We start from the raw sequence: 143,441 nt of genomic DNA, 5'->3' as shown, positions 1-143,441 counted from the left end.
TCTGGAGCACAAGTCTGATGAGGAGCGGCTGAGGGAACTGGGGTTGTTTAGCCTGGAGAAAAGGAGGCTGAGGGGAGACCTCATTGCTCTCTACAACTACCTGAAAGGAGGTTGTAGCGAGGTGGGTGTTGGTCTCTTCTCCCAAGTAACTGGCGACAGGACGAGAGGAAATGGCCTCAAGTTGCGCCAGGGGAGGTTTAGATCAGACGTGAGGAAAAATTTCTTTACTGAAGGAGTGGTTAAACATTGGAACAGGCTGCCCAGGGAAGTGGTGGAGTCCCCATCCCTGGAGGTATTTAAAAGACGTGTAGATGTGGTGCTGAGGGACATGGTTTAGTGGCAGATTTGGCAGTGTTAGGTTAACGGTTGGACTTGATGATCTTAAAGGTCTTTTCCGACCTAAATGATTCTATGATTCTATGATTCTTGTGGGAATGGGGAGAGAAGCTTAGTTTCAAAAGAGCAGAGCAGACTGTATGGATGAATACCCTGAGGTCTGCCATTCTCCACATGCGAGACAGGTCATCATCTGTGGACTCCATTAGCCTTTTTCTGTAGGAAGCCTCAGGCCAGACTCTCCTTTTTGCTCTGCGGGTCTTTGAAATTGTTTAGCAGGGGTTCTTGACCTCTGTTCTTCTAGCCCTGGCCAAACACAGCTTGCGTCCCCGGCAGGCTGGAGTTGCGTCTCTGAGGCCACTAGAACGCCCTGCTGTCCCTGAAGTACCTACCTGAGGTTACATACATCTACCACATTTCTCCCTGCTTCCTCTTCCTGTACCCATTCTTAAATTAATTACAGTCATACAGGTAAACCTGAGAGAGTGCTGTACTTAGTAATTACTAGTCAGGTTATATGCAGTATTTTATCTCTTTTTTGCTTGTTTCAGAAGGAAAAATCTTGATTTCAGAATGCTGGGTATAATTTGAAAATAGATGAGGCTTGAAATCCACAGGCATGCAGTGCTGACCTCCACCCAATCCCTTGCACCAGGACGTTGTGCCAGGAGAGGGTAAGTATGTGGGCACGTGAGCAGCGATGGGGCCTGCGCTTGCGGGTGTTGATGGAACTAACAGGTCAGGCAATCACTCGCAAATCGAGCAGGGTGTTGCACGTGTTAAGAAAAGTTCATCCTCTTGCAGCACTTCTTGCTGACTTACTGATTTTTGTTTTCCCATCAGCACGATCGGCACGTTGTCCTTGGTCACTGGTCACTGGAAGCCATTCCAACAGATTAATGAGTAGCCAGACTGTAAAACTAAGGCATCAGGAGCAGGTACAGCCGCAGCCTGTGTATACAGTGTATGTTTCTTAAGCAGCTTGCACAATAGCATGTTTTCGTATATCAGCTGGGCTCTTATGAGTGTCACCAAAGTAATTCAGCAAAGCCTTCATGTTCTCATGGCGTCCCCGCTGCTGTGAATTCAAGAGCCACTCTCCCCTTTTCTCTTTGCACCTACAGTGCCACTGAGAGCAGTGGGTTTCGAGGGCAGCCTCCCAGGGAGGTGGAAAGAGGGGACAGCTTCCAGCCAGGGCTTTTGCTTTCTTCCCGTGATATTGAGGGCAACCATAGGTGGGATGCGAAAAGGGTGGGGAAGAGCGTGACAAAGGAATCGGGAAGACAGAAGCACTGTAAAGAGTGAGGTTTCAGCAGATGGATGGTTTATTTTCTTTCTAGCGCTTTGGCTGATTAAGGGGTGGGACTCTGAGCTGGGAGGCTTGGCTAAAAGGGCACAGCAGTGCACTCGCAGGGGCACTTCACAAGACCGGCTTCCAGTGTATTGGACTGGACTTGGGGTATCAGCAACCTGACTGCTTTGCAGCTGACTGAATTCTTGGTGCAAGAAATCAGCGGTGGCAAGATTCGAAACAGACGCACCGGTCAACATGAGCACGGCAGGCAAAGTAAGCAAAAGTTTATATTAGAAAAGTTTCTTTGCTGCAGGTGAGTAATGCATTTTTAAATGCAGTTTCTTTGCAGGGACACCGTAAGTCCTGGTGGTATAGCACAGATGAGAGTTTAGGAGGAAGCTGGTACAGGAGAGCTGCCTTTACTTGCAGGCCACTGTACTCTCCTAGGAAATGGTTGTTACACTCTTCAAGGCAATAATTTATTTATTTTTTTAATCACTGAGGCAACATAAGGTAACAGCACCAGAATGAGAATAACCTCCCCACAGGGTTAGCAAACTATTTTTCATCTCTGATTGGACAGTTTAAAATATGATACAATGTAGTAAGTGTTCAGATCAATGTATTTACCAGCTCTATCGGTTTCCATTCTGAGATCCCACAATTGGTTTAAAGTATTTTTAGCTTCTTTATAATTCATATCAGTTTGTTTTCTAAAAAAAAGACATAGTTAATATTGTGTTAAATTTCAGGGTGTAATTGTGCTGACGTTAGGACAGTCATTAAATTTGAATATGTGTATAACAAGTCTAGAGCTTAAGTTAATGGAGACCAAAAGTAAGTATCACATACAATGCAGTACTGAGCTGGGACTGAAATGAGTATTTACATCTTTGCTAGAAAGTAAGTGACAGGAGAGATGTAGGTTAATACCACTGCTGAAGACAGTGTATGTTGCTTCTTGCACTACCTGAGAGATGCTAACATACACCCAGAGACATGCAAGAGAGGTCGATGGACAGGAACCCAGAGATGGAAAATGCCTGAAGGCATGTACCTTGCTGGAATGTGCCTTAAAAAGTGCCAGGATCGTTTGCTGTTACTGCCAGCTGTCTTCACTGTTCTAAAACCAAACAAAACAAGAGAAAAAAAAAAAATGCTCTCTTTAACTCCGAGATACTGCAAGTGCAAAATTAATTGTAGTTCACTTGTAGGTAAATTCACAAGCTCAGTCCTCCACCAAGCCTTGGACTGAGCATGGTAAATTAAGTGTTGTGATGTGACTAAACTGCCTTGTTTTCACTGTATTTATCTTGGAGTAATATGTGAGTTACCGTGCAGTTTACATGACCAAGCAGCACAACCTTATGCTCTGTAAAAGGGGCATGTTTATACACCTACCCTCCCCATGCTGCAGTAACTTGTAAGGCTGGTAGAACACATGAGCAGAAAAAAAACCTGTGACTCCAGCTAGTGCTTGCCTTAGTAGATGAAATGGGTGCTCGTGTGCTGTTGGTGCATCTGTGGGATCCTGTTATAGTCAGTAAAAGTTCACAGGGACTCAGCCATCAGAACAATACATAGTTAACCAATGTCTAATTGTAGGAGAGATTTGTTTGTTCTCAGCAACCCACAGTTCTTGGCTACCTCTGTTCTTATAAACACTACGTGTGCTTTGCATGTGCAAGTTGTGGGGGTTTTTTTAAGTAAGTTTCCTTGAAAATGTGGCCCTTTAGAATGTGATCTTTGGCCTCACTTGTGAATTCTTTACTAATCATGCTTGCATTTGACACATGAAACGTTAAATTTAGTGCAAACCTCTCTTAAGTCTGTCTTTTTCAAAGCATTGTGCTCATTGCCACTTTGGGTCTGGCTGCTGAAAGTGTGCTGTTTTACTTCATATGTTTAGTATTTCCTGGTAATTATTTTCTTTGTTACCAGTTGACAATTTGTTGATAATTAGACATTATTTCTACTCCTACTTCAAAAGCTTTGATACTAAAAAGTTGCCTTGTTTTTTTCCCCCCTGAGAACTTTGCAGCACACTGGTGTTAAGTTGTCCCAGCCCCAGGCTCCCAGTCATGCAGGATACTTCTGCATGTGCTAAACTCCTTGCATCATGGACTCGTTTCACCTCCATTTCCCTCTCAAGATAATGCCACCCGAACGCTTGCAGTCAGTAGGACTTAATAGAGTGACTGAGGACTTAACAGAGTGTCACCCAAAAGGGTGACATGGAAAATCATATCCCAGGGCCTGGAGTCGTTTAAAGCTCTGGGATGGGCAGAGACCACCAAGGAAGAACAGGAATGAATACGGGGCCAGAGGGGCCCCACTACCTTTGAATACACTAGAAGTGAGTTTGCAGAGTGGAAACTGAGGCTTCCTTCTGTCTGAGAGCCTGGGATGAGGAGTGGACAACGCTGCTCTCTTCTGAGTGCATTCTTCTCTCAGTGGCAGATGATCAGAGGAGCCCAGAGGCCTGTCAGCACCTGGACAAAGCCTGTGGAGCTAATGGACAAACTTTAGCCTAAAAGACAAAAAAAAAAGCTGTCTTGGGTATTGGGAGTAACCCCACCTGAGTTAAATATCCCTTTTGAGAAGCAAGGTACCTTAGCACGGATAATCTTGCACTAAAGGGACTGTTGCTTCTTCAAGATTACCTCTGCATAGTGCTACGTCATTTTACATAGGTGTCCTCTCAGCCATCACCTCATGGCTGAACCTGGGCTGTAATAATACATTTATAAACCTGTATTAGGCTCTGAATTCCATTTTTTAGCAATTTTGTCAGTTCCCGACACAGGCAGTTCTAGGCAATACAGACTTTATCACAACCTGATATATGGCATCATTTACTGTGCCATCTCCAAGAAGACACAAATATACACCAGTAATCCAACATGGCAAAGATAATCCTTCAAGGAAGTTAGAAACAGAGGAGGAGCAATGAGGATGGATAAGGTATCCAGTTATCCTAGGAGACTACTAGACATGTTGCTGAAAACTTCATATGACAGAAATATGAACAAAGTCAGACATGATCTTGGTGGGGGAAAAAAATGGGCTTACACTGTGCTTTGGTGTTGGCTTTTTTGGTGCATTTTGGGTTTGGGGTTTTTGTTCCTGTAGTTTTCCCTCTCTTCCCCCAAATATGAGCACGAGTTTCACATGCAGAAATGTAAGAAAGAATCTGTCTGTGTGGTGACTTGCAAATGCAAATGCCATTCCCTTTTTCTTTGCTCTGTTTGCAGGTTATTAAATGCAAAGCAGCAGTAATGTGGGAAGCCAATAAACCCTTTTCTATTGAGGAGGTGGAAGTTGCCCCACCAAAAGCACATGAAGTTCGCATAAAGGTACTAAAAATAAAATTTAAAACAACTGTTATGACTTGCATTCTATCTTGCTGTTTATCAGAATTATTTCTATAGATTTTTAGGATCCAGTCGGAAAAAATTCACTAGGTGAGTAGTTACTATTCAGTGAGTTCCTGTGGAACGTGCTTCAAGTCCTAAACTTGATCATGAGGTTCTTTAAAAAAAAAAAAAAAGTTTTTCATGGTTGGGTTTTTGTTTACTAAGACACCTGTGCCTCTAATAGGCTGAAAAAATTACAGTACAAGGCAAAAATCCAAATCTCCTATAGCATGGAGCAGGAAATTCTCTTTTACTTTGTTTGAATCTGTGCTAGGAAATAGCTCAGTAGGGCTGGGAGCTTCCTTTTTTAACTGGGTTTTGAGCATCTGTTACATTTCAGGAACTTTCTCAGTGGAATTCAGCAGCTGTTTTCATTTTAGAGCAGTTTTCAAGTTTTACTCAAGTGAGGAGAACCCTCTCATGGGGTTGACAACTCCATTTCTCAGAATAAAAGCTGTAAAGACATACCTGAATGTTTCAAAAGAAATACTGCTGTGCTACCTGCAAGAAAAGGCAGTATGTGATATAAAATACTATGTGTAGCCTAAATTTTTGTATATCTAACATATGCATATATTTTAAATATATAAATAATATATAATAATTGTAATGTAATTATATATAATATTACCTCATAGAATCATAGAATCATTGAGGTTGGAAAAGACCTCTAAGATCATCGAGTCCAACCGTCGACCCAACACCACCATGTCCACTAAACCATGTCCCTAAGTGCCTCATCTACTCGTCTTTTAAATACCTCCAGGGATGGTGACTCAACCACTTCCCTGGGCAGCCTGTTCCAATGTTTAACCACTCCTTCAGTAAATAAATTTTTCCTCACGTCTGATCTAAACCTCCCCTGGCGCAACTTGAGGCCATTTCCTCTCGTCCTATCACTAGTTACTTGGGAGAAGAGACCAACACCCACCTCACTACAACCTCCTTTCAGGTAGTTGTAGAGAGCGATGAGGTCTCCCCTCAGCCTCCTTTTCTCCAGGCTAAACAACCCCAGGTCCCTCAGCCGCTCCTCATCAGACTTGTGCTCCAGACCCCTCACCAGCCTCGTTGCCCTTCTCTGGACACGCTCCAGCACCTCGACGTCCTTCTTGTAGTGAGGGGCCCAAAACTGAACACAGTATTCGAGGTGCGGCCTCACCAGGGCCGAGTACAGGGGCACGATCACTTCCCTCCTCCTGCTGGCCACGCTATTTCTGATACAGGCCAGGATGCCATTGGCCTTCTTGGCTGCCTGGGCACACTGCCAGCTCATGTTCAGCCGGCTGTCAACCAGCACCTCATATATGTATAATACATATTTTATATAACATACCTATTATATGAGATATTGTAACATAACCTAAATATAAGGAATATAAAATTTATATAATATTTCTATGTTTATAAATAAAATGTGATAATTTATATTTACATAATTTTATTCTGTTCTTCATATATAATTGTACTGCTAGAACATTAGTTCTGCCAGATAATCAATGAGACTCCCTATAGAGCTCAGTAGTGCATAGCAAACATTCACGAAGGAGCCTTGCTTCTTAGATTAAAGACTAATACAAACCATGAGAATCACGAATCACACAACCAAAAGTGTTTTACCTGTAGATTTATTGCGTGCATATGTGATTTTGGAGGGAAGCAAGTGACTTCTCCAAATACATGATATCATTTCACTTCCGCATATGACATGACATAGTTAAATGCTGAAATATTCTTGTCGTTCCTCTAAATCAGATCGTGGCCACAGGGATCTGTCGCTCTGATGACCACGTGATAACTGGAGGAATGGTTATGCCTTTTCCAATAATTCTTGGACACGAAGCAGCTGGTGTTGTGGAGAGCGTTGGGCAGGGAGTAACTTCGATCAAACCAGGTATGCAACAGCACTGAACACAAACCCTGCGCTGAGTTTCCAGACTCCTGTTTAAGTCAAAGATGATTACATGCGTGAGTACTTGTACTGCGGAGGAAAATGTTCCAGCTTTGAGGTTTTTCAAGGATACTTTAAAGGACACTACCTGCTGTTTACATCTTTGTGTTCCAAATCTTGCTTTATTTTCAGATTTTCTATTAGATTTCTTTTGGTTTCGGCAAAAACATCTGCAGCTTGCTTTCCACCTACATAGTGCTTTTCCTGTCATGGGATTAAGAACACAGATTCTTTGCTGTTGGTCACAGGAAATCAGGTATTAGCTGCAGGTTCTTTAAATACAGTTTACACAGCTCATTTCTCTCAAGAATAAGGCAAAGCAAAGCACCAGACAACATGTCAAAGCACCTTCTTTTAATTCTGCTAACGGCTAAATAATCCATTGACTTCAGTAGACCAGAACTTGTGTCCGTGTGCTCAATTACTTCACTTTAAAAGCATCAAGGCACAAGTGGGGTGCCCACCCTGCTGCAGGCTTCGCTTGTGTGCAGCACCGGTGCAGGTGAGTCAGCACTGCTCACTGAGGGCTGGATGGCTCTGAGGACCAGATGCTCCTCTCGCTACACTCTCTTTGAACCACAGTGGGTAGATAGAGAAGTCACTGAAAGATGCTGATTTTCCTCCAACTGCTGCAAGATGAGGCGGGTTTTCTAGACGCTTCTATGGGACTGAACAAATTCTAACAAGGGCTAAATTATTAAGACAAAATATGTAGTGAACAAAATCTGCATAGAAATGCTCAATTTTATCCAGGCAGTTTGTTACAATGCCTAAGTAGTTCACTTTTAGGACCTCTGTACTTCCAGTGTCTTTGTTTGTACTGGCAACAAGTATGAAGTCTGACCAAAGCAAGTTGGTATGTATAATAAGAAAAAGTTTTATTAGAGATTTCTGCTTTAACCCCAAACAAATATTGCAAATTTCAGTGATAGCTCTAGCTGCTTTTTCACTTAAGTCTGGGTTCATAAATCACCCTGTTGTCTAATTCTAGCTGCCGTGTGTTTCCAGGTGAGCTGAAACATCAGGCCTGAACACACACACACACACACACACAAAATCATGTTTCTCAGATGTTGCTTAATTTACACCTTCAAGTTCTAAAAAAGGCTCCAAGATGTGCAAAGTTTCTTTAGCAGAATGATTACTAAGCCCATGTCACAGTTCTAAGTTAACGGAGGGTTGGAGTAGTGGGGACATTTCATGTTCTGTAGGCATTTTCCATTTTTTAGTGGAAATCAAGGATTTCCCTTGACTTTCAACGTGTCAAGGATTAGCCACATTTTAGACCTGCCAAATCACAAATTGATCTGTATTAGGGATTACCTGTGTAGAGATTATTAGGGATTTACCATACATGGTTGCTGTGGAAAATGCATAGCAGTAAAAAATTGCACTGGGAAGCTATGTGCTACTTTGTTAACCGTATAATTGTGCTAGAGAATTGGAGATGTTGTCTTAGCTTGTGTGTGTCACTGCTTCTCTGACAAATTTTTTACCTACCTTTACTCCAATACAACAGTAATAGGACTGCAAATAAGAAAGAGACTCAAGAGGGCTGGCAAATTAATGCTTAATTTCCCATTCTTTGTATGCATGGTTTACAGCCCTGTTATATTGGCACTCCAACCTGCTGTCCTAGCGGATGTCAATTTTTATCTCAGTTTCTTTACCTGTGTATTACTATTTTCCTTTTAAGTAGAAGACGCAATAAACTGCTGAATGAGTACTTCAGTAGCTAACACGGTTTTATGACGTAGCTCAGACTCAGTTCTATGAAAGACACCAGGAATTTTGCATATTGAAATTAGTTGTCATAACTTTGCCCTAATGATGTCCTTTGTAACAGAGAGAGATGGTTTATCTTCCAAGGGCAGCAGAAGGAAATAAAACCAGCACTGCACTCCTAGTGCACATTTGCCTAGGGAATAAATACACTTGCTTCATGTTTTTACCTGCATGCTTCTTGTTTACCTTTTTTAATCCTCTGTCATTACTTTTTTATTTCTAGGAGACAAGGTTATTCCACTCTTTGTTCCACAGTGTGGGGAGTGCAGCAGTTGCTTAAGCACCAAGGGTAATCTGTGCAGTAAAAATCAGTGAGTTTTCCTGGGTTACCTACAACCATTATTTGATTTTTATTTATACAAAACTGATCACATTCAACAGATTTCACTTGCCGTTATTTCTGGTCATCTTTCAAACAGCATTGGTTCAGCTGCTGGATTCATGCCCGATGGCACCTGTAGATTCACCTGTAAAGGAAAAGCGATTCACCATTTTCTTGGTACAAGTACCTTCACTGAATACACAGTAGTGCATGAATTTGCTGTAGCCAAAATCGATTCTGCTGCTCCTCTGGAAAAAGTTTGTTTAATTGGCTGTGGATTTTCAACTGGCTATGGGGCTGCTGTGCAGACTGCCAAGGTAAGTATCGTGGTGGATGTTTCTGGTATCTCATGGGGTCTGTTCAGGATTGTGTGGCCTGCCAGCGGGTTGTCAGCATGGCAGCCGGGAGGTATAGACTCTGTTGAGTTCAGGGTGGAAAGAAAATACTAGTTCTTTGCCTACTTCAGTTTCTTTGTCTCTAAGGTACTCAGAAGTCTTCAATTCAAAATCCAGTAAAAACACTTATTACCATCTATTAAGTTTTCTCTCATAGCTTTACCACCCCTAGAAAAATGTTACGGCAGAGCTGATTTGTTTTATTGTAACTTAAGTCTAGGAATACATGGAAGCCTATATATGCAACAGTCATAATTTGTAGCAATACACACTCCAGTGGAGTGACACTACAGATCTTAACACCACTGGAATATAAAGCATCATAAAAAACACGTGGCTCTAAACCTGAAGCTGAGACATGTAATGAAAACCTGGTCTTAGAAATGTATTTTTGGGACAATTTATCTTAGTCACATGTAGGATTATAACAGTATAGCTGGCTACTGCACTAGTAGGTATGCATGTGCAAATTCCTTCTCAGCAGGTAATCTCTAAATTACAAGAAATGGCTTAAGTGAAAACATGTTGATAATAAGAAAATGCATTGTACTTTATCTAGACTGTAACAGTATGCCATGTTTATATGGTTATTATAGGTGGAACCAGGCTCCACCTGTGTCATCTTCGGCCTCGGAGGAGTTGGCCTCTCTGTTGTCATGGGCTGCAAGGCGGCTGGAGCTTCCCGCATCATTGCCGTTGATATCAATAGCGACAAGTTTGCCAAGGCCAAAGAGCTGGGAGCCACAGACTGCGTCAACCCTACAGATTTCAAGAAGCCTATTCACGAAGTGTTGATTGAAATGACCGGCGATGGTGTGGACTACTCCTTTGAGGTCATCGGCCGTACCGAAACCATGGTATGCTACCAAAAGATGTGGTCAAATGAGGCATTAGCTTGTTAGCTCTCTCTTCGCTAACCCGCTAAGCACCAAGGGTGAGGAGCTGAGAGCCACTGGCAAAGTGTCAAGCTAACTTCAAACCTGTAAAGTCCAGCTATCTGCCACTGAGATGCAGGGACAGAGCACACTCAAAAACTTAGGAAAGGGACCTTCAATGTAGTCCCCTGGCCTAACCAGGGTGGCTAAATTTCACATAGCCCGCTATCTGCTTTCCAACAGTGGCTTATCACTAACGACTAAGACAAAAAGGGGAAGGAGAACAAAGCTAGGACGTATCTAACCCATGACGGCAGATACAATGGTGTGAGCAGATACAATGGAAATTGTTTGATGTGGTTTCAGTTACAAAAAATGAATTGCAAGCTGAGCCCTGAGAGGAGGAGAAGCAATTCAAACTTTTGTGCCCCGGCGGCAAATCTTGCATGACTCTGGGGTGTCCCTCTGTTTCAAATGCAGGCTGCAGCCTTGGCCTGTTGCCAATACAACTACGGAGTCAGTGTGATTGTGGGAGTGCCCCCTGCAGCACAAAAGATCACTTTTGACCCCATGCTCCTCTTCACTGGTCGCACCTGGAAAGGGTCCGTCTTTGGAGGTAAGGACTTGGAAAGATGTGATTTAACTGGCTTGGGAAACTTGTAGATCATCTTGAATGAGATGGGATATATCTAAATTCATTGCTTAGGTTGTCCTATTGGAAGTAATATTGATAGCTATTTTGCTGACAAAGAAGCACAAAGGGAAGTAATTATGGGAACTGTTAGTTAATGGGGAGAGGAGGAGCGAGAAAAACAGGGAGGGGGGAGAGAAGAAGATGCGGAGAAAGAGAAAGGAAGAGGTAAAAAGACAAAAAACAGAGAAAAAGGGGGGGAAGGAGAAAGAAAATAAGAGGAAAAAATGAGAAAAAAGAAAGGGAGAGAGAAAGAGAAAGGTAGAAGAGAGAGAGAAAAGGAGGGGGAGGGGACGGAGGAGAAGAGATAAAAATAGAGAAGAGAAAAAGAGATAAGGAGAAAGAAAAGGAGAAAGATAAGAGAAAAGGACAAAGGGAGAAAAAGAGAAAATGAGGAAAAGATAAGGGGGGGAGAGGAGAGAAGAAGGGGGAGGAAAAGGAGCAAGAGCAAAAAGGAGAATGAGAGGGATAGGAAGACAGAAAGAGAGGGAAAGAAAAAGAGAGAGTGGGAGAGATGGAGAGTCAGGACCCTAAAGGACATCGGGGGTCAGACCCACCTGGTTTCCACATAGGTCAGACCCCAGCTCAGCCCCTTGCCAGCTGCCGTCAGTCCTTTCCAGTTCTTCCTCTTTTCTGAGCTCTCCCAGCAGAGTCCCAGACTCAGCAAGCCTTAGCTCACTCAACACAAAGCTGAAGGCCACAGAAAACTTGTTTCCAACAACAGGTTTTCTCACTCACAACCGGTTCCTCTGATGTATTCAACAGACACCTGAATAAAATAGCAGAGACAAATTAGGTTCCTCTGGAAGGGCATCCTACTATTTGAGACAGCTTTATCTAGTACTGCTTGTAAGAAAAAAGAGACACATCCACCCCCACCCGCCCAATTTTGACCGGGTAATCGAGTTTCCGGTTACCAACATGGATGTCAGCGCTCTGGCTTTTGTATGAGGTGTGATTTAGTGGACAGTGTATCAATAGACAAGTTGAAATAGTATTTAATGTGGGGGAAAGTTTGATTTCTGTAAAGATTCAAATTTTTACTGGCCTTCTACCAGTAAAGCACTTACTGGGTTCGTCATATGTAGAATAGCTGCACTTCATCCCCTGGCTCTCTGTTACAAAGGTAAAGACATGCTCCAACATTTCATCATGCTCTTAAGTTTATCTAAAAATTTAAGCTGCCACGAGTTTTCTCTATTTTCACAAGCATTTGATGTTTCATTATCCATTGTCTGTGGTTTTTTTCAGGCTGGAAGAGTAAAGATTCAGTCCCTAAACTGGTTGCTGACTACATGAAGAAAAAATTTGTTCTGGATCCATTAATAACCCACACGCTTCCTTTCACTAAAATCAATGAAGGATTTGATCTGCTAAGGACAGGGAAGAGGTAAACATTGTTTAATTGTAAAGGTTCTATACAAATAACCTAAAGGAGCTGTACGGTAACACAGAGTATGACTTCACAGCAGAGAATGGGGAAGGCAACCCACTATGCCCCTTAATCTCTCCCAGCGTGTGCCCGTGGGTTGCAGCTGTAGTAATAAAGCCAGCAAAGCTTTAGCTTTTGAAATGCAGCGGGCGCTGTCTTTCCTTGCAGAGGAACTTTCAGATTCTAGTTGGAGCAAAGACTCTGGGTGGCAGAGGGAGAAAAGACCACACAAATGAGGAAGTCTCTGCCCACTACCCATGCGCAAAAGAGCGCAAAAGAGCGCACGACCAAGGGAGCCTGGGAACGCCAAGCTGTAGAGTGCCAGGGGTTAGCTACACCGCATTCTGAGAAATGTTTTAGGATGAGGAGCAGGAACACAGAAATAGCCTATGTTTACCAGAAGAGCAACTCACCATTCCTCCTGTGAGTTAGGGAACAGAGTCCCAGTGCAATTAGTCCTAAAGTCACTGGGTAGCTTACCTTGAACTTCAGAGCTTTTCAAAAAGAAAAGTACTTGGTGTACATATACATTGCAAACTCAGAATTTAGCTCTCATGCATTCCTCATATACTGTGAGAGTTCAGCTCAGACTCTGTTTTCATAGAGTGTTCAAATCGGAAATATTGTTTGCCAGAGACATGGGACAAGATTCAACCATGGGAATAATTGAAAACTCTCCTTGGCAGAAGTGGGAAATACATTTGTATACCTTAGTATGTGTGGGGACTATCCTTTCTGAAAGTTCTAGCTGTTTATAACTTACACAGTCTGGAGAATTACATTCATGTTTTCTTTTCATTGTCATTTGCTAGCAGTTATTTTAGGTGTTACTTGCTCTAAATATAAAAAGCGTGTAACAGAAGAATTTAGCCCCTGAGGTTTGTTCTCAGGTTCTAACTATGCAGCACGCACTTCATTTTTTGACTGTCCTTATTTTAGATGTGCTGTAAATGTTAGTTTTAGATTTTAGTCTAACAAACAGGGGAAAGTGGTGAGGACAGAGACGCCATCAGCTTTGCTAAAATACAGACAGTCAGCCTGAAGACAGAGGCATGTTGCAGCTGACCATTTTTATTAAGTGAAACACTTCAGTGTTTCAGCCCCGAATAAGCTGTACCATTCAGAGGTTACCCTTAGAGCCATTTGTAACTGGAAAGATGTGCCTAAGCCCCCCTCCAAGGACTTCCCAGGCTATATTTGGTGATTAATTGCCAGGAGCCCTGGGCTTCATGAGTGAAGGCTTTGCAGTCCTGCATGAATTTTGTTCTCTGCATCTGCAGCAAGGTTTGCACATCTGCTCTGCCATTTAGCTGCAAGCTGGGGCTGGAGGGGGCAGGGAGGGAGTACCTCGGTTGACGGCAATAGCCTAGATTTCCAGAGAAAACAGCAGTGTTTTGCTGATGTTAGCCCAGGGGCTTTTCCACAGTCACTAACTTGTCATTTTATGTTGCAGTATTCGCAGTGTCCTGGTGTTTTAGGATTCCCAACTGTTAAGCAGCAGATGGCTCAGCACCAGTACGAACTTCAGTATCCTCCAATACAACTGATATGAAATACAAACCAAGATGTTTCTGAAAGGTCTACCACCACCACCCTTGAATACAAGGATCAAGCTTAAACCCCAGACTTCAAGCACAGTGTTTATAAATTAAATAATCTTTTTCCTCCTGCCTTTCTCCTGATTCTTGCTTTAAATCCTCTGTATTGTGCTGCAATTTTCTTTTAATAGCCAGTTATGAATTACAGGACTTGCTGCTGTCACAGGTGTTATGAAAGGTTTGGATTTTTTTAAAATGGCTTTTAATATGCTATCTTTTAATAAACGGAAAATGAAGGAAACTGTTTCTTTGGGCCTTCATAGCACCGCAAGCTTAACAGATTTGTGCATGCAGCTCAGCACAGTAAAGCTCTAGGTCAGAACTATGTATCCATCCTGAATGATTTTAGCATTCCATTACCTGGTAGGCAAGGAAATTACTGCAGAGATTAAAATTTATGGTGATCATGTGTTTGAATTAATAATTTCAGTAAATCATAGACTTAGGTACCGGAGAATGTCTCACCACTGGATATTTTACCAAATTAACGCTTCCAAGCATTTTATATAAAACTGCTGTGGTGTTGCTCTGTGTTGTGGTTTGGTTTTTTTTACCTTTGTACCTCTTCCTTGGGGATGTTTTAGTTGTTTTATCAGTATGGTTTTAGATCTTTGGCCAATTTATACAAGTGCAGCTGATGCTTGGGAAACAACGTGAAGAAATAGGAATGTGCATCATTATTTGTTTCCATTAAATAAAGGGGAGGTTTCTTAACCTTTACATGTGAATACAGAGTAAATGGGAAGAAACTGGTAACAGTTTGCAAGAAATCAAACATAAAGCATCTCACTGCTTTCTGCGTTTGTAACATGGAAACAGGAACAGAGGCTATTTCTATCTCGGCAAACATGGTCAACGTTGACTTATCTTTTGAAAGTACTAATCAGAGCTTGCAGGCATTCGCATGCACGGTAGCTGAGTAGAAGAGCCTGTGAAGTAAGGGGACTGTGTGCTAATGATGACTTACTTGTTTGTGTCAGCAGAAAGAGCCCTTGAGCAGCCCAGCTAGGTTAACGATTTGAGGATAAGTTTACCAAGAGATTAGACTTTAACAGAAGAAGATCCTTAAACACGTGTACGTATAATAAACTCAGTTTACAAAGCAATTAAGACCCAAACTTGAGTCATTTGTTTCTGTGGGGTTACCTGTGCAGTGAGGTCTGAAGATTTTTTCTGGACCATAAAATAATTCTTTTCTGGTGCAGTTCACCTGAAGAGTTCTGATCTCTTTCAAGGCAGGTTGTGTGTGAACCAACAGTGTGAACTGGATCGCTATTCAAAATAGAAGGAGAGGGGGTTTAATTCCACTTAACTGATCTCATCTCTAGTAACATGGACTCAGTAGAAACAAGAGCATAATAATATCTCAATTCTCAGAGTATTCTAACAAAATGTTTTCTGTGGAGGCCAAGCTAGTTTATTGTACCAGCTAAGGTATGTTTAACTCATGACTTAACCAAAGAAGGCTTGTTTAAACCTAGCTTGTGAGGACAGAAAGGAGTACAGAGCGGTAAAGTATCCTCCATATGCCAGATACATGTTTTTTTCCCAAGGCATTCCCTATTGCATGAAGGGTAGAGAATATAACAGCAGTCTTCAGAGTAGAAGAAAAAAAAAAAAAATAGAGCTAGGGAATAAAGTACAGCGAACCTCCTCGCTTCTGTCCTCTTCAGGATCATGCAAAGCACATTTCTGTTGTAATCTGCCAAGCGTAGTAAACACCTGCTGTTACTTTTATTAGGATAGTTGCTGGGGTCCAAAACAATAAACCCATGAAATCATTCTTACTAGGGACATTTTATAAGGCAGCAATCTAGTTCTGTCTTCACATGGAAGAATGAAGTGGCTTCTGACTGGGGACGACCAATAATACTGTCCTAGAGTGTTTCTCCCTGCAGATCCCCATTCACACTCAGCTGAAGATTAATTTGTTCGTGTGACTGTGCAGCTCTGGGCAGCATGTTTCTGACAGACCTTCCCAAAGGCTCTCTGACGCTGAGATACTCCACGTAGGTTCAGGGTCACATGCAGCGGCTCTGTGTGAGCCTCCATTTTGGTGCTTTCCTGTGAATGAGCAGGGTCCACACTCCCTATCAGGGCACAATCTGTCCATTAGCACATGACGACACTATGAAAAATCCACAAAAGCCATGAAAAATCCAATAATTTCCCAAGAGACAAACTTTGTCTGACAAAGCACAAATAGCGTGTCCTCAGACCTTAAACTATGCCAGCATTTATCGAACATCACTTGGCTTCACGTACAGCTGAGCACTACTGTGTTTCTGCTCCCCCACCACATCCCACCCACCCAGCAAGTCCCCCAGGAAACAGCACAGGACAGTGGTGTAGCTCCAGCAGCGCGTGCCACAGTGTGCAGAGACAGGCACTGGTACTGCTCTGTTCTTACATGCTTGTAAGCTCACTCTCCCTGGCCTTGCATCACAGGCAAACGATCGTTCCCACGCAGCTTAATCCCCTCTATTGCTTCCAGGTTCAGATGGACAGCACAGATCCCAGTAATCAAAACTACTGTGCTGCACAGATAATTGGGAGATGACAGGCCAATGTTTTGTTCAAGGGCTGTCACATCTTTGGCTGCTCAGGATAAGTGAAACAAATTTTTCTCTTGCAAGATATATAAATCATACCACAAGTCATGATAGATTTGGGGTTTTTTTAATGCAGCAGGCAGACCAGGCTGAATATTGAAAACCTTAAAAACTTCATTCTGAAAAGCCTTATTCCTGGGAAATTATACATCACCAGTGCTCACAGTCTGATGGAGGCTACCAAAGGTGCACAAAGAAACCTGTGAAAAAGTAGAAGTTTCCTGGGAAAAACTGCTAAACATCCCTGTGCACCTGAAATACAGATCAAAATGATCCACAAGTGCATGGCCGCTCTAGTGCCAGATGCTCACCTCCATGACAGGAGCGCAGCAGCACCTGGCCATCATCACCTAGAGGTTGGGCTTGACCGGCAGGGCTGGGGAACAGGCTGCCCAGCAGCACTTCCACGTGGCTGGAGACACTGTCACATCACAGGGCCACCATGCCCTGGGCAAGAAGTTCAGCCAGCTGCTGGGGCACGGTAGCGCTGCCGGTCTGCATTGGTGAAGCTGGAGACGGGTTCGGGGGATTTGGGAGCTGGGGGTTCAGCCTGCCAACATCAAGTGCTGCTTCTGCTGCTGACCTTCCCCCTCGCCCCATGAAACAGGGCTGGGACATGCAGTAGCAAGCGCCAACACAAACCTCTCCAGGCAGTCCCCTGAGCACATAAACCTGGGGCTGACGTCTTCCCAAGTGCAGAAGCAGTTCCCAAACCTGAGGGTCACACAGGGGTGCTCATCTTAGCCTGGACCTCCAACAAGATCTGGCTCATCCTATCTCCTATAAATCACCTCGCCCAATGACCCAGCAGAAAACAGCTCTGTGGGAACCAGGAGAGCCCGGGGGAGTGAACCCCCTTGCAAAACTGGTTACACAGGAGTGAAATAAACGTGTCCTTGGAAAAGCCCCCCCCCGCCTGACACATTCTCCCCTTACTACCCAGGTGACAATAGCTGCAACACCACAGACAGTTAAGCACCACTCCAAAAGGACATGCACGTTTGTGCACCATACCATGTTTTCACTGTCTTTTTTTTCTCTTTTTTTAATTTTTAATCCTTTTGCAAACACCTTGGCGTGAACCACTGCCAAGTCAAATGCTACCCCTTGGCAACAAGGGGACTCCGAGGAGCAAACCTCCTCTCTCCACACCTGCTGGAAGCAAGCGGGGGAGAAAAATCTTGCTGAGCTCTCAGTGCCTTTCAGGCAGGGAGGGCAGGGCATGGCCCAAAGGCAGAGCCACCAGTAAAAGCCTCCCCGGAGGACTTCTGCCCACTCCCCATGGAGCATTGACTGCTGCCCATCAGCATCTCCCTGCCGCTATCCAGCTCCTCCACTCAACACTCGCTGTGCTCCTCAGCATCCGGCATCGGACACAGAGTAACCACCACTCCCCGCTCTCCAGCAATGGTCCCACACCAGGACTCCCTCCACGCTCCCTGCCTCCCCCTTCGGCTGTGGCCAGCAGGTGCCCAGGAGTACTCCAGCTCCATGGCTGGGCCATTTCACAACACGGGGCTTCGGCCAGACGGGTGGCAGCTTCCCTCCAGCCTGCTGCAGTGACAGCAACAGCTCTGCTAAGACCCCATGGCCACTTCTGGAAAAGTAAGGACAACGCATTTCCTGTCTTCCTCTCTGAGGTGCCCAGCTCTTGGGGAAATATTCTGCAAATGGCTCAGCCTGCGCACCTCTACTGCGTGCCCTCTTTCCTCTGACCTTACTCCCCCAACTCATCCAAACCCCTTTGAATTACACGAGCTTCTGCTTTCATACAACTGCACATGTCGGTACCTGTGTTAGGTAGTGCATTCCTCTCCTGTTCTGCCCAGCAGCTCAGGAATGAAAATATCAAATTGTACTTCTCTGAAAAACACCCTCCTCCTGCTCAACCCTGCCCTGCGCTCCTGCTTTGGCAGGGAAACATAGCTCTTCAGAGGTGCAGTCTTGCAGCCACTCATCTCTTGCATTCAGCCTTGTCCCTGGCAATACCCTTTTCAAGCTGCGAGCTGAATTTTGCTGACATCAAACCAGCCTTAGGTTGATCAGCTCAAGGGTTGGGAGATGCCACACACAAATCATCCCTTTGGCAAGGGAAAAAATTAGCCAGTTGCCAGTCAGATGGGGACCATCTCTTAACCCCTCTTAGGTACCTTTTGCCCAGTATTGTACAAGACCAACAGCAAAGCTCTTAATAGGCATTTCCACTACGTAGGGGCCACACTCCCCATCAGAGCACAATCTGTCCGTTAGCATATGACGACATTATGAAAAATGCACAAAAGCCATTAAAAACCCAATAATTTCCTAAGGGTACCTCATTCTCTTTGTGTGACAAAGCACAAATGGTGTTTCCTCAGATCTTAAACTAGGCCAGTGTTTATTGAACATCACTTGGCTTGATGAGCTGAGCACTACCGAGTTTCTGCACCTCTGTTTTAGGTGATTGTAGGATGACCGTCCCCGACCGTGCGCCAAAGGCAAACATTCCCATGCAGCGTAATCCCCTCCGTTGCTTCCAGGTTATCAGATGCGGAGCTGCTGTTGCCTGGGCCGTGGGCAAACCACCCTCTGTTGAGGAGGTGGAGGTTGCACCTCCAAAGGCAGGTGAAGTCCATGTCAAGGTAAAAACATGTTTCACTTCTTTTTTCTGCCTTGTGGGAATTGCTCTTCTTGTGGCTACACCTTGAATATACCTGTCAGGGATCTGTGTCCACCAATAGGCTTCAATTGTCCAGAGCAGCCTTAGCTGGAACCCCCACTCATGCACCATCTGCCAGGGGCTCCCTTTCAGATTAGTCCTTGCCGAAGCTGTGGTGTAGGAATTCCTGTCTCCAGCCCTCTCTCCTGGACAGAACCCTGGGATCCAGACTGTGGCCTTGCCTGCAGCCCCACCTCCAGCTCTGTCTCCTGTCACTCTGCCTGGACCTCCTGCCCCTGGTTTATCACTGGCCTGGCCTGGGGCTGTCTATGAACCCTGTTACCAGCACTCAGCTCTGCCCACTGCCTTCAGGTGCTGTGGGACCGGGTCCCGATCCCTGAGGGCACTGCCTGCCCTGTGGTCACCCTTGGCTCCTGCCTCTTCCCACCAGGGGCAGCAGCCCTGCTGTGGCTGCTCCCTCACGATACCATTTTCCATGCCTTTCCTGGAAGAGATCGGGGAGGCGGGGGCAGAGCTGAGGAAGTGCTACGTGAACAAAACAAAAAAAAAAGAAAAAAATTCCAGGTTAAAATGTTCACAGTCAATGCTACCTGACAACCACTGAATAGTGAAGAAAAATGTGCCAAGCAGTCCAGTTCCCGATCCCCTTCGGATCAGGCTCCTGTGTGGCATAACCAGACACTCAGGAGCACTGGGTGATAAAATGCAGCAGCCCCCAGCTAACTGAACCCAAACTGGGGAGATGCATTTTCCCTTTCAGCTTCACTGAGGACTGCAAAGCACTTATAGTGGCCACATCTTGGACTGTAGGTTTTTTAAGGAGAAGACTTACTCAATACTTAATACTCTTAATTAACTTACTTACTTAACTTACTTAATACCCTCATTAAGTGCAAACTGCTTTAGAACATGCAAACGTCTGCTCCACACCAGAAAATGCCTATTGGTAGCAATATCTCAGCACCAGTGAAGGTATTTTTTGCCCTCTTTCTCTCCCCAGCTGACCATATGAAGAAAAGCCTCCGTATAAATGTTCACAGCTTATGATGCTTCTTGACCTTACACATAGTTTAGCTGCAGATTTCACTGCACCATCAAAGTTAAGGCAGTGGTATGTTATAGAGAACCTCATCCTTCAGCACTGACACTAGATCCTGGACAACAAGAAAATCAGATCATATTTGACACTCAAAATTTTGCACTTCTGTTGGAAAAAACAGGCTTTCAGTTGAGAGACACCAGCTTGTGGATAAAAGCACAGGACTGTGCACAGCAGGGCTCTGAGACAGTGGGCTGCTGCAACACACTAGTGGCCGTGTAATGCCTTTGAACTACCCATCCCAAGCATCTCCCATGGCTCTTGGCAGCGACCCTGTTCAGTTCATCAGAAAAGGGCAGTCTTCACTGGTTTACCAAACTTTGTGGCACACCTGCGCACAGCACAACACTTTGCTCTCCCTGCTAAGTTACGTCAGGCTGTTTCAGACATGACCACCTGGGATTTTCCATTCCCAGAACTCTGGGAGCCAGCGACACTGCACAAACCTACAGTCCCCACCCCCTACAGCGCAGTGCAGAGGAAAGCCACATGAAGCATTCAGCATGAGCAGAAGGGGAAAGCCTGGCCTGGGCACAGTGTACTGGCATGGGGTGGCAGCGCCGATTGTGGTGGGAATTGTAACAGCCCTGCGAAAATTACTTCCACAAACTGAGTTAAACAGAGGCCAGATCATCTACTCTTTGCTCTCCAAACAGATTGTGGCCACTGGCATCTGTTGCACAGATGAACACCTTTTGGAAGGTTGCCTTCCCAATGCAGATTTCCCAGTTATCCCAGGCCATGAAGGAGCTGGGATTGTGAAAAGTGTTGGAGAAGGGGTGACCTCTGTGAAACCAGATAACACACACACACACACAAATACACACCCAGGATTCAGCTCTCCAACCAGGTGCTGCTGGGCAGCACCTTCGAGGCCTGCCCAGAGAGAGGCACCTAACATGGGATGTGCATTATTCCAGGTGACAAAGTCATCCCCCTTTGCCTTCCACAGTGCGGGGAATGCAGCTTCTGCCTGAATCCCGAATCCAACTACTGCCTGGAGTCCCAGTGAGTTTGCTTCACCTTCCCCTACACCTAAATGGGGTCGCCTCTCTCAACAAGTCTGACACCCCCACGGGTGCTTTACTTGATGAAAAACAAATGCATGCGCCTCCCAACTGTGTCTCTGAACCACAAAACCTGCTGCCTGACAAGACCAGCCAGTTCACTTGCAAAGGGAAACGGATCCACCACTTCCTATGGGTCAGCACCTTTGCAGAATACACTGTGATCCCGGAGTATGCCGTTGCCAAGATAGATGCTGCTGCACCTCTGGACAAAGTCTGCTTGCTCAGCTGTGGGTTTTCCACATGCTATGGGACTGCCATCAACACCACCAAGGTTGGTATTCAAGCGTGTCAAGCACAAGCATCCCATGGCTGCCCTCGCACCCTCACCAACCCTGTGCAACAGAAACCTTCTGCTCACCCTACAGACTCACAGGGCCCCATATTGTGCAGGTAAAAACAGGCTCCCACCTGCACCGTCTTTGGCATCGGAGGAGTTGGCCTCTCTTTTGTCATGGGCTGCAAGGCGGCTGGAGCCTCCCTCATCATTGCTGTTGATATCAACAAGGACAAGTTTGCCAGGGCCAAGGAGCTGGGAGCCACCAACGGCATCAGTCCTCAGGACTTCAAGAAGCCCATTGAGGAGGTGCTCACTGAGATGACTGGCTATGGCATGGACTACTCCTTTGAGGTCATCGGGCATGCAGATACCATGGTAGGTGGCATTTCAGCACGTGTCCTCCCTCCCAGCTCATTCACAGGTTCCTGTCAGGGCAAAATTCACCCCGGTGGGCAGTTCCTTGCCTGCTGCCTGCACTGCTGGGCACATCTTTGCCCAGAAAGGCAGTCTATTGGCTTTGGGGGAAAATGATGTATAAGTCTTAAAACAGGCACTGAGCTCTCCATATCTGCTGCACAAGGGAGTATGTGTTTTCAGATTACCAGGGAGATGCAGATGACTGCACAGAAAGAACACTTTTCTGCAAATTCATCAGCGCGTTCTCTAATTCACCTGCCTGTCCCATCAGACTGCTGCCCTGGCTTCCTGCAATATGAACACTGGCATCTGCGTGATGGTTGGGGTACCAGCTTCTGGTTCAGCGATTTCCGTTGATCCTATGCTTCTGCTGTCTGGGCATACATGGAAGGGGACTCTGGTTGGAGGTATGAAACTTAGGAAAACATTTTAGACTTTTCAGCCTTTTCCTTTCACGGTAATTTCCAAAAGTCTGTGGAACAGGTACCCTTCAGGGCATATGAATAGCTCTCCCCTTGAATATGAGTTTTCCCATCTGAGCAATGTCCTCAGCTGTAGGACAAAAGACACTTTTCCTCATAGTCGTTATTCACTAACCTCTTGGTCATCAAGAATATTTCAAGCTTGGCAATGTCCCAGGAAACCTCTTTGAGAGGGTTTTCAAGAAAAACACAGCTAAACAGGAGCGGTAGATTTCCACTGTATATATAGGCATGAAACATCCTAATAAACTGTAACTGTTTCATACAGTTCAATGCACACAACTGCCTACGCTAACCCACTCTCCTCCCAAGGAGAGGAAAATTTCTTACAAGATAAAGGCACCAGTACTGGTCACTCCGTCCTGACCCTCACAGCAACATTACCTTACCAAAACAGCATTTCTCTGATTATTCACTGCGGGTGCTTTCTCCCGTTTCTAGGTTGGAAGATGAGACATTTTATCCCCAAATTAGTTTCCAGCTATTTGGAGAAGAAATTCAACTCAGACTTGCTGATCACACACACGCTACTGATTGCTAAAGTGAACAGGGGATTTGAGTTGTTATGTGCAGGAAAAAGGTGAGACCCTGAATAGTACGAGCGAGGTACAGCAAACACCACCTCCACCTAAAATTCAAACAGCCCAAACCCTCTGGCAGACAGAGCATGCAATACTGCCTTCTCAAAAAGCACCCAAGCCTTATGAGGAGCCAGGGATCAGAGCCGTGTGGCGGGAGGATCTACCATAACCCAGAGGGAAGAGCTCGCGCTCAGCACAGGGAACCCTCCCGCCCATGGTTCAGCTCAACAGAGATCCCGTGGCCCTGGCACTGCGCTGAAGCCAGCACAGACCCACAGACACCACATCTGAGGGCAATATTTGAAAGCACAGGACAGGCAAAGGAGGACGAGGAGTAAGGGTCATCCTTGGCGACAACAGCATAAAAGCCAAAGGAAGGAAGAATGTATCTTACAGCCGCAGCACAAGAGCATTGGGGAGTGACAAGGTGCCTTAGCTCCTGAGGGGTTCCATTCAGCAGGGTTTTGAAGGCTGCCCGGTTGCTGCACATCTCATGCAGCTGAGTTAGGAAGAGGCTGGATGAGAAAGAAGGTGGCCCGTCCTCAGGCACGCCTGCCTGCCCTGCTGCCTGCTCCTGAACACCCGCAGCCACAGCACCTGTAACTCCTCCCTTCCTTTCCACTTTTCAGTATTCGCAGCGTCCTGCTCTTTTGAAGGACATAGCCATGGGAGGCCAAGCGGAGGGACCAGCGCAGCAGACCACCTCCCTTCTCGCCCAGCACCTCACTTTGTGGGGCACAAGGAGACGAGAACGAGGAACTCACTGACACTGGTGCTGCTGCCAGCGCTCCTGTGCCCAGCTGAGAGCCAGAAGGACACCTCTCCAAAGAAAACACTTTTACCAATGAAGGGTTTTGGTCAAATTCGTCCCATGCAGTGCACTCAAGCACCAGAGGTCCCATGGGGCAGGAGGAGCTCTTCCTCATACCGCGGGCCCTTCTATCACACCCCTCGTCTCAGCAGCAAACAACTGCCTTTGCCCCCTCCACTGCTGCTGCTTCCCACCTTCACCCGCCTTACACACGTATGCCCACACATCTCTGCCGCCATCTCAACTGGGTGAATGCTGCAACCTCAACCAAAGTATGGCAGAGAAACAACGGCTGCTGCTGCTGCTGCTGTTCTCTGGTCTCACTTGCAGGACCAAAATGTGTTTTGCTACATGAGGTTATCCTCAGGTAACACCTGTCACTCCAGCCCCTTTCATTTAAACATGAGGTTTTCTTATCACATTACTTTGTCCTATTCTCTCCTAATATTCCCTTCTTCAATTCATATTTGTCCTCTTTAGATCCTCTGGCCTCCTGAGCTCAGTCTGGTGGCTTTTCTCCTGATATAGTTTTGTTCTTGATTACAACCTCAGAGAAATTTACAGATTGGAACCAGGAAGAGAAATTACAAGTGCATTTATGTCCCATGATATGTAAATGTGAGTGCTAGAGGTACTATACCTAGACTTTCAGAAAGTAAAAAGCAAAATTCCTCCTTACATTGCAGGAGTGCAATTCTATAGGAGCTACCAGGATCACAACCGGTCAGGTAACTAAATTTGTTCTGTGCACAAAAGGAAATGCAAGGATATGATCCTTATGGGTCCCTTCCAACTTGAGATATTCTATGATTCTAGGATTCTGTGGTAGCATGGACTCAAAATTAGCAATTGCTTTAGGATTCCTACTCTCTATTTTAACACATTTTTTCCCCTCAGCTATTTTCCTTCACTAGGGTGAATAGAATAAATTGTACATGTTTAATAGACCTTTATCAATATTTTTCTTATATCACTTCAATGTATAATATGTCAGGGTGGATCTAACTCACATTCCTTACCTCATTTGTCTCCTCTCTCTTCCATTTTGTATGAGGTATACAATATTTTTGTCCTAATGGAAATTAAAGCAACAGGGCACCTTAAAGAATAGTGAATTATCAATCTTGCTAACAAATGAAAAGCCATACCTGCTAGGATATGATCTAGTTTGTTCTTCATAGTAGAAATGCAAAGATTGTCTCTGAAACTGATGCCCAGTTACACTGAAGACAAAAATTTAATGCTGAGGCACTAATAAAGGCATTAATATCTACCTTTGTCAATTAAAAATTATTGAAGGGTTTGAACTACTGCAGGCAGGGGAAAAGATAAGGTTTGTACATAAGTGCATTTCAGAGTCTATTCCACGAAGTGATTTCTGTCAAATATTCTTCCATTTTTTCACCACTTTGATACAGACAGGAAACGAACATAACACACAAAGGGAGCCAGAACACTGACTACCAAGATGAAGACAAGGACCTTAAGGCCTGTTCCTATCTGTACAAACATCTGACCTAACAGATCAGTTATTAAAACTTGCCTGATACATGAACGCATATAGCAAGTCAGGATATGAAATATTATTGAACGCAGATACACAGTATCTGTCATTAAAAAGTTAATCATTAAATCCATGCATACTGACATACAAGTTTGATTTTATTTTCCCTCTATTAATTGGATAAGAAAAAACCCCATCCTCCTTTCTTAAGGTATACACAAAGCTGCACAGCAACAGGATCTCAGTATCAACTGCCCCTCATATTCACGTACATTTGAAACGTTTGGCAGAGATGCCAGCTACCCATGGCACTTCACAACTGCAAGCAGGGCAGGCAGCAATTCTGAAATCTATGTTGTCTTCACATCAATGTTGGGTTTGCAAGTTTGATGGAGGAGAGCATCACAGGGATGTTTTAAGGAAAAATAATATTACACATCTGAGACACCTTTTTACAACCATTTTGTAGGCTATAAGCTCAACAGCAGAGACTGGACGTGTTCTAAGAGGCATGAAATACCAGTACATGTAGCACTGTTCACATTTATGTCCTTATGTGTGAGATGAAAACATAAGCCATATGTATGGAATGTTATCTAGGAAGCAGTTGAATGATTTCATTATCTGTCACAGTATTTGTAAAATTTGTTGTTTTAAGCTTCAAACACTAGCAACCATATGGGATATCAGCCATACAGCATTTGTCCTCAGGAATTGCTCTCCAACTTTTGCACAGTGCAGAAAATGGAGTGGTAATCAAAACCAACTAAAATAAGGCTCAAAAGCTGTGTAAAGTGGGTCTGTCTGAACAGCTTAAAGAATATTTTTGTTTTCAGCTAAGCACTTAAACATCAGTCCACTTTCAAAGTGGAGTGAAGATTGCAAAGCACATGAAAGCAACTAATCCTGGAGAAGAACCACATCTTTGCTCCACCAAATCTGGTGAGTGAACTGACAGGATAACAGGCATGAAGGACATGTGACTCACCTGTAGAGCTGGGTGTCCTAAGCATGAGTCTACAGAATTATGCCTTCCTGATTCATGAATGCTGCATTTTTTTCTGATCAGGACTAATCTTTTTTGCATCCTAATGTTGACAGATGTCTTTTGATTTTTAAGAAATATTAATATTAGTATATCTATCATTTTGTTCAACAGCTAAAGAGTTGAGTTCTGGTCACTATAGCATTCTAAATGGTTCCTGATCCAAGAAGGGTTTCTATGTCATTATTGGTAGTCTTCTAGGAAATTATCCCACTCCTTAGGTATACAAAAACATCCTGTCAGCCACACAGAAGGAGGATTCCTTTCTAGTGGACAGGCCTTTGCTAGTCTATCATTTCCTTCTAGACTAGAGCTGGTGGAATCATGAAGGTCCTCAAGGCTGAACTAGGCATGTGGAAACTTACTTTCATTACAGACAACACGAATTCTTGCACAGCAGGCCCAGGAATGGGAGAGGGACTGGCAGAAGGATGAACTGGCTTTCAGTGCTGGGCTAAGCAGTTAAGAGTGAAGAAAAAGGGAAGCATGGAGCAGAGAGGTAGGGAGAGAACACAGGTCTAAAGAGAGGAAGGATACCACACCTGAGCAAAGATTTTTATTTTAAGTTGAAAAGAGCTTTCATTGCTTTTCTCTAAGAACACGGAAAATTTCAAAGCGATAACCAATATATGGCATTTCTGACATGCTGGGGTCAAATTCACATGTGTGACTAGGAAAAACTGATTCTCTTTACTGGCATTTAACCATATCATCTCCATTTTCAACCTCTTCGTCCATCATCCTTCTGTTCCTTTTATCAGTCCCTCCTTGGCAACATCTTAAAGTTGAGTATATGATAAGTCTAGTGATTCTAGCTGGTTGCCAAATTACACATAACAACCACATGCATTCAATATTTTAATGTGTGGCATTTCTTTCCAGAGTAGCAATGGGAAGGACATGTTGCTCTTTGGAGTGGTTTCCATTATTTAGCTTATCTGTTTCAGCTACAATTCTGTTTTAATCAATTCTACTGCTCAGTTTATTTGAAATAGCAAAAAGACCATCTCTTCTAGAACATAAATGCAGACTCAGCAGTCTAAAACTACCATCAATAAAACACCAGTAGATTTATGCAAGATAAATTTTAACCCTGAAAAATATTTACTACTCTGTCCTAGCAAACAGTTTATATGGGCAACGAGCCCATATATGAAATTGCAAAAATCAAAAGGAAACAGATGGGTTTGGTCCATAACATATACATGAAGCATCAGAGTATCAAACATTGTTCTCTACTGATGCTTACATACTGTTAGAGGTGAATGTAGAGAGCACCCAGCTCTGAACAGACCACCACTTAAAATATTTTCATTTTCTGTTTGAGTATTTGTGACTCTGTACTATTTTCTTATACTTGAGAGATGACAATCACACACCATTTCTCATCAAGTGTCCCCTTTCCAGGTCTTTCACATTGTAGAAGTATCACAAACACAAATGTCAATCAAACTTTGCTTCTAGAACCATGTAAACTAGCACTACGTAAATGTAGTATATTATCTGATTAATCCTTTGGCATTTATTTTAAGTTGAATACTCTGAGCTCTGACTTACACAAATCTTATGATAGCCACACCAAATACTCCAGCAGGGGATATCAGTATTTTAAATGCAACCTAGTTCCCCATAAAAATCCAATACATCATAAGATTGTTGTCTTTTACACCACCACTTTAGAGAAACTGATGGTGATGTGCACTTCTAAAAATATCATTCATACCAACGAAATGGTAAGCAAATAAATCTCTTATGATGCTGATCAAATGTGTGGGGTTTTAACATCCTACAAGTTTTTTAAAAACCACAATCTGCTGTGCATAAAATAACAAAACAAGACTATTGAAGTAGTGAACTCATCTGAAAACAGAGCTCAGATGGTTCTTGAGAGACCATGTAGATTAGCTTCGAGTGCAGGATCGACTCTCTGTGTCATTCAGTATGTCAGTAGGAGTAGGGAAGTGATCGTGCCCCTGTACTCGGCACTGGTGAGGCCGCACCTCGAATACTGTGTTCAGTTTTGGGCCCCTCACTACAAGAAGGACGTTGAGGTGCGGGAGCGTGTCCAGAGAAGGGCAACGAGGCTGGTGAGGGGTCTGGAGAACAAGTCTGATGAGGAGCGGCTGAGGGAACTGGGGTTGTTTAGCCTGGAGAAAAGGAGGCTGAGGGGGGACCTCATCGCTCTCTACAACTACCTGAAAGGAGGTTGTAGTGAGGTGGGTGTCGGTCTCTTCTCCCAAGTAACTAGCGATAGGATGAGAGGAAATGGCCCCAGGTTGTGGCAGGGGAGGTTTAGATTGGATGTAAGGAAAAATTTCTTTACTGAAGGAGTGGTTAAACATTGGAACAGGCTGCCCAGGGAAGTGGTGGAGTCCCCATCCCTGGAGGTATTTAAAAGACGAGTAGATGCGGCACTTAGGGACATGGTTTAGTGGGCATGGTGGTGTTGGGTTGGACTTGATGATCTTAGAGGTCTCTTCCAACCTTAATGATTCTATGATTCTATGATCATTTCAAACTGTATCATACTGTCAAAGTTAATCTCCTCAGAGAGACTAAATCTCCTGCTCAACCTTACAGCTACTTTTTCTGTTCCTGAAAACTGTTACTATGTCTACCCTCTCCCTTCCCACCGTGAAGCATTACTTCTTGTCTTGTTAATCGTATTCCTGTTTCCACAGCCACTATGATGTTTGCCTTTCCTCTACCCCCAAATAGCAGGGTATCGCTAACTCACATTCACTTTGTCATCCGCTATTCTCTGCAGACATTTTTTTTCTGCAGAACTGCTTTTGACTTGTCACTTGCCATCCTATGCTGATCACTACACTCAATTGCATCCCAGTTCTTTAAAGGCATTCCCCCAAACTGCCAGGACCATTTTCTAATCCTCTCTTTCAGTGTGCTTGTAACCCTCCTGCTATCTGCACATTTAATGAGTGTACTCTACTCCACCGTGAAAATCATGCAGTAGAGCTGACTCTACTATGGATTGTCCCCAAAAGCTTTAGGGAGAGGAAAACATTAAATACATTTCATAACAGGATGTTGATCTATTTTTTTGTTTAGCCAATATACCGTGGACTGAATTTCTCACATTTGCCTAGTAAAATACAAAAGGAGAAATACTTTGCCCAGTATTCTATTTACACCCTAAATGGAAAGATTGTTCCATGTTACGTCCCCTTGTGGAATGTACTTGAATTTTTTTTTTTTAATAATTCCACTAAAATACTGTCCGGAAATATAAGATCAATGAAATTTTCTAGCATAAACTTATACTTCGCTGTAATCCCAAAGTCCCTCAGCAAAAAACCCCAAATGTCACTGAAGCAGCATCAACTTCAGCAGCCAGAGAAAACTTGGCCATTGTACCACACTCAGTACTTTTTTCATCCAGTGACCCTCTCTCCAATGTCTAATTTCCAGTTCACTGGATTAGTGATAAGTGGCAAAAGATTCAATATAGATCGGACAGTGGAGCATTCAAACAGTATTTCTCCAGAAAGACTTCTGTCATGGCTCCCAGAGGGAGACTGGGGAAAAAACAAAAACCTCATTGCAGACAACACCCATCATACTGGGTGCCTGTTCTACAGTAACACTGCAAACTGTCAGTCTCTTCTCAGGGAATCTGTTGTGCAGCCACAACTTAATGACCAGCGTACTGCAGATTGCTCAACACTAATTTGGTGTCCTGGCGATCATCTAGCAATCTTGTTACTGAATTTCCAATCCCTTTAGCACAGTCAAGGATTTTAAAACTACTGCTCCCTATGCATAATATTCTTCCCTGAAACTGGAGGGTGATATGAGGGATTGTCGTGGTTTAACCTCAGCCGGCAACTGAGCACCACGCAGCCGCTCGATCACTCCCCCCGACCCGGTGGAATGGGGGAGAGAATTGGAAGAGCACAAGTGAGAAAATTCATGGGTTGAGATAAAAACAGTTTAATAATTGAAATAAAATGATAATAATAATAATAAAATAATAATAATAATAGTACACAAAGCAAGTGATGCACAATGCAATTGCTCACCACCCGCCGACCGATGCCCAGCCAGTCCCCGAGCAGCGGCCCCCCCGGCCAGCTTTCCCCAGTTTATGTACTGAGCGTGACGTCACATGGTATGGAATGTCCCTTTGGCCAGTTTGGCTGTGCCCCCCTCCCAGCTTCTTGTGCACCTCCAGCCTTCTCAGTCGGTAGAGCATGGAAAACTAAAACGTCCTTGGCTAGTGTTAGCATTACCTAGCAACAACTAAAACATCAGCGTGTTATCAACTTTGTTCTCCTCCTAAATCCAAAACACAGCACTGTACCAGCTACTAGGAAGGAAATTAACTCTATCCCTGCCGAAACCAGGACAGGGAGCAAAAGTAATACCTCTGCCCACTGAAGAAAGGAAACAGATTCCTTCCATGAAACAAGTCAGGGCATCTGAATTTCTCTGTGCACATGTAGAGAAGAAATGACGATTTCCTCCTAGAGGCTTGGAAATCTTAGATCAAATAATCAACTTGCTAATTTTTGTCATGCTTTATAAACCAATAGTCTATTAAAGAAAAGAAAAAAAAAAGAAAAAGCCTTTTTGGATTGGCAAATTATTTTCCATAACTATGTTGACTGAGCAGCCAGTAGGGACTTTAGTGAAGTTGCAGCATGGATGTATTTTTATACATATACATGTATAGTACATATATATTGTATATATCTATATTTAAGTCTGTGGAAAGCATGTCTTGATTTTGCACCATCATATACTGTGATGGAAACATTGGCTGGAAAAATTTAGTTACTTCATTGTCAGATTTGGAAACATGCCTGGCTATGAGTATACTGTGCACAGAGCCAGAACACAAGTTGTTTAAATCCACGTGCATGTGTAGAAAACACCCTTCCACAGTAAAATCACATGTCAGAAGCAGTATCTGGCTAAGAAAACTTAATTGAGTTTATCCTCCAACTCTTTTGCCTCATAGTCATGCCTCATAGTCAGCACTGCTGCCTAACCCTGTCTTTTCTTTCTTAATATGAATTTCTAGCACCTCTATCCCCCATTCCTCCTGCTCTGCTTTTAGAGCTAGGGACTGCTCACAACATCAGACCCAAGACGTCCTCAAAACTCTGCCTCGAGCATCTCTGTGAAAGCTCCTAGTTGTCATAAATGCATTTCAGTGTCTCCTACAGGAGAAGCAAAGCCTGCTTGGGGCATCCAAGTCATAAGCAAGAAGTCAATAATTACATGGGTACACAGTATCTCTGTTTCACAGAAATTATTTATAGAACAGTACCACAGAAACAGCCACCTCATCTATTTTACAGCGAAAACCCTTGGAACTGCCTGCTACAATGAGTACAGCTCTCAGTAGCATTGTTTACATTTTATTTGTATATAACACATTTTTCCCCTGTAGAACAAGCAGCAGAATCCCTTTGCCATGCCTATTATGAAATACACAACTTGGCAAGCCTGGCTGGAAACACAAGTTTCATGCTCCAAGTGAATTGGAAGAAAAACATCTCCCAGAGACAGAAAAAATTCCCTTGTTTACCCAGCACCATTAGCAAGCAGCACTAACAACAACGTTAGTATGGAAACTGAAGCAAATTATATCCAAGTTACCTATACTGTGCATTGATGGCTCACGTAGCTCCTGACAGGACTGCAGATACGGCTCTAACCATATCACGTTCAAATGGACCCTCCTGTGTTTCAGTTTGTGCCCATCGCCTCTGGTCCCGTCACCGGGCACCAGTGAAAAGAGCCTGGCTCTGTCCCCTTTGCACCCTCCCTCCAGGTATTTGTACACATGGATGAGATCCCCTGCACCTTCTCTTCTCTGGGCTGAACAGCCCCAGCTCGCTCAGCCTTTCCTCTCGGCAGAGATGCTCCAGGCCGCTTATCATCTTCATGGCCCTTTGCTGGACTCTCTCTGGTATGTCCATGTCTCTCTTGTACTGGGGAGCCCAGAACTGGACCCAGCACTCCAGGTGTGGCCTCACCAGTGCTGAGTAGAGGGGAAGGATCCCCTCCCTCGACCTGCTAGCAATACTTCATCTAAAGCAGCCCAGGACACGGTTAGCCTCCTTTGCCACAAGGGCATGCTGCTGGCTCATGTTTGACTTGGTTGACCTGGTTTGACCCAGGACCCCCAGGTCTTCTTCTACAAAGATGCTTTCCAGTTGGGTAGCCTCCAGCATGTACTGGTGCATAGGGTTCTTCCTCCCCAGGTGCAGGACTTTGCACTTCCTCTTATTGAACCCAATGAGACAAAGGACAGCATGTCTTTTTAAACCTAGCAATAAGGTTCTATTTCTATTCTGAACCAATTTCAGGTTTCTAACAACCTAGAAATAGCAATTTCCCTTTAGCTTTTATTTAGAGACTTTGGCATCCAACATTTGAAGTGAATCCAAGGGAAATAAATAGAAACTTACACTGCAAGTACATTTTTCAATTACTCTGGAAAAACTATGAACAACAATGTTTTACTGAAGCATTATTCTTTTCCTATAATGCCAAATTCTAGTCTTAGCCATACTATTAGTCTGGTCTGAGATTAGACTTTGGTCTATAGTCATTGGTACCAAAACATCTTCTTCCATGGTTTTAGTGAAGCGTGAAGGTGCGTATTGTAGAAATTAACCAGTTACAGCTAATACGATAAATACACAGAATACAGAAATTACACAAAGCAGCTCACTTAGCTAGGTTAGTTATTACATGAAGCAGCCAAACAACATAAATGTTTCAATAATTTATCTCTTGCATAGACATGTTAGCTTCAGTTTTCAGTTATTTGAGACTAAATTATCATGATGAACAAGTAAAGAAATTCTGGATAACCGTGTTCAAGGACAATTAATTCAAACTGGAAGAGATGCAAAGGCATGCTACTAGCACGGCCAAAGAAAAGAAAGCCACAGTGATAAAAGAAACTCTAAGTGTGTGGCTTACCCAGTCTAACAAAAGGGAGAGTAAAAGGATATTGCTACCTTCCAAAAATAAATTAAGGGTATAAACACTGAACAAGGGAAAAATTTTTTGCGGTAACTGGCATTGTTTGCACAGGAACAAGTGGGGAAAAGTAGCCTAGAAATTAAAAGAAGACTAATCAGATCAAACTATTGTAAATAATCTTAATGGCAGTAACGCCCCCTATTCTTCATACAGAACATGACAGGTTTATGATAAGGACTACAGAATACAGATCCTACTGCAGCAAAGGAATAGACTCAGATTTATTGCAATTGCACCTTACATTCAAATAGAGCATTTCATGTAAGAAATCTATCCAGCCCCTCAGGCATATCATTTGGTGCACAACACTCAGAGAGATCTGCTGCTGTTTCAGGCACTGCTCCATTGATCCTATCCTGCCTAAACAGCTGTGCAGGATGACACATCTCTGGGGCACACGTGTCGCAGTGAAGGTCTTTGCTGATTCCTGTGAGTTCAGAATGCAAATGTACTAAGCACGTACTTATTTCTCCTAATTTCCTTTCCTTTCTTCTGTATTTGCTGTGTGATTAAAGTTTTACAAAGCCTAAAGTAAAGAGAAGCCTAGCAACCATCTAGATAATCAGCAGAAGCAACTCTTCCGTCAACAACCACTTAAGTTTTATACCTATGAATAAACCCTTTGCATGAACACTTCTAATGCAAATGGCTTTCTCCAGAGGTGGCAGTTGCTCTAACTGAGAGCACCCAGGCACCCTGCCGTACAAACAACGCTTCATAAGGAACAGAATTAAAAAGACAAGCATTAAGAACAATTACTCACTGACTTACTTAGCTATACTAAGATACTCTCACCAAAATTTGTATTTAAAAATACACTTGTTACATGATCGACGTGTAAGCCATTGATCTGGATTCTATTCTGCAGCAAACAAGTCAAATTATAACAGTTGAAATCTTGTAATGTTTTTACTTGAATGGATTTTCTGCTGCAACACTTAAGACTGCTTGGTTTGGATACTTGCTACTGATTGTTACGGGCAGTAAGAAGTCAATTATAGTCCTAGTCTGGAGCACATCGTTTAAAGAACAAGATGAGGCAGTGTCAGTTAAATTCCAGATCAGATCAGCACGTATTCTGATCAATTCTCACCATATGCCAGGAAAAACTAAAGACTTTAAAGAAAGCAATATCATGTGATGGTACAACATGGTCTTAGAGCACAGATAAAACATGGCAGAAATGTAAGGATGCTTTTATCTTCCTACACGAGTTGCATGAAATATAAAAATGGTCACCAATTTCAGTGGGAAAACCCCCCTACTTTCCTTATGTAATTCCTCACAAGTATTAGGACCTGGGCTAATAATTTTTTTTTCAGAATTCTCGATTTCATATTTTGACCTGTACCTTAGAGATACTCAGTTACCTTCATTTTTGTTTTACTTGGAGGTAACATTCCTTTTTCTCAGCAAAAGGGTCAACGTTTCAAAGACGTGTCAGTAACAACATTACTAGTACATTTATGCCAGTACTAAACTGATAATATTACCCAAGTCATATTACACAAAGTTTGCACAAACTGAGATGGGAGCCATATTCCGGAACAAACACAGCACAAATTTGCTTTGAACATAATTAAACATTTGCAATAAAGGCTGGTTATCTCTTGAAAACATCCTTTGTAATAAACCTGCTGAGAGATTTTCTGCTCTGTAGGGTTTAATAAATGCAGGAGGGGTCTCACTTTGTTTTAATTTTGGTAAGAATTATAGGAATGTACTTATTTTTGTTTTGGCTTTCTTCACATCCTTTGGGCTTTGCATGCTAATGCAAGACAAAGAAAGTCTTCTGTTGTACCTCAGAATATCTGTTTTAGTAAACAGATGTGTTTCAACAGAAACACATATAATTTTTGTCATCATACCTTTTTTATCACCAGAACACTATTAACGGCATCTCTTGTCAGCAGTATTTTGCTATTCAAATCTCTGTAGTTTCTTTTCTTGCCTGGAGCCAGAATTCATCCCCTTTAGCAACTAAGCACTGAGGCTTTTATTTATGTACTTTATCCATGTACAGTTGGTGAGAAGCAGGTGATAACGTGTTTTGGCTTTCACGTGCAAAATTTATGTTTCAATTACGTTACATCTGTGTTTATTTACTGAACCAGTGCTAAAGCTTTTATGTGGACTTAAGTAGGTTTCTTGAAAGCTTCCAGGGTATGTATGTCCCAAACATTAATTTTTAAAGAAATCATGGAGATTTTTATAAATCCCTAGATCATTAAAAAAACCTGTGATAAAAGAGAGCTGGGTTGCAATGGCATAGTCTGAATTTCTCAGGTGAAATCTTACTGAGAAACTCAGTTCAAATGGAGAAAACTATAACTGGCACCTAACTTGCAGCAAAAATGGCCTTTTCTCTGTTCTGAAGGAATCAATAACAACAATAATAATAATAATTTATCAACAACAATATAACTTACTCATGTTTCAGCGTTATACTAATGCTTACAGTAGCAATTTGCAGAAATTTGGTTGATGTATTGTCATTTCTTTTGCATCTAGATGTTTTGTTTGGTACAGTACTGCCACAAACTATCCCTAACTTAAGTTCAGCTCTGAAACAGGACGTACATGGAGTTTAGATACTTGCATTCAAAAGCAACACCCAAAAAACCCCTTTATTCCCTAATAGGCTGGAAGAGCAGGCACCTAACTTCGCTGTACCCTATTCCAGTTTTGATCTGGCAGTTCCCAGGTTTGCACTTTCGCCAGAACTGCCCCAGTTCCACAGGTTCTTCCACTGACTCTGACAAAGCATTTCTCTACCAATGCAACGTCACTCAGGAGTCCTACATAGGAACCACCAGTCCTTGTCCAAGACCAAGAGCACATCACACTAGGCACTCTGAATACAGAACAGAAACGCATCCCCTGCCCTGCAGAGTTGTACGGGGTCTGGCCGGGATGGAGTTCACTTTCTTCATAGCAGCCCATATGGTGCTGTGTTTTACAGTTGCGACCAAAACAGTGTTGGTAAGACACCGATGTTTTAGCTATTGCTGAGCAGTGCTTGCACAGCGTCAAGGCTTCTCCATTTCTCACTCTGCTCCCTGCAGCAAGCAGGCTGGGGTGGGCAAACGGTTGGAAGGGACTACTGCCGAGACAGCTGCCCTGGATTGACCAGAGGGATATTCTGTGCCATATGATGTCATGCTCAGCAATGAAAACCGGGAGGTAGTCTTTCCAAGGTAACTGTTGCTCAGAGACTGGCTGGGCATCAGTCTCCTCGTGGAAGGTGGTAAGGGATTGTCTTTGCATCACTGGCTGTTTGTTTTTTTTTCCCTTAGGTTTATTAACTGTAAGCCCACACGTTCATTAATTGGGTAAGCTTGCTCCTGCAGTTCACAGACATTCAATCCATTACAGTTTTGTGCAAATAACCTTTGAGAATATTATTAGGGCTGTTCCTGGTAAAGGAGCATATGTAAAGGGACCCAAGACGGTATATAATACCCAGTGACTTAAGGAAACTGGACTGCGCATTCCACGTAGATCATTACCAAATATGTTGTTTATTTAAGTATTCTGTCAGCAACGTGTAGAGGGATGCAGTGTAACTAGCCTTCATTTTAAATTACTTTAAGATCTTACTATAGTTCATTCCAAAAGTGATTTAGTTTTTTCTCCCAGGAACCTCAGAAACTAAACTTACAACGCAGAAAATCCGCAAATCTTCTACTAGAAAATAAGAGTAACAAAATGACACATGCTTCAAGAATCTAAATCTAATTCTAAATAATCTTCGGTATCCAGGAGAAAGAAACACAGAAAAACAATTTGGAAAGATACAAAAGAAAAAGTAGATGTAAAAAAGGATATATATTCTATTTAAAATGTAGATTACTTCATGACAGTGTTTCAGCAGTTAGTATACTTACTAGAGGCTTGAAATTTCGGGAAGTGATTATCAGAACAAGGTCATTATAAGGGTTTCCCATTTGCCTCCCAGTTTCTCAAAACACTGGATACAAAAAGATGCCATAAAGCATTCAGACTTGCAGTTTCTTAGGAGACACACACCTGAACACAACAACAAAGAAATTTTTCATTTTCAGAGTGTAACTGGAAGTGTAACAACATTTAATGTATTAAATACCCTCTTTCCAGGATATTACTAAAGTCATTTGGGTTGTCATCTTATCAAGCAAAAACTAAACTATGTGATACTTAAAATAAAAAATATACAAAGCTTTACAATTTAGTTGACTCCTTACAAATCAGCAATTTGTGCAGCAACACTTGACTGCTAACACAGCAATGAAGGTATCCTGGCCAAACACTGCTTTTTAACCAAAACTCATAGCAAAGACAACCAAAAAATACCACCAGTGCAGACCTGCCATTTAACTAGTAATAGGTCTGGTGCTTTTCTTCTGTTCAGCAGGTATCCCTCAAAACCAGTGGATTGTTGGGGCACGTTTTAGACATGATTCAGAGTATTCAGGTTATTAATATTAGTGTATCGGTATATTAGTGCTCAGTGTGGTTGGTATATTTAACCTGGATAGATACAGAATACTCAGCAGCAATTAAGCACTTGAGAGATGTTATATATTCAATGAATTTCCTGTACTCATGAAACATTCATCAATCGAGTTTCATAGTTTTTGTGAAATATGTATGTGGCTGATAAGGCAAGAAAAGCATCAGAAAAGAAAGTGTGACCACTGGCTTGAAAATTAAAGTAGGGAATCAGGCAGAAAATCAGGCAGGTGTCTAATCTTGGATCAAATTGTTTTTTCTTGTAACCTGATTTATTAATTAAATCCAGTTCTTTCACTGTTAACTTGGTTTTATGGATTTTGTTGCAGGTTGGAAGAGCGTGGAGAGTGTACCAAAGCTGGTATCTGACTATACGGCAAAAAATTTTATTTGCATGCCTTGGTGTCATATACATTGCCATTTGACAAAAATCAATGATGCTTTTGACCATATGATTGCAGGAAAGAGGTAAGTTATCAAGAAATCAAATCTACCTTATACTGTTCATGAGGCATATTTTAATCGTAGAAGCTGAATATTTTGTTGTCCTATCTTATGAGCCTATCATCTTGGATGCATTTAAAAAGAAAAAAAGAAAAAAAAAAGATGCATCTTCAAATGCTCCAGGAAAACCTCATTCCCACCACTAATTCATATCTGGAAAGGAAAACCAACATGCAGTCAACGAGGCTATGTATTTCCACAGCTTTAGGTACCCGGTGCTGAGTCTTTAGGAGGAAAGCAAATGCACACCCAAGTCTGTGTTCCACTTTCAAACTGAAGTATGTGTCTGGGCATTTAGGCGACAGTAAGAGAGTTTCAAGCGGAGTCAGCCTACAGAACCTAGGGCTTTGTACATCTGCACCCAGCTGACTGCAGTAACTTCGAGCACACTTCTACCTTGCTGGAAAAGCTTCATTGCTGAACTATATAACCATCATAGCCTGACAGGGTAGAGTAAGAAAATTTTCAGCTTATATAATAGCAAACATGTAGGATTGGAGCAGACACAAGAAGCATGGGGTGGGAGAATCATTTAACAGGTCACAGAGGTCTCTCTACTGAAGGATGTTTGAAAATACTTTGTCTTCACAAATGTTTTTGTCATACTCTCCTTTAGTGTGACTTTATCTGTGTCAAGGACAATTTAGCAAAGGGCAGGGGAAGAAAACTTGCCCAAATCTCTCTTCAGCATGAGGACGGTTTCTACGGGGATACAAAAAAGCTACTGAGCCAACCAATTAAACTATCGTCACTTTCACAGCCTGCCAGAGAGCAATGCTACTAAGCTGATGAACAGCCCACAGGGATAGGACTGCCCGAAGCTCTAATGGAACAGGAACATCTAAAGACAATAAGTGAATACTGTACATATCCAGGTTCCATATATCAATGTTTTGTGTTTGTGGGTTGGGCTTTTTTCTTAAGTTTAAAAGAAACTTCTACGTGGTTGATTTTCTTTGTTGCAGCAATTGAACTGTCCTTGTTTTCTAAGGATTGATCTCAAATTTTTGAAGATTCTCACTTGAATTTAAGCCTTATTTTTGGCTGGTCTCATTATTTGTCGAATTTATTTAATATTTAATAAATACGTATTAAGAATCAATATGTATTTAAGAAAGTGCCGCTCACACAAATACGGAATGGTTAGCGTCGAAAGGTAATAAGCGACAGTAGCTAGCACTATATTATTTGAAGCATATTATATAAAGCAGCAGATCACTTTCTTATTATCATGTAACATTTACACACGCATACATGAATGTGGTTTCATTTTTGCAAATGCTGTTGTACTTTTAATGTATTTCCAGCACCAAGTCCCACAGAATACCACAGCACAACCATGCAAAATCTTCCCCAGAGAACAGGACTGCCGCTGTGAGAGGTCATCCTGCTAAACAGACCCTTCTTTTGGTGCTGAACATTGGACCCATAACACTATTTTGACCTATTTTGAGCAACTCTTATCCCAGTCCGTAGCCCTTTGAACTCCTGGAAACCCCTCAGCACGATCAGCAATTACATAGCACATCATGAACGCATAAATGAGTTATCAAAGGTTAACAAATTCCATTTTGTCTACCAATTTACAGTAACTTCTGCACATAGAACTCACATTGCCCTGCTATAAAAGTCACCTATAATTCTCTTAACTACTTTTTAAGCATAAAACAATAAGACTGCAGGTAATAAGATAACATCAAAATAACTCGTTAAATGTTTTAATTGAGTTCTAACACTTCCCTACTGAGAAAACACTACAAGAAGTTCCTCCCAATAAACACTGTTTCCCTAATATTGCACGTGCGTCTGCACAGCCTTAGTTCTATACTAGTGACAAGTCTCAAAAAAAAGTAATCAATTAGCCTAGAAACTCTGTAATAAATATAAGCACATAAATAGATTTGTGCAGGATTCGGAAAAAAAAAAATTCCCGTTTTGAAAAAAATCTAAACCTAGATGAACAAAATTTGATTGCTACAAAATAACTCTGCATTAAGTCAACTGTAACTTGCACTTTACCAATTAGTTTGAACTGCTGCTACGTGAAAAACGGTGCAAGCACGTCTGAGTAGCGACGAGTTCTGTCGTCATAGCAGTGCCACCTGGTGGTTACCTTTCACTGCTTTCTCTGCATACTGCCGATCAGCTTCCGAACAGGCCGGAAGAGTTGGATTTCTGCACAGCTCAGGCGTCCGCCTGCAGCAGGCGTCCGCGGCCGAGGTTTGCCCCCCGGGCAGCGGTGTGTGTGGGCACACGCGTGTGCAGCTGCCAGCTCCACAGAACGTTCCGCCGTCCTCATTGCTGAGCTCGGCTACCCGCCGCGACGTGACGAGTGCCGGCGGGAAGCTGTTCAGCGGCAGGTCCCTCGAGCCAGCGAATGCCTTGCTGCTAACTTTCCAGTAACTTGGAGGTTCTCCTGGCCCTGTGATGACGATCGCTAACTGGGCAGGACTTCAAACTTCAGCAGGTAGTTAGAGAGTTCCTCAAATTCTGCTTGATTCCTAAAACACCACTGGTTTCGCAGCTGACCAAATAATTATGTTTGAAAGACTAGCAAAGACATTTATACATACCGGAAGAAAATGCTGCCAAGTGCAAGCAAGGAGGTGCCAGCATAACCCTCCACCCACTTTCATCTTTAAAAGTTCCCTTGCATAGTTAGTTTAATATTAACATATTAGAATCAGCACATAAAAGATCAGCTTTTTGTGTTTTATTTGATTTTCAATGAAAGCAAATACCTGAGACTATTTAATCACAAACCTCCACAAATGACTTATTTCCGTATCTAAAATATTAAAAATCCTTCAGTATCCCAGCCTCACGTGTCTCTACGGCAAAACTGTCATGGTCACTTTCATATTTATTTTGAATACGTCTAATTAACATGGGCCTTTGCTTTGAAAAGTTATTTTACTTTAGTATACTTTAGCATTATACCAGGATTAATTAGTGAATACTAGGATTAATTAGTGAAATTATTCCTAAAGTTTTTCCTTTGGAACCAACCATTTCTTAAATACTGGATAATATTTTAAATTTATATTTGTATTTACAAAACCAGAATATTTAAATTAATGAAGAATTATCCAAAGAAATATCAACCAGCTTTGAACATTTTAAATTAAAACAATCCTGATTTTTTAAATGTTTCCATCTTTTAACCAGCTTTATTTGTACTTTACAGAAATAAATTGATGCTGATTTGAAGAATGACAAGAATTTCTAACTTTTTTGAATGCTACGCAAGTATTATCCTCCAGTACTTCATAGGAAAATGTGGGAAAGCTTAAATCAGAATTCAAAAGGATGGTTTTGACAGCAATGCCCCACCAAAAGACTGCTATACCCAAGCAACCACAGCTGAAACCTGTGGACAGGCTATCCCAGGTTTAATGGGGTTCTTCTAATGAAATATACCTATCAAAACTGCTTAAATTACATTGGTTTCATTTGGGAAATTGTGTTAATAGGAGAAAAATTATCTCTGGGTCAACTTAGCACCATTTCTGTTTGGGGAAAACAAACCAGGCAGCGTTTGTGTGAATGCGTTTCAGTTTCGCCTATGGGTAGGCACGTCAGTCCCCTCCAGCCTCCCTATGCCTCGCCAATCTGTTCACCAGCGTGTGAGGTTGCAGCCAGCAGTTACTGCGCCCAACCATCACCTCCTAGTTCTGACACTGGCATACGGCCAGCTTCTGCCGTTGGCACTCAGACTGCCCCGGGGATGAGCACCCTGGCAGATCACTTGCATCTTCTTTCAGCATATACTGTCTGCCAAGCTTGCAAGTGACTTCTTGCCCTGCATCTTCCTGTACTTCCATGTCAAACTAAGGTACAGAAAACCCTCACTAAAAACTAATGCCTCCGGGATGGGCACAATAATACAATCTAAAAAAAAAAAGGGGGGGGGGGGAAAGGTAATGCTGATCCCTAGTTGTTTTGGGCTTTTCCCCACTCGCCACACGGAACAGAGAACATCCTCCAAGCAAAAACACAATTGCCAGGCCTCTCTCCCACATACTCAGAGTGCTCCCAAGCCCTCCTCTTTTCTCAATCCAAACTGATGTTTCTGATTAGCACGTAACATCTGCTAGAACACCACACCAAAACCTACCCAATGTAAAAACCACAGTAGCGCTAGGAGCCCTCACCTACAGAACTTTCCTATATAAACCTGAAACACACATGAAAAAGCGTAGATAGTTCAGTCAAGAGCAGAGTGTGGCAACTTGATTTGCTTGCATGGTACTGAGAATAGAAAGTTGCAAAACTACTTACCATGTCCAGGGGCTTCCAATAGTACACAGCAACACTGGAGATGGCATCACAAAACTGCAAGGGAAGGAAAAATGGAAAAACCAACCACTTTAATCTCTGAAATTGGACAATGAGCATTAAGGAGTTACGATTTCTGTATTTGTGCTTTTGTCTACCGGAATCAGTACCTGCAGTTTCCAGAATGTCAGATACTAACAAAAGCTGAGCATCTGCGGAGTTTAGCTAAACATAAAATGTTTTGAGTCTTTTTGGAAGCACTGACAAACCGGGGGTGACCGAGAGCATGAAATTCACAGGAGAGGCTGGCAGAGCTGAATTTAACCAAGGAAATGGACAAGGCCTGCTTTGATTCCAACAACAAGGTTTTAGTGGTAGCTAGCGAACATGAACTGAAGTAATTAGTGGAAAGCCTCAGGAAGGCCATGGGACAAGCAGCCTGATCACAGGTCCTTTCATTCCTTCTCAACACCTTTCACCGTATGTGAAACCTATATAGCACTTTCACTGCCCAAATTACCATCCAGCTAGGTGTCAGCTTTCCTGAGCCTACAGGTTTAATTTGTCATTTTAGTTATGTTATTAAATGTTATGTTATTTTTATGTTATTTATTAAGTGCTACAGTTGTTTAAGTTGTGTTATTAAAGTTTATTTTTCCCCGAGTTGGTGCTGTTGTCTAACTGTGGTATTTGCTGAGCTTTGTTAGCATGTCACTGGAAAATAAAAATTCCATTTCTTACTGAGGGGGCCTTAGTTACGCCCTGCAATTCCTCAAGCCCCAGCACCTCTCATGTAAAATCCCAACAGCCCATGGCAGAACTGTTCACCTGACCTTACACAACCACATCTGCGGATCTCACAAGAAGCCCTTCCTATCCTGCCTGGACAAAAAAGGTTCTTCAGAAAATGAAACAACAGAGTGAGCAGGTTAACGATCCCATCTTGTAGCGATAGCCCCTTTGCTTCAAAGACTGCCAGATGGCATCTCAGGGGTCCCTGCCAAAACTTCCATCCCACTGCAGACCCCTTAGCCTACACTGGAAAGGGGCTGCCTTCACCCAGTTTGAAGCACACCGCTGCCCAGTAAAGCCTCCACCACTAAGGTTTAGTCAGCCAAGTATAGATTCAGGTGCAAAGGACCTACACTGGAGACATGAGGACAGGTCCCACCTGTGTCCAGGTGAGATACAGGAGGTACCAAGTATCTCCAGACGGGTGCAAGAGGGGGACTCCCCCACAGGGGGAATGCACGTCCATGCACACACCACAGCCTCCAGGGAGCTGCGCAGAAGGGGTCAATTACACCCCATTACTCAGGAAGGAAGCTGGACAACCTGGTGTCAGCAGGATCAGGGGACTGGAGCCACCACCCAGGACAAGGGGTCCGTTCCCTCACAGACAGAATAACATTTTGAGTCTCTTACTTATTAACTTTCAACTTACTCACTCTTTGACATTTATCTGCAAAGGTTTTTTATGGTTGTCTTTGGCACACATCTAAAGCATACCATCTATGATCACACTGTCTTGTCCAACTACCAACAAACAGTCACTTGACATAGTTTTATCAAGTCACCATTGGTTTAAGGTGGTTTTTTTTTCCTTTTAAAATCATAGAATCATTGAGGTTGGAAAAGACCTCTAAGATCATTGAGTCCAACCATCGACCCAACACCACCATGCCCACTAAACCATGTCCCTAAGTGCCTCATCTACTCGTCCAGCACCTCGACGTCCTTCTTGTAGTGAGGGGCCCAAAACTGAACACAGTATTCGAGGTGAGGCCTCACCAGTGCCGAGTACAGGGGCACGATCACTTCCCTACTCCTGCTGGCCACGCTATTTCTGATACAGGCCAGGATGCCATTGGCCTTCTTGGCCGCCTGGGCACACTGCCAGCTCATGTTCAGCCGGCTGTCGACCAGCACCCCCAGGTCCTTTTCCGCCAGGCAGCTTTCCAGCCACTCTTCCCCAAGCCTGTAGCGCTGCATGGGGTTGTTGTGGCCAAAGTGCAGGACCCGGCACTTGGCCTTGTTGAACCTCATACAATTGGTCTGGGCCCATCGATCCAGCCTGTCCAGGTCACTCTGCAGAGCCTTCCTACCCTCGAGCAGATCAATGCTCCCGCCCAACTTGGTGTCATCTGCAAACTTACTGAGGGTGCACTCAATCCCCTCATCCAGATCATCGACAAAGATATTGAACAAGACCGGCCCCAAAACTGAGCCCTGGGGAACACCGCTCGTGACCAGCCACCAACTGGATTTAACTCCATTCCCCACCACTCTCTGGGCCCAGCCGTCCAGCCAGTTTTTGACCCAGCGCAGAGTACACCTGTCTAAGCCGTGAGCCGCCAGCTTCTCTAGGAGAATGTTGTGGGAGACGGTGTCAAAGGCCTTGCTGAAGTCCAGGTAGACCACTTCCACAGCCTTTCCCTCATCCACTAGGCGGGTCACCTGGTCATAGAAGGAGATCAGGTTGGTCAAGCAGGACCTGCCTTTCATGAATCCGTGCTGGCTAGGCCGGATCCCCTGGTTGTCCCGCTCATGCCTTGTGAGCGCCCTCAAGATGGACCACTCCATAATCTTCCCCGGCACCGAGGTCAGGCTGACAGGCCTGTAGTTCCCCGGATACTCCTTCCGGCCCTTCTTGTGGATGGGCGTCACATTGGCAAGCCTTCAATCTGCCTGCTGGACTGACGGGACTGCGTTGTTAAGACGTTGATGCAGCCCTCAGAAGCCACAAAACCAGCCACGTCGCATTGCAACACCGCGGATACCGTGAGGAAACGGCCAGATCTTCACCCGCACCGCGGTTTGCAGGAAGAAAAGCGCTGCAAGGGGCTTGTAACCCCCCGCGGACGCTCCTGCCCTGCCATCCCGGCAGGGAACGAGGGACGGAAGGAGTCAGCCCCCTCACGGGGCTCCCCAGCCCGCCACCCTGCCTAGCCGCCCTCACCGCAGCCCCCTCCCCAACGGCCGCCTCGCCCTCCGCCCCACACCGCCCACACCCCCCCCCGCCAGGGGGCGGCAGCGCGCATGCGCGACGGCGGGGGCGAGGCGGGGCTCCTTTCGTCTTCCGCCGGGCAGCGGTAGCCGAGCGCCATGGCCAGCGGGGTGAGGTGGCCCGCGTTCCGCGGGGGTACCGGGCGCGCGCGGTGGGATGTTCCCTGGGGCGCGCGGAGGGGCCCGCGCGGCGCCTGCAGGGCGCTTGCAGCCCGCTTGTAGCCCCGAGGCGGGGGAGGCTGAGGCGGGCGAGTCCTGCCCTGCCCAGCCCCGCCCCGCCCCGCCTCGCCTCGGCGCCCTGCGGCCGCGGCGCTGGTGACCGGAGGCTTATCCGGAGCCGGGTATTGCGGGCCCTCGCTGATTCGTTTGCTCCCGCCCGAACGCTGCTGTGCGAGCGTGCAGCGCTAGCGAAAATCGGGGTGCAGGGGTTGACCTGGCGTCTCCTTACGCCTGTCTTATGCGTGTAAGGTGTGCGGCAGAGATCGGTGCCGTTATTTATGCGTGGGAGGCTCCTGCTGTAAGTATTTGCAGGATTAGGAACAAAAATACATGCATTGCTTCCTGCCGTGTGTTATAATCAAACCCCGCGCACGTTTTCTGGAGCTGAGGGTTCCGCTTGTGTGCTTAGACCGGTGATGGAAGAACAAGCAGAAGACCTTGAGCTTGCATGGTTTCCTATGGGCGTTGGACAGGTGTGACTTCATAAGCTTGAAGGAAGGGGAAAACACATCGCTTTGCACACAGGGCTGGGAAGGTGTTGGTTTCTCTGTGCACATTCAGTTGCCACAAGGCAGTAAGCTTGTAAGTACTGTCAGCTGAGATGGGTGGGTTGGGTGAAATAGTTAAGCACAGTTCACCCTGTGTGTTCTTCCTGTGACTGTTGAGTGGGAGAAGAAGGAATGGGGGCATGTTTGGGAAGATGCCACTTTGCAACAAGAGCGATCCTTGAGGCCGCTCTCCAGCAGCGGTGCCAGTCCATTTTCAATACAGCTGGACCCTGCTTGCTCTCAAAACCATTGACCGGCAAGTTTACTGCATTGCTTTCAAAACATCACGATAGTCCAAACCTACTTAATACTGCTTTAATTTCAGCTGTTCAGTGCCCTGGGTCTGAGCAGGCTGGGTGGTCTCACTTGTCCAGATGCTGAAGGCTGGTCTGGGCCAGCAGAGGGTTCGGAGTGGATAGGGCAGCTTCTGTCCCTGCCGAGAGCTCAATTTCGTCTTGAGCGAGATAGCTGATCATGTGTGTAGCTACAAGCAACTCAACAGTTGTGCTCCTGTGCTGATATATTAATAGAGAAAATGAAGAACTAGTGAAAGTTGGGGCTTTTTTCCAGTTGTTGGCTTCAAGATTTTCAGCAAAGCAACAGCAGAAAGCTTTGAATATCGAAAGGTCAGAAGATGGGGCTTTTCTGATACTCACTCTGAATAGTCCAGGGGCCTTTATGGCTGTATGAGCTGGCTGCAATTTCAAAAGCCAGCTTCTTTAAAAGTTTCTGAATCATAAGTTATTATTTCAAAATATGCTTCCAGATGTGTCCTGTTTTAGGAAGATCAGAATTTATCCCGTAAGGAGACTTAACTTTTCTCCCCTCTTTAATCCTGTGCTTGACTAAGCTTGTGGAAATTCAAATTTTAGGAATGCGCAGTCTCCTGTGCGAGAACAAGTGACTTCATGAGCGGAGGGTGAGGGATGGATTGAAAACCAGTAAAAGATTTACAGCATTATGGCTCCTCTTGGACTTTGTGCCTTCAGTTTAGATTTTCTGGCAGAATCTTTGGTACGTTTAGAGATTATGACCGAATGCCCATACTGTGACTCCACAGTTAGTTACTACGTCACATTCGGTGCGCTTCTATAATATTTACCCTGGTAATAAAAAGCAGGGCAAGGGGAATTCGTGGTTCTAGGTTAAGGGTGTTTCTGTCCAATCTAGGCCCCTGCCGGCTGTAGGAATGAGTACCTGTCTTCTGTTAGAAAGCTTCAGGCCTTTTAGGGTTGGCAATATTTGTTTTAGCAAGTTTAAGCCAAGGTAAACATCTGCAGTTCTGCTATTACAGGTACAGTGAGGGTGTTAACTGGTTCTGGCAAAGTCCGATACTGTTTACTGTATAACAAAAATACTACAGAAAGTCATAAACTACCCATTATTTTCTTGCCAGGTGATGAATTGGACCTGGCAAGCTCAACAAGTGGTCTGGGCACTGTTACTTCTTCCAGGCAGTGAAATTTCAAAAAGGCTGGATGACTGTATATCTGGTCTTGGGAATTTGCATTAATCCCCTTTCAGTGATTCGATGGGAACACCACAGCTAGTTTGAACACACAAAATGTCATTTTCTTATATCGGTTTATAGTGCATGCTATGAAATGCTTCATATTTCCAACTGTCATAGCAATGGTTTAGACCTTGTTTGCATGGAAGAAAATCAGTGCAAGTCTTCCAGTATAAGTGAATTATTCCAAAATACATGGACACTATTCTGGCGTAGATTGCGAAGAGATCTCTTCCAAAGCAGTCTAGTCTGCGACAGCATTCCTTGTCAGGTTTTATGTAGATAAGGTCTTGAATTTGATTTCACAACTTGTCTATGTGTCCTGCAGGAAGCTATTGCATATCACATTTGCTAAAGGATGTTGTGTCTGTCGGAAAGCAAAATTTAGATTATTTGAGACCCTGTCCATTTTATCCTGAAGGACAGACCAGGAGTCATGCTTTGTAAAACTGCCATCTAAGGGTACTCCAGATGCTTACCCTTCCAGTACCTGAAGCTGCTCTGCATTGTGTGCTGTAATACCTGCTGGTTTCCTCAGTCAGTTGCGCATATGTACCTGTTGATAGGCTTGGGTTTACAGATCCACAAATCCTGCTCTTTCATCTGGGCTCTGCACCATTTTGCTTGAAAATTTTCCTGGGAATTATAGGTGTGATTGCAGAGCAGGATTTGTCACGGTGCTGAGAGCAGTGAATGAAGACTTGCTAACAGTAATCCATGCAGGCTCTACAGAGGTGTTAGTGCACAGTAACTTGCTGACGATAACCAGGTAGCAAAATCTCTCTGGTCCCTACACATCACTGGAGGGCTTTGCATGTCAGCTGCATGCACGTGCATCTCCTTGCCAATATCGTATTTGGAAGCCATCCTGATAAGGAGCAAGAAATTCACTCTTGATGCGGGTCTCGGACCATTATGTGACCTCCAGTTTGCTTTCTGAATTTTTTTAACTTCAAACACTGTGCTTGAGGAACACATCTCGAATGCCAGTCTCTTATTTTAAACGACTATTTTTACTATGCAATCTTTCCATTCCTATTGCTCATTTCACTGCAGTATTTGAGTATCTCCTAAGCACTCCTGGGTTTATTATATTTTTTTGCTCAATAAGAGAATGACATCCAAATTTCAGATCTTGGTTTACTCATTATTATTTAGCTTCCTGAAAGCAAATGTAGGGCAATTAAACCTTTGTGTTGAAATTACAAATTTCAGATGTGGGATTCTTTCCAAAAGCCAGTAGTGTTTCTCTCATTTTCTCACTTGGCTGAACAAGAATTACTTTAAATGAACCATACAACAGATGTCCTCTGTTGTTGTTGTCTTTTAGGTTATTAAATGCAAGGCTGCTGTTGCCTGGGAGGCAGGTAAACCTCTCTCTCTTGAAGAGGTGGAGGTTGCTCCACCAAAAGCTCATGAAGTTCGTATCAAGGTAATTAAATCAATTGTTAGCTGTATGCATTGTATTTTGGGAGACTAAGTATTAAAGCTGAACAGTTTGTTTACCAACAGAAGAAATGTTGAATGGATAGCATTAGTTCATTAGGATCTCAGCTGGCTTTACAAAGAAGAAAATTACGGTATTTAGATCTTCTGTTCATGAAAAACACTTTTAATTTCTACTGGTGTCACTTCACAGTCTGGTCTAAAGATCATGGCTAGTCTTGGGGATCAATTCCAGTTGTTACAGACTAAGCTTCCACAAAACATCTGAGCTAGGAACACCTTTGATCTTGTTTGAAGGGCAGCAGCTTGTGACCTGTTGCAGCTGTGTAACACACTGGATTTTACTTCAGTCAGGCCATAAGTTACTGGCTGCTGAGCTGTGATTGGTCTCTTGGATTCCCCATACCCAAGTTTCTGATTTGATCAGGACTTTCCAGTAGCCCGTGTCTGCCAAAAAGTATACAGTAAGGTGAAATTTATCTCTGTGGAAAGGGTCTCTGCATGGTGCTTAAGACTTCAGCTGGATTTATGCAGTACTGAGGGTTCTGTGTGGTCTCTCTGGTCATTTTACCTTTGAGAGACTAACTTATTTCAAATCTGGGATGCCAGCCTACTTTGAGACGACTTGGAGAACTGATTTCTAGCTTTAGGAAACCAGATGTCATCATCTGCCCGTTTCAACGTCAGAATTTAGTTGATGGAAATGAGAAAAGATGTACTATCATGATTTTACTTTTTCAAAGTAAGAAAAAGTGCCTTGTCTTGGCACTCCTGTGCCTTGCCAGGAGTGAAAGTAGGTTGGCCATATCACAAACGCTGCCAGGATTGGCAAATTTGTCCCGGCAATTGTTCTGAATTTCTGACCAAAGGGAAGTCTTTAGATCTGTGCTACTATTCTGTTCTTCAAGGTGCCTCAGAATATATATTTCTTCAGATAGTTGCCACTGCTGTCTGTCACACTGATGCCTATACTCTGAGTGGTGCTGATCCTGAAGGATGTTTCCCTGTGATCTTGGGTCATGAAGGAGCAGGAATTGTAGAGAGTGTTGGGGAAGGAGTAACAAAAGTAAAGCCAGGTAAGAAAATGTCTTACAAGTTTTCTGCCTTCCTTACAAGTGTTACTTTACTACAAGGTCAACTGTCAAATCGGGCCACTGAAATGCTATATTGCAGGACTTAATATAATGTCTTATTCTGGGGTGTATGCCTGTGTAGATTTCTCTTGTCTGTGAGATACAACACTAACCTATTCAATGTGCTCTTGGTTTAATGCTTGAAAGAGCCCAGCATACCAATTTCTTACTTGAAATGGGATCGATATAGTTAGAAGAGGTTGGTTGGTTTGTTTTCAAGTGACAGTTGTTACCTGTTGGTTTAATTAAAGGGCTTAAAAATGTTTAATCATGTTGTTCACTGTTGATTTGGGGTTGTTCAGTTTTACAGTAACATTCGTATTTGTTCTGGAATGATGAACTTCTGATCGGCTGTCTGCTCAGACATGAGAAAAGTGTTTTATCTAGCATTCTCTATAAACAATGCTACTCTATACGTACATGGTTTTTAATACACAAAGAAGGTTTTGGGTGAATACAAGCTCACATAAAAGCCATGAAAATTGAGTAACTTCATTTTTTTCCTAATGCCTTGCTTGACTTAATAACTAGCCACAGAGTATTTTTTATTTTTTCTTAGGGGACACTGTTATCCCTCTATACATCCCCCAGTGTGGAGAGTGCAAGTTCTGCAAGAATCCTAAAACAAATCTGTGCCAGAAGATAAGGTCTGTATGCTTTTTATTTTGACACGCAGTATAGTATTTGTACAATGTATACCTGTTCTAGTTAACTCCTGTCAATTACTTTTGATATCTTCGAAGAATAAATCTCTTGATGTATCATTTAATGACTTGGAAAGTACGTATTTTAGGGAGTCAGTTATGCACTACTTTCCATTTTTCCTTAAAATTTCTTTTCTTTTTTGTCCTTAAATAAATCTGTTTCTCTTTTCATGTGTGTGAAGGTGTAAACTGCTAGCTTGTGTTCACAGCTTTGAAAACATAAATGCTCAGACTCCATATTTAATCCATACTTAAGGGAAGCGCTTCAGGGAATTTAGCTCTTGGGAGTTAACACCAAAGCTGTCAAGTGGTACAGAATTATACAGAAAGCTCTTTTTTTTTCCTTAACACCTGCTTCACAGCTAAATTTCCAGCTTCCATTCTGAAAAAAAGTCTCCCAAACCCAAACAAAAACTCCAGTGACATAGTTGACAGGTGCTATTCAAGGGAAGTGTACTGAAGGAGGTGAAGACAGGGGGGTGTTGCACCGTGGCACAAGCAGTTAGCATTGGTGGCTAACAAGATCAACATATTGATAATTTCTTTCAGTGCTTCCACGGAGGAATTAACAGCATGAAGTTTTAGGAGTTTAGCATCTAATTTCTGTGAACTCCTGGATTTACTGGAATGATTAAAAAATAATGGTGCGAGTATGCAGCTGCATCTCTGCTACTTAATGGATACTGTGTGGTGAGAGTATTTACTGCTTAAGACTCTGACTGTACTTTCCTGTCTTTGCCTTAAGAATTACTCAAGGGAAAGGACTCATGCCTGATGGTACCAGCAGATTCACCTGCAAAGGAAAGCAGATTTACCACTTCATGGGGACTAGCACCTTCTCCGAGTATACTGTGGTGGCTGATATCTCAGTAGCCAAGATAGATGCTGCAGCACCTCTCGATAAAGTGTGCCTGCTGGGTTGTGGCATCTCTACTGGCTATGGGGCTGCTGTTAACACTGCCAAGGTAAAGGCTGTGGGTGCCTCTGGCTTTTCTCTGTAACTATATCTGAGCCAAAGTACACAGGTAGCTTAGGGACTAGATTAGGACTGTAAACATGACGTACCAAATTTCTGTTTCTTCTTCCTCTTCAGCTGATGAAGTTTAGCTGAGAATTTCTAACTTCTCCATAAAGCCAAGTCAGGTTAGAAGAACCTGATGTCCTTTAGAGAAAATCCAGGTAGAAGATTCTGCATCCCTTTTGATACCAGCTATGTATAAATTACTTTTCCAATTCATCTTAGTCTTGCTGCAAGTCATTCTGATAGTTTGAAGCTCAGGGTGAGACAGAGCTGGTAGGTGAATGTGCATGAGTCTAGGGCAGGTTCTGGGAATTGAGTCTTTGGGCAAAAAGAAAAGCTTAGTACCTAAAGAGCTTTTGGGTGAAATTTCTGTATAGTTTCCCTTATCTAAGTGATAAAGTCTTGTAGCCATGTATGATTTGCTTCCATGTTTCCTTCATTACAGACTTCTTAACCTGTGTTTCCCACTCACGAGGAAGGATGAATTTTCTCCGTGTTGCTCATGGCTCTTTTCTTATTCCTAGGTGGAACCTGGCTCTACGTGTGCTGTCTTTGGTTTAGGAGGAGTTGGGCTGGCAGTTATTATGGGCTGTAAAGTAGCAGGAGCATCCCAGATCATTGGCGTTGACCTTAACAAGGATAAGTATGCCAAAGCCAAAGAGTTTGGAGCTACTGAGTGCATTAGCCCTCAAGACTTCAAGAAGCCCATACAGGAGGTGCTGGCTGAGATGACCGATGGTGGTGTAGACTACTCATTTGAGTGCATTGGTAATGTTGGAGTCATGGTGAGTGTTTGCATTAACAGTAGTACGTAGAGGGAGGGGATAGCTAGCTGCCACTTAGTTGTTCAGCTAAATAGCAAAATGAGCTGCTTTCTCATTACAGAAAACATGCCGTACTAATTTATTTATTTTTTCAATAGTAGTGATAACTCCTATGAATAAAAAGGCCAATTTACATCCAATCCTAATTATGTAATGAAAGCAGATGCTATTTCTTAGGCTGACAACGGCACTTAAAATTTACAAACTTTTTTCCTTAATGGGAGTTGTTTGAAGTCCTGAGGTTTTCATATGTTGACAGTTGAAAAATTAACAAAACCCACATAAAATATATTATACAATGAACAGTAAAATCTCAAGGACCACTCACTATTTCCCTAATTCTGCAAATAATGAATTTAACCTTTGGAAATGCAGAAGTGTTAGTGAATGTAAGGCTAGGTTTTTAGGAATTACAACAGCATTCCTAACTGTCAGTAACATGGTCTACATTGTCTCTGATCACAGTTTATCCCAACTCCCAGTGGGAGTTCAGAGTGACTTCTCTGGAAGCCAGATGGGATATAGAAAGAGCAAAGTGACTCTTTAAATTTTCCATGGGTTTAGGCTCCTTATACTGTTAATGTCATTTTCAGTGTATTTATTGTTCCTTAAATACTAGAATCATAGAATAGAATCATAGAATCATAGAATCACTGAGGTTGGAAAGACCTCTAAGATCATCGAGTCCAACCGTCAACCCAACACCACCATGCCCACTAAACCATGTCCCTAAGTGCCTCATTTACTCGTCTTTTAAATACCTCCAGGGATGGGGACTCCACCACTTCCCTGGGCAGCCTGTTCCAATGTTTCACCACTAACTAACTAACTAATCACCACTAACGTGGTGATTCATTAACTGGGGGAAAGGAAGTGCAACCTGTGCCAGTCTGGGCAGCATAAACATTAGCAATAAACGCTCTGCTTTGTCCTATCCATCTGTGAAGAGGGCTGCCTTGGAAGCCTGCCACAAAGGCTGGGGAGTCAGTGTGATAGTCGGAGTAGCTGCTGCCGGTCAGGAGATCTCCACACGGCCATTCCAGCTAGTAACTGGGCGGACATGGAAAGGGACTGCATTTGGAGGTAACTCTCTTTTGGTATGGGGATAAAAATAATTTACTACAGGTTAAAGCTGGGAAGAACACACCGCCTTGCTTTTCCTTGTGCAAGAAATGTAGTACTGACAGGTTATTCATAAATGCTGTGTTGACTTTTAAGATAAAGACTTTTCAAATCTGATATTCCTACAGACAGGCTACAAATAAACATATTGCTATGATACCGCACATATTTTGAAGAGAGAATGTAACTATATGCTATTCAGTACTAAAGGAGTGGTGTTGAGGGATTGCTTTATCACCGAGTGAAGGTTTCGTTCAGTTTGGTCCAGTGAGAGGACCTAGTCTTTGGGGAGATGGGAACTCACATAAACATGTTTGTGTTGCTTAATCACTAAGCAAATTGTGGGGCTAACGTGGGAATGTGTTATAAAGAGCTTTAAAATAAAAAGCAGCAAGTGCTTGATACACATTTTCTGCTGTCAAACCAAAAACACGTTGAGACTTCTACAGCTACTGATAACTTGGGGATTTGGTAATTGCTGAAGTTCATGGAAGTATCCAAACTTGATGTTACTATTACACTGCCCTTTTTCCAACTAATACAAAATTTAGCTGGGTTATAAAGATATGTAGAGGGGCTGATAAGAGATGCCTCATGCATGCTTTCCTAGGTGAGGGCTGCTGTGATGTTGAATGCTGAAGTACCTAGTGAAAGGTTAGTGCACTTACGTGTTTGGATAATGTGTGCTTTTGCCAGACCTAGCTGTCCTCTTGCATTCCTTACTCACTGCCTGCCTAGAGCAGGAGGGACAGACATGTCACTGATCTCAGTTCCTTTTCATATTTACCACACAAGTGTGTGTATAAGGGTTGTATTTTTTCTTTCTCTCTGTTTTCCAAGGTGGGTGGAAAGGGGAAAAACAAATGCATGCTTTCTGTCTTTCAGGCTGGAAGAGCGTAGACAGCGTACCGAAACTGGTGACTGACTACATGTCCAAAAAGATCAAGGTTGATGAATTTGTGACTCACACCCTGCCTTTTGACAAAATTAATGAGGCTTTTGAGCTGATGCATACAGGAAAGAGGTAATGTTTGTAATATTGAAAGGTGTAGAAGACGTTTCTTGATAAGACTGTCAAAATACAGGTTTCCTGCCCACTGTCATGTTTTAAACAGGGAGGATAAAGGCTGACATACACCACGCACATTCATTCTGAGATAAACAAATACAGTTTCCCTGAGCTTCTAGGCTTTATTTCTACACGACCATGTCCTTTGAAACTAGTAGTGGAAGTTACTTAAAATTCTCCAAACAGCCTGTAAATATTAATGTTCCTGATCAATATTCTTGGCTAGCTACTGAAAACTGACACTCACATAGTTTGAAAAAGCTTCCATTCGGAATATATGTTACTGGGGGAGAGACTAAAAAAAAAACCCAAAGATAACAAGCATTACTAACTCACTTTTAACCAGGATTTTTAATAAATATTATAGGCATAACTTCATTCTTAACAAGAGAGAGAAGTTAACTTAAAGTATGTCTCAGCAATGAAAGGGAGGGGAGAGAAGGAGAGAAAATGGACTTCCTGATAACTTCTTTTCTTTTTCTTTTCCATTTTAAGCATTCGAACTGTCCTAAAGCTTTAGAGCCAAATGTGGACCTTCCAGTTTGCCAGCAACATGGTAACTGTCCTTTTATAATGGAATTTCTGATAGAGGGTAGAATCAAGCAAATGAAAACTCACTGGGACTAGGAAGATGATGTATTTTAGGGTGAGCATTCTGAATATTAAATAACAAAATCGGTAACCACTGAAAAGCATTATATAATTAGCACTGGTTGTGGAACTTCTATTTCTGTACTTGTTCTTCAAATTCAATAGTGCCTAACTCAATCTACTTAATAAAAGCATATTTCTAAACAGAGTGTTGGAATTATTGAGCATTAAGACTGTGACTATGATTGCTGTGTCTTACTGTTTTCCTCTAGTGATTTTACAGTATGCGTGTACATGACAGGAAGAGCATTCTTCAGAGTCAGTAGCGAATTATGGGGGATTCATTACACTAGGCAGTTTGCTAAGCACAGCTGGGTTGAGAAGCACCATTGATGTGCTGTAACTGTACTGAGAGAGTGGCAAGAACTCCAACAGCTGTCAAGGTTCGGAGGCTGTTCTAGGACTACAAAGGATGTACCATCCAGCTCTACCTTGAAGCCAGCTGTAAAGCAGAGTGTGGTTGGATGTATGACTTAAGTATCCAGGTGTACCTGTGTTCACTTGGGAAGTCTATATTCTGCCTTACTTCCTATTTGGCTCATAACAGGCCTGCCTACAGCTACTGTAGTAAAGATGATAGCATAGACTACTCTAGTCACCTGCCCTAGTGGTGTCCTCCAAGACTTCAGTATCGTCGTTTTGCCATTTCCTTAAACTTACTGGCAATTGAAGCAGCCTTTGCAGCCAGCACTGCAAAAACAAAATGTGGGATGGTTACCTCTATTTAGTCAGAAGCGAGATCATGCCATTGAAGCAGGGAATGTTACTATTAGAGCAACAGTCTGCTCGAGGGGTGCACGGGAACAACAGTAAAGAGCATGTGTGATGAAGGCTTCAGGGGTTTGTGGGACTTGTTGTTTGTTTGTTTGTTTGTTGGAGGGAGAGGGGTTAAGTCTTAATTTTGGAGTTGCAGGTTTTTTTCTTAACTATCGTTGAAGTGATCTGACTGGATAAAATTTCTTTGAGTTAAAACCTGGAAGCAGTGCCACAGGTCCAGGAAAAACACAGAGGAACAGCAGAAAACAGACTGCAAAGCAGAGGCAGAAAGGCTACCCAGTTCAAAGTTTTATACATAAAAAGTCAGTGCTTTTCAATGAACCAAGGACACTGATTAAGAGTGAAGTTTCACGTTTTAAGGGAGCCTGGTCAAAACAACTGTTACAGAGAACTCTGAATGCAAACAGTAATCTTACTAGAAGAAATTCCTTCTCACCACTAACAGCTACCTTACCCCAAGACACTGCTATACAACTGGGACAATTACATCTTTTCTGTTTGTCTTTGGAAAAGTATCCCTAGAGCATTCTGAAAATAGTTGAGGTAGCTGCATATCTAACTTCATTTCAGACAGAGTAAACAACAAAGTTAACTCAGCTCCTGTGAATGTCATAAGAACTCAATTTTGATCATCCAGAAGAAATAAAAAGTGAATTTGTACCAGGAAAACAAGCCCTCCAACACAGCAGTAAAGTGATTCTCAGTACCCTGCAGCTCCAGAAATGCTGGCTGAACATCAGACAACTCAGTAGAAAACCTGCAGTCAAGCCATTCCAGCAAGAGCACTCTATAACTACAAGATGGTATCAATAGAATATTAGCTCAACATCTTAGCAAAACCACCCCCCAACTGGATCTAACAGATTTAAAATACTTATACTGTAACAGTTGTTCCTCTAGGCTGCACAGACTAGATCAAGACCATACAATCACATTGTCTGCATTACATTATTACTTTAGAATCAGAATCATTGAGGTTGGAAGAGACCTCTAAGATCATCGAGTCCAACCATTGACCCAACACCACCACCCACTAAACCATGTCCCTAAGTAAGTGCCTCATCTACTCGTCTTTTAAATACCTCCAGGGATGGGGACTCCACCACTTCCCTGGGCAGCCTGTTCCAATGTTTAACCACTCTTTCAGTAAAGACATTTTTCCTCATGTCCAATCTAAACCTCCCCTGGCGCAACTTGAGGCCATTTCCTCTCGTCCTATCGCTTGTTACTTGGGAGAAGAGACCAACACCCACCTCGCTACAACCTCCTGTCAGGTAGTTGTAGAGAGCGATGAGGTCTCCCCTCAGCCTCCTTTTCTCCAGGCTAAACAACCCCAGTTCCCTCAGCTGCCCCTCATCAGACTTGTTCTCCAGACCCCTCACCAGCCTCGTTGCCCTTCTCTGGACACGCTCCAGCACCTCAACGTCCTTCTTGTAGTGAGGGGCCCAAAACTGAACACAGTATTCGAGGTGCGGCCTCACCAGGGCCGAGTACAGGGGCACGATCACTTCCCTACTCCTGCTGGCCACACTAGTTCTGATACAGGCCAGGATGCCATTGGCCTTCTTGGCCACCTGGGCACACTGCCGGCTCATGTCCAGCTGGCTGTCGACCAACACCGCCAGGTCCTTTTCTGCCAGGCAGCTTTCCAGCCACTCTTCCCCAAGCCTGTAGCGCTGCATGGGGTTGTTGTGGCCAAAGTGCAGGACCCGGCACTTGGCCTTGTTGAACCTCATACAGTTGGTCTGGGCCCATCGATCCAGCCTGTCCAGGTCCCTCTGCAGAGCCTTCCTACCCTCGAGCAGATCAACGCTCCCGCCCAACTTGGTGTTGTCTGCAAACTTACTGAGGGTGCACTCGATCCTCTCATCCAGATCATTGATAAAGATATTGAACAAGACCAGCCCCAAAACTGAGCCCTGGGGAACACCGCTCGTGACCGGCCGCCAACTGGATTTAACTCCATTCCCCACCACTCTCTGGGCCCGGCCGTCCAGCCAGTTTTTGACCCAGTGCAGAGTACACCTGTCTAAGCCGTGAGCCGCCAGCCTGATCCCCTGGTTGTCCCGCTCGTGCCTTGTGAGCGCCCTCAAGATGAGCCGCTCCATAATCTTCCCCAGCACCAAGGTCAGGCTGACAGGCCTGTAGTTCCCCGGACCCTCCTTCCGGCCCTTCTTGTAGATGGGCATCACATTGGCAAGCCTCCAGTCATCCGGGACCTCCCCCGTTAACCAGGACTGCTGATAAATGATGGAGAGCGGCTTGGCGAGCACCTCCACCAGCTCCCTCAGCACTCTCGGGAATCTGCATCACAGAGTGTTTGTGGAAAGCTAGTCTTGTAATACCAGGGTAAGTCAAAGACATTTAGTGATGCCAGAACACTCAGGTCAAAGACTTCCAGCTTCTTCCCAGCCTGAAGAATTGATGTCCTAACCCTTATGTAGCAGTTTTCAGACTACTTTGTCCTGCAAAGCAGTTGATTGAATGGAGCATGTTTGAAGTAGTCTCTTTGAAGTTGCTCAGCTAACAAATGGACTTGTAAACACAAGAGCTTGTACCCCATTCTTGGTGATCAAGGTACTGTATTGAACTGTACCATCTTGACAACTGTAAGGACTTAGATGGACAAAAAATTTCCACAAATGACTGTACACAAAATGTCTATGTATGTACTCTGCTGGCTGTCATGTAATAGATGCAGCTTGTCCCCTCTCCTCATGCTGTTACTTTATTCAACATTAGCTATCAAATCGTCTCTCCTAAATATTCATGTAAATTTGCAGAAACAGCATGAAGAGTTTCCATACTCTCTTATATGATAAGAGAAGGAAAGGGAAAGTAAAGGGAAAACTTCTAAGAGATCATTTCAGAACTAATTGCAAGATTGTGGTTTTGGCAAAAGCGTATACAATTTCTAAAAATCTCATTAGAAAGTAGATTTAAGTTGTGGGTTTTTTTTTTCAAGTGGATAGCAACTTCTGTAAGGATCAAAAATAGCTCATTTCCCAAATCCAGTCAGCACAAGTCTAATATTTCACGTTCAAGCAAAGTTACAGCTAGATAGGTGAAAAAAACAGCCTTTCACAATATGTTTATTAAATGTTTTGTTCTCCAGGCTGATGTGCTACCTCATGTTGAAAGAACTGGTGTAGATGCTGACTAAGCTTTCCACTTGTTTAAAAATACTGTAGTACTATGAACTCAGTATAAACAGTTTTCATGCTGTGATTTCAATTTATAGGCAGAAATGCATAGCATCATAGATGACCTATATTAAAAACGTGCAGTGTCAAATTTGGTTGTATTGGTGCAATGACAAAGAGGTATTCAAGTGGCACATGTGCAGGTTTAAGAGTGATTTTTAACTGGTTGCATGCATCTACCAGTAGGGCTTGCACTAGTGCAAGCAAACCTGGATATAATTGAGAATGCTATGTCTGGTTTGGGATCACAAAAAAAAAAAAGTTATTTCTGTTAAAAGCAGCTGCAACTTTTATTTTATAGACCAAAAATGAAGGCCCCCCACCCCATCATACACACACATATAGAAAAGGCAAGACCGTTGTAACCATTCAAGTGAACGATATGGTGGGCAAACCTCCAGGACAGTCATCTCCTCAATACATTACATCTCATTCAACACAGGTAATTCCACTCAAGTACTACAGTCTGTTTTGTTAAAATCTATACACGCACACACGCATACGCACGCACACACGCTCTATATGCATCATTTCAGGTCACTTTACTGCATAATTAAAATAATAATAAAGGTAATGAAAACATTGCAATGATACTCTTACAGCAACAGAGGTCTGAGGCACTCAGGGCAGAGAAGACATTTTCTGGCAAATTCGGTATTTGGTAGTACACGAGTCCAGTTCTATGAAGCACTAACCCCTTCCCCCACCTAAATTCTGCAGTGCCAAGGGGAGCCAAGGGTATGCAGTACCTCATATGCTTGGGTCTAATGTGGCAACAAATTCACCAGACACCTTGTAAAAGGTGTATTTTTTGCCCATGATTGTATTGTTTTAATGTCTGCATTGGTTTAACTATTTCTTGCATTACAGTGGTGTAAGACTAAGTCTGCAATGGGGTCTGAAAAATTGTTCATTACAATTCAGAAGAACAAATAAATTCCCTCAGCAGAGACGCCAAAGATGATGGAAAGGAAGTGGGCATGGGAAAAGAAAGGGTAGAGAGAAGAGAGGCTTAATCAATCCACACTCCTTAACGTGACAGTTTCCAGCTCATCATGACCCATTAACAGAAAGTAAAGGGGTATATATACTAACGTTGCCCACTCTATACCCAGTCTGAGGAAAAAGATCAGTTTTCATAGCTGCTCCCCTAAGACTTTCCAAAAGCATGAAACTCACTTAACGGAGGGGGAAAAAATGACATGTTTAAAAATTACCAAAAGAAAATGAATACAGCATTGAAGGTGTTTCATTTTCTCACACTCAGACTTGTTTTGAGATACATACTCATTTCACTGTAAGTCTTGCAAATCCAATCCCCCACAGCTACTGTGGATGTACCTTTAAAAAATGCCCCAGAGGTAACACACGCAGGGATCCCATGAATCGTGGGATCTTTTTGGTTCTTGTTTCATTCCTTTACCTAGGCCAAGTCTGATACATCAGCTTCACCAAGCTTTTGGAGCAGGAGACTGCCTGCAAATACTGCTTCGCCGAGAAGCAGCTTATTCCAGGGAGCTGCATATAAGACAGAATTTATTAATTTTCCCTGTAGGAAGCCCATACTATCAAATCTCCAGCAAGAGAAACAAGTCCTGCCATTAACACTGTGTCACCTACAACCACAATCACCACAGAGGCCATCAGCAGAGAGATGGGGACAGAATTAAAGGTAAGGGTAGCCTATTCTTGGCAACATGCATGTGTTTCTCCCTTCTACCCCCTTCTCAACTGATAAACAAACGAGGCCCAGCCCATTACAACAGTATCTGCAGAAGCAGGAGCAAGTCTTTGGAACTAGAAATGCTTAAAATCTCAGGTGCCACTCACATACCAAGAGAGACAGGGCACACTGAAGTGGTGAAAAAAACCTGGATCCCAAAATATCAAGTCCCAGTGGGAAATGTTACCCACATTTTTCTAGCTAATATCATGGCAACAACAGAAGCAATTGTGGGTCTAATTGGAAGAAAGGTGCTAAAGAGATAATTGAAGAAAAAAGAAAAATATAGCGTAAGTGTTGTAGGTAGGAGGAAAGCAGGAAATTCTTTAAATTCTCTGCTTTTTGACATTGGGTCAGGTTCTTCAAGATATTCCTCTTATCTACAATCACTGAGAACAAAGTAAATGATGAAATCTCTCTATTCTGTACTCTTAAAAAAAATGCATAGTACAGAGACAAAATATATATATATGTATCGTTCAGATCCACCTGCTCAGTCTAGACTATCACTGGGACATGAAATGGGGACGAATACTATCCAGCCGCCGGGTCAAGATCTCACACCCTGTATCAGTGACCAGAAGTGTGTGTTCAAACTGGGCAGATCGCTTTCCATCTCTTGTTACCGCAGTCCAACCATCAGGCCATGTTTCATCTTGCCAACCACCTAAAAACATAAATGATGACTTTTTGACTGTTTTTAAGTAACAGATACCAGTTCCCCAAAATGAAATGAAAAATCTATCAACCATTCAGAATAGAACCAGCATCCTATTCCATCACTACTTAATAGTTGTCCTGGTTTCGGCTGGGATAGAGTTAATTTTCTTCCTAGTAGCTGGTACAGTGCTGTGTTTTGGATTTAGGGTGAGAATAATGTTGATAACACACCGATGTTTTAGTTGTTGCTAAGTAGTGCTTACACTAGTCAAGGATTTTTCAGCCTCCCATGCCCTGCCAGCGAGAAGCTGGGAGGGGGCACAGCCAGGACAGCTGACCCAAACTGGCCAAAGGGACATTCCATACCATGTGACATCATGCTCAGTATATAAACGGGGGAGTTGGCCAGGGGGCAGCGATCACTGCTGGGGGACTGGCTGGGCATCGGTCGGCGGGTGGTGAGCAACTGCATTGTGCATCACTGATTTTGTAAATTCTTTTATCATCATCATTATTTTCCTTTCCTTTTCTGTCCTATTAAACACTCTTTATCTCAAGCCACAAATTTTACCACCCCACCCCACCCCCCCCCCCGATTTTCTCCCCCATCCCACTATGGTGTTTAGCTGCCTGCCGGGTTAAACCACAACAATAGTAAACAAGAGTAACCATTTTACTCTCTTGGTAAATTGCTCACCTTCACAGATCATTGGTTCAATTGTAAATACATGACCTGGCTTCATGACTCCAACTGCCTTATTTTCTGCAATAAAATAAACACTCAAGTTAGAAAAAGTGACCCCATCTTAGTAAATGAATGAATCCTTGTCCTAGAAGAATACAGCAGGAATACTGTAAAGTCAGAAAAGCCCTTCAGAGATGACCCGTTCACTTGTCCATTTTTAATTCTACATTAAGATTTCCCTTAGTTCTTTCCTTCTCTCCTTCCTCCAACACTGCAATATTTACTCAAGGAGCTTAAAATTAATTGCTGTCTTTCTCTCCAACAACTGGAGTTCAACTCCAGTTCTATAAAAACACTGAACACATGCAATACAGGAATTTCTGCAGACTTCTATGATGAAAAACATCATTAAAAAAATCAATAAAAATAAGAAGCACTTAAGATATTCAGAGAAGGCTTGAAACCTCTTAATTTGTTTCCACTGAACCATTAGCTCCAATAAATTGTCAAAATATGATAGCAGTTAAGTAATCCCGTGATTCCGTTTATGAAAGACATTGCCCCCCTCATTACTCTGGGTAGTGGGGTCACAGTAGTGTCAGGATGATAACGCTGTATTTCTTTAGCTAACATAAAAAGGCAGAGAATTTCAAGGCATCCAGGACAATAATACTGGAAATTTTTGATGTTATATACACCAAAGATGTTTATGTGGAGGCACATGAACTGATGCACAGCACGTCTCTAGGAGTGTAGTTTGACTGAAGAAAGGCTTCAGCCCTTTTCCTCTGCCCTGTTTCACCTTGAACAGCAGTGCAGCTTAGATCTGACTCAGCCTAGCATGTGAGAGCTGGAACAAACTCCACTATCGCACAGGAACCATTAGCTCCAAGCTACTTTGCTGCTGTAGACAATTTGCATCAATTCTTACATACAGATTCCCCATCCCCCAGTCTACTCTACTTGTGTAAATTTATTAAACTGTCTAAATCACCTAGATGCTTTAAAAATGTCAGACATCAAGCAGACAACAGCAACCAGAATGTTTTTCTTTTACTTAAAAGGTCTTGCCTCTATCTCCATCATCTGCTGGTATTTCTTGCTCTCAACACTTACATTGAAGTTTCTGGTCTTCTGCATCTGAACAGATTTTGTCCTTTATTCCTTGTAGTTTTCATGATTTTGTTAAATAATTTAAAGGCTTATAAAATGAGCTTTTTGCTTTTAAAAATCCTTTCATAGTAAGCCAGAAATAAGCAGCAGCTTTCTTTTTTTTCCCTCCAAGAGGCTTTAAGTCCCTCAGGTCTTTCCACTTTGCTTTTGCTGTGATTCTGTATTTAAAAATACCAGAAAAAAACCCCAGCATCTTCCTTTTTGGGAACAGTCATTTTGACTCAATTAAAAAAAGTTCAAAGTTCCCAACAGCCAGGAAAGAGAGACATTTCCTTTTTCTCGGATTGCATTTTAATTGGTATAAAATGCCTCCCATCTCCAAAGAATCCAGATTTTCTTCATTTTACACAACAAGTAAATACCAGGAATTGATACCCTTCTAGCCTGTGATTAATAGATTTTCTCTGTTCTCTGAAAAAATAATTTAGGGAAATGACGACATGAAAAGTCAGGGATTGCTAGATTATAACTATAACCTGTGTTAAAGCTCATTAGGAGATGGGAAGATGGAGGCATCAGTCAGGTCTGAGGAAATAAATGTCCTATCAGGGGAGCTTTGCAGCTGAAGTAGGAGTGAACTGTTTATCACTGCTTAATGATATTTATTCTATTCTTAGTTGTCCACTGACACTTACCCTTCTCTCCTTTGCCTCTGTGGATGCAGTTTTCTTAGTCCTGCTGGCAAAAATTGTTATGGGGACACTGCCATTTCCAAAAACTAAAGCTGAGAACCTGCTGGGGGAAGGGTTGTTCCTCCTCTGCCACACACTACAAAAGTTTCCAGGAACACCAGATCACAACACCCAAATGAAGAAAAGTGAAACGTAACAGGATCCAGATTCGGGCATAACACCCATCTATACCATTCAAAGAGCCTTTTATTTACATCTGGAAATGGCAGTAAGTTTTTGCTTAGACCTTCTAAGGATAGAAACATTTGCCCATTCATGTCAGACAAGGATGTCTAAAGGATTAGTTGGGAATTCAGGCAAAACCATTAAGCATTTACCCAGTACAGATGAGAGTTAACACTAACCATTACTGAAGACACAGATTGTCTCAGTATATAATATATTCACCTTATTTAGGTTCATGCTATGGACCAGAGTTTAGAAAAAAATTATTTCACAAGTGCGAAAATGCTAACTTGATGGCTGTCAGGCAACATGCTACTTTATTAGAATGTAAGCAAGAAGTAAATTGGGTACATTCATTGCAAACCACTTGTCTATAGGACAACCCAAAGGGAATGAATACTCACTGGCATAATGTGGCACGTTAGGGGCCGTATGGAAAAGTTTATGGATTCCATGCCCACAGTAGCTCCGAACCACTGAAAATCCATTTGCTTGAGCATGTTTCTGAATAATGTTTCCCAGTTCTCTGTACCGAACACCAGGTTTTACTGCAAAATTAAAGAGAGACAGATGGAAATGTATAGAGCTTTCTTTCAACATAACTAACCATCAAACACCATTCAGGCTAATATCTCTGTAGCACTCATGGCTTGTTCTAGTATGCAACTTCCTATGATCTCTTAATCCACCAAGTATATAAGTGAGTGCAATAACATGAGAGAGGGAGGAAACAGTCTCATATAAAAGAGAAAATGAGAGAGAAGAACAACTCCTTCTCCACTAGAAAATAGAACACTATTTTCTTCCTTTCGTGGATGTAATTGCTCATATATTAAAAGGATGTTGAAGTTTGAAGACTTTCAAAGTACTTGGTAACTTCTCATACCCAGAGTTGTACTGCTTCTTTCAATGAATGTATGAACTATACTTTAATATACACTTATCTCTCTACTACTATATGAAAAGTGCACGCAAATAAAGAGGAAAAATGATTATACATGAAGGACCAAAAAGGGAAAAAAAGACAAAACAGGTATCTCTACTCTTATTCAAGATTTTTAGTGGCAACGCTACAGCAAATAAGAATCTTCATATGCAGGACAAACTTTTTTGACAACCCTTTTAGGAAGCCTTAAAAGTTAGAGAGTTTGAAACAGATGAAAATGGTGTGAAAAATTAACTTTGAGCACTTGGACAAGGCAATAATAATACCATAAAAGCAACAATGCCTCATCCATCAGTTAATGAAGATGCATACCAAAAGCAACCCTGAGTGACTAAAAAGAAAAAAGAACGTTGTGTGGTTATGGGGAGCCATCTTAAGCAGAGTTCACATACATAGCTAAAACTTTATGTGAAGCAAGCCATTTAGTTCAATTCTCTGCTAATGTAAACGACTACAACTTAAATCAGTAAGCTGAATTTACAGAAAATAACAATAAATTTAGATTACTGGAATGTGCATGCTTTTCCCAAAATACAAGAAAAAGACATCGTGCGGAAGAGAGGAAAAGTTGATCTGTTGGTCCTGTGCTAAATAGTTCTGAAGTAGTACCATCTCCTTCGGGCCTGACAATACCAAGCAACTCATCTCAACGCAGCAAGGAGCCCTCTGCTTCTCTCTCTCATACAAGTCTCCTAGTTAGAGTTCTGCTGGTCCAAGGCCAAGAAATTAAGATGATTTAAACAGGGTAGAGGTGACCCTTTTTAACAGCTGAGACACTTGCTGCTAGAATTCCTACTAGCAGGGAACGTCTAAAACCCATTAAAACCTGTTACAGCATCTAAAAAGTTGGTAAAGAAAAGTTACACTGAGAATTTAAATCTCATTATAATGAACACAAAGGTGAATTTCTGTCATAGTTTATACACCAAAGCCAGGATATGAAAGATAGAGACCACACATATAACATTTGCTATAAAAATAAAGTACAGGAGCAAAGATAAACATTGTTCTGATTTAGCTCTGAAAAACAAAGTGGTCATTTCAGAATAGTAATCCCACATAAACAGGTAATCTATATTCTTCAACTGCTCAACTCTGCAGTATTTTCTTGATCACACAACAGATACGCAAGACATCGTTCATAGGGATTTTTGTCTTTTCAGCTTGGCTCGCTAGCTCCAAATTATTAACCAAAGTAAGTTCATTGTAATTTTTTTTTTCATTTACTTTTGATTAAATGCAAGTTTAAAGCCTTCATATATAGCACCTTAAACTTCAGTCTTTAGAGGTCATGAAGTGAGTAAATTTTATTGGAGATTTTAAGAAGTTGCAGGGTATAAAAATGTACAGACGATACAAGTATTTCCAGGGACTTGGGAGATTTTTGTTTTGTTTTCTTTGTTTGTCTAACAGAACTTAATATATTCCTTTGTGAATGAAGTTGAGCATGACATTCTCTAGCTACCTTTGTATCTCATCGTATGTCTCAATGAAGCTGTCCTGAGTTATATCTAAGCAACATAATTAAAGTTCTGTGGGTACTGAAGGATATGGATCTGTCTTCTCTGGCACACTCCCACAGTTCAAAATCAAAAGCTCATAATTAGCTTTATGAAATAACCATCAGGTTTGACAGGGGTAAAGAGATATGTTTAAGTGTTCAAACAATGTTCTACCTTATCGGTTCATTGTGCAACACCATACAAAAGTAGGAAGCCATACTTTGGTTTTCCAAAACATACTTTGTCCATCAAGTTCTCTAAACTACTCAGATCAAGGATGTCTTATTCATCTACCTAATAGTCCAAATAGGCTGTTTCCATGTAAATATATCATCATATGTGGATCAGCTCAGCATCAATTACATTTTCCTTGCCAACCCACATTTCAAATAAAAGTTGCAACCACCACCCACAGAACAGTGCCATTTGAAGAATCACTGTATTATACAATACACATCATCTTCTGGCGACACACACTAACGCTTCGGTGTTCTACAACAGAAGTCACTCCCGGGTAATAGCAAATATGAGCACTCAGTGTTTGAGAACCAAAACCATAATGCTTCAGGCCCTAGTCACAGGGTTTACCTGCATCGATAGCTTGCATTAGGCACTCATAAGTTGTTTGGACAAGCCTCCTTGCACCCTCATCAACCTCTCCAACATAAAATGTCTCGTTCAGATCTCCATGGTAGCCATTACGATAGACAGTAATATCCACTGCAAAGAATACCAGACATATTGTAATATTAGCACTGTATTTCTCACTTCTTGCCTCTTGATTTGTGAAAGGACAAACACACACATGTAAAAACATAGTATTGTAATTGTGAAGTTATAAGATTACTTTGGAAGAATTTCAGATGTAAACTCCTCCAGCAGAATCAATGCTATCATACTTATCCTGTAGATTCTGTAGAATTAATTAATAAGATAGTTTCACTGGTCAACGGTTTGATTTAATAAAAAAAAAAAAAAGGGGGGGGGGGAGAGAAAAAACCCCACACCAATGCAACACAGACACAGCAAACTTATGATTGATTTTCTAGGTAAATATAAAAACAGGAAAGAAGCTCTTTGCTCCATGGTGATTTACCTGGTTAAAATATTTTCTTAGAATTAATTCCAGCACTAATAGGGGGAAATGAAATTTAAAAAGGTATGTAATCATGTTTTAACCCATATTTTAACTTCAGTAATTTCTATGCATGTTTAGAATAATAAGTCATACCTTTACAAAAATTGTAATACCAAAACCCATTGCTTCCAGCCAAAAAGGTAAAATTTCTTGAATATTAAATACACAGCAACTTTCCAATAGTACTCCTGCCCTAGGAAAACACACCAAATGACTTAAACCTTTTTCTTTTTTCTTTCAAATGAAAGAATTTAAACATTCAGTATCAGGCAAACAGCAAGAATGAGAAGGGCATGATTAAACAACCGAGGTTTAAAAGAACGTATAATAAGAGTTTATAATTCTGTTGCAGCAAAACTCTAACTTGTTTGCTTTGTGTATAAAGTTGGTTTTAAACTAAAAGTGATATAACTCATTCTTGAAAAATAGCAGCATAAGTAGTTTTAATGAGGAAAACAAAAATCTTTTTTAGTTTAATTCATTCCACAAAAAAGATAGGTTTTTTTGGATTAAGAACATCCATACGAGATGCTTGTTGCAAATAGTCCTTTTACAAAACACAGGAACAGGCCTATCAGTTTAGACATAGCTGTCATCTATTCTAGTGTCCTGTCTCTCATAGCAGATGAGTAAAAAATTAAAACCTGCCCTCATATAGTCATTATATATAGTAAACACATGCAAAATATTCTAGATTTGCGTATCAAGTTGACTTCCTGTGGTAGAATGGGTACTTTTGTGTTTAACAGACTTTGTCAGTAGCCTGGTAGGTCTAATAGCTGCTAGAGTACCAAAACCACTAGAATAGTTACTGAACTGCTATTCTGTGGAAGAAATCCACACGCAGACCCCCCATAGGTAAATAGCCATGAAGGAAACTGTACTGAGCAGTAATACTTTAGGAATATGGAATATGAGTCGCTTAGAGAGACTAGTGCAACCTTGATAAGAAAATGTGGGGGAAAAACCATTGGTGTCAACAGTAAATCTGTACTACTGGCAAACATTTACAAAAGAAATTAACACCGCACGAAAACAATACTGCCTGTTGTCGATGCATGCATGTGCAGGGTTACACTATACTCACTGCATGACTGCACGGGAGTACTGGAACATTTTGACCAGTGCACATCTCTAGTAACAGAACAACAGGACTGTATAGAAACCAGCACCCTGGTAACTTATCCAGGTAAGTTTCTTGTGATCTGTATATCAGAGCTCCTTAGCACAGTGTCCAGACTACTTGCTGCAAAGAGGCTATTCTCTATAGGCCACATGATTACAAGACCTTCTCTTGACGCTGCCAGATTTGGCCAGAACATCTCCCTTTGCAGAGAGATCAGCTTTGTTTACGAATCTGCTCCCAGGGACCAGTACGATTACTAAAATGTTATGATGCCCTGCTCGGAGCAGGGGGTTGGACTAGACATCACCTGCCAGTACCTTCTGGATGAAGTTTAGCCGTGATTCTAAAAACCTGTTTTGGACTCTGACATGGCCACCTTTTGCTTCCAGCAGGCTAAAAAGTTTTAAGTAAAGAGGAAGATGGGCACTTCCCTCTATTATTCGCTGGGCACATTCCCTCCGAAGTACTTTTTCTATCTCCTCCTTTGTACCCTGTTTTGTTCTTTCTATTAAAGAGGCTTACCAAAAGGAAGCCTACGAGACTTGGAAGTCTTTTGAGCCCATGGGGAATGCATGTTCAATCCACAAAGCGTGGACCATTTTGTAACAAGACCTACTCAGCTACAAAAGAGGAAACTAGTTCTTCCTCATCAAAACAAAGCAGAAGGCTCAAAGCTTGGGCAAGTGCAGTCAGGGCAGGGATGTGAACAAAGGTATGACTAAACCCTCTTATAAAAGGTGTTTTCCAGTGCTGAGGTACAGCCTTGGCATGCAAATAGTGGAGAGGTGAGGCACTGTGTAGACAAAGCCAACCTAGTAAGCTTAACTGGGCTTCTTAGTTTGGACTCCAGCAATGCCAGAAAAGCTGGCAACAATAGAGAGCTGTGCAAAGGCATCATCTTTGAAATTAAAAAAAGATAAAGGAGCTTTGACCAAATGGTTACATGTACGCTACAGCTCAGAGCTATCAGCCAGACCAAACCTGACCTAGAAAGGGGCAACCATCATGAGGCTTGCTCTGAAAAGGCTGGTACCTACAGCACTGAGCTGTAGACTTAAGTAGCTATTGTTGCATGTTAATATATATCAAATATCTGACAATCTAAAAGGATTCCAACCTGCTTCTACAGGTATGACAAACCTTAGGATACACTGGTATTTATTTACGGATAAGAGAAAAGCAAACCAATGCAATAAACAAAGGTGCAAATGTTTGTACAAACCAAATGTCATTAATTTTTACTGCCAAACCAAGAAGAAATGAATGGGAAAACAAAAAATGGTCAAGTAATTTATAAAAGTATCCCTCATCACCCAAGAAGGCCTAAGTACCTTGAGTACCATGAACAAAAAGCAGCTGGTACTGTTAGGCTGTGAGATGCTCAAAAAAAGGGTATGTTTTTTAATATGCACCTATACAATGCCTCACCATTAGGATCCTTTACAGTCATCACGTCCGTAGCAAAATCTTAAGGATCTAGAGCCATCTAATTAAGAATTCACACAGAACTAATCCAGTTGAATAATTCAATATACATTTTATTCACTATTTATACAGTCTGGAACGACTGGAACCCAGCCCACAAGTGAAATACTCAGGCACTATACTAATGCACAGACCAGGGTAGAAGAATTTTAAAGCTCTTAAAGTGGACCAAACTTTTGAAATTATTTTATTAAACTCATTAATTTAAATATGTAAAGAGCAGAGGTTAATTGGTAAATGAGAACAGAAGCCTCTCTTAAGAAGCTGTTCCAATCATATCGCCTGCTAGTGAAACCTCACCTTACTGCATGGTTTAACTGGATATAAGGTAGGAATGTTGAAGGTTAATCTTCATAGCACTTACCATTAACAATATCTCCCTCCTGCAATGGCCTCCTGTCAGGAATTCCATGACAGATCACTTCATTCACTGATGTACAACACGACTTAGGGAAATTATAGTAATTCAGAGGGGAAGGATAGCAATTCCTTGCAATACAAGCCTAATTTAGAAAATACAATTTACACTTTACATTAGTAAGTTTTGTACAAAGAAAAAACATATGCACAACAGCTTTACAATAAGAATGATACGCTGAAAAGCAGTGACTCTTGAAAATAACATTCTTCAAGCATTTTTTGGCATTACGGTATTTTGTTATGCTTTGCATTTCTTACCAGGAAGAAAGTAAAGCTTCTTTAATTTTGTTTCTACTCATTTTTATGTTCAACTACCAATGCTGAAATATTCAGGTTTAAAACAATGCATGGCAATATTTATTCAGCTAAAAAACCAGCCATTTTCAATGACTGTTTTTTAAGCACCTGGTCTAAGACTAAGTATTTTTGCAAAAACACACAAGCTAGACAAAAAAAAACATTTAGCACCACTCTTTCACCCCTAACTTTAAAAGCTTAAGCTGCTTCCTTTGCATCACTCTAATAACCTTTTGGGGATTTTTGCAAAACTGACACATACATTTTATATATACATACATATACACACTAAGTGACATACTGTGTTAACTTTTTTCTTAAAAAAAAAAAAAATACTGTTTTAAAACTGCAAAGTACCAATTAGGGATGTCGGTCAGTATCAACAATCTGCCATGCAAAAGTTTCCAAAAACTGCTGAGGAGGGATAACACCATTTTAACTACTAGTTGTTCATATTAGACAGTATGCATAAGCAAATAATTTAGTGTTTACTGCAGTTCAATGGAAATCTCCGGCCTAATCAAACCAGAGTAAGTTCCTTACAATCTTGGCTCAGCAGCTGCAAATGCAGATAAAAAGAACAGCAACCAGAAAGCTCTCTAACAAACTTAACTATACCAAAATCGTTGCCTTCCCCACAGTGCACACAAGTATCCTCAATTATCAGTTTACATGCCTTATAGAAAAGATAGCAAAGAAAAATAAAATTTACACAATTCAAGTATCTATGAATAGTTAAGCCAGGAAAATACTTGAACATGTATTTCAAATACTTTGCTGGATTGTGGCTTTAGTTTGCCTGACTGCATCAAACATCTTGTTTCAATTCTTTCTCAGGCTCCTCAGTTCTGATTCCCAATCATAAATATTAAACTCTCCTCTGTACGTCTTAACCAACAACACAGAGCACAAGAAGTCCACGGCCTACATATGATGTTCTTTATATAATGGTATCTGTGGAGCAAAAAGGGTTTAGAAGAAAGAAAATTATACGATGTTAACCGAGAAAACAGGTGAAGAAACTTAGAGGGAATCTGAAGCCGGAAATCATGGAAGGAACTAATACAGAGAGTTCCTAACTCATTTTGAATCTACCATTGCACTGTAATGTATTTCTAACATCTGCACTACCCGCTAGCTGCAAATTGGGAAACAGTTCAAAATAAAGAAAAAGAATTCATGCAATAACAAAGAAAACCACACAACAATCATTCAAAAATAAAGAGATAGAAGAAAGCACTTAGAAACACCAGAACAACAATAAAATAACCTTACTAAATGAACAGCGTGATCAATTTCTTCAGTAGTTACACCTGCTTTCACCATCATGGCAGCAACATCCAATACTTCTCTAGCAAGCTGCAAACGAAACAATAGTACCGATTTAAAGTAAGACCAGGACTACTCCCTAGAAGATTAGCAACCCATTTTCTACAGCTACACCGAGATTGCTAGGAGAGCTGGGTAGACCTGGGCTCCAGAAAGACTTTGAGATGTCTCCAGGTTACATTACTAAGCCCCCTCTGTGAGATTTGAAAATATCCCAATTAAGATTTGGACCACAATTCCCTTGAATACCATAAACTCAAATCAGACTACCTAAATACACTTCAAAGTTTGACTTTATGCATAAGGAAGTGATTACAATTGAACAGCTCTTTTTCAAAAATTGTTCGGGATGGGGTTCTTCTTTGCTTTTTAGTTTTTGCTTAGTACTAATAACTCTAGAAGAGGAGAAAGTTCTGTTCTCGTTTATGCACTATAAAATATATTCTTAACAGTAACAACATTTCAGCCACAGATTATCTCACTAGTAACAACAAAGCCAGAAAACAGATAAAAGTCATCCTTCCGCTTGCAAAATAGTTTACTGTGAATTGGGAGTCAGAAGGAGAGAAAAAGCAAGAAAATACCAAATTTCCCAATCTATTTTTCAGTGCTCGAAAGTGGTTTGAAAGTTTGTACTCTCAAATGTGCTGTCAAACTGGTAAAATCACTATAGATTTTTAAAGAATAAAAGCACTTCGTAACGAAAACTAAAACCACCTTACCCTACACACTACTCGCATCCCTTCTATATCCTCAGATGAGAGTATTTTTATTTGAGAGGTTCCTTTTAAAGCCTGTTCTGATTCAGACATTCCTGAAAAGAAAAAAGGGGGAGGAGGGAAAAAAAGAAAGAAAAAAACCATGTTATATAGAGGAGTGATTGCTACACATGTCCAATCGAGGAACTTACTTAGCTTACCAATGGCAGTAAGAGTACGTACTTTCTCACCAGACTAAAGTAATGAACCCACCAAGTCATAGCATTATCATCATTATGCTGATTAATTTGAATTCATAAGCCTTCCACAATATTGTAATGCCCACATGTGCTCAGGATGCCCGTTCACTTACTGCATAAAACCATCATGTCCAATTAGTCAAAACACAACCTTAAAAATCAAATTTACAAGGAAATTATTTTATTCATAGAAAAGTTTTTTTTCTTTTTTCTTTTAGCTGCTTTAGAGATAACATAATAATAAATAATATTCTAAAAAAGCCATAAAGGATCATATAAGCTTGTGAATATCTCTAGTTACACTATTGCAATAATCTACTGATGAAAATGTGTAAATTCTTCCTACCAAATTCTGTGCAAGCTCAGTTTTATAGTTGAACGACCCCCTAAAAGGCACTATTTTGTGTTGTTTAAATATTTACAATCTGTAAAGAATAACTAAAGAACAGCTGAAGATGTAAAAATAATTCTAACAGACTTTATAGCAGCTTTTTTGGGAAATGCAAAGCACCAACACCGATATAAAAAAGGGAAAATACCAAAACAAACCAATAAGCAAGTAATTTTGAATGTATTCCCTCTGTGTCCAAAAATAGCGGGAACTCATATTTCAGTTTTCTTTTGGAGGTTGCTTACTGCAGTTTTGTTTGGTTTTGTTATAACACATTTCCAACAGATACACTGATGTCACTGAGAATGGCTTAGCAGAATTCACCTGTGACAGCCAACTTACTGCTGTTTGTTATGAAGTTAACCACAGGACTAGGACTTGCATGGGTTTTTTTTCTTTTCTTCCCTGAACACCTTTGAAAGATAACACATTACAAACTTTGGACTTCCAAAAAAATACCTGTAACCATTATTTCTGAAAAATCAGTAAGTTAATGTGGGGGAGGAAGAGGTAGAGTGAGAAGAACAGATAAAAGAAGAGGTTCCCTTCTCCAGCATCTCCTTCATGTTTTAAAGGCTTTTTCAATTACAAGAAAAATAGAAAGCAAACATAACACTCCATAATTGTGATTTGTTTCAAGTTACCTAGCGGGTGATCAGCATAATCCGGTCTCTGAATATAACTTGGCACAGGTCTTGTTGGTGTCTAAATAAATCATAGTCGAAGCTGGTTAGGTTGCAAGAATACTTACTATAGTCACAAAAACAGAGACTCATGCAGCAAAATTAAATACGGTGAAATACGGCTAATGCCACTTAGAAAAAGTTGTGAAGTGTGCAAACACTCCAAAACAGTTCCAATTTTCATTTCTCAAAGATTCTCCTGTTACCCTTTATTGCTTTCGTATTATACAACCTCTAATAGCCAACTTCACAGCTTTGTAAAAATCAAACTTTCATGTGTCAAGTAAATGAAACAGGTTTTATTACATATTATCCCTGTTACATTGTAGTGTTTATTCTGCTACTTTCCAGACTGCAAATGCACTGGTGCCAAATACATCCTTCCTCTCTCTGGTTATTAGTGTCTATTAGCAAGATCGTTATTTCTAATCATCACCCTAGTCATTAGCACTTTTTATTATAGTTTCATTTGCATCAATCCTACAGCAGTCAGAAGACAAGAAAGCAAGTGTTCAGCAATAACACTACTAAATTACTTGGCCGGTGACATATCCAAAACACCCTTTCTCCAACGACACTAACAAACACACATGGGCTCAGGCTCTGTTCATCTGTTCTCTGATGAGCCTCTAACAGATGGAGAAGACTATAGAGAGGATGCCACAGGGGCAGCATTTCTAGCACAGGCCAATTAGAAAAGACACATGTAAATACAATGCCATTATTCCTGTAAAAACTTTGGCTTATTCCATGTACAAACTTGTACCAATTTAAAAATACAGCTATACTGAGGTCATCTTCTAAACTCACCTTTCACAGCTGAAGATGTTACTGACCTCAGTTATTCTTCACCATTCCAGTGCTGGAAATTACTATAACCTCTGTTCCTTCAGCAGAGCTGTTCATCAGCTTACTCACCAGGTTCTTTCAAACCACTTACATAAAACAATATAAACCCATTTATTTAAATTCTAAATTAATTCACCTGAGTTTTTCTGAAACAGACTACTCCATTATTGGTGAGAACAGTCAACGACTAGGAGAAGACATCATCTGAACTAGCAGCAGCTTTTTGCTGAACAAATGTCAAAATGTACAGCCAAAAGGTATGAGCTTAAGCCTGTTACTGATGCATGTTACCTCACAGGCACTTCCTTCATTTTAAATATACCAAGAGATAGATAAAATTAAATCAAAATGAACCACAATAAGGACACAGTCATACATGTCCTTGCCATCAGGTTCAGATTGTTTAAGAAGCTCTCCTCTCTCAGCTAAAATGTGGGAGGTAATCAGGTCAGGACTGGTCCATTAGTTGTTACAGAACGTAGCAGCGCTGGAGTACAGAGTGGCACCTATTGCTTACCAGTGGATAGTGTGGCCTGAGTTTACCAGTATATCGATAACCAGACCAGGGATTTGTGTTAACGTCACCTTCCAGGGTCCAAGAGGAAACTTCACGCTTAGCTTTTTCATCTTCTGAAAAGACAAAAAAAGAAAAAAAATTGCAGCAGCAAAATCAGTCCTACTAAGAATAAGAACTGTGGGGTCCAGAAAGTGACTTAGAAGCATGTAACTCTAGATTTGACTCTTTCTGGTGTTTTAGATACTGATATATGAAAGTGCAAGTAGCAGTTGTTATTTTGTATTGCCCTTAAGTTTTTCACATTCAAAATTCACATCCTGCCAGCTCTACCTTTATTCAATAGCAAACTGGGGCATGTCAGGACAGCAGTACTGAATGCACAAACGAAGTGTAGTAATTATTTAAGCTGCTCTTCATTTGTACTTCTAAAACATAGTTCTGTGCTTGTTTTCATTCTTGGGAAAAAGCATATTTCTACAGAAACACTCATTATCCCTTCAATTAACACCCTTGCACTGTAGATGAATGTTCCTTTTCTGTGATTTCTCTTAGCATTCAGTGACAGAAATGACCTGGGGTGGGAAGGAGAGTATGCAACTGTTAAGTTTCAATATATGCAGCCTGCTACCCCTCCAGATCTGATGGAGAGAGTGAGGGTGCTGCCATTTCTGCATTTCAGGACAGGCAGTGCGTGCACCTTACAAGACGGTCCCAACCTGCTGGAGGTTCCCCGCTCTCTCAACCTTGTGAAATTCATGTCTGATGTGGTCCAGTGACTGACTTCATTCACAAATAACACAGTCCTAACAGGGCAGATTGAAGGTGTTTACATAAAGGATTGAAGCAAGTAGGTCATAAGCATTACCAAAAGGAAAAATATCTACTCGGAAAGAGGAGGCAAGGGTTAAGAAACAGCACGGTAGCATTAATCTTTAACTCATAACCTAATAACTTGTTTGTTTTCTCTTTTTATATTTCACAAGAATGAAGAGATGGCAAAAGGTCTGCCACAGCAAGCCCTAACGTGAGTTCCTCAGAGTCTCTGTGGCTGACATCTGAGCCATCTGCTCACATGACATTCAGTTTAGACGAACCACTGAGCAATAATAATTTAAAAATCCAAAGTTTTAAGGAAGCGATATTTTGGATTCCCTTGAGATGCTTCAGTAGTTCGTTGCATTGAGGTCTTGAGGACTATCAGAACCAAGCCAGCTCACCTTGGTTAACAGCTCAGCAGTTATCCAGGAAGCCAACAAGCTCATGGATTTAGTGGAATCATAAAAAAATTTGCTGTCAGCTAAACAATAGCATTAGAAGACCGCACCAGAGGATTACTAGAACTACTAACAAAGACAGCTTCATATCCATGCTGGTACAAAGTAATAGGATACAGAATGCAAGTGTGAACTATGAGACCCCTACGCTGGGAAGGCAGAAAGAAGGAAAACATTTATAATTGTCTGTCCTACTCCAACCTATTAACCATGCAACAATTATTATGGAAAAAATGAGTTTTATTGGGTTTTAGGAAAGGAGGAGGTAAATTACTTGAGGATTTGAATTTCTGCCATGCCACTTACTTTTTAATCCCACCTCCCTTTTAAGCAGGGCTTGATGAAGATGAGCAGGGAGGTGGGGGGGAGGAGGCAAGGGGGACAGAACTGGCATCTGCTCTCTCTTTTTGTTTGTTTGGTTTTAAACTCATGGATTATTTTTACTACTCAGGTAAGGGAGAATCTACCAGTCTACTAGTATTTCTGTGCCAGAGCTACCAGCTGTAACTAAGGCATACAGATACTCTTATTACCCTCAACTAAACTCAGCAAAATCCTAGCTATGATACATCCTCCTATCAATGGCTGCATCAGTGCACAAAAGCATTTTCCTTTTTTTTCCAAAGGGGTACACTCCAAATGTACATAACAGCTGCACTCTGACTGGCTTGCTTGCATTCCAGCAAGTGTCTAATCACAAAGACTTCACAAGAACTTTTCCCACTTTACTGCCTTTTACTACATTAGACATCAAAATGCTATGATGGAACAAGCCTGGCAATGCCTTGTAATAATGGTTTATTATTCTCCTTGCCCTTTATTTCAGCATCCCTCTCTCTCTGTTCATATACCTGGCAATGTAGCTCAAGGAATACTTCATACAAATAGAAAAGGGAACAGAAACAGAGATTTCTGTACCACTGCCTCTGAAATTTTACATAGATCTTTAGATTACCAGGAACTGGACAAAATTTCAGATATGCGGAATCCAGTGCCAGATACCTTGGAAAAATCCATACCGTTCTTAGACACAGAATGACAGAACAGTTGAGGTTGAAGGGACCTCTGGAGGTCATCTGGTCCAACCCCCTGCTCAAGCAGGGCCGCCTAGAGCCAGCTGCCCGGGACAAAAAAAATTCAAAACAATATAAAAATGGATTTTAAAAAAAATGTACTTACTTGCTTTCTTGTGTAATAACTTGTGAGTGGCCCAGCTTCCCTTAAAGCATTCCTAGAATTGCAAACAAAATATATATGTGTGTGTGTGTATATATATATATATATGTTTTAAGTAGCATTATCCTGGACAGACATGCCATCCCCACAAAATAGAGAAGCAACTGTATTTTAAAAGAAAACTAGAAGACTGATTTTACTAACCCTTGTAGCAACACACAGTAAATGCTACTGTAACTGCTAGTCTTAACAATAGAAAACACTACATTCAACAGTTTATGGGCCAGAATAGAGAGAAAGCATAGCCAGATGCGCCCATCACAATGAAACACACTGATCTAATCCTATCTACTAAATATTGTCCCCTTATCAGTTTAATGAGTAACTAAACCTGGTTGCTCCAGGTTGGCTGAAACACAGAGCCTACCTCCATACCAGATCTTACAGCATTGCAGTGGGCAGGATGGTCCACCCTTGGCTCCTACAAGAAGCCACCTCCTCCTGCTAATTGTGTTCTTTCTGCCTCCTTCCCCAGCATAGGAAAGCAACCAAGGCCAATCAGCACAATCACAGGGGAACAAATGAAACAGATTGGGGGGAGGGGGGGGGGGTGAGGGCTATTGAATGGAAATAGGAAATTAAAAAAAAAAAATAGAGAAAGTTGAAATGGAAATCAAGAAAAGAGTGACTGTGAAGGAGTTTGTCTTTTTCTCTTCTTCCCAAGCACAAATAGAGCAGTTCATGCGACAAACAATGAATCAGCAAAGGGGCAGATGGAAATGGCTGGCAGCTGGAGAAGAATAAAGACTAAGGTGAAGGAAAGACATGAAAAAAGGAGAGATTGAAGTAGAAAAGCTGCAGAAGGCAGCATTAAAGGTGATCCTTTAAGGTGCTAATTAGGAAATTACTTGGTTTTGTAGCAGAAAGTAATTCAATGGCTAGGTGCATTCAAAACAACCATTAGGCAATGGCTAATTCCAATCATTTACAATAACAGCTGAATTTCTGAAGAGAGAGGCAGGAAGCAAACTGTTTTCCTTTATAAGAAAAGACAATACTAATGTTGAATCACCAGTGTAAAACTACCATCCAGAGCCAACACCTGATTCAACCTAATGTGTACGACACTCAACCAAGACAACAGATCTGTAAACTAAGCCCGACATACAACATTCTACTGCTTCACGGTTGCTATTGAGCAGTCTTAACTGTCTACTCCTGTGGAGTCATCTTCTCCCCATTTTCTCGTTAATCTTGCAACCAGTAGTTATCAAATTGTATCCACAAGACCACAGCAAACTGGTGCACAAGTATGCCTACGTTCAAAGAGACCCTGTTGTGTGCTATTTCCCTCATTACCAAAACCAGTTGTTTGTTGTCTTCTCCTATGCCACATACTTGAAATCGCCACATTCTCCGGACTGGCACTCGACATGCCATGATGCTACGTAGTGGTCTGGGCAACAAGAGGCTTTGAAACCAACACTTTAGATTACCAGAAAGAATGTCTTTTTGAACGAGCAGCGGAAGGTTTTACTGTCACACTTGTATAACCCGCTGCATACACAGACCTTTGTGCTGCACTATTATCTGTTTTCTGTTGGAGACCTGGGAGAAAAGGAGCAAGTTTTAACTGGGGCCTATTTTAAGAAAAAATAAAAAAGCTAAAACCCCTATTTCAAGGACACTAGAAGCACCAGTATGGGTTTAATCCCCTTTTAAACACCAGGCCTCTGTTCTGAAGCAGAAGGCGGCTTATACAGCTAAGGACTTAGAGCAGCTACCAAGTCTGCAAATCTAGAATCCACTTCTAGGGATATAAAGGAGCATTTGGGGAATGAAGACATACATCAGCTGTGGTAATTACTGGTTGTAGTTCATTCTGTCCCTCCATGAAATTTTGGGGAGTATTCTCCAATGCCATTCCTTTCTCCGATGCCAACCTCTTTCCTCTTTGCCGGCCCATAACCAGAAAACCCCAGGCAAACACTGCACCGCTGGCAGTATCATAACCTGACAGGCTCCATTTTGGCTTTTTATTTCCTGCAGCTGTAAACAACCTAAGAGGGTCCTGCATAAGGCTGCCATATGTCTGAGTTTTCCCAAACATGTTTCCCAGATTTTACTTGCCCTCTATTTCCAGAGGAACAGCAGCTCCGTCAGAACTACTGCAGCATAACTCCAAACAAGCTGCTGTACACCGGGACATCCCAGACACGTGCACTATATGCACATCAATCAACTGCAACAAGTACACACAGCAAGTCCAAAGCATTTTTGTAAGCACAGGCTATTACACATGCAGTGTACAATCAGTGAATATCTCTGTCTTGTTCTGACACTTTTGGAAGGCACTCAAAGGAGATGCTGCACATCCACCTACAACCCATGTATTTTGTGTAGGATCAGTCATATGCTTCCTGTAAGCACCGGACTTAGCGGATACACACAAACTATTTATATTCAACAACTTACTGCACAAGCACTACATTGCACATGCCTGCAGAGCTCTGCCTTGGCAATTCCAGATAAAAATATGGCAGCTGTCATCTCACAGGTTAGAGAATCATAGCTCTGGCAACAAAGCACTACCAATATACTACTGCATATTGCAAACACCCTCACCTTCTATACAGCAGGCTTCCTGACAAGCCATGGAAGAAAGCCACTCTTTCTCTCCATCTGGGCCACTTTCTGGAGAATTTTCTGGAGAAAATTCTGCTTTTCGCTGAGCCTTCTCCTCTCAGCCTTCTGCTGAGACATTTACTTCAATCTTCCTATGATCATTCCTGCCTCTAATGATTCTTCCATGTTCCTATGCCATATACAGATCAGGATAAAAAATTTTCAATGATTAAATAAACAAAATGCAGGAAAAAAAGATCCAGGGTGATTTTTAATATTAAAATGAAGAAATTAAATAATTTTTTTTCTGATACGGTTAAAAAAGGAACACATGACCTCGCATGGCTATATTTGAAAACATTAATTAGCTTCAGGGGGAAAGTACACAGGAATAATATGAATTTGGCTTCAAGTTTCTTGGAAGACTTCCTGGATTTCATTTCAAACACTACATTATCCATTAGTATGTCTGATATTAATATCCCCACCCTTCTCACCTAAAGCATTTTTTTTTGTTGCATGTGTTTTTTATATAGCAATCAAGACAGACTTGGAAACACTGAAGGGGACTGTACAAGAAGAGAGGTCAAATGCATGACCAAAAAAAAGGCAGGGGGCAGAGGGGTATTCCTCAATTTGTTCAAAGCAGTCTTGGGTACAATTAGTCTATCAGTAAGAAAAATACAATTGTGATTTTTAGACAGAGGCCATCAACATATTTAAATGTTTAACAACATTTCTGTTGTTAGCCATTATTAATTAGCAACAACATTTCTGTTAAGCCATTCTTAAGCCAATCCCACTGATTCTGTGTTTAGAGACAAGCTCAACCCACTGTTCAGCAGAACCTGTGCATTTACCAAAAGGTAACCAAAGGCACAATCAGCATTACGATCTAGAAAGATTCCTCTAGGATCACCTCATGGAAGCCATGTTATTCTGTAAATGATTTTTACCTTAAGGACTCAGCCCAACATCTATTTACTGGTTGAAATATCGACAGAATCATGCAGCATAGCAGAATTTGTTTTACAGTAGAGTGCATTTTCACTACGAACACAAGGATCACTACCAAACACCTTAGGCTTTTTTTTTTTAATCAGCCATTGAAAGAACAAAACAAAACCCTTTAAAACAGTTAGAGCTACTTAGCAAGGAATTTTTTTTTTCCTATGCTTATTGTCATATTTACAGTAATAACAGGGAGCTGCTTCTTCTTTCAGTTCATGTATCCATGATTAAGACATAGAAAAGCACAGCCAACTGCAAATTCCAGAGAAGAAGAGAGTGCTAAATCAACCAAGAGTAGGATATAATGACACTGCAAACCTCTGTATAGCACAGACATAACCAAGCTAGCTTTAAATAAGCTACCCAAGTACAGGAAGCTATGCGGGCATCACAACACAGAATTCAAGGCGAACTCATAGACTGTGCTTCTGAACTGCCTTTGCAAGGTAGCAGCTCATTTAAAGTTATCTCTGCCAACTCTCCGTCAGCGATTTCCAGCCTTAAGGCTGACACTCTTCTTCAGGCTCCCCTTCACCTTCGGGTACTGCTGCTTTATACAGCCTGGGATTTGACACTGTAAATACACCTATCGGCAGGTATGCAAAAACCGCCCCACCGTACAGTTACTGAGAACTCCAACTCGTGTCCAACTTCCACAAAATCACCCCTCTCTATCCACTGTGCTCATCATTTAGAGCTGTGAATTTCCAAAAATACCTATTTTACGGGGGGAGGGAGAAGACATCTGGAATGGAGACTGTGGGGACAGACTGGCTGTCTCTTTGCATGTCATTATACCCTGAATTGTAATAGGCAAACATCTAGGAAACAGTGCCAAGCAGTACACTGTACTTAAAAATATCCTGAGCAATTTTTTTAATAGAATTTAAAAATGTCCTTTGGAATGTAAAATTGCCTTGGGCTTAATCTGAGATCATGTAGTTTTGCTTAATGCAAACTCGTTTTTAATCAAACCACCTTGAAGGTATGCAAAACAGAAGACAAAAAGCCTAAGTACAGCATTTAGCTTAAGAAAAATATCAGGTTATCAGTGATATATATCTTTAATACAATACAGATTAACTGTACATTTTATCCATAAATACAAGTACATTGAGGAATGCAATTGTTAATACATTTGATGTTAAACTAAAACAGTTGCCTCTTTTTAGCATGCTGAACCCTATTCTTCTAGGTGTGGTACAAGCCCACAGAGACAGCCTCTGGCCTGAAAAACTCAGTACAAAATTCCCAAACCAGCCTAAGCAGCATACATGACTAGTCAGTTTTTCAGAAGAGCTGAATATGCGTTTTCAGACTCAAATCCAGGGGAAGCACCTACATGCAGCACCTTGGTATCAGCAACTTTGGCTTTCTCCTCCATCTAAAGCCATATCTCACCCTGAGACTCCTGGGTGCCACACAACAGAGCCCTTCCTTTAAGGAAGGGACTGCATTTTGTGACTCTTCAGATTTACAGAGATATACAAGTGATTTTTGAGAGTAGCGAAGGAACAACGGACCAGAGAATTTCAAACTGGACCACTCTTTCAGTACATTGAACACTAGCTCAGAAAGCCTGCCTATAGGAGTCTGAAGTTTTACTTTCATAAAGTTATGAGGACTTAGCATTTGTGCCTCAACAATAACCAGGCATTTACCACACAGGTATTTATGGTGACTTATAGGCAATTAAAAATGTCACCTTCCTGGTAAAGGAAATCTGTCAAAAGATCTTCTAGAAGACAGTATCTGCAGAGCACCATTTATACCAAAAGAAACCCATATGTGTTGCAGTTGGATCCAAGCAGCAGGTTTTAGCCTATTTTAGGCACAGCAAAGAACAGTGAACCAAGAATGAAATATGGCACTTATGTCCTACAGTCTGACACGAGAGAGGACAAAAAAATAGTTTCATCCAGGTCCACTGCTCCCCGCTCCCCACCGCCAACACACTGAAGCTGAAAGGAAACAGCAAAGTGGGGGACGGGACAACACCACTCTTCAGGAGCACAATTTTTCACAAATTACTATGACCTTGAGTATCCAAAGCAGTCAAGGGCCCAGGTCTGAGTATCAGTGAAACGTGCCTCCCAGAAAGGAGTAAATCAGTATACAAACCCACTGAGAAAACAGAGCAGTATTTCTTTCCTGTCACTGGAATTTAGCAAGTCATACCCCACCTCAAATGCAAAGAGCCCCGTCGGTGGGTATCCACCATCGCGAGAGAGATGCTGCTGCCTACTATACAGTTCAGAGAAATCGTTTCCCTTCAAACACCTAGAACACATGTCCAACCGTTGCTCATGGGTTGCAGCTTCACCATGTCACGGTCCTCACTTTTGACTCTAGCCAGATCACTTGATACACCTGAGCCTCTCTGGGACTGACAACACACGGGCACACAAAGCAGGAAGGTGCAACCGTTCTTGAGTAAGTCAGGGCTACTATTCTGATAGCAATCTGTGGCCCCCACATCTCAGACAAAAAAAATGCAGCACAGGCCACTGACTTTATAATAAGAGAATGTTTCCAGTATGTGGCTAGAAATAGGTATTTCTGAATTTGGCTGGAGAAATGCCCCCACACCAGCATCCAGTCCACACCACAGAAAACTTCAGACTACTCTGTTTCATCTGAGACACTTACACAGATATAAATAGTATGAGAGAGGAAGTTTTCATGAAAGCAACACAAACCTATTAATAAGAGACCAATTTACAATTAGAAAGCTCATATAAAAGTAGTAACTGGAGATCTCAAGAACAGTTACCACTTTCCCTCTGTTTATCATCCAGCAGCTTGTAGAAGGCATAGAAGAAACGTAAATCATTTGTGTCTTTAAACACCAACTGTTTATGTATACTACATATAATTTACACACAAGTGACATGGGTATCTATAAAGGCAGATTTCACAATAGCAAATTCATCTTAGTAAGAGGAATAACACGCTGGAGATGTGATGCTGGGCACCTGTGTTATTTCCACATTCAGAAGATAGACTGAATTACTGTATCTCATTGTAAGATGGTAAACACACGCAACACTGTAGTAAGTCTCTACAAAAGAGAAAGCAAGACAGTGAAAGAAGGTAGCTGGCAGTGACAGTACCTGATTTACCAGCTTAAATGAAGATGTTATTAAAGGTTAACAGCAGACAGAATCCCTCCGCAGAATATTCCCTCTCGTTACACCTTGGAGTGAAAGAAAAAAAATAATGCTGGGGTTCAACACACCACCTCAGAGCTCTTCCGCTGCTAAAAGCCATCTTTACTCTGTCTCCATTACCAGTTCGAAACCTCCCTGCTAGGCCAGAACTCGGCTGCCTTGGCCCCCTTTCCACCCATGACCCACAAGCACAACTGTTATTCAACAGCTGTACCCAGTTTCCAAGGTGCACAACACCCAGAGATGAAACAGTGTTGGCTCAAAGGAATTTCAGAGGATGTCAAATTACTTCAGAGCAAGCATTTTCAGGGCACGTTGTTGAGGTGTACTTCTTGATGCAGAAAGGGGGGGGGGGGGGGGGGGGGGGGGATAAATGACCGGAATGATGCCCTTTCTCACGGAAAGGAGATACACAAATGATAAATCCACTGGGGAAATCACTGTCTTGATACAATCTACTTGAAGAGTTCACTTCAATTCTCTAAGTGCAGTGACAAAAAATAATGTTTAATCAATCTCCTCGTTACACTGAGATTCTCAGTTCTATACTGCCTGCATTAGTTTTTCTTACAAATTTTATGTTACTATTTATAATCCAAACACATTCCTCTATACTGGTTACCTTTCTACAGTAGTTCACACTTTTCTATTGTTTATTCTTAGCATTGGAGAAAAACTCCTACGAACTTGGTTTTAGCTCTGATTGGAGTTTTGGCTGTATGAACAAGTCATCGTAGGCTTCCAAGCAAATTAATTAACCTAGCATGCATGTCCGTACAGATGCTCTTACCCCTCAAAGAGACGCCAGGTAGCTTGTCACTCCCATCCTGCCCTCAGCCCAGAGTAAGCGCCTGCATACCTGTAGCTAACACCACTGCATTCAATAAGGACAGGTTGACTTTATGGCTATGCCCAGTTTGGGCATACATACAACGGGCAAGCCTGCTCTTCGGCAGCACGCTCCTGAAGCACTCGTGTTTTCTGATCCTGCAGTATACAGCTTTGGGGAGTTAAACATTAAAAGAAAACCCTAAAAAACCCAGAAGTGGCTCACCAAGGAATCAAGGCCAGCTTAATGGAAGGAGTAGAGACCTACATCCTTGGAGGGAGGGAACAGGACCATGCCAGCTATAATGCAGGCTGTGCTGTGAGGTGGAATGACATCCTAGGTCTACTCACTAGCTTATCTAACAGTTATTTATGCATGTAATACCACTACGGAAAGAAAACCACCAGAAGAGAGAACTTTGGAAAAGTTTTACAAATGCTAACCAGTCCAGTACTGTCAGCTGAAACTTGCTGGAAGTTTAGAGAAAATTTCCTGGCTTTTAAGACTCCTTTGCCTATCACGTGCTTATTTGAACAGACAGCCAGGTTGTCAGCAGCACCTCACCTACCCTCCTGACGGTGCTCGCAAGACACCAGTGGAGCACTGCACTGCAGCGAGTCTCCTCCATCGCACACACCAGATGATGGGGAGAGCTGGAACCTCGGGGCAGCCCATGCTGGGTCCACAGAAAGTACTAAGGGGGGCTGAACGTCCTCGCTGCAGGCTGAACACGAGGACTCTTCTCTCAGCACGTGACATTTTTTGCACGTCTTGAAAACGGGCTGCCGTTAATTTCCTTCTCTCTTCTGTAACACGTCACCCCAAAACCTTCAAAGCACCTTTCATATGGGGAATAACTATGCTTACCTACTTTACTGATCAGGACAACGAGGCACAGTGAGGAGGAGCAACACACCCAAGGTCACTCAGAAGTAAGACGATGGGGGTTCCCAGTTCAGTATTTCATTTTCTAGGCAGGACAGCTTTATGAGCATGTAGTTAGTTATCCAGCAACCTATTTTAACAAGCTAATAAATATTTCTGGTAATTCCCCTTTTACCTTACAACAGTAGCGGATATTTCTAAAGAATGAAACCTAATATATAGATAACAAGAATCTCTGCATCCTATATAAAATTAGCTGAGTTGGGGATGGGACAGAGGGGAGTGAAGATGTTACTAGGACTCCTCACACAGGCTTGTTTGGTCTGTTAACAAATGGTTTTGTCATCACCAACTCATGTTTGTATATGCTGAAGATACATTTATGATGACTTTTACATCAGACATGTCAAAACCGGTAGTAAAATGCAGAGCAAATCCTGTAAACCAACTATAAGCGCCACATGGGAACTAGAGATGCAGAATTGTCAGAACAATTTTGAGTTGCAGTCAATGTAATTTAGTATCGACTCCTAGCATCTGGCACCAGAGACATCAGGGGAAAGTACCAGAAACCATGCAGTGGGTGTGTTACACATGCGTGGGAAGTTTTCCCCTAGTCCTATGCAAACCATAACTACCAGTTTACATCCTGACTCAGACAAAAAAATTGTCCAATTAGTAAGTTAATCTAGCTGATGTGATTGAATGATCTTAAGTTTATCTATACAACTTCAACGATTTTACCCTGAATTATACTTCTGACAATGAAGTTCACCATTGATCTCTGAATTAAACACGAACTTCCTCACTGATGTTGACAGAAATTACACATACAAAAAGTTCACGTATTAGACTATGTATTTTACTGTGCATTTTCAAGTTATTAAAAAAAAAAAAACAACAAACCCCACTCAACAGCCATCAAACAGTCCTTCCTATTTAAATTAAGAACCAAACTATATTACCACTGTGGTAATAAAGGAGGATAGCTGAGGCCTACGGAATATGTTTAACAGGAGCTGACAGTTGTATGACAACTGGCCTAACCTGAATCTCCTTGTTTGGTACCCTTACAGTAAAATATCCAAAGACATTTTAAAAAAAAAAAAAAAAAAAAAAAAAGGAACAAAAAAGAAAAAAACGGAAGGGCACCAAATCATTTTCCCAAAAGCTCATATTTAAAGGAAACAGAAAATCTGTTTTCAGAGCAACAAGTCTCCCAGTGTTTATCAAAGCCAAGCAACTCCAGAGCCAGAGCTGATGCAGACACAGAAATGCACACGCTGGAATTTGATGAGCGCGTCTCATTTTGTCCCAGTAAGCCCTTATTTTTTTTTTTTTTTTTTTGGGGGGGGGGAGGGGGGCGGACCACCCAAACCTTCAGGCAGAGAAAAAAAACCCTGCAGCCTCTCACGAACGCTACGGCTGCTCTTTAGCAATCAAGTCCCGCATTACCCTTAGCCACAAGGAGCAGAGGGGCTCCCGCCCCACCCGCGGCCGCCGGGCCGGCACCCCCCAGGCTCCAACTCCCCCCCCCCCAACCCCCCCACCCCCGTGCGGGGGAACTTTCTGCGGGGACAAACGGCGGACCCTCCTCCCCGAAGCACGCAGGGACCTCGCGGGCAGGGAAGTAAACCCGGGCACGAAGGGCCGGGCCCGGGCGGCGGGGGGCAGGCGAGGGGAGCTGGCTCCTCCGCCTCGCCGCACGCCCGGAGCCCGGCCCCGCGCTCGCACACCGGTCCCATCCGCTGACTGAAAATCTCATTACGGCCCCCCCCCCCCCATATTTCCTCTCCGCGAAAGGAGAGCGCTCCCCGGACCACGGCAGCGCTACGAGCAGCCCGCGAGAGAAAAACCCGGCCCGCAGCGTGGGGACGGGCGGGCTCCCAGGGTCGCCCGCCGGGCAGGCGAGCGGGGAGGGATGGTGAGCCGAGCCGCCGGCAGCGCGGGGGCCTCACCTGAGAGCAGAAGTAGGAACCCTGGATGCCCAGCTTGAGGCAGGTCGGGCACTGCAGCTTGGCCTCGCTACTGCAGCCGGCCGTCTCGCAGACGCGGGTCTCCACCGCCGCCATGCTGCCGGGCTGCCACAGGCGCGGCGCGGCGAGCGGCGGGGGAGGAGCCGCCGCCCGGAGGTGCCGCCGGCTGGGGAGGGCGGGCAGGGGAGGGGAGGAGCGGCGCGGAGCGGCCCTGAGGGCCGCTCCGCGCCGCTCCTCCCCTCCCCTGCCCGCCCTCCCTTCCGCGCAGACGCCGGGCGAGGCGAGGGAGCGGCGGCCATAGCCGCAGGTGCCTTTCAGGAACCGTAACTTCCCGGAGAGGGCAGGGAGGAGAGCTGGGGCCGGGGGCGGCCTGGTGACAGGACAGCCCGGCCGGCGGGTGGCAGAGGTAAGAGGAGAGGCCGGACTCCTAATTCCCCATCTCCTGGCTTCAGCCGTTTGGCACGCTGTTGATCAATTAATTTGTAAAAGGCGTTTAAGGTATTATTTTTCTTTCTTGTCGCCGTTACTCAGCAAGGTCCTAAAATGCAGGTGTGGGGCGCTGGATGGTTTGTGCGGTTTCGCTTGAAATGTGCGCTGGGGTTAACTGCACACGTTTCCATCCGCCAGGAAGAAGGAAAGAAGTTCGTTGCCTTCACCTCTCGTGGTTTTCATCAGCGAGGCTATATCCCAAATTTTTCAAGCATATCTTCTTTATTGTGGAGTGCAGTGTTGCTCTGTAGGGCTGTCTATGTAGTTTATAATAATTCTTTTGCTCTATTTTTAGCTCTCGTTTGGAGGGGGGGAAAAAACCATCACAAATTCAATACTCTGTAAGGCAGTAACTAAAGTTAGAAAAACAGGCTGCAGAGTCACGGTGGCACTATCACAGGAAGGATGCTAGTTTTCTTCCTGGAAAGAGAAAGATTAGTTACCAATGATTTGACATAAAAATAAGCGTGACTAATACATACATTATGTTTCTCCCATTTACATGGGTTGATCTCAAAAAAAAAAAAAAAAAAAAAGATACTACCTGTGCCTATAAAGCTAACTGTGCTTATGTTCTCTGAGTATTGCTGTCAAAGCTGTTGTCAGTATGTACTAAAACATCTCTAACTTAATGCCAATGCAAGACACTTTTTACTGGTCCATAAGTCAAGAGGAAGTTGCTTTTAAAAAGAACATGGAGAGATGCCTATTGAGTAGGAGAACAGCTGCAAAGGACTTCAGAGTGCGCATTTGCTAGATCCAGCCTTAGTGCTGGGATACCACTCCTTGTTTAAATCTCTGTCGTCTTCCCACTAGCTGGCAGGCACAGTCTATGATTTCAGTCAAAACTTTGCAGGATTGGATTCTCTCTTCCTGCTTCAATGTCGTTGACCTCAATGAAACTACACCAATCTGATCTTAGTACACAAAATATTCTCCTCCTTTCCTGGCATCCAGATAACTCCCCAGAAAGTGTGATTCAAAATCCAAACTGTAATCTCAGCATTTTCTGCAATTGTGTTCTATTCCCTGTGGTCTTCTGGCCCCATCTTTAATAAAAAAATATTTATGTATCTCCTAGGCTTAGAGGTTAAGTGAAAATTTCCACATGCTAACTCCAGAACAGAAAAGCATACATCCTATTCTTTTGTCACAATAAGTGTATTCATATAAACATACTTGCTATCTTATGACAATGTAATGGGTAAAAAGTGGCTAAGTAGCCCAGCTGATTACGGGACCAACGGGACGGGTAACAAAGTATCTGATCCTGGTTTGTTGTGTAATAAACTCTTTCACTAGCATGGTCAAACAACCGAAAGAATTTGATGCCGTGCTATTACTGAAGTGTAATTGCAGGTGGAGACCTGACTTTCTGACAGTTCTCACCTTCATTTCTCTAGTATTGATACTACTTGTATCTGCCTGTTGTTCGTAGAAAGAGAATACTGTTAGAGTGAATTAGGAAACGTTCCTAGGATGCTTGTAAAATACAAAGATTACAACTATTATTTTCTTTGAGTGAAAATAGCTATGTATTGGTTCATGCAGCTCATGCTGTGACAGCGTTTAGGTCCAAATTCTGAAGATAGACAACCAATTGCCAACCAACATCATGAAATATTTTTAAAGGACACATTCCCAGACTGTGATTTTACATATTCCAAATCCAAGACATTATCAAAGGCTTGGTTTAACCTCCTTAAAGCCAAATGTTACTGAACAGGCAGAATCACTCTTAAATGATTCATGTCGCTAGCAGGTATTGTATTGTGTACAGACCATGAAAAATCAGTGCTCTTTTTCCAAGTAACCAGCAAATCAAGCTATCAAGCAACGCAGGACAGGTACCTTCGTACACTTCAGTTAACGCTTTGTGCCATTTCAATAACCCTAAGGAGTTGCAGACATCACTTACCTGGTTTAGCAAGGTTTACAAGTACTTGGTGTCACTGACATGATATAAAGAACCTGAAGCATACTGGTTGATCTAGGCCAGTGTCTTCTGCTCAAATGTCATCATCTGCTTCTTGATGAGATTTCAGTATAATCATCATTAATAATTTAGGATACTTTACTAAATTTTATGAGTATTTAGTTCACATTTACTTTCATGTCTGAGTATAACTTTACAATTTATTCCTATTTGTATCTTTCAATATCCTTACTGGGACAGTGTCGGTATATGTTTGTGCTCATTTTGTAGTGGTTGACAATGATGCAGGTTAGAAAAAAAGAGGACTCCCATTCTAACTAGTAGATAGGGTTCCTTCTCTTACTCAGTTTCATTTATTTGCTGTATTTCTGAAGTGCAAAATAAAAACATGCTGTTTCCCTGCTTACTTGGAGAAGCCAAGGATGCATATATTAATTAAACAATTTAAAAATATATTATAAACAATTTAAAAAATATATTTCCTCAGTGTTTGGAAAGAACACAGACTGCATTTGCGGATCAACCTAGAATAACTAACTCTGAAAGATTTGACCTAAGATTTTTTTTGTTGTTGTTGTGATGGTTTTTACTTTTAAACAGCCCTATATTATCATCCCCATAGTAAAACTTATATGGATTCTGTGGTATTTCAGTGCTTTTGTTTTCCAGTTTGGCCTTGATTTTCTGATTTGATAAGTGAACCAATTCACGCCTCCTGGAGGTCCATCCACTGCTATTTCCCATTATCTGGTGGCACACTCATTGTCACCAGGGAAGTTCACTGGCCTTTGCTGTGACCTTCCCTGAGCAGAGCTCTTTTTTCTCTGTCAGGCTTTTCATGTCACTTTCTAGCTGCCTGTCCCCCTGTGTCACAGACAAACGCACACAGAGGCGCATGAGTCAGAGATTTTATAGCCCATGCATGATCCTTGATTTATGTCAGTGCTGTCCACCCAACTTCTCCACAGTGATGCAAGGCTGGGAGTGGGTGAGGTTAGCAAACAAGGGCAGGAGGAGAGGTCAGCAATGTCTCATGGGTCAGATAGCTGCTGCAAAAAAGCTAGAGCAGCTGGCAACTAAGACAGCTGCTGGTTAGGAAGAAAATGGCCACTGAATTTGACATTACTTAATTAAGAGAGTGCCTTAGCTCATGTTCCCCCTCTTCACTTTGCTTCTGTACATTGCAGTAGTGGGGGTTGGGTGATCGCACTTTCCCAGTGAAGCTCTTGGGTATAGTAGCTGTCTTCTGTTCAGGCTCATTGAAGACACAATTAAATGCCTCTTTGTTTAGCGATAGCTGAAACAATGCAAAAATACCACCCAGGAGCTAGACCACATGCAAATGTGCACTATTATGGCTTGGCCAGATGGTACGGGCGCTTACTGAGATTCTCGTACCAAATGCAACAGTTAACGTAGGTTTTGTGTGTCTGTATGTGCATGTAAAAAAGAGAAACTGCAAAACCTTCACAAACGCACGCAAAGACAAATGTCCTAAAGATGGCCACAAAAAAATATGTAGCATGATCTTAAAAAATAAGAGTGAGAGAGACCCCTTGTAGGAAACGGTACCCAGAAGAAAAGACAAAGCTGTGGTCAAAGCAAAATAGTCTTACTATGGCCAGAGGAAAAAAAGACTTTATAAACATCCTTTGTAAATTAACAGAGTTGCATTAAAGAAATACCTGTCTCCATTTTTCCTCTTTAAAGAAAAATGATACGGGATTTCAAAGTCTGTCTAATTCTGTAAGTCAAAAGAGGTTGCAATACATTCTAAGCCCCTGTGTCACTCTTATTCCTTCCGTTGGTGGAGGTACAAACTAAACTACTGCAAGGCCCACTACGGCCACAGTTCAGGCTGGAGCAGGCTTACTCAAAGCTAATTCCAAGCGTGCTTTCTCTAGTGGCAGAAAGGAAGATCCTGCACATTCCTTTGTTTTGCTTGTTCAAGCCGCGCTGCCTCTTGCAGCATATGTATTAATATAGTGGATCAAAATTTCTGCTAAGATTTAAGAACGATTCTCTCTGAATTCAAGAACACTTCTGGTATCCAAGAGTCAGCATTTTCCAATATATGCATATGAAACTGGTTGTTTATCGTGGGACAAGAACAAAGGAAAACAAGCTGCATCTTTTTAAACAAAATGGTATTTTATAAAAAGCATTCCTATTTAATCAATATGTTGCAAGCTTTAAAGAGAGAAACTCCACCACTTTAATATTTGAAAGAATCCATGAACGTGTCTTGAGGTGATAAAAATTTTTTTTCTTTCCTATGGAAACACAATAAAAGTCACGGAGTGAAGTTCTGGCCCAATGAATTCAGTGGGAATGTTACTGATAGCAACAGGGATTTCACCCAGTTTTTGTCATCAAAGTCAAGGCCATAAAAAAATAGACTTAATAGTACTAAAATACTAAGAGTATTTTGTTTCCACTTTAGATATCATGGACAATACTATGAAACATTAAAAATTCTTTTTATTTTCAGGTTTCAAAATCAAACTAAGATGATGAGATTTTTAATCACATAAAACAATGATTCTAAAAGTGTTATATCACTGATATGAGTGATCTGCTCCATTTCCACTCAAATCAGTGAGATACAGGTGTGCAGATCAATTAGAGCTTATACTTGCACACCTCTGGCTTTGATGCCGCACTTCGCAGAATGAAACAGATGTTCCTAACAACTAAAGTTCACACTGAAAACTGATCGAGCTCTAAAGTGTGCGAGGATTACTGAAGAAGAGATATTCAACATTTCTTTACGTCAGACCCTTCTTTTTTTCCACTGTAACTTCAAAAGGTGTGATTTTGTGGATGTATCCATGATACCTCTTTGTCTTCTATCTTGATTTTCCTTTTAGTTAGTTTGAAGATGATGTCACTTGCAAGGCAGCCACATCACTTCTGAGGATCTTGCTTATGTGTGTCAGTGACTCAAAGAAAAGATTACAGTAGCTCATAATCCTCTCAGTGCTATTGTAAGTTTTTGGATAACTTCTGATGTCATCTTTAGAGGCTTTGTGCCTCTAACTCAACAAATCAAAGAAAAACGTACCAAATCACAACACATGCTTACTTCCTATTTGCGTGGTAATAAGGTAGGCCATGTTCTGAACTCAGATGTACTATATTTGTCTAACTTCTTAAATGCTGTTAGTAAGCATACCTATCTTATAGGGGACTTCATGCTGTTATCCCTGTGTTGCATAAGAAAAATGAAATAGCCACATGCTAGATGACATGCAGTATCATTTGGTGGTTAACACTCATTCACAGTTCTTCTCAGTAAAATGACATTCAAAGCTATAAAATGTAGGTCTGTACACTTGGTTCATTGAGAATAAAAGTACAAAGTTAAACGCAGAAGAAGCTGAAGATAAAATGATCAGAGAGGAAGAGGATTCTGGATGGATTATCTTTATTTATGTTAAGAGACTTAAAGGCAGGATTAAAACAGGCAGTCAAAGAATGCGCATGGTTGCCAAACAAGTAAAATGGAATATCAGATCCATCTGGCAGCATATTAGGCAAATAAATAGGAAGGCTTCTTAATTACTGTATTCACATTAAACAGTCTGTAAAGAGTTACTAGGAACCAAATTTTATAAAATAGATAAAATGAAGGGTATGTCACTGGACAAAAAATAATGCTTCTGCATGTACTGACGTACTTTCTGAATGTACAAATTTAATAGATTATGTTCTTATTTTGCCATCATAACATTATACAGCATAGGGAGAAATATTTTCTTTCTTAAATTCTGTTTTATCACTGGGAAGATATGTCCCAGTTCTTGTATTGTGAAAACTTTTTTGGTATTTATTTTATAAAACTATTATAAAAGGTTAAGAACTTAAATATATTTTTGTTGTGTTTTCCTTTAGAGACGTCAGGTGGCAGATAAAACATTACCTTATTGAACCCTCTGCCTTTGCTAAATAAAAATCAAATCATAACTCTAAAATGAACTCCATGGTAGAAAAAATACAGCGGAAAATTTACTGTTCCAATACATTTTGATTATAACCAATGGCCATTCAGTGATCTACAAACAAATACAGTAGAAGGCAGGTTTATTCTATCTCCTAGTAGTAAAGAAACAACAAATACGATACCCTGCACCGCCCTGTTGGTTTGGAGACTGTGGCCTCTCTTTGGGATCGTGTACTGATAATGCCAGTAATAGATACTTTTTATTAAAACATTCACATATCCATCCCCTGTCTGGAGTCCTATAAAAATCCTGAAGTCCTGAAGCGAAGCCATTTGCCTGAGTACCATGAGCCCTTCCCGGTACTTTTTCTGCTGTCGTACCACAGCCCCCACAGGAGTTACTGAGCCAGGCAACATTTTCATCAGTGTTGGCCAGGTTTCAGAGTGACAGGAAGTTCACCTCCCCTTAAAACCATTTTGTTTTTGAAAAAGCTGCTCTTTAAATCAAATCCCATTAACAAACTTATTAGAAATCGAATAATATCTGCATAGGTTAACATGTCAAGCCTAAAGAGGGAGATTTTAGAGGAGTACAAATAATTACTGACTTGTTGCGTAATTAACCAACCCAATATTGGGTCTGGCTTATTAACAGTGAAATGCCAAGGAGGATCAAGTTGATCAGCAAGGGCAGAAAATACAGCAGGAACAGGAGAGACTTCGTTGCTTATATGTAGATTGTACAAATGTTACACCTAGATGTCACACAGAGACTGACTTTTTAGACATTTTCAGTGTCTCTTCCATGGAACAGCTTGTTAGAAAGCCCACAAGAAGACAGACAGCTTTTGACTTCACCCTGAGCAGCGCTGAGGATCTGGTTTGAAATCTCCTATTTGAAAACCTATTCTGTGACAACTGCCTTAACATACTTTGATGCAGTATCATTACAGGAGCAGCAGCAGCCAAAACATTCAGCAAATTTGTCCTCAGTTTCAAAAAGAAGAACTGTGTAAAAATAAGAGAGTTTGTTCAAAAGTGACTTTAAAAGTGCAGCTAAATTAAATTTTCAGAGGCAGCAAGGAAGCTATTTTAAGATGCACATTTCAGAAACTTAAGGTCTATATGCACTTGGATTGTTAAGGAAGGCTTGAGAATGGGCAAAAGGGAGACAGCACAGGTAAACAACAGGCTAAAGGAAGTTATTAGAAACAAGAAGCTCTCTTTTAAAAAAGATGAAGTAATACTGAAATGAAAAAAATAGAAAACCCCCACATATTCCTGCAGATTAAATGTAAGAAAACAGTTAGATTGGGTCCCCCCCCGAAGGAATCAAAGCTAATAATCTTTTTTCAATCCTTAGGAACAGAAAGCCTTCCAGAGGTCTGCTGGACTAATTGATAACCATGGTATTAACAGGAGTACTCAAAGAAAACAAGGCCGTCGCAGAGAAGTTCATGAACTATTTGAGTCAGCGTTCACCAGTGGATATCCTGGAAATGGAAGGGATTTTGCAGAGAGAATGGATGAAACTGATAAAATGAACAGTAAGAAACCACTAGGACCAGATGGAAATTGCTAACAGGTGTGGGTAACTACAGTTTTAAAAGTGTGCCGATACCTGGTGTCTACAGGATGGCAAATGGGATGTCAGTTTTCAAAAAGAGTTCCATGGAAGACAGGGTGCCTGACGGGCTGGGACGGGAAGTCTGCTCTCTCTCCTTTGCAAATCAGTAGAAACTATGGTGGGCAATAGAACTAGTGGGCACCTGGATAAATATGATCTGCCTGGAGGAGTCAACATTACTTTTGTAGAGGGACATTCTGCCTTATGAATGTACTGAATTCCCTGAAGAGTCAACCTACATGTGGAGAAAAGTGGCTTATGAGTTGCATTTCCAAGGGGTAGCTCATCTGCTTGGAGCAGGTAAGGGAACGCATACCTGTCTGAAGCATCTGGAATATTTATTTCCAGTCACACATTTCTCCCCTAAACAGCTGTTTCTCTCACCTCTTGCCAACACCTTCCTTAGATACCTTAAGACTTAGTGCCGAATAAGGGGCATCTCAATCCCTCTGTCACCTCCCTTAACTTCCTCCGTTCTCAGGAATGTAACTTCTTACTTCGTTTCTGTCATGAGATGAGCAATTCTGTCTTGACTCTGGAAAGTGATTTCAAGGGAGAGAGCTTTAAAGGGTAGATTTCTAGGGGGAATTGAAAGTATTTTAACCACCATAATTACAAACTCTCTGTTCCTCATGCTGTGCCTCCATTTCCAGGTCACCCTGAAGAGGGGATACTGCATGAATGTGCAGGAATGAACCTAGTCTCAAAGCCTGAAAACACCCTGCTTGCTAACGAACTCCTTAGCAGGTAAAGCAGAAGGGATGCGTGCAGATGCCCTACCAGACTTTCTGTGACAGGAACATTTCAGAAGGAAAATGAAATGCCTCTCTCTGGAGCCTCACAGGAATTCTGCACTGCTACAGCCTTTTCTCACAGAACCAACTTAGAGCTCAAACGTACTGTTACCCCTCTTGTACTGCTGTATTTCTCCTGTTCATCTGATCAGGTATCATTTTTGCTCATGAATAGCAATCTAAAATACCAGATCCACTATACTGCTTAAAGATCTTGTTTCTTAAAATAGCTCCATTTAATTTTTAGACCCTTTCTGTAAATTAGGAGTGCTGTGGCAATTCAGGTATCCTTTACAGCCTTCCGACCTCCTGTGGAACCATCAAAAATTTCAGCTGTGGTAGGTCTCATTTTGTGCTTGATTTCTGCAGGGCTGCACCCCGCTATTTGCACACAGCAAAGCGATCGTTTTCTTCCATAGTGGCTGGAATAAATTTCTCAGAACTTCTAATTCATTTAATTGAGGGCCAAGGGCTGGGGAAAATGTAGCTGCTGCAACCCCTGTAGTTATTATGGTCAGAAATATAATTCTAACTGATGGTGGAAAGAGACTGAGTCAGGTAAAACAGTAGAGCAAAACATCAGCAGTGTCAGGTGTTAAGGCCTCTTGGTTTTAAAATGACAGCCCTCCTATCTATGTCTTTTCCTCTCTTTGAGAGGGCTCCACCTTTCAGGATTCTATATTTTGAGATACTATCTTCTGAGCAAATAGGAACAGACGTGATTGCTCTCCCAGAAACATAGCCTTTTAGTACACTAGCTTTAGAGCTGTTACTGACACACGAATGCTGAATGTAAGCCTGCCTCTCTGCTTTCAGACACATCCCTGCCAAGGGAAGAAGATGCACACATCTGCATGGCAGTTCGTGTGCAGGCACGACAGCAGATAAACCCCAAAATGTTCCGTGGCCCACCGAGCAGCAGACATTTGGCTAGAGGACAGCGTGCCCAGGTGAGCCTCGCAGTGCCTTAAACTGCCAGATGGGCTTAGGCATGCAGTGTCCCATGTGCTCAGGAGGGTGGGAGCTGACAGTGTCTGGAGCTGTCCCTAGGAGATGCAGTGCCCATGCAGCCCTTGTACAGACATGTCCTTAGGGCGAAGTACAATTCTTGACCCTCCAAATTGTTGGGGAGAGTCTGTTTTGTGCCAGAGAGACGTGCCTAACAGTTGTGAATTTCTGTGCCTCATTTGCCCACAACCGAAGCACTCAGCTGGTGGTGGTGTATGCCCGTGCCTGCCCAGCCTGCGCACCCTGGCTGCGTTGCGTTTCCGTGCTGGGAAGAGGTCTGGCTGAGTATTACCTTCTCCTGCTCCCCGTGCTACAAGAAGGAAGTTGGGGCTCGTGAGCTGAGAGGGATCTGCAGCACACTTTGACCAAGTCCCTGCTGTAGATGATTGGACCAGGTGTCCAGGGCTTGGCAATTTGCTCATAACGTTCAAAGCTTCAGCGCATTTAAGCATCAAACCTGTCTAATCCTTCCTTGGCCGGAGAGCACCTCTCCCTTCCCTTCTCCCACGCGTCTCAAACAAGCTCTACTGACAGGCCTGGGAAGTCGGACACGGCAGCTGAGGGTAGAGTGGCTTTCCACGTTTGCATCCTTTCACAAGAAAAAGGAGGTCTTAGACGGGCTGGGACTACCTCTGCTGACAGACGCCTTCCCGCAGAGTTGGGATAGCGAGAGGAAGAGATGGGAAGTGCTTCTCGCTTTTCTCTTATCCCACGAACTCCTGTTTCCCCATGCAGGGAAGGCATCCCACCTCCGGGCTTCGTTCACTGCTGTCCCATGCCCCCCTGCAAGGAGTCTGACCGTACCCGGGCACCGGCAGCCTCACGCTTTGGACACGCTGACGTTCCCCACGCCAAACTGCAGCTGCCCCCTGGCCATTAGGCTTGAGAAGCAGCAGGTTTCTGTTTGCTACCTTTTTTTGCCTGGTGAGCCTAGATCACGGGCCGTGTCTCAGCCCAGCCTGAGTACCAAGTCAATTAAATGTGGAATCGGCAAAACAGCAAGTGAAACAAATAAAGCGCGTGATCTGGAACGCTGGACTCGTCTGCGGCCAATGATGCATTTAAATCGGTGCTCAGGCGCCCGTAGTTTTTCCCTGGGGAACAGCAGGCAGCTGAAACCAGCCACCACCTCCGCTCGAGCCACCCCTCCTGCACGGGCAAACGGAACGGGCCCCGTGCCCGGTGTTCAGGGGAACGCGAGGGCTGTGAACCGGTGCGTACGGCGGCGGGAACCCTCCGTATGCTTACGTATGCCTTGTACGGCACCCCGGGAGGGCGGTGCCGCCGGCCGCGCCCCCCGCAGCTCCCCGCCGCGGCCGCCAGGGGTCCGCGCCTCCCCCCCCGGTGCCCGCCTCTTCCTCCCCACGTGACGGCGTCTCGCCGGGAGAGGGGGCGGGGGAGGGGCTCCCGGCCTCCCCCGCGCTCGGCGACTACAGCTCCCGGCAGGCGCCGCGCCCCGCCTGGGGCCCGAAGGCCGGCGCCTCCCCTCCCCCCTCCCAAACGGCCGCCGGGCTCACGTGACCGCCGGGCGGCCAACCGGGTTTGAACCTGGGTTTTTTATCCGCCCCTTCCCTTCCCCTCCCCGCAGCGCTTCTGCGATCAGATCGATCTAAGATGGCGGCGGTGGAACCGGTGAGTGTTTCATTCCCTTCTCCCGCCCGCCCTTCTCTTTCCCTCCTCACTCTCCCGCCGCCGCCTCCTCGAGCCGCGGCTCCCCCGGCCGCGGCGGGTGAGGGGGCGGCGGGCGCCCGGCCGGCCGGGAGGCGGATGGGCGCCCGGGCGGCGAGGCCGGCGAGGAGCGCACGCACGCAGGGGGACGGAGCGGGGGGAGGGGGAGCGGGAGGCGCCGGCCTGCGCGGGGGGAGGGGGAGGCGGGGGCCTGAGGGCCGTGCCGGCACCGCCGCCCGCCACGCGGCTGCGGGGGGGCGCCGGGCCGGGCCGGCGGCGACCCGGGGCCGGGGACAGGGTACGGCGGGCGGGAGTGAGCGAGGCCTGCGGGCCGGCGGCGCCGGCTGCCGCCGCGGCGCCCATTGTGCCGCGCCCCGCCCGCGGACCCGGCCCGGCCCGGCCGCCCCCGCGGCGCTGCGGCGGGGGGGGACGCCGGGGCCGGAAGGCGCGGCGAGGAGCAGCCCCGGGCGGCGGCGAGTCGGCCCGGCCGCCTGGCGGGCGGCTGTTTGCCGCGCTCGGCGCATGTGGCGCGGTGGGGGTGGCCATGTTGCTTTCCGCTCGGAGAGGCCGGTGGGTTAGGCTTGCCGGTCACCGAGGGGGGCGGTTCTTCCTCGCCGGCCGGCGAGCGCCCTCCTGGCGGGCGGGGAGCGGTGGAGGTCTAGTTTGAAGGCAGACACAGAGCTTGCGGTGAGAGACCTTGCGATTAGGAGGCGCGGGGTCGGTAACCTGGGGTGAGGATCTGCAAGCTAGCAGATGTGCTGCTCGGGAGTTTGGCAGCTGAAACAAGAAAACAGTGTGAGCGGTAAGACTCGAGGCATGTTGCAAACGAAATTGGCTTTTTCCGGTTATGTCATCTTGCTCGATCGAAATGACGCTTTTATTCAAGCCTTTTTATAGTTTTCATGATGATTAAGCACTTTTTTCTTTTTCTAGGTATTAGGTTATGTTTATGAGATTATGCTGTATTTTATAAACGTTGTCCCAGCCTGCACTTCTGTAAAGAACTGAAGCAGCTGGAAGCGGTCCAAGTATAGTTGTTATTCTAATCCCACATGCTTGTGTGTCACGAGGAGTGGGCAGCAGAAGTCTGTGTATTAGGGTTTCAGGAAAATGAGAACCTTAAGGAAAGCTAGTTTCTTGCTGGTGCTTACCAGCTATGAATAAATAGCCAGTGTGTACTTTTTGGAGAGGCTTTGTAACATTTAGACAAAAAGTGTTTAAGTTTGAAAATCACTTCACTGTTTTTAAATAAAGATTAATTTTACCCTTTTGTGTAAGGGACATTGATCCTTCTCTCATAACTTTCTTCCATGAACAAAAAAAAAACCCACCACCTTTACTTACAAGGAAGAGATTGAAATTGGTCAGCATTTATAAATTGCTTGACTAGCAGTTCTGAACAGGAAGAATGTCAGTTCTTAAAGACAGTGAGCTGGACCACCAGCAGCACCCTTCCCATGTTCTCCAGCCACAGTGTTAAAGACTTGTTTTCCCATCCAAAAGCTGATCTTTGAGTTGTGTAGCCCACATATCTGAAGATGAGAGCTTCCTATCAGCTCAGTGTTTTGTGATGACTGTGGAGCTTAGCAGGGGTTGTGATAAATAATTTGTAATACTGATGGCCATTGGAAATTGAAATGACTCCGAAGGCATGGGTTTGTGGCTTTCTTGGCTATGGTGTTGGTGTTAGCCTGTCTCTGCACTGTTTTCTCCATTGTTCTTGCGTAAGTGTGAGGTTGCATGTTGAGCTAGATCTGGGGCCTAATTTAGCCAAAAATAAACTATTGGTTTTGCCACGCCATTTTCCAGCAAGATTGGTTTCCCAGATCCAGTTCATCATGCAGTGACAAACAGTTGGGCTGAGCTAGTAAAAGTGGAAGATAGGGCAACACTCGCAACAGTTTAAGTAATGCTGCTGTTGAATGTTCTGCCATAGTTGAACTAAGTTTGACTTCTGGAAACAAATATCAGCTGTGCCTGCTTATTTTCAAATTTATTTAAATAATAACATTTTTGTTTATTGTCCTTTTAGGTGGCTCACACTTCTCCTACCTAAGCTTAAAGTTAGACTTGCATAGTGACTGAGGTCATGGATGCTTAATGTTGCGGAAATACTATGTGCTTTTCAATCGAACAATTTAATCGTATGTGTGGTTAGGGATTGGATTACTTCTTGATCATAGAGAAGCCTTTCTGTTGCTGACCTTCAAAATCTGGACCTAGGTTTGTAGAGATGTCATCTGTGATGCTTCCCTAGTGTGAAAATGTGTCTCAGGAAATGCAAAATGCTACTGAATTTGTCTTTTTTTTTTTTTAAATGTAGGCTCCTGCAAAAATCAGTGATGTTTCTAGTACTTCCATGCTCTCAAATGTAACCTACTTTTTCAGTCTTGTTAAGAGGCTGGAAAAAATGTTTGAAGCTCTTTACGAATATTGAAACTTGAGTTTAGAGTACTGTAAAGAGTCCCATGGAAATTGCTAAGAAAAGCAAGCTTGTTTTAAGTAAATATAGACCTGTTGCACAGTGGTTTACTTTTCCACTGCAGGGAAAACTTAAGCCTCTGCAACATTGACAGGTTAAAACTCTCAGTTTTTCTTGTGCTATCCAGATTGCTTTTCTTTTTAAGACTATTCTAGATTAATTTGCGAGAATATACAGAAGTGTGTCCTATTAGAGCATGCTCATATTGTAGCCTTTGAGGATTGAATGTGATCAGATAACACTGTGCAAAAGTCCATAAAGCCAACAACAAAACCAATAGTAATGCTTTAGTAAACAGTAGTTTACCAAAGGTGACTTTAAAATGTAGCCACACAAAGCCTGTAACTTCTAGGTGTGTATAAATCGTGTGGAAGCAACTTACATGTGAGCATCTGATCCCTCATCATTCAAATTGGAAATGGGCGTCATGGTTCTTTTTTTTGCTTCATGACAGTTATTACACTCAAGCAAATGCAATTCTTGTGAATTTAACTCCGCATTTTAAGATACGTGGGTGAAACTTCAGTTACGTATAACTTGAAAAATGCTTGTTTAAACAGCTAATCATCAATAGGTAGGACTCAAAACTTTCTTTAAATGAAACAGTCTCAAGGGGTTACAAACATAGCGGTGTAGGGCCTTGAAATTCTGGAAAGTTCAAAATAGCTCCTAAAATTCAAGGTAAGCTGAAATGTATTTCTTTTGTATTATTGACAGACAGTTAGCATGTAAATTAAGTGCAGGCCATGTTCAGCTTTAGACTTACTCTTACTACTAGGTATTTCTGCTGTCACATAGTCAGTGACCTGCTATGGTTGAAATCAGTGTAGTATTCAGCTGTAGTATTGTGAACACAGTTGCTTGCTCATTGCATTTTTCTGAAATGATGCAGAATAAATGTATCTTGCATGCTGTTTAATAATTGAGAATGTCTATCATAAACTTTGGAATTGTAAATTACATTTCTGACTGAATACAAAGCTTCCTCTAAGAGGAGGAAGATGTTGGGCAACTTGTAATTTTTTGAGATAAACATTTTTCTGAAAGCAATTTTTTAAAAATTACATTTCTTACAGGGTATAAACTGTTGAGCTTATTTCAAGGTAATGCATAAAAATAGCATGTGAGACTGAGTTGTGTTTCATTTACTGATACTACCTGCAGGTGTGGAGGTATATGGGAAATTTTGATGAGAAAATGTGACCCTTTTGGCAGCTTTGTAAAGATCAGTGTGAATTTTGGGGGGATAGAGAGGAGAATCAAATGAGGGATGTTGGTAGAGAGCCTGCATTGTGAAAGAAATGCAGATTTGAAGTGAATTAATGTGACTTTTTCCTCAAACAAATTTGTTTTTCACTTTTGAAATATTCTAAAGTCAAAGTTAAACATAAGTTTAGAGACTATTTTTAACCTAAAACTTAAAGCAGTCACTCATTTCTTAAAGTCCTAAAACCTATTCCTCATTAAAACATTCACGTTATAAAGGTACTAAGTGTGTGATCTACAGATTTAAGCGTGCTGTGTAATACAAGTGTTCTGTTAGCTGCCTGAAAGTGACAGTTGTCCTTGATTCTTATATAGTAGATGTAAGGCAGAAAAAATTTAACTATTTAAAAGTCTTTTTTTCTAAATGAGCACAGCAGTTGTTTGAATGAATAATCTTTTAAATAGTGGTTAGTTTTTCTCATGTTCAGTGCTGTTTATCAAAGTAGCTTGTGTACATTACATGCTTTACAATAATCAGGCATAACAGTAGTATGTCCAGTACTTTATCTTTTTGGTTGAAGACTGGCCTCTTGAGCATCCATACATTATACATTTTTGTTTTAAATTCTTTTCTGAAGATTGAATGTGTCTTAATTTTTCAGCTGATGTAAAATTCTATGCTTGGTTGTACGAGTGGCTCAATATACTCAGAGTAGTTTAGAGTGCTTTTGTGTCTCTTGTGTAGATGTGTAGGGAGACTAGAGGTGTTTTGTCCCTTGAGTCATCTGAACTGTTCTCCTCAGCAGTTTTGGGAAGCTTTTGTTTTCTTGTCTGAGTGCCTCAGAACTAACAGAATGTTAGATGTGGGAAGTCATCTTATCCCATGGGTAGATTTCATGTTCCAGTAGCAAAGGCAGCAGCAGACTGCAAACTGGGGTGAGAAGTGATTGCACAAGGGCAGCCTGCTTAGGCAGCCAGAAAAAACACAAAGATGCTGAAGTATTTTGATATACCTTGTAACATGTTTGCTAATTCTAGTCATAAGGTTGTGAGTTAAATGTTGAAAATCTGATGGGTACTTTCAAGTGTATGTAACTCTCACTTTTCAGAAGTCAAAAGGGCTGTAAATATTCTTTGCATCTTTTAAAACCTGAGATTATATTTCCTAAAACAAACCCCCAAAAAACAGTGTGACCCTCTGACCCTGGAGGAAGTGTGTCACTCTTCTACTTCAGTCTTTTGTTCCTGTCCTCCTGTACATGTGTTGCACTTCTTCCGTTCGAACCTGGTGGGATGTCACTCAGCTAAAATCATGTCCCATGTTTGTGTTCTAATAGTGAATGCCTTTCTAAAAATCTGTGGTGGTTTAAGTAACAATGTATGCAGTTAGGATAGTTGCTCCATATTAGGCCTTGTTATGTCATGCCTAGAAAATTTTTCTCTGTCCTGGTGTCTGGAAAGCTATTTAACACTGTTTAATTGGTAACAGGTGGCTATCGGTACATCTCTTCCAGTTGGTATTACACATACTATGTATGATTTTTACTTCTGTATATTCACTCCTCAGAGTTGTGTATCAGACCATAGTTTGGTTTGTTTTCTTACAGCACATAGCTTGTGGGTGGGCTTAAATCTTTTTTTTGTCCAGAATACTTTGAAATAAATAGCTCAATTTTGTGCCTTGTGAATTATTCTAACTGTAGTGTAGTAGTGGTTTTCTGCAAGAAGCATAAGGACCAGCAGATAGTTGACATGCTTTTTCCCTAGACATCTGATAACTGGGACATGCTGTTTTCTCATTCTGTTGGAAACCCTAAACAAGAAGGTAGAAACTGTCAAATGTAACTTATTTTGGTTTAATGCAAGAAAACTTTGGAAGCCTCTTCTGCTAATTGATTCTCTTAACTTTCACCAAGAATGCATAATAGTGCTAGGTTACATCCTTTTGGGACATAAACGTTGTGCTCTCTCAACTGGACTTCTTAAACAACTTCTGTAGGCAATTAGATGACATGAATGTGGTCTGGGCAGCACCTGAAAACACTTGGTGAAACCTAGTCAAGCTAGTTGTTCTCTTCAATAGACAAACCTGATTAAGCAGTTTTTACTGTAAGTGCTATTTGTTTCCTGTCCCGGTGACATGCACACCTTCCTTTGATATGTTGGTCATTATGTGCTGTGGAGAAAGAATAAATAACACCAATTAAGTCTGCAAGTGTCAGAACCCAAGTAATGTGCAGATATGCACAGTCATTAAATGCTGAGTAGGCAAATGTTTCATGGACTTCTGCAAGCCGATTCCTACATCAAAAACACATGTGGGTAGTGAATAAATGTCACTTTTAATTATGTGCTGTCTTGTGTATGAGGAGTAGGATTGGCCATATGAGGCTTTCCAGTTTATCTGGTAATACTACCCTATTTTATTACATCTATTTTAAAAGCAGCAAACCCAGTGGTAGCTTACTTTAATAGCAGATGAAAAATCAATTTTAGGCTAAAGAATGCATTAGTTATGAGCAATAGTAAAGTGTTATGAAGGATTTTAAATTTAGTAGTCCAGAAACTGCTTGTGGAGAGAGTCTGACTTTAGTAAGTTAATAGTGTAGCAATTGCAAGATTTCAAGGTGTGAATTGGTAAAATGTGTACAATATCACTTTAATTCATACTGTATTTATAGAATCTTTTAAAACCTGCGTGCTTGTGGTTTGGGGTAGAATTTCAGTAGCTGAAAAGAGGTTAGATACAAGAAATGGACTTTGATTGCCAATTAGTGAACTTACATACTTTGTATTTGACTAATAATGGAAAGTGCTTTGCTATACAAATACTTCAGCTTGGTGGTCAGAACACCAAGCTAAAAGTAAGGTGAAAGGAAATGTGAGCTGATGTGATTAACCAGCCAAAAATGAAAATGGTCCTTTTTCTGTTTTCCTTGATGGCAGTGGGAAATAAAAGGTAGCGAAAACAAGCTGCTTTAGGCTTCTCTCTCAGACCAGCCAGAAAACTGTTTTGTGTTCGAAAGCTCTGCTTCCAACTTTACGCCTTTTTCCAGGTTTATCCTGGTGTGTACAGCTGTACCTGTCCTTGATGGGCAGCCTGGTGCTGGGGGGGGGGGGGGAATCTCTTCTGGCTGGGTTTGTTTTTGAGGGGAGTGGCATAGTCCTGGGTCAAGATCATAGTTAGCTGGGCCTTGGAGGTGAGTTGTCATGTACTGTTTTGGACAGGAGCTTGAAATAATGGTTAGTCTGAGTTTCATTAATGCTAGGTAGCTTTCAAAATATCTTAAGGGACTTGTTGTGACTTAACTAAAATGTTTGTGGTGAGTCAGATGTCTTCCATTTGTCCAGAAATGGACTTTCATGTAGTTATGTGAAGGGTGACCGTCGGTATACTGGGCAAATATTGAGGCTCATTGCATTTTTTTTTTTGTCTGGAGGTGCTACCTTAATCCTTTCTGATGTTGTCTTGTATTAGAAGTTATGAAATGGCATAGCTCTGCATGTGCTTAGTAGTTTTGTATTGATTCTTCCAGTTTATATAGTTAACAATACTTCTGGAAAACTGACCAGGGAGACTTTAAGATTAGCTCTTTGTATATTGAAAGCAATTTGCTGAGCAAACATGAATGAGATCTCAACTGAAATTATTTTTGGAAGATACTCTGCATTTGTCACAAGCGAGTCTATTTGATGGAAAAATCTTCAGTGTAATAGTATTTGTAAATCAATTGTAAATATTGGATGTTACAACTGCGGAGTATTGTGAAGGAAAGCAAGCTTTATCACAAAACCTAGTGCTTAGTTTACTTCCAAAATATCAACAAGATTTTTCGTGTATCCTCATTGTATTTGTATGTGTAATATTTCTAACTCTTCTAGTTAGAAACCCCTGAAGGGACAACACTTAAATTGTAGTTGTCTGTATTTGGCTTTGTAGTATAATACAAACAATAACTTTGAGGAGGAAATATTGAAATGCTTCTTTGGTGTATTTTACAGCCTTTGTGCATTGACCATCTTAACTTGTTCTATGGGGTTCTTGTATATGATTAAAGGGAAAGATGTATATTTGATCCCATCAACTTAAAAATAAATGGGGCTGCCACTAGAAATTTTATTCTAGGTAGAATTTGAAGCACTTAGTAAGCTTTTGGAAGATCTGTTAAGCTTTTTATAGTATTACACTGAAGGAGATTTGACAGATTGTTCAACACTGCTTCTGTGGGTTCGTCAGTGATGTTTCCCATTAGGGAATCTTGAGAAAGCATTTAGTTTTATTAAGAGGCAGGAAATTGTACTACCTGCTCCTTGTACTGTGTAAATCAAAGCGCTATCCTAGTTGTCACTGCCACTGTTAGGCCTTCACATTTCAGTCTTTTCACTGTGAACATGGGAGCATGTGAAAGCATTCTTAAACGTGATGTAAATTAGCTTTTGAACTGAGATTTTTTCTAGGTGAGCTGTTAAACTGAAGCATACTTAACTATTTTCAAGCATAAAGGTGTAACTTCTCTGAAGTAAAATGTAATATGCTTAATAATGCTAAATATATTGGTAATGAAAAGAAAATCCCTATTAAGACAGATCTTTAGGTGTTATCAGAAGAGTTTGCCAGCTGGGACTGTGAAGGTTAAACAGTGTTTTGTTTATGTTATCACTTCAAATCCATTCCACTTTTCAGCAGCTTTGGTGATGGTAAACTGAGTAACATGGAAGCCTGGCATAAACTGTTCCATTAATTAGATGACTTACCATTACTTAATCCACCCCTACATTGCTTTGTTCTCTTAAGACCACAAAGTTTAAATTAACTTTTAAGTACTACTTTTGTATTGCTGCATTTAGGAATGTCTAGAGTCTGAGTCTGCTGTAGTTAGTATTTGTTTATATTACGGAAGTGCTTTTTCTTTCACAGGGTCAGCTGTACAGGCATTTTTGTGTTAGCTGTAGGGAATGAGATGTAGTCCTCATTCCTTGTCTCTGTAGTATTCTAGCACGGATTGCAGATTAGGGAGAGATGGTGGTAACTGGCGGGGACGCTTGGCCTCACAATAAAGCTTTGTGTTCCCTGGTTTGGAGGAATGGCATTAGAATTTCAAACCTGACACAGTGACTTCTCGAACTGAATGACAAGCTTGAGGGGGGGTGCATGCAGAGGGAATATATTATTTCACTTCTTTGTGTTAAAGTATAGAGAACAGTGCTAGACATGTCAAATAGAGATTTGAAAAAAAATAATACTTGGAATCAGTCTAATCTGTGGTAAATGTGTAACTACATTTATTTCAGTTTGAAATTTGAGAACTGATATGTGTTTAAATTCTGCTGTTTGGTGCCTGAAGCTTTGTTAGTAGTGATGTTGCAAATACAAAGATAACTACTTACCAGTTTGATTTCTAGCTGCTTGTAATAGCTGATTTCAGACCTGAGAATTGTAGGCGTGTCTCCTACTTGCAATAACAGATTTTTCTAAATAAATGGGGCCTGTACATCTGTTTCCAATGATGCTTTGTCAGAAACTGATAAAATCATTTTCCTTCTGAAATGATTATTCTGGAAATTAATTTTTAGATGTGCATGTTCTAGACAGCATAGCATATTGTGTATTTCTGAAATAACTCTCAGAACTCTTTCAAAATAAGACAAGTATGTTAAGTGAACCATTCTGGAAACAAATGACACAGGAAGCAAATCACTGAACAGCAGAATGTGAATTCCTGCAGTTAGTATTTATTATAGGACCTGCTCAGAAGTTGAAGAATAAAGGGATGCAGATTGTACTTCCATGATGTGATTTGGGCTCTAATCCAAGGTGAATTAGAGGAACTCTTAGCTTCAGCCTTCTTAAAGTTACTTCAAAGAAATAAATTACTTCAATAAAAATTGAGAAGCAATGTATTAATAACTCCTTTCTTCAAACAGGAAACCACTCCCAACCCTCAGCCTTCAGAAGAGGAGAAAACCGAGCCAGCACCTAGTCAGGAGGTTGCCAGCCCTGAACAGTATATTAAGCATCCACTACAAAACAGGTAAATAGTACAGAAGCACGGTTGTAATTTTGCCAAAGATAGCAGAATGCCTGTGGCTTTACAGCTCTGTTGTTTACCTTACGTTTTCTAGCAGTGTTTTGAGAGTTCTCAGTTTTTTGAAGATTTTTGCAGTGAGATTGCAGAGGAAATAGAATCTGATCCTGTTGTAATTTAGAGCCTTTTCACGTAGTGTTGTTACAGAAGCTGAAAATCTTTGCAAATTTTCATAATGCAGCCAGGTAATTGGAAAGAGCACAGCTTTGCTTTTAGTTTGAGGCAAGCAGAGCTCTTGTTGCTTTTGCCTTGTGTGTTTTAAGAGACTGACACTGAGATGAAGTTGCTGCCAAGCAGAACTGGAAAACCTTCCATTCTGGCTTGTACTTTAGGCAGTTAAGGTGCCAGTGGTAAAGACTTCTCATTCTTATTTCTTATCAGAGTCTTACTCCTTCATATCTTACCATTTTTTTTCCTCCTGTTTGGAACGGAAAGTAGTGGAAGCTGTGTTAATCAGCCAAAGAGCTTATTAGACTTGATCATATGAGTGGTTGGTGTCTACAGTAATACTGTTTTCATTCATTATCCGTAGGAAGCACAGCAGAAGAAACCCTGTAAAGTGCAAATGCACACATTTGCACTAATGTGTCACTAAGAAAAAAACTGTAGGGCACTTAAATTTTCTTGTTTAACAAGAAAAACATGGAGCAGTAGTTAAAAGTATAGTTAGGAAAAGTTATCAAAAAATCAAAGCATCTACTTAGCAATCTTTTACTAAATTCTGTGTTCAGTGTGCAAAACCAGGTATGTCTTAAAAGCTTTAAAAGCTACTACTCAGCTTTTTACTGAGCTATGGAGACAATGAGAACTTTACCAAGCAGCTTTGTACTTGAAAACCTCGACTTGAACTGCCTGTCTGCAGTAAAGATACTATAAGCTTACAGGTTGAATTCCTTTAAATGTGCACAAAAGTTACTCCAGCAGCATACATATACTTCAAAAAGAGCGGCTAGGAAATCATTTTTCTCCAAGTAAGCTGAAGAGCTGATGTGGAGTGCTCAGTACTTAATGCTGGTAGGTAGGTGCTGCCCCAAAGTGAACCTTTTACCAAGTGGCACCTTACTCTTTTTCTAAGTTTTGAGCAAGTGTGGAAAACCACTGCGCTGTAGTGCTATGCTGTGTGCATCCCATTTTCCCTTGTTGTCTTTCTCTCAACTTCCATCCTTCCTCTTTTTCCTGTAAACACTTTGGTTAAATTGGTGCTGACACTCCTTTACAAGTGGTACTGGGGCTATTACTGGAATATATTAAACTTTTTTAAAACAGGGTTTGAAATGTCAGGAAAGGTCTCAAAACAATAGATTGATACCTGTTGACTTAAAGTACTCCGCTGTGAGAAGAAAAATCTACTCCAGTGCTAACCTGAGTGATTTCAACACTACTGAAACTACCAGAATCAGAAATAAGCCTGTTTTTAAATGCATCATCAGGTATCCTGTTCCAGCATTTTAAACAATGCTTTTTAGATCCAGAAAGAGCATCTTTGTGTGAAAGGTTCACTTTGTAATATGTGTTGAGATTTGTACTCAGCAGAGATAATGAAGAAAATTGGATGGAAAATTTTTCATGTAGTCTTGTCTTTATATATGCAGATTTAAAAACTTGAAACAGTTAAATTTGGTGGGGTTTTTTAAGATTGTTGCCATTAGTAAGCTTAATGCAGCTTCCCTTTTAGAATTTATGCTCTCCTAGTATGTGAGTGCTTGGGAAACTTTCATGTCATGTGTAGCTTTGGAGGGATATAATTAGCTTTTGTAACCTTTACAAAGAAATTACTGGAAAGGGAGCTGTGCTCCTAGTTTGAATAGGTGGTGTTGTTTTAGACCATAATCAGTTATTTGTGGTACGGGATTGCAGTTTAGCAGTGGCAGCAAGGAGAAACATCTGAGGCTTAGAGGTTTAGAGTCTTAGAAATGTTCCAAAACTACTTAAAATATTTACCTAAACAGATTGATCAAAGTCTGCCATGATTCTTGTAATGGGAACACAAATATTGTTGATCTACAATGAGTTGGATTTGAGAACTGAGTTTCTCATGTAGCTTACTGATGAAAACTGACTTCCATGCTGATAATATCTTAAGGTTTGCAATTAGTTTGGATATAACAATACAAATAATGAATTATATTTTTAATATATTTTACTTTCTAGATGCTATTTTATTTTGTTTTCCTTTAGATGGGCACTCTGGTTTTTTAAAAATGACAAGAGCAAAACTTGGCAAGCAAATCTTCGTCTTATCTCAAAGTTTGATACTGTTGAAGATTTTTGGGCGTAAGTAAAGATTTTTCATTCTGCATAATAATCCTGGCATATGTTGGCAAAGCTTATGCCAAAGTCAAAACAAAGTACTCCATTAACTGCAACTTTCAGGGTGTAATCGGAAATGTTTGCAAAATTGGAGGTGAGGTCTACCCCATTCTTCACAATGTGGTAGAATGTAACCTTTGAAGAAAATGTGATTGGAGAAGGTTTTCGTACTTTAAATGTACATTGTCTTGCTGTTAGCACTGCTTATATTCATATGTATATGACGTACATGTAGAAAGTTGTATTTGTGCAGTAGCTATCTCATAGTAACATGGATTTGTAAATTCTTGTAGCCAACTGATGGTCGCTTCCTTGGCCCCAAATTTTGCTAGTTGATTAAATTCTCAGGCAGCTGGCTCACTTCAAATGTTCAAGAGTGCCTGAATCTGGAGCATAGTACTTGGGAGACTGATGCAGATTAATGGCATCCTTGAAAGAAGTTCATTAGAGGTTACAGAAGAAACTACCTTCATTCTGAATTGAGGGTCTGCAAAAGCAGTTAGGCTCAAACAGCGAGAACAAAGCCTTTGAAGGTAGACGTGTGCTTTCCAAACACTTGCTTCAGTTAAATTCAGGTGGCTTACTTGGAAGATTTTGCCTGCCATAATGATGAAATATGGAGAAAATGCAAGTGGCATTTTCATGAAATCATGAAATTGAGGGTGGAAAAAATGCATTATATATTTGATCTTTCTTAGTGTTTCATGCTACATTGAGTGGTAGGGTTGTTCTTTTGGATGTGATCAGTAAGGGAGACATGGTGTCTACTAGTGGAATAATGAGACCCATCAGTGACCCATTAGCACCAACAGGAAAGAAACAAAGATACTGAAAATGTTGAACAAGTATTTATCAGTGCAGTCATCAGAGGGAGGGGAATAGGAGTCTGTGCTTGTAACCAGCTTTCCTATTCCTACTTACGGGGGTGACTGATGGTTGAGTGAACAGTAGTTTGCAGTCTTGGGGTATGTGATGGGAGGCTAAATTGTTTGAAGCTCACTATTAAAGTTGGTTAAGGGTAAGTTTTTTGAGCTCCTATAACCAAGATAGTCTGGGTAATTAAAAGAAGTGCTTAATCTAGATGTCTGCAGTCGAAGTATAAAATCAGTCACAAGCAATTGAGAAATTATGCTTCCATTGTTTTCGGAGAGGGAAATAGGTGTGTTGTTCTGGGGAGAAAATATTAAGGTTACGGTAAACTTCAAGGAGGGAAGCTGGTAAATCTGTAACTGGCTTTGTAAATTCCTATGCCTGATTTCTAATTGTTAGAACATCGCAGTAATTCATTTCCTTTTTGGTGCTGGACCATGCCTGAATGTTAGTTAGTCTTGGACTACAGGTTACTGTGGTATGTGCAGGCCTTTTTCTGAAGTCTGACCTTAACAGTGCAGGGGAAAAAAAAGCATCTATTGATCTTGCTAGAGGAGGAGACAGTATGTACTCCTTTAATTTTTTTTTTTGCTTTAAATTGCATAGTTGTAAACTTAATTTGGAGTATATATTTTATATTTGTTGTTTCAGTCATCTGTTCTTGCCTTTTGAGTCCTTATTTCAATTTGAATTATCAGGCCTACAGCCTTCATCCTTAGAGTATTAAATAACCAAGTATTAAATAACAAAGTTGACTATTTCTCCTAAAATCTCTCTCTGCAGAGAGAGTAGCCTTGGAAATTTAAATAATTATCCTTATTCCATGTATGTATATGTACAGAATACACATGCACACAGAACTTTTGCCATGAAAGTTCAGTGAGTTATGTTTCTAATAACTTTGTTAGAACTACGTTTAAAAGAAGCATTGGTATTTCTGGAAAATACTGTTGTATAGGAATCCAGCAAGTGTTCATAAACCAGTTCCCATTCTGCTTCTTGAAGTCCAGAACATCTTAAAGCTAATGCTCTTATACTGCTGAAAAATACTTGGGAAATAGGGTTGCTTCTGAAATAACTTTAATCTTTTTAATTTTTGTATTTTATTTGGTCATATGTCTTAAATTCTTTAAGAATTTTGTACCTTAAAATAATGCTTAGTTTTTAATCCTGCTTTTTTCCCTCCAATAGTTTATACAACCATATCCAGCTCTCTAGTAATTTAATGCCTGGTTGTGACTACTCGCTCTTTAAGGTATGCTTGCTAATGTTTTTTCTTCAGTTATGGATGTTGATGGATGGTTTCCTGACTAAGCAAGACACTGTCCAAATATTTCACTTCAGATATTTAGGAACATGGTTGGGAATGTCCTAAAGGTGTTAATTTTTTTAGGAAGTCCCAAACACATGCCCTCTGAAAATCAGGCTGTCACTAGTTCTGAAAATGCAAGTACTTGCTTTAACACACTTCAGATAGTACATTTTAGTCTGTTGCTATGTTTGTCTTCATTCTATGTTTGAGATGCTTGTGCAAATAATTAAGTCTCAATTTTTATAATAGGAAAGATTTTCCAGCTCTGTCATTTGGTGTGACATGAAATGAGTTAAAATGTATGAGTTCTGTGGGAGGCTGCAATGTTCTCCAGTATTCTTTGAGCACTACTAGCCAGATGCATAATGCTCCTATAATTAATTTTTACACCACCAGTTGCATGCTGTATTACTTGTGTATGAAATAGAAAATTGTACCCAACACTGACACTTAAAGCATGCTGAGGAAGTGTTTAGACTAGTGGATAGGAAACACTGATGAGAAAGTGTACATGAAATCCTGCCTCGGCTGGAGTGGAGATCTGAACTGGAGCTCTAGACTAAATCCTAACCTCTCCAAAGTGCTTCTAACATACAGCTTGCTTTCTGGTTTCAAATACCTAAATAATCCCCCAAGTACAGGTGCCTGGTTCCTCCTTTGCTTATAAAACATAGCTACTGGCTGGGACTCCTCAGTAGGCTGTGTACGTAGTTTGTGAACCTCAGCAGCTTTAGGTAGTGAAGAGGTGGTGATGCTTGGGTTTGGGAAGGTAACAGTATTTTAGGTGACTGAGAAACCTTACTAGTAAATTTTAAGAAGCTGTAGGCCCTTCAGAGGTTAGGATATCTATGGATCATGCTTGTATTTTTTGCATGAATCTGTGTTTTAAGTATGTGTATCTGTTCTGTGTTTGCATATCATCAATCAGCAATAATTTAATTATTTAAATGCATGGAACAGGTACAGAATTAGCAACCGTTGCAGGTGTCTGAGCAATCTCTTGCTGTTGTCCTTCAATCGTGACCTTGTAAGAGTGCCTCTTAAAGGTGATGAAGTAGTTTGAGCTCTGCAGCTGCCAGTGAGGGTGTTAAATTTAAAGTGAGCTGACACCACTCCCTCCTGCATGTTGAACACTTAATTAGTTTTCAGCCAAAGTTCTGTAGTGTGGTTCTCTTAATAGACATTTCTTAACCAAATTTCTGTCTAGATAGTTACCTGCTTTTTTTAATGACTGACTTTCCTGAAGTGCAATGCAGCTGGTGGCTATGGGAGTGGCAGCTGGCTGCTTTGCTGTATCAGCGCGTCCAGAGTCATTCAGTTCAGTGCAGGGCCATTGGTAAAGCATGAATCAGAATGCAACTTGCTTCTAAATGGTGTGTTGATTTTTGTGGCCCTGGCAATTAAAACCCTCTTATTCTCACCTTGTGCGTGCAGGAAGTCATTGAGATAGACTGCCAAGGGTGTCTTTTTCAGTGAAGTAATCTATGTGCATAAGCGAAGGACTTGGCCAACGTTGCAATGAGTCCAAGACTTAAAATAAGGACGCCAGAATGTAGCTGCTAATTTTATCTGGTTTCATATGGGGCAAAGTGGATGTTTGACTTTGCCTGTTCCCACAGTTTTTTATGTAATGTTGTGTAGCCAAGACTTTTGCCAGGGCTGTGATTCTTCTGTAGAAACAAAAATTTATTAGAGAAAGTGCACTTTTTAAGCTGTTTTGGAACTTTGGTATTGGTATGAGACAGTATTTCTGGACAGGTATGTATCTTAAACTATACACTTTTTTCTTAAGTTGCTATTTCAGTTATCACTGGCCTTTTGGTTATTCTTTAGGAAAAATACAGATCAAGTCTGATTTAACTTCTGGCCGTTCGTTGCAGGATGGGATTGAACCCATGTGGGAAGATGAAAAAAACAAGCGAGGAGGACGATGGCTAATTACACTAAACAAACAGCAGAGACGAAGTGACCTTGATCGCTTCTGGCTAGAGACAGTAAGCACTATGGCCTTACAAGTTGCAACTGAAGAATCTTGCATTTGTATTATTTTAACTGGTGTGTTCTTTCTGTGTGCCGCACTAGACTTCTAACTTCCTGGCAGCAGTGTCCTGTAAGTTTTTATTAACAGGCTGTATTTGAAACATGATTTTTCAATAGTGATGCTCAATGTAGTTGTATTCTGTTGAATACTTTCTTATAACGGGCAGCAGTAGAGAGAATTCTACAGGACAGATTAACCTTTTCCTGTGAAATCTACAGAATAGCTGTCGAGCTACTGGGAAGGTAATACTGTTGAATGTGACTCCCAAATTTAACTGCTTAAATGTAACTATTTGTTTTACAAGTACTCTTACAAGTGAATGGTTTTCAGGTTTTGGTCTTCCTGAAGCAAGGGAGTTTCAGATTTGTTTTTGTTCTTTCTGTACTTAACACTAGGATAGGCAAGTAATAGCATGGTCTTCCTGTGCACTATAAAAATACTTTTTTCCATTGCTGTTATCTTTTTGGAATAGATTTTTTTGAATGGTAAATACACTTCTTGGAGATTATGTGAGTTGCAGTAAATGTGTTGTAGAAAAGGATACAACTGTACTGTCTAGGAACTGACTCAGAGTAGCCTAAAAGAGTCTAGTGTGATCTGGGTTTTAGGGGCATGGACTGCAGGCAGTACAATACAAAGCAATCTTATGAAATCTCTGATCTTTTTTCCCTGCTTGTCTGTGAGGCAAGAAGTACTGCACTCCTTTGAAAGGAAGAAATGGTCATCAGGATCAAAGCGGAGGTGTCCAAAATACCAGAGCTATTATGATCTTTCTAGTCACTGTAATAGTGGTTTGAAGAAAGGATGATGAGCATTATACTATGAGGCACTATGACTGCACATGAGTAAATAAATGTCTCGCTGTGTGCATTTGGCCTCTCCCCCTAAATGCCTATATGAGTCCTTCTGACTCTTAGTAACCATTACACATGGATTGGAAACATGTAGATAGTCTACATAGACTTAAGGCTAGAGGGCTGTGCTTTTTGTTCAGCAGCAAGCAATGGCACAGAGCCTGAATACCCAGGTGACTGGGATATGTACTCTAAAACAACCCTGTCACTTCTAATTCCAGTAATCATTTGTAACCAACTTTCTCCAATAAAAATCAAAACCTCTTCCTTTATCACTCCCCTTTGGAACAAATTTTTATTATAATCTAATGATCTTTACCATTCTTAATTGTAAACTAAACATTTGAGAAGACTTTTTTCCCCTGTTGTGCAGCATTCATGAAGAATATACTTGACTGTAGTGTTTATTGAGCATGGTAGTCATCTTTGCATGTGTATGTACTAAAGCTGTTGATCAATATTTTGAATGTTTGTGTGTGGTTTAAACTTAAACATTTATGGCTTTCATTACTGAGTGAATGTGTGCATCCTGCAATAGGGTGTAACAAAGTATACGTAGTTACACCTGATTTATTCAGTAGCACACTTTGTCCTTTTTGTATTTCCTTGATGAAGTCAGCCCTTGCAGCTCTTGTGGGTACTGAAAGACCTGCTTTGTTCAAAAAAAGTTGCAAGTGTGTTGAATTTCCAAATGTTACAAGTGATTCTGGAAAATTAATATAATGGCAGTGTATTTAATGTACTGTGCAAGTGAAGTAAACAAGCACCCATTTGGAGACTAATACTTCAGTGTGCAGAAGGATTTTCAATTCAGTGTGGACTTAGATGAATCAGTCTTAACCACAAGAAATTCTCAGTTTTATATCTCTAAAAATTGCTTGTTTTACAAGTTGTGAGTTGTAGATTTTAAAAATCACTTTCACAGTTAACATATTGTACAGGGGTGTGACCTAACTCAATCTGATGTTCCTGAAGTGTACCATCTCTGCCAATTCCAAGCTTTGCCATTAGAAATCTGTGGGGGAAAATCTTGTATTGTACACTTGTATTGTTGCATTTGCATTACACTCTGTTGAGAATGACTGATTCCCACTTTAGAGTCTGTGGGAGCTCCGAAGCTTCCTGATAGGAAGTAACATTTCATTAGATAGCACTTTTCATCGACGTTGCAGTCTGATTTGCCTCTGAATTGATAGACTTCAGAATTGAAGATGGACCTTACATAGCTGACATTGCCTAAATAGTTCTTCACAGGTTCTTCCTAGATAATGAATGTAAACACTTAAAATTTCATGTTTGTCTACCTGTGTTAAATGTACTTTAGAAAGAAGAATAAATTCCTTTAATTCTTACCTGGTTTTGGATTGGGAGGATGGGGTGGGAGACGACACTACGTAAATGATCAACTGTGTCAGAACTTGCAGCTGCTGGGACAGGGGGAGAAGAGACAGAAAACTCAAAATAGGAGGAAGATACCCTACTACAGCTGAGTTTACATTCACTCGTAACATTTGGAACTTCAAGAAGATACTGCAATAAACAAAAAATGATTGCTGTATGGCAAGTGGCTATAAGCAGTAAAACGTAGCATTCCTCAGTCTTCTGTGTACGCTGAGTGTTTGCCTATGGAGCAGGATTCTGACTTTGAACTGCCACTTTTAATGGTTAACCTTTGTTTTGTAGCTGCTGTGCCTTATTGGGGAGTCATTTGATGACTACAGTGATGACGTATGTGGTGCTGTTGTTAATGTTAGAACTAAGGGTGATAAAATAGCAATATGGACAACTGAATGTGAAAACAGGGATGCTGTTACGCATATAGGGTAAGTAATGTGATTGGTGTCTTGAATATATGAAGTGTAACAATGCATTTAAAGCCAGCTAACTTAATAGAAAATGCACTTTAGGCAAATGTAACCTGTGCAGAGCTGTATCCCAAGTTCAAGTAACTCAGTGCCAAATTATTTGCCTTATTGTGTAGTTTTTTGTATGGGCTTACACTAGTGCAGGAGTGCAAAGAAGTTACTACTTTCACTGTAGTTTAGAAATAATGAAGAATTGAACACAAATCTTGGCAGAAGTTTTTCATTTCACAATGAGGCATTGTAATTAATACCTGTAGATAGTGTAGATTCTGTTGCAGCATGCCAGTTTGTAAAGGTGGATAGCCAGTAACAGAGTATTGGTAAGATTTTTCTCAGGGAAGTGATGCTTACAAATAAGAAAGGCATTGTAAATCTTAAGCTCACAAGGATGTCCTTATATTTGAAAAAAGCTGGACAGTGATGTGCTGTGAAACTACAGATGTTTTCCTACATTTTTGTCTCCGTTTAAGTGCAAATCAAACAAAATAATGCTGAGTTTCATGGTTTATTTGACATGTGTAATAGCATGTTGTAGTCTTCATTCCAGTAACAACAGTAGTCATCTCAGATTATCATGCGTCTCTACTGTGGAAAATGCATGTTGTGCTTTGCTATTTAGTACGTATTGCTAAAGCTAGTGGATTCCTTATGCTGTAGTATTGATGCTTCAAAATTACCTGCTGGTAAATTCAGTCATTGTAGGCTACTTAACTCATGCAAACCAATGAAAATATTTATCTTCCCAGCTTAGCACATCTGTCTTAGGCCAAACTTTAACTGTCAGGCATAGTAGCTTGCTAACATTTTTCACTTACTGGGTGGCTCTCTTGACACATTCCTCATTTGGGCCATTATGAATCTGGTGGGGTCTGCCTTATACTGAGAATTTTATTATACAATCATGTTCAGACTTGAAAGGTAAGTGTTCAACAATAGACAAACAGAACTGTGGTATGCATCTTCTGCTAGTAGAAAATAACCTTACAGCAAACCTAGTAGGCATCAGAGTGTGTTTTTAGAATGGTATTAACCATTAACTTAGGAGCTAAGATGACTCCATTAGAGAACTAACTAACTGTAAAAAAGTTAAGATTTTGCAAACTGGCTGACACAATGACTAAGTGAAGTTCTGTTGACTACCTGCTGTCATGTTGCCATAACTCCAAAGGCAATACATCAAGCTTTTATTTAACAGTTAAAATTGGGGTAAGCTATGGTCCTGTAAACTGCTCCATTATGATTAGGGTAAGTTAAAGAAACAACTTTATATAGTTCTGTTAACAATCTGCAGTTTAACAGGCTTGTTCTGTGGATTAGTCGGAGGTTGCAGCCCAGTGCCATTAGTGGCTTGCATCTCACTCGTACTCTATGCTAAGGAACACAGTGTGTGTCTGTGTAAGGGGGGTACTGCTGCTTCTTTCTCTTAAGTCATAAAATCCAAGCAGATTTTTTCTGAAGCTCCTGTTGGGTAGCTGCCCATGACCAGTACCATAGTGAATTGGGGGATGGGGGGCCTGCTTTCTATCAGTAGTTAAAGAAAAGACAGCAAGTCTGTGCAACTGAGACGTGTGTGGTGATAAAAACTGACTGTTCCAGGGAATTGCTGGTTTATTTGGTTCAGGTGACTTTATCATCTCAGTAGTTCTGGAATTGCGGACCATGACTTCTTCATAGCTGTTCTGTTTCTATATGTGGGAATATAGCTTTCTGATAGTAATGATATTGACATGAATGCAGTAGAATCCCTGTGTTCTACATTTATGTAGGCCTGTTAATTATTTTTTGGCAAGAGTTTGTCCTATTTTATGTGGTAAGTCATTGTTCATACAGAACTATAAGCTGATTTTAGATGGAATAAGCTAGAAAAATCCTGTTTCAAGTCCTTTATTCATGCTTCAGAAATTGTTTCTAAATAGGCAACTATTTTTCATGAAGATGTCAGCAGATCTTAAAAGCAGGTGTCCTGTTACTAATCCCTTCCTAAGGGCTTTGTTTAAACTGTTGTTCTGTTTCTTTTCTCCAGGAGAGTATACAAGGAAAGATTAGGACTTCCTCCAAAGATAGTGATTGGTTATCAGTCCCATGCAGACACAGCTACTAAGAGCGGCTCCACCACTAAAAATAGGTTTGTTGTTTAAGAAGACACCTTCTGAGTATTCTTTCATAGGAGACTGCGTCAAGCAATCGAGATTTGGGAGCTGAACCAAAGCCTCTTCAGAAGCAGAGTGGACTACATTTAAATTTGATTTCCATCTAAGTGTTGTTAAGATTTGTGAGAAGTCTCATTCGCCTTTGTCTTGTACTTCTGTGTTCAATTTTTTCTATTTTGGCTGAAGTAACCATTACCAATCAGAATTTTAGTACACTTCACCCCCTGAATCCATAAATGTTTTCCTGGCCCACTCTGTAATAGCTTGGTAGAAACATTACTATTACGAAAAAACCCATTTGTTTATCCACAGTATTCAGAAAAGAAGTTGCATTTCTGTACCTGCAGGAAATTACTCTGTTTTACATTTGCATTGTATGCAGTAACATTTTGCTGGTTTGGAAAAAGAGTATGGTGCATACAGTTTTCTAGCAATTTTTTTATACAGCATCATCTTTGCTGTAACCTATGCTGATGGCTGCTAGATTAATTTATTTGTTTTCCCTATTTGATAACATTAGTGATATTTTGATTTCAGTTGTTTTTGGTCATGTAACATTTGGTGAAGAATCTGGGAATATGACAAAGGTGGAATAAACATTAATTTTGTGCATTCTTTGGTAATTTTTTGTTTTTTTTGTAACATCAAAGCTTTGCTACGAATTTATGCATTTCAGTCAAATCAGTGATCTGTTTGTGTGATTTCCTAAACATAATTGTGGATTTTTTTAATGTAACACCATAATTTACATTCCTTACTAGAAATAGTATGTCTGGTTTTGTATCTTATGCTGTATTTTAACACTTTGTATTACTTAGGTTATTTTGCTTTGGTTAAAATGGCTCAAGTAGAAAAGCGGTCCCATTCATATTAAGACAGTGTACAAAACTGTAAATAAAATGTGTACAGTGAATTGTCTTTTAGACAACTAGATTTGTCCTTTTATTTCTCCATCTATACAGCAAGTATTTGTACTTCTTGTGACAAGGCAGTCTCTACTGTGGCTTCTATTGTAGTGTCTTCCAAGAAAGATAAAGTCTGGAGCTATAGTCCGTTGAAACTTTTAATAAATCTATTAGATAGCACCCTAAATCAAAGTGAACTTATATTGATGTGGCTACTGTTTTTTCTTAGTGGTTGGACTGATTGATCATGGTTTGCATTGTTTCTCTTTTGACTTTGGTTTATGCCAACCAAGAAATTCAAGGGTACATAGAAAGCTGTCTAGTTTCAGGTGGGAACTAACTAAAAGCTCTGAAGTGAGTGATTCTACTTTAAGTGTATAATTCCTATATGAAGTACAAGTAAAGCGCACTAGAGACATGGCTACAAAATAAAAGTGTCTAAGGATCTAGGTAGTCTGCTATTATGTATGTCTTACAGTGAAATGAAACTTTCATTGGCTGGAAAGTTGCTGTGGGAGCTGTAAGTTTGCTTGACTTGCAGGATTGGGGGAAAATTTTGAAGGCCATTGAGTAACTTCTTGTTTTGAGCACAACGTGAGAGGCTTTTTCTTTCCACTCTTTAATAGAGCATGCAGCAAAATCAATGCTTTATTGCTAATTTTGTATTTCTTAGCATCTGATGTACTTTAAGATCTTGCCAGGGCTATATAGCCTTTCTTCACTTAAAGGCAGATGCTTACTGGGGTTTTGATCTTTGTGGTAACTCCTTAAAGCAAGTTCAGTCACTGTGGCAGTGAAGCTTCAGTTGAATCAGGCTTTTGAATCTGCCTGATTAAGGCACTGAAGTGTTCAAGTCTCTCTTAGCACATAGAAACACTTTCTTGCACGTTTTGTAAGAAATGTGTGTTGTAAATAGCGTGTCAGACTATACCAAAAAGGTATTACATTAACTTCTGCATTGTTCTTCTGTCTGTTTAATAGAAACACTTACAGTAGGCATCTATACCTAATGATACTATGCCTTCGGTATTGGTCATTAACCAGGATCGATGTTGGCTGTGGAGAGAGCTGTTGGGCTGTTTGTATGCTGGTTTCTGTGGATTCTGGTGTAACTGGTTGCCTGCCCTGATTCTGCAGGTGTGCAAAGCAAGTTGGGTTTAATAGGACCGTTCATAGCAAAATATAGCAGTCCCTGCCTGTTTTCCAGCTTACTGCTTCACCTGATCATCTTAGCAATTAAAGTAAGCTTTTTGAACTAAATTTCTCTAAACTATTTCTGTTCTGTATCATCAGCCTCAAGCTGAGTAGTGTTTATAAAGGCTTTGATACTTCTGAATAAACCAGTAATGCTTGTATGCATGGGAAGGTAAAAATGAACCAGTTTCCTGAGGGGTAACATTAGATTGTCTATGTGTATGTAATTTGGGAGCTCTGGGGCAAGGCTCACTAAAATGAGTGTAATGCAGAAACATAGGTAGTGCTGCCCTTTTGTAAAGAGCATTGAGATTAAACTGAGTGCTGTTGTGAGAAGTACATAGTATTGGTTTTCTTTAATTTCGCTAAAAGACTGACAGGAATATCATTCAGGGTAGCAGCATTTTGTTCATCTAGAAAGGTGACTGATAGGGTTTATTGGTATGGTCTCAGGTTTTTGAGCCTGAGCCTATTTAAGCAGCCAACTGACTTGCACTGTAATATGAAAACTTCCGGTAGGTTGATCTGAGGGTTTTCACTGCTCAAATAATTGCTATGTTTCTAGAAGACTTCGAGTGAAAATTAAATGACATACTTGCTTTATCAAATATATAACCTATGCCTTTAATTCACTGCTAGAAGCAGCAAGTGACCATGAACCTAGTTTTCTCCAACTTGCAAATCACTTTGTGCTGCATACTGATGTTCTGATTATAATGGTGTAGTTTGTGTTCTTATACTATGGGAGAAAGCTGAGCTCTCTCCATTCTGCGTATTAATAAAGCAGCCACAGGCTCATAAGAGGAAAAAGCAGTAAATGTTTAAGTATCTAGTTTTGGTACAAAATATTCAGTGTCATTAAACTTGCAGCTAAATGGGTAGCCATTGTCAATGTGTGGTTTTAATAAGCCTGAGAAGACTAAAGAATAAATGTCTGAAGCATCTGTTCAGAAGTGGTTTTATATGGTACAAAACCAGCAGAGCAAGGAAAGAAAGCAGAAACTTGCTGTGTTCAAAGAGGTGTAAGAGTGTGCAAGAGTGTGCCAAAATACAGCCTGGGAGGAAGGGGTAAAAGATGAATATCTGTGAATTGGCAGCTGCTGAGTGTACTGTAAGTCTTGGGCTGTGCAATGCTTTTGCTGTCACTTTCTGTTTGTCCTGCTGCACTGTCACTGTCTTGTGCTTCAGGCTGTCTCTAGCTCAGGAAACTTAATTTCTAATGTTGCCCAAATCCTGGGAACTTGGAATAGTAGCTTTTAGCAAAGCGTGGACTGAGCTCAAAACTTCCATCCCACCTAATGGAATCTTTTCTTACAGAAATGCTTGGAAAAAATATTCTGGACTCCATGGGACCCTTACTAAAACCAAGAAAGCATTGCATTGCAGCCTAGTAAAGTGCCATGGGTCTTCCCTTTGATATATGGGACCTCCCTTGTTTCCAAGAAGCTTTAGTTTTGAGTCCGGGCCTGACGATTTTAAAACTAGATCTTCAGAACATCCTGCACTGGAGTACTAAAATAGTTGAGCTTAGTAGTTAAACCCATAGAGCTTTCAGACTGCCTAGCCCTTAACTTTTAGATTACTTTGCCCTCTTAAGAACAGTCAATGGTTTCTGCAAATTTTTTTTTGTGAGTAGGTTTTAGTTAGGTCTTACAATTTTTTTTTATGCAGAATTTGTGCCTTTTCATATTGGGCAAGAAACAGACAAATGAAAATGACATCACCAGTAAGGAAATAGTTCATAGCTATTTCACTTTGAGACATTTCATACCTGTCTGTCCAAACTAGACTTGGAGAGCAGGAGTGCAGTGTGGAACCAGTCCCAGTCCTGGCTATCAAATGCACCTGCTGGACCTCTCCATTATCTTTTCAGAGCTCCAGAACCTGTTAAATCTTGAAGACTTTCCATTTTGATCTCTTTGCAGGACACTTGTGGCTGTAGCTGCTTGAACAGACTTTCTGCCTTTTAGCTCTTAAGGTTTTGTATTCCACCAGAACTTGTTTTCAGGTGTCCAGCTCTGGCACTGCAGCAAAGCCTTTAATATAAGCACTTAAATTCCTTCTCCTGTGATAAAAACCACAGTCATTTCTGCTCTTTCCTGGTGGCTGCCTGGCGCTTTCCCAAAAGACTATGGGATGCCCTACTAGCCTTCCTATTTTGAAATAAAGCAGGTTCTGATGTCCAGAGCTAAATGTGAATTGTGGCTGAGCACATGGTGATTGTTATGCTTCCTAGCATTAAGTTGTTGTTTTGTGTGATGCCTTAAATGCAAAAACATCCTAGCTGAAGTCAGTCTGTTGGTATCAGTGTGCCTGCTAACCAAATGTAACTCAGATTTTTTTTTTATTCCCTGCTAGTACTGAGCCTGTGACAAGTTTAGCTGTGAATTTGTGGGGTTTATGATGGCCTGTGCTTTTCCTGTCTCCATTTTTCTAAATCCTGATACTTTTCAAGCCTTATGAAAACATGCTTAATAAGGGGAAAAATTATACTGAGTCTAGTCACTGCTTTTTTGGTCACTATGATACCATGGAGAATTCCAGGTGTTGCTAAACCCAAATAAAGACTGTGTGCGACTTCTTTGGCATAATAATCTGCTTATGGGATTTTCACTTTTTTATCTCTAGCCATGTAAGTATGATGATAGTGAAAATGATACTTGAAAGCATGTGTGTGAATATATCATATATAAAGCAAAAATAACTCATCTATTTTTTCTATTTTTTTCAAAGTAGAAAACAACTGTTATTTCTAAAAGGTTTCTTTGGATGACTTTCTGTAATGAATTATTGGATTTTGCTTACAATAGGTAGTTTAGATCAATCTTTTTTTCCTTATGTTATGCCTATTAATGTTATCAAGGAATTGGAGCCAACCTCATAGATAAGGTTTGGCATTCTTTGAAGTAAAGCTAGTTTTTGAGCCTTATCTTCCTCCATATGTACAGGGTAGTTATCCTCGTGCATCTCACCCTGAGCCACGCAAATATGCAGAAAGTATAATGGGAAATTGGAAGGTACTACTTTATTTCTGTAGCTTGAATGAAAATAAAGCTTCTGAGGAACTAAATGTCTCAGCTTCTTGACTCTCTATGGGGTGTAGAGAAATGCAAATCAAAGATAAATGAGTAAGGTGCTGCTTTGAAATGTGTGTTCGCTCTTCAGTTTGGAGTTTGTGCATAGCTAGGGCTTCTGCAGCTCACCCACAGATCAGCCTTGTTCTAAACAAAACTTATGTACTGTGATTGCAAAAATACCGCTGACTGCTCTTCCCTTGTTTACCGTAGTTTCCCCAGTAGGCAAGAGTAGTCTAAATATGTTTGTATAGTGGTACCAGCTAGCAGAAAATTGCAGGTGATCTAATAGGAGCTCCTGTGTTCCGGTTGTGCCACCCCATTGATGTTAAACAGCTGGAGACAGTACCTGGAACTTGCAGGAGGGGTTTTAGCCTGTCTATGCTATCCATTAAGGGCTTTAAGGCCAGAAAGAAACTGTTTCTGTAGGTATATCAGCTGTGTGCTTAATCCTGGAAATTTTTTGGATACAAGCGTAGATGTTTGACTCTGCTGTGAACTGATTTCACTGCATGGCCTCAGTTCATCTCATGCGTTTGAAATGGGAGTGTTCCTGCATAGTGAGGAAATGGTGACTACTGACTTCCAGAGGCGGAGATGCTGCTTCAAAGTTTCCCTGGACCTGGAAAATTCATCCTTGAGTTCATTCCCTAAAGGCAAGGGAGAAATATCTGCCGGCTGCCATCTGGGGACAGATGGATTCCAGATTGGTTGTATAAAAAATAAAAAGCTTAAAAGGCCTCTTAAGTCGTTCTTTAATTCATCAGTAGAGGTGTATCTTCCCTGTACACACACACTGGGGGGTGGGCGTGAGGTGGGGCTGAAGGGCAGAACTGAGATTGATTTTTGTCAGGCCATGAGGGTTGTTCAAAGGTATTTTGGGGAGAAAGAAAATTGAAGGTGAGATTCAAGCACCAACAGGTTTAGCTGAAAAGTGATCTAATTTTAAGGTCAATTCCCTTTGTTGCAAGGAACTGGTATTCCTTTAACTATTGCAAAAGTAGCCCCAAATCCTCAAATTAATGTTCTCTAAAGTTTGTGAATGTGACTTCAGGTCATACGGATTTGTCTCATATTACCTTCATTAAACTGGGGATTTAACAATGTTTTGGGGGATTGTAATAGTGGTGCAGGCTAGTCATAAGCTGCATCACCAGTGAACTGTTTTGGGAATGTATTGCAAAAAAAAAAAAAAAAACAACAACCCTGTTTGGATATAGATGACTTCTTAAGGAGCAGATGGTTCTTTCACATTTGCATGAAATGTGAAAATGGTGAAAAATGAAGAATTGGCTTTTTCTAACTGTTGATGCTTTTCCTTGGCCAGTGTTTCCTCGTAGATGCGGTGCTGTTTAGACATCCCTCTGCAGTTGTGCAGCAGTGTGCAGCGGGCCTCTCCCTGCAGTGGGAGCGGTGGTCCTTGCTGAGGGGATACCCTGATCAAGACACATTTCTCAGCAGCTGGGAGCTGGTTGTATTTTGTAAGCTTTTGCTATGGGTGATGTCAGTTATCTTCGGTAAGCTCTAGGATTGAGAGATGAGGTTTTCAGTTCTACCCTCTGAGGTAATCTCCAACTATACTTGTATTATAGTGTAAAAACATGCTCCCGGTTCTGGTGCACCTGATGTCATTGCACTAACCCTGGCCTTTGCATCGTTTTTAATACTGTGATACAATCCAGGATGAGTATTCATGTGACATTCTAGGTGTTCTGCCAGAACATGATTAATTCCGAGTTGAACACAACCCCAACAACCTGTCCTCATTTATGCTCTTGAGGCTGCCTCTTAATTGCACTGAAGTGTATGGTTTAGGGACATCTCTAGTAAAATTACCTGGAGGCATCTCAGTCCTCCTTGTCTTTTTTTATAGTTTCTCTAGGTTTGAACAACAGAGACTTGGCTCTTCTGAAATGCTGTGGTGTATGTACCTGCATTGTAGTATCAGTGAGTTTCAACTATAGCCTAGGTCTGCCTTTCTGCCCACTAGAGGAAGCAGTTACTGCAATTTGCAGCAGAATTAGTATGTGTCAGGAAGGGAATAAAATGCTTGGGCTGTGTGAGCTGTTAGCAGTGAGATCATTTGCTGGCTGTCCTGTTCCCACCTGCTGTGCCTTGCAGTCCTGGGCCTAGAGTTTGTAAGGAGGTTTGTACAGACACTTAACTACGCTTGCGGATACTTCTGGCTTAAAAAGCATGGTTTCTTCCCCATGTTGTGTAAGTTTTGAGAGACTTCTCTTTTTTTTTTGCCTATTTTATAACACTTTCTAAGGATTTCCCCAGCATTGTTGAGCTGTGCTCAATGATAATTGTATTGGCAACACCGGAGCACTAAAATGTCTGAACAGTTCTTGAACAGCATGCTGGATAATGCACCTGCATGCAGGCTGGCCTGGCTGCAGCTGGGCTTGGCTCGCTTGGAAAGGAAGAGGGAAGAGATTCCTAGCTGCCTGGTGCATCTATTTATGTTTTTTTCCAAAACTAAGCTGTGACACTGAAATGGAGAATGCATATAGTTGTGACAGCCTTTCATTTGTGCCTATGAATATCTTCTTGGGGTGGTGGCCAGCAGCAGCAAGAGGAGGAGCAGAGGCTCACAGGAGTGTGCCAAAGGACAGTGAAAGTGTTACTCAGCAGTGACTGAGCTGCTGGGGCAGTGGAACAGCTCCTGCTGGATCTAAGAGATCAACCCAAAAGACTATGAAAACTGTGGGGTTTGTACTAAACATTATAATTCCTCTCTTCTGTAGGTCTGAGTCTAAATACCTCAGAACATTAACCTTTCAAGGAAACAGTTCATACCTTGCCCTGCATGTTTCAGAGACTAGTATCGGCTGTGCTTTTACAATTGGCATGCTTTTGCTAAAGTAGCGAAAGAGCTGTTTGTGTGAGGTGGGCAGCAGCACAGTGCTGTCTTGCACGAGGGGAGCTGCGTGTAGAGCGTGTTCGCGCCAGCCAGAGTGCCTCGAGCACTGGGCTTTTCCCAGCTGCCTTTGCTGTGCACTTTCTCTTCAGGTAGTCTTTTGCTTAGTTAAAATACAGCTGCTGGGCTGTAAGCAATAAAAAGTCCTTTACTGGACGTAAAGTTTAAAAACAGCTCAGAAGCACAGCATGTGTGAGCTGTTCTGTACCTTGTAATGGCATTAGGGGATGGATGACTCACACTGTAGTTTTTGTGCCAGGGGTATTCAGCAAGCAAGTGTCATCCCAACATTAATTCCAGTGAGGAAACAAGTATTAATGATGGTGATGAAGACAAATTGAAGGCAGCTGAGCCAAAGCATTTCCCTGGGCCTAGGGCAGATGCCGAACCTGAAATCGGACATGATAGGGACTGAACAAGTTTTACAACTCATCCTCAATTGGCATCAAATCCTTTTGATACAGCAGCTGCTCTGTGAGGTGACTATTGTGCATGTAACAGTTTTATCAGTTGCTTACCTTAATGCAGTGTTTCAGGTTTTTCTGATTCGCCCCATGCTGCTCCCTTATTAAAGCAGACAGGAATCGGAGTTTGTGAAATGGTTTTGTTGGACGGGGCAGTTCATATTTTCCAGGTTGTAGTCTGAGCTATCTCTTGAGCTTGAGGCAATTGACTGTAAAGGCCTTTTAACTGCAGAAGACTAAATGGGGGTGGGGGTGGGGGGTGGGAAATGAGCTTGCAGTTCTGTGCAGCAAAGTCCCTGTGTGAACATCAGTACTCCACCAGAAAAGAAAAGGCTTTTGCTCTCTGGACAGAGCTTGCCCCGGCATTAGTCCAATGTGCTCCTCAGGTGTTAGCAGATGGCTCTTGGTGACATGAAAGTAGGAAAGGCAGAGAAAAACAAGTTTCTGTTGACTTCCTGATAGTCTGCCTAAGTCCATCCAGGTCTTCATGTCTGTGTGGGGAGTGCTGGGGTAGAAAATGCAATTCATGGGCTTCCCTACCTGTCTTCTACCTGTGTCCTTGTGATATTTTACAGCAGGAGAATTCAATGGAGTTTGAGATCTTGTAGAAGGGGAAACAATTCAGATAAGCTGCTACTTAAACCTTGCATTTCAGTCATTTAGTGAGACCTAGTGATTTTTTTGTTTGTTTTTGCAAGTATCCGTGAACACTGACAACTGAGTTCTTGTTTTCCAGTAATTTCAGTCCTGTGGCTTCAAGTTCATTTGGTCTGGTCTGTTCTTACCACATTGTCATCCATGCAGAAAACAGCTGTTGACAGCTTAAAAAACTTAGCCTGTTGGGTTTTCTTTCTGCAAAGTTTTTGTGCTTTGTCATTAAGCAACATGGGGACAATCTATTGTGATCTAGATTTTGCTGCAGAGGCTATAAAAAGGGGCAGGGATAGGGTGTGTGGATTAAGAATTTTGCCCTGGATAAAGGAACTCCTCAGTGGCACAAAACTGGCAGATATTAGGAAGATCTAGCAGGATGATGGGCTCCCTCAGGGAGATGGTATGCCAGCGGCACAGGTTAGAAGAGCTCCAGTCCAGCTGGGCTGCAAACTCCCTCTCTGACTCCGGTGCCATCCCTGGCTTTTGGGCATCCTCCCTTCCACGTACAAAGCAGAGTGGAGCTGCTGAGGAAATGTGGCCACGTAGCTCCCTGCAGTAGGCTGTGGATCACACACAAAGGAATGTTTGAGAGCTTCACCAGGTGTGTGTATCATTTCCAGATATGCTCTGGAAAGGCTTAACAGCTGGGCCTGTTCCCACCTCCTTCCTGGCTGAAATCATTGGATACTAATTCAAATACTTGCAAGAGCATATTTTCCAGGTGCTGGCCTCCAGCTATCATCTGCCTGCAAGCAGTAATAAAATAGTAACATAGAAAATTTCAGGTGGTAAACATGTGGAGATAGACGTTTTGCACTGTGGCAGTAGGCAGCATGTCCCAAATTGAACTCCACTCAAAAGCACAGGCGGAGCAAGGTAGAAACCAACAGCAGCTTGCCTTTTCCCAACAGTCGGTATTGTCTTTATCTGTCATGTGTTTAGGATCACATAAAACCTTCACTGTGTTTTCCTGTACAGCTGTTCATATCTGCCCCAGCAAGAGAGACTTCAACAACACATTTGGAAAAATCAATAGACTTCAGCTGTAGGGGGACGTGGCATGAGGTGGCTTTTGCACTGAGCCCTTTAGAGAGCTTGTTTCTTTTATCTAGTGGCATGAGATGTGCAAGAGGAAAATAACTTAGAGAAAATGTTCTTGTGCCTTGCCACAGTCCAAAGAAGCAGGAAATGCTGTAGTTCCAGCAGTTCTCTGTAGTTGTCCTGATTGGAAAGGTAACTCTTAAACCATGGTAGATGTTTTTGAAAGTGTTGATAATCTGTTTTCAGCATTCAGTTTGATGTGACTGTTGCTCTCCCTTCAGTTCAGGAGGACAAAAATGTGGTATTTTTGTTCATATGGTTAATTGTTACCTATTACTATGGGTTGTGGTATAAGTAGGAAAAATGAACTGTGTGTAACTATAACACTGGACTGGGCTGACAGGAATTTTCTCTCACTAAACTCATGTACCGTAGACTAAAATGTCACTAAAAAGGGCATATGCTTTACTTTTTTCCATGTGGTGAAATCTAGGGCCTGTTTAGTCTTTGGAGACAGTTTAAAAAACAAGAAATCCCCCAAACACATTACTGCTAGTAGAGCTACAAGAAAAGATACTTTATTACTTAGAGCGTTCCATGCAGAAAATTGCTTTTCTGGCTCCCTTGGGAGCCAGGAGCTCTGCTGTTTGCCTTCCTTTCGCACGTACTGTATTCTTGACCATGCATATTTAAACTTGGGGGCTGACAGCAAAGGTGTCCTCCTATCTACTGAGCTGGTTAAAATATTGACCTAACTTTGTATACCGTTTCCAACAGTGGCTAATGACAGATGATTAGAAAACAGCTTAAGAAATGAAAGATACATAGCGTGATCTTTCCTCTGGGACACCTTGTCAACTTTTGGCAAAAAAGCCTGCACCTAGACCATCGTGTTTAATAGCTACGGATTGATCTGTCTCCATTAATTTGGTGAGTCCCTTTCTGAACGAATTTATAGTATTGGTCTTAGATGTTCTCGGGGCAATTGAATTTCCAGCATAGCGATGCATTGTCAGAAGGCAGTTCCATCTGTATCATCCTCCATAGTAGCTTCCCACAAACAAACCTGTCTCAGACTGAGCCTCCCCTTCCAATCAGTCTGGTAGCAGACATGCCAGAACTACTACTTAACAAAAGAAGGTGGAGATACTAATCTTTGCTTTCACTTTTTTTTTTAACTATGCTCTCTCTACCAATCCTGTTTAGAGCTTAGTTTGCATCTCCCCTTCTGTGGGTTGTTCGGTTGCTGAGTACTGGAAATCTGGTTAACAACTTAAATTTCTTCCACCTAGGGCAATGCAAACCATATAGTTACAGCATGTAAATAAAAGTTTTGCAATTTAGCAGACTGTGCCTTAAAAAGAATGGAATTACAGAAGCAGAAAATCTGATTTCGAATTAGAAGAAGGAACTCTTTCTGATAATTAGCAGCACTTCTCCAAAATAGTACCAGCTGCTCCCCTCCAAGTCCACCTCACCTCATAAAGAGAACCAAGTTTGTTTCAAATGCAAGCCTTATTTTTTGACCCTGGTAATAGTTGGATCACTAAATTCAGATTTTACTTGGCAGAGCTGTCCATAGTTACTGTGTGCTTTTCACTTTTCTGCTGCTGTAAGTCCTCTTTCAGTTAAAAGTAAGCAAATTCAAATGGTGTATACTTGCACAGGAACCTCCTTTCCTCTGCTTGTGCCTGTTGCGTTAGCTATTTTCAAACAGCCCCATGGGTTCTTGATTACTTTAGGAGCCTTGTGTTGCGAATGGGTGGAATGCACCTCACTCAAAAGAGAGAAGCAGCAATATGTTTTGTTGAGGTAGAATAATAATTTGACAGGGTTCAATAAATCTGATGGAATTTAACAAAGTTTAACAGTGGTTTACCAAGGTTCGATAAGTTTGATGGCAAGGTTCACCCTATTAATTACTGCATGGAAGAAACATACAAAGGAAAATTGAGTTAGAATCAAGTTAGAATGGTTCACACAGAGACCAGAGACGAAAAGGGTAAGGAAGACCCTCCTGTTGAGTCATGAGGTTCAGAGTGGACTCCCTTGCTTTCTAAACTCCTGATGGAGCTTAGCTGTGGCTAGGTCCATTCTTAGTCTCAAACTTGGACAACAGTTTATGTCTAATGGAATTATCTATACAAAGTTTACAGTAATTAATATTTAATAGCTACATGGATTAGTAATGTTTCATTTGTATTAATTCAGCATGCTATCAGTCACTTACCAAGGATCTGTCGCAAGTAAGGGATCTCTCCGCCTTGGGCAAGGAAGGATCTCTTAGTCTCAGGTAAGGAATCTCAAACCTTGAGAGATGTCCCTGCTCAAGGGAAGAGTCACCTGGTGTGCAGTCCAGCTGCAATTCAGGGAGAGCTCAGATTGGACTTACCCGAAGATCTGCCATTGGTAAAAGGTCTCTCTGCCTCGAGGAGCAACCTTTAGAGGCATCCCAGCTCAAGGGGAGATCACCACCATGCAGCCATGCTGCCTAGCAGGGAGAGCTTAAAGAAGGCTTACTTAGGCTGTCATATTTATGGAATAAAGTGGTTGGCTTGTAGTCAAATTACATGCAATGGAAAGGGATGCATGAGACTCCTTGTACCCACAACATTCTTTGTTCCTTGATAAATGAGTCTTGGAAAAGCCACCTGCTATTCATGTGTTAATCGCATGATCGGTGTTCCAAGCTCATATGCATCGATGCTCACTGTGTCACTCTGCTCCTTTGTGGGTTTTCAGAGAAGAGATTGGAACTAGAGGAGTTCTTGGCCTGGTTACGGCTCAGGCCTTTACCTCCTTTGGAGCCTGTACCAAACCACCGGTAGTTTGGTTAAGGGGTCAAGTGCACCTGTCACACCTTGTGACCTAATAAATGAAACAGCCATAAACAAAGCCAGCTTAATTTCTTCACGTCAGGCATTTTGCCATGGAAAGTCAGCGCTGGCTGGCTCAACTCTATTGTCAAGCAGCAAGAGGTACAGGAGAGTGATAACTCATGATGTAAACTCATCTTTCCCTGTCTTGGTGAGGGAGCTTTAGATGTTCCTCTCTCTGGGCTCTGCAGACCGGGAACTGCACCAACCCGACCCAGGCCTGGGTGCAGGGCAGGTTCACTTTGAAGCATGAGGCATATTTCCATGGGGGCAGCTCCCTGGGTGAGCACATGCCTGTATCTTCATGCTGCCTTCTTCCAGAGTTCAGGCTCCCTCCTCCATAAAAAATGCTTCACAGGCTTTTGAGGTAGCTACAGTAGCTCTTTCTTTTAAAGCTGACCTTCAAAGGAATAAATGCTGTCAGCTGGATCCTGCATTGTCTACTTTGTGCTATATGAAGCAAGGCTGAAGTGAGAGAGGTGTTTGAGGATGTCCTGATTTTTTTTTTCTTTTCTGCTTGCTCTTTACGTCACCAGTTAAGATCTTGTCTATCCTGGATTACAGAATGGCAGACCTGGAAATGTAGCGGAAGTGTGAATTCACAAGAGTAAAAATTGGATCTTCTTGAGGGGAAGGGTCTTTTTTTTTTTAATTTGAATTAATTTATTCTAGAACAGTCACGGTGAAGCTTGCAAAAAGGAAGGCGCTACTGTTAATGATAAATAGTAATATGTACAAAACCCTCACTTTCTCATAGGTATTCATTTTACTTTTTAGGGAATCTGACCCGTTACTGGAGCCTGAATTTCAGGTGCATAGAGTTTCCATGTTTGAGAGAGTCTGTGTCTGCAAAGGAGTAAAAGCCTCACCCTGGTGTAATTGCTACAACTCTCCTATGTTGAACTGTTAATTTTTCTCTGCCAAAGAAATGTCTTATCAGATGCTGATGTATTGTGTTGCCTCCTGAAAAACTTAACTCCTTCCTGGACAAAATTAGTTGAAGATAGAAATACTTCCAAAACCAATTGTGCTTTATTTGTGCACAAGTTTTACCAATAAGGGAAGTTTCATGAATATCCCTCATCTTGCTTCCATAAAATTAACTTTCACACATCTTTACTGTAATCTATTAATAAAACTTTTCTTAAGCTTACAAAAATACCAGCCATTCCACATAATAGCTTCTTTAATATACATTTTTTTACATTCCAAGGGTAAGGGGATACAAATCTTTCAAGAAGTGATAGAAGACAAGCTCAAATAACAGAAAATTCCAGCTATAATCTACTTTCCTTTGAAAAAAGTAGGGAGGAGGGAGATTATAAGATTTATAGATACACCAAGTTTGCATTTTACTTCAGACCTCATATTTAATTGAAATAACTGTGTTTTGGACCTAGATGTAATGCATAGGCTGTGTTTAGTCTCTTTATCTTAGATAAAGTTTCTTAAGAGAGACCTGTAATGTAGCGGTAAACTGTGTGCACGAGATTCAAAAGCTAAATGTGAAAACTGGATGTGACTGCTGCTGAGTCATGCTGACAGCTCAGCCTGGTTAGCTTTAATGAAGGTTCAAAGTGGAACGGGGCTTCTTTTTGAGCAAGGAGGTAAGATGGAAGAAGTCCTGCAGGCACTACTGGTGCTCAGTCGTGCTTGTTGCAGAACCTGCTGTGCTAGCCTCTGAACTGACAATAAGGGAAAGGATTTGGCTTCTGGTATTGTACGTAGGGCTTTGGCTTTTTGACTCTGTGCATAACATCTTATTAAAACAATCTGAACTGTTCCTTTGCTGTCAGATATCACCGAGGATGTAAACAAATTTTCATTGACTTCAGGGATTGTGCCCAAAGTGCATGGCTTGTTGCTCTATAATTTTCCCTAAATATGATTAGGCATCCTTGCACTGGAGGCTGCCATTGCTGCTCAGGGACTCTAGGAACACATATAATATGCTACTTAAATGTGAGTGTACTGCAAATGGATGAGCTTATTTTCTTCTTGCAACCAGTCAGGTTAAAACTCAGTCATGCCCATGAAAAGCCAATGGAAAAGGGGCATGAAATCACAAGACAAAAGTGGTTTTTTTTTCCCCCCAAGCAATCGTTTGTGGTATCTGTCACAGGATGACCTTCTGCAAATGTACATCTGCCATAGGAAATGGCTTCACAAAAAAGTTACATAGCGACAGATGTTTCATGTCTTTAGGTGGGTTTACCCAAGGGGGGAAGGACATGCTTCCTGTCCTCTAACTTCATGGATACACATTTGGTTGGGGAAAAAAGATGTTATTAGTGTGTGATAGTTCATATAGAGCTGTTTGCACTTTTGGTATGAGTCACACTGGACTAAGCACTGCATGGTGCCAATCAGTTGTTTCATCCTGTTAGCTCTTGTTAAAAATACAGCTGGCTTGCTCTCTCACCTACCTTGCATTAGTTACCTTGCCTTAGATGATATAAACTAAGATCACACCTCTTCTCGCAACCAAAGACAAGGCCTGCTTTTACAGAGCATGTGGCTCCTGCCAGTCTGGGGCTGTACAGCAGATAACGGATCTGATCTGCAGCTGCTATCAATATTATTTTGTGGAAGTCCAGGTTTCAAACTCACCTGGCTGCCTGACACTACCAGGCTTCCCTTTGGATGTATTCATTGGATCTTACTTTAGCTTTATTTACCACTAGGCTTGTTTTACTGTTCCAAGTAAGGGTTAGCCCTTTGCTACAGCAGAACATGTGGTATTTGTCAGAAAGAGACAGCTTTAAGGCTGCCAGATAACCCGACCAGCCTGCTGCTCTGCAAACAATTTTCTGGGCCCTGCTGATAACGATAAAGCAACTGCACTGAAGATGATTAGAAGATGCTGATGACTGTAGGGGAGCAAGGCTCTCAGTGGCAGACTAGCACTGCTCTGGCATATGACTACCCTTAAAGAAAAGCACTTACAAACTTATGAACATTTATAGCATCTTGTAACTGATGATGGCACCCATCTGCAGTTTTTCCACTGCCACTGTATGTCATCAAGCCCCAGATGCTCATTATTTCATTCTCATCAGAACCACTGCTTTGGTTTGCAAGACTGTGAGAAACTCTCCATGGCTCTTTGTAACAAACTGAACGCTACCAAGCTCCTTCCAGACCAGTCTGGGTGATGTTTATCAAAGGGTTACTCGTATAGATCTTGCCTGTTCTGGAAAAGGTATCCACCCCAGCACGAGGCATCACGACTGAGTGCAGCTGGATCCATGGAGCTGCTGGTTCCATTAACTCTGTTCAGCGTATCAGAAACTGATTTTAAGCCTCGCAGGATTAATAAAAGCTTTTTCATTTAGGAATTATATAGACCTATGAGGTCATGCCGGTGCCATTTTGCTAGTACTCATGCTATTTAAAAACTGTATTGTAGATCGAATTCTAAGGGACTCAAGTATTTTAAGACTGTCATTCAACCTTGTACAGGTGGGCCAAGTTTCTGGTATGCATCTATAATGAAAACTCTGAGGAGAAGAGTAGAGATCTGTTTTCTCACTACAATGACAGCAATAAAGAAGCTATGGTTTTAGGTTAAATCTGTCAGGTTTCACCACTGCAGGGAGGTAAGGAGAGCAACACCTTCATCCTCCCAGCAAACCATGCAAATATAAAAGCAAAGACTACAAAGCAGAAGGGGCTGAAGGGAGGATCTGGGTCTAAGGAGGAGACAGCTCAGAACAGGACAAACAGAGAAGCACCGAGTGTCCAGCAAATATTTGCTGTAATGAAACATGGGAAGGCATAAAAGCAGTCTGAAAATTTGAGTATTTGCCATCTGCAGAAAGAGAGAAGGGGAATCAGAGTGCAGGTATTGCTCTTTTCTCTCTGGCTCTATTGCCAGAGGGCCAAGACGGGTAATAGTTGCAGATGAAGCTGCTACCTTCCCCTGTCTCCATGGCATGTGGGCAACCTAGCAGCCTCCTTGCATTGCTTTCATTTCAGTACAGCTCTGCTCCTCACACCAAATTCTTTTAGAAGATCTGTGGACTGTTACTGCCTTCCCTTGCCTTTCCCTGTGTAATTTTTGCAGGAGGAATGGATCAGTTTTGCTTGACATGACTTTCATGTCTGCTACCTGTAAATCAGCTTCAACTGATGTGAGACTCAAGTGGTGGCAGCTGGGACACTGCTTAGCTTCAAGCATGGCTAGAGTTGTTCTGTGACCCGAAGAAGAAGGTGAATGTATTTTGCTCTCTGGGTGGCAGAATGCCATGCATTAAGGGATATAGAAAATAGGTATGTGGGAGGAAGCCCTCACTCAAACAGTTAATACACCTAAATGTGAAGAAAGAGGATTTGGTGTCAAAGTACATCTGTTGCCCATGGTTTGATGCGGTCAGCGTGGCACGTATTGCTAAACCTTTGTTCCAGCTGTCGTGGGCACCTAAGTTTCCATGATTTTTCGTTGGCTGCTGCTGCTTTTGAAATTTACTGCTTCTGACATGCAGGAATATTTTTTTTCAATGTGTGAGCGAGCCTGCAGGATGGGAGTGTTGATAGCACACAGCTGACCATGCTGTGCTGAGAGCATTAGTGCAGCAGAATTTCAACTCCTGGCTGTAATGGTAGTTTGAAAGAAAAAGGATTAAACTGGACAGCTCTCATCAAGTCCTCTGATCCATAATTCCTGAAGAGATTCTTGTCCTAGTCTACTCTTCTTTGCTATATAAAGGAAGACATACATACTTTTCCCTTGGTATTTAGAGTGCAGGCATGAATTAGGCTTACTAAGCAATAATCAGCTTTCACTGGTTTAAAATTAACTAAAACAGCACTAGTTGGTTTTTTTTTTTTTTCTCTCAGCTGGTGGCAGTAGGGCTCAGAAGGTGTATGGAGGAGGTGGCTTAGGCTTTTGTGGCAGGGTGAAGAGAGAAATGACCTGCAGCAAGCTCTTTCCATTGCCAGAGGCATGGTGTCATGTCCACCCTGGATGAGTTTTCCTGGCTTAGCCTCCCGGCTACCAGGATGGCTGTATGGGATAGGTGAAGTATGGGCTGTGATGGGAGGGAGAGAGAGGTGTCATCCTGGTGGGGATGGGAAAGCATGTCCTAGAGGTGGTGGAGGGCCAGCAACAGCAGATGTCCTGTGCTACTGACCGCCATCCTCAACCTGTTCCCCTAAAGAGAATGTCCTGTCGGTGCTCTCCTCCCCTCTCCTATACTGTGCTGACAGTGAGCTATTTATTTTGAGTTGTAATTGAAAAAGGTATGTTGGGGATTTTAAGCCCCTGCCCATTGCAGTGGGTAAGGACACTGAGAGGCCTTCGCTGCCTTTGTTTCCTTCGCTCCCCTGCTAACGTGCTAAGAGCTTCGATGTTTCTGACAGAGGATGCTGTACCGCAACTAGACTGAGTGTTTCTCGGTCCTGCCGAAGGCTTGCACTATGATCTCACCCTTACCCCCAAAGCCCATGAAGAGGAAACATGTTCTTGTTATATGACCTGACCCATTGTCAGCGCGTCCTTTTAGCTCTGTGTAACCATGTTCATATCACTGCCCATGGGCTTTGTGTGCCAGCAAAAGGAGGCTGGAGCCTGTGTGTGCCCCAACATGGCTGCTCTGTGGGGCTGAGGATGTTTGATCTTACTTTGTCTCCTCTAATTAAATTGTTTTATTTTGTTTTTGTGTTTGGGTGTGGGGTGTGGGTGTTTTTTAACATGCCTACTATCTGACACCCTGTAGTGTAACTTCAGTGTGTATCTCCAGGCTCATGTAACACTGGGTTTGGATTTGGTTTCTTTCCCCCCCACACACTATTAAGCAGTTGGGCCAATGACCTCCTCCTGAAATTACAACTGAGATCCATTTTTCATGTTAAAACAGCGATTGTGCAATAGTTTACAGCGTAGCACAGAGCTGTGCCTAGCGGGCAACGCTCGCATTCTCAGTTTCTTCTGTTGGCCAAGTCATGCTGGGAGACGTAATGTAAGGCTAAAAACCTCCACAGGGTGTGGAAGGCCTGGCTGTGTGTGAAGCATCTTTGAATCTCCTCTTAGACAGTACTGAATAGTAGAAGGCTATTTTCCTTTTCTAGCATTAGGGGGAGCAAAGCTGTTAAGAGAAAGAGACTACACGGTAAAAAAAAAAAAAAAAGATATAAACTGAAAAAGAAGTTCCAAACCTTATGAGTCCAATTTAAACCCTGTCCCTACAATATGGTCTGTTTATAATCCCCGTACCACCAGTAACAAAGCTTCTGCAGACACCCAAGATTGTAGGACCTTGCTCTCAGAGACATCAGACAAAGAGGGGGAGTGGAAACGGACAGTCTGATAATTTTTCAGTCACCTAGAAAGAAGCAAATATAACTGAGTGGCATTAGCAATTGTTGAAACCTTGTTTGGCATTCCAGAGGCCTTGTCCACAACAGCGCTACAACAGCCATTCAGGAATGCTATTACACTACCAGGACTGTCTCTGAGACGTTGCATTTTTTAGACTATGCTCTCTTGTTTTAGCTTCCAGTGGTGTAATTGGTGATGGTACGTAGGGCCTTGGCTACAGAGGAAAATATTCTTCTCTTGTTCTAAGCCCTTGGCTCTGCAGGTTGGTTTTGTTTTGTACTTTGGTAGGAATGTTGCCCAATAAACTGTGTGGTAAAACCTCCCCACCCCCAGCCAAAATCGCAAAACGCCCATTGATTTGCTTGGAGCTGAGATTTCACAGGTGGGCTCAAAGTTCGTAGGCCTATGTAATTCCTCTGCCTCTACCTCCGCCAGCTTGTGCTTGCTTCCTCTGCTCACAAAAAGTACCTTATTGATCAGTTCTCTTTAAACCCGTACGGGTATTTCCTGGCTACTCTGTGAGCAAGGCTAGCAGGATCAGTCCCTGTGTGCATAAGCGATACCAGATAATGACATTTAGGCCAAATATTCTATCAAGGATATTTCACTTCATATGTTTTTCCATGACTCAGCACATACTTTAATCACTGGAATGGACAGGCTAATTGATTGCTTGGCTGATTCCCCTAGATTCAACACCTAAAAATGAATGTTTAAAAGTTACATAATCTTGGAGCTAAGACTGCTCTCTGCATGTTCTTTGGAAGCCAGAAGTCCAAGTTGGGGCTTGCTGCTTTGTGGGAGAGCAGAGCAGATCCTCTGAGAGCTGGCAACGATGTGCCAGACTTGGTTTCTAAAGAGAGACCAAGAGGGAGCATGGTAGTTTGGTTCAGCTCTTCCTAGTGATGTCATCAGCTGGTTGTTGTTGGTGTTACTGGCTTGGTTCTATCAGGTTCACAGGAACACGTCAGCATCCGTGCATCTCAAGCTAGCCCATTCTGCACACATTCAATTCGCTTCTTTAGGATGTTAGTATCGCCAAGAGAAATGAAGGACAAAGTGATTAAGAAGAACGATTCCTTTCAAGGGAAGAGTCTGGGATGCCCAAAACAGGCATGCATGGGTGGCAAGCAATGGTACTGCTAGCTGCACGAAGACTATGCAAGGAGGACAAACTGTAACTGGTATGTGTGGATCCTTCCTTGGTAGTATTACTCAAGAGGAAGTTTCTATGAGACTTGTGGTGTTTGCAGTGCTTCCAGAAGTCAGAGAAGGAGAAGTGGGAGAGAGTTGGAAAGGGACTAAAGAGGGGGGAATCCTGGGAAGGGCAAGAAAGAAGGTCAGAAAGAAAAAACCTTTGTAGCTTACCCTAAGAAGGGCATGAAGGCAACACATACCCCAGACCAACAGTGCCATGAAAGCTACAACAGAAATCACCAGTGGAAGGGATACTCTTCTTTCCCCCTCCTCTTTATTTTTTAATTTAG

General features: G+C 41.8%; 5 protein-coding genes and 1 long non-coding RNA gene across 8 annotated transcripts; 5 read left to right on the top strand and 1 right to left on the bottom strand.

Annotated features, from left to right (window-relative positions):
* The first annotated feature begins 1,411 nt into the window (after nucleotides 1-1,411).
* LOC143159633 (alcohol dehydrogenase 1) lies at nucleotides 1,412-14,617 on the top strand. The gene is made up of 9 exons (XM_076336795.1): nucleotides 1,412-1,903; nucleotides 4,885-4,986; nucleotides 6,799-6,937; nucleotides 9,003-9,090; nucleotides 9,199-9,418; nucleotides 10,093-10,353; nucleotides 10,852-10,987; nucleotides 12,314-12,452; nucleotides 13,948-14,617. The coding sequence occupies exons 1-9, from the start codon at nucleotides 1,886-1,888 to the stop codon at nucleotides 13,970-13,972; spliced, it is 1,128 nt and encodes a 375-aa protein (XP_076192910.1). The 5' UTR covers nucleotides 1,412-1,885; the 3' UTR covers nucleotides 13,973-14,617.
* Nucleotides 14,618-18,291: 3,674 nt separating this feature from the next.
* On the top strand, nucleotides 18,292-23,943 carry LOC143160091 (alcohol dehydrogenase 1-like). Its single transcript, XM_076337642.1, is given in 9 exon segments — nucleotides 18,292-18,309; nucleotides 19,224-19,325; nucleotides 21,119-21,256; nucleotides 21,379-21,470; nucleotides 21,584-21,817; nucleotides 21,923-22,184; nucleotides 22,498-22,633; nucleotides 23,150-23,288; nucleotides 23,919-23,943. Coding segments are annotated over 9 exon segments (1,146 nt in total).
* Nucleotides 23,944-46,001: 22,058 nt separating this feature from the next.
* On the top strand, nucleotides 46,002-56,342 carry LOC143159632 (alcohol dehydrogenase class-3). Of its 2 annotated transcripts, none has more exons than XM_076336793.1 (9): nucleotides 46,002-46,062; nucleotides 49,559-49,660; nucleotides 50,609-50,750; nucleotides 51,367-51,454; nucleotides 52,257-52,476; nucleotides 53,057-53,317; nucleotides 54,304-54,439; nucleotides 55,364-55,502; nucleotides 56,043-56,342. In XM_076336793.1, exons 1-9 carry the CDS (start codon nucleotides 46,051-46,053, stop codon nucleotides 56,065-56,067), a joined length of 1,125 nt encoding a protein of 374 aa, XP_076192908.1. In that variant the 5' UTR covers nucleotides 46,002-46,050; the 3' UTR covers nucleotides 56,068-56,342. The 2 variants fall into 2 exon arrangements, with proteins under 2 accessions (XP_076192908.1, XP_076192909.1); XM_076336794.1 differs by lacking the exon at nucleotides 46,002-46,062 and adding an exon at nucleotides 46,347-46,468.
* A 4,098-nt stretch (nucleotides 56,343-60,440) lies between these two features.
* Nucleotides 60,441-89,975, bottom strand: METAP1 (methionyl aminopeptidase 1). The gene is made up of 11 exons (XM_076336791.1): nucleotides 89,846-89,975; nucleotides 79,371-79,422; nucleotides 76,918-77,030; nucleotides 75,513-75,573; nucleotides 74,242-74,333; nucleotides 73,466-73,549; nucleotides 71,838-71,976; nucleotides 68,313-68,444; nucleotides 65,681-65,824; nucleotides 63,259-63,324; nucleotides 60,441-62,568 (listed from the first exon to the last, which is right to left on the bottom strand). Exons 1-11 carry the CDS (start codon nucleotides 89,957-89,959, stop codon nucleotides 62,408-62,410), a joined length of 1,158 nt encoding a protein of 385 aa, XP_076192906.1. The 5' UTR covers nucleotides 89,960-89,975; the 3' UTR covers nucleotides 60,441-62,407.
* A 160-nt stretch (nucleotides 89,976-90,135) lies between these two features.
* On the top strand, nucleotides 90,136-100,691 carry LOC143159630 (uncharacterized). Of its 2 annotated transcripts, none has more exons than XR_012995191.1 (5): nucleotides 90,136-90,269; nucleotides 97,595-97,816; nucleotides 98,512-98,990; nucleotides 99,469-99,602; nucleotides 100,396-100,691. It is a non-coding gene; the product is annotated as an uncharacterized LOC143159630 (long non-coding RNA). The 2 variants fall into 2 exon arrangements; XR_012995192.1 differs by having other exon boundaries at nucleotides 97,595-98,158.
* A 528-nt stretch (nucleotides 100,692-101,219) lies between these two features.
* On the top strand, nucleotides 101,220-127,673 carry EIF4E (eukaryotic translation initiation factor 4E). The gene is made up of 7 exons (XM_076336790.1): nucleotides 101,220-101,292; nucleotides 110,942-111,048; nucleotides 113,281-113,376; nucleotides 115,474-115,537; nucleotides 117,475-117,588; nucleotides 120,173-120,312; nucleotides 122,378-127,673. Exons 1-7 carry the CDS (start codon nucleotides 101,275-101,277, stop codon nucleotides 122,490-122,492), a joined length of 654 nt encoding a protein of 217 aa, XP_076192905.1. The 5' UTR covers nucleotides 101,220-101,274; the 3' UTR covers nucleotides 122,493-127,673.
* Nucleotides 127,674-143,441: the final 15,768 nt, after the last annotated feature.

Source organism: Aptenodytes patagonicus, chromosome 4 (assembly GCF_965638725.1).
Source record: "Aptenodytes patagonicus chromosome 4, bAptPat1.pri.cur, whole genome shotgun sequence".
NCBI lineage: Eukaryota > Metazoa > Chordata > Aves > Sphenisciformes > Spheniscidae > Aptenodytes > Aptenodytes patagonicus.
Note: the sequence above shows the minus strand (reverse complement) of the source record. Positions and strands in the feature narration are given on the sequence as shown.

What these genes read in the sequence shown, in the direction of transcription:
- LOC143159633 (XM_076336795.1), top strand. An exon ending in AGTAACTTCGATCAAACCAG is followed by an intron (nt 6,938 to 9,002) that starts GTATGCAACAGC and finishes TTTTATTTCTAG; the next exon opens with GAGACAAGGTTATTCCACTC. An exon ending in TCGGCCGTACCGAAACCATG is followed by an intron (nt 10,354 to 10,851) that starts GTATGCTACCAA and finishes TTTCAAATGCAG; the next exon opens with GCTGCAGCCTTGGCCTGTTG.
- EIF4E (XM_076336790.1), top strand. An exon ending in ACTGTTGAAGATTTTTGGGC is followed by an intron (nt 113,377 to 115,473) that starts GTAAGTAAAGAT and finishes TCCCTCCAATAG; the next exon opens with TTTATACAACCATATCCAGC. An exon ending in ATCGCTTCTGGCTAGAGACA is followed by an intron (nt 117,589 to 120,172) that starts GTAAGCACTATG and finishes TTTGTTTTGTAG; the next exon opens with CTGCTGTGCCTTATTGGGGA.
- LOC143159632 (XM_076336794.1), top strand. Translation starts at nt 46,409, where the DNA reads ATGCGTGTAAGGTGTGCGGCAGAGATCGGTGCCGTTATTTATGCGTGG. An exon ending in AATCTGTGCCAGAAGATAAG is followed by an intron (nt 51,455 to 52,256) that starts GTCTGTATGCTT and finishes CTTTGCCTTAAG; the next exon opens with AATTACTCAAGGGAAAGGAC. An exon ending in GAAAGGGACTGCATTTGGAG is followed by an intron (nt 54,440 to 55,363) that starts GTAACTCTCTTT and finishes TCTGTCTTTCAG; the next exon opens with GCTGGAAGAGCGTAGACAGC.
- METAP1 (XM_076336791.1), bottom strand. Translation starts at nt 89,959, where the DNA reads ATGGCGGCGGTGGAGACCCGCGTCTGCGAGACGGCCGGCTGCAGTAGC. An exon ending in GTTATTACACAAGAAAGCAA is followed by an intron (nt 77,031 to 79,370) that starts GTAAGTACATTT and finishes TTGTCTTTTCAG; the next exon opens with AAGATGAAAAAGCTAAGCGT. An exon ending in TGAACCAATGATCTGTGAAG is followed by an intron (nt 62,569 to 63,258) that starts GTGAGCAATTTA and finishes TTATGTTTTTAG; the next exon opens with GTGGTTGGCAAGATGAAACA.